General features: G+C 36.3%; 1 protein-coding gene across 3 annotated transcripts; it reads right to left on the reverse strand.

The window, feature by feature from the left end:
- Positions 1 to 41,234: 41,234 nt before the first annotated feature.
- Positions 41,235 to 121,151, reverse strand: LOC129248349 (glycerate kinase). 3 transcript variants are annotated; one of them, XR_008582613.1, is made up of 3 exons: positions 119,885 to 121,151; positions 119,168 to 119,816; positions 41,235 to 41,555 (listed from the first exon to the last, which is right to left on the reverse strand). XR_008582613.1 is itself a non-coding variant. In XM_054887870.1 (2 exons), the coding sequence occupies exons 1-2, from the start codon at positions 121,043 to 121,045 to the stop codon at positions 119,481 to 119,483; spliced, it is 1,497 nt and encodes a 498-aa protein (XP_054743845.1). In that variant the 5' UTR covers positions 121,046 to 121,151; the 3' UTR covers positions 118,821 to 119,480. The 3 variants fall into 3 exon arrangements, 1 of the variants encoding a protein (XP_054743845.1); XR_008582612.1 differs by lacking the exon at positions 41,235 to 41,555 and adding an exon at positions 118,821 to 119,097; XM_054887870.1 differs by lacking the exon at positions 41,235 to 41,555 and having other exon boundaries at positions 118,821 to 119,816.
- Between the last annotated feature and the right edge of the window lie 745 nt (positions 121,152 to 121,896).

A 121,896-nucleotide genomic window follows, 5' to 3' on the forward strand; every position in this document is an offset into this window, starting at 1 on the left:
TTATTATTATACTTTTTTTTCAGCTACAATTAACATCGCAATTTTAAACAATTTTAGCGATATGGAATATGCGCTCTGCTGCTTAAAAGCTATTTCCAAATAATTTTACTTCTTTTATACTTTTGCTTTATATATTTGCTTTAGTTTTTATTTTTACTTTATACACTTTAATTTTTCCATTATTTTGTCTGTACTTTTGTATTGCGAAAATTTATTGCTTTCGATTTTTATTTCCACTTCATCGATTTAATTGCATGGAACTCGCATCATTTCCCCGGCTAGGGCAATAAGTTTTGGGGTATGTGCGTGTGCGGATATCTTGAAAAAATTAGCAATTAAAATGCAATATGTAGAAAAAGTAAATAAAAAATAATTTTAATGTACTAGACTATTTGAAATATAAAGTTTATTTCTTCCAAAGCACAATTAAACTAGAAAATGTCGGCAATAAATTGTAATTAAATTAAATTTCGTTTTCACTATGTGTGGCTACAGTGTTGAGGGCACACTCAAGGAAATGTGAGGGTGTAAGGGATGGCAGTCGATGAATGCAGTTTTTCAAAGAGTGGGCGTATTCAAGGTATACACATTTTCGCAAGTGTCAAAGGCGTTTGTGGGCGGAAAGCAAGAGATTTGCCAGAATGCGCTGCTATAATTGTATTAAAGTACACAAAATAAATTATGTGGAATTATTAATATTCATTATTTATTGGGGTCTAAAATGAGGTGGCCGCCGTAGCCGAATGGGTTGGTGCGTAATTACCATTCGGAATTCACAGAGAGAATGTTGGCTCGAATCTCGGTGAAACCAAAATTAATAAAAAAAAAACATTTTTCTAATAGCGGTCGCCCCTCAGCAGGCAATGGCAAACCCCCGAGTGTATTTCTGCCATGAAAAAGCTCCTCATAAAAATATCTGCCGTTCGGAGTCGGCTTGAAACTGTAGGTCCCTCCATTTGTGGAACAGCATCAAGACGCACACCACAAATAGGAGGAGGAGCTCGGCCAAATACCTAGCTGAAGTGTACGCGCCAATTATTTATTTATTTTTTTTAAATGAGTATTCACTGAGAAATACTCTTCGTTCCTCCCTGGAACCATAGGAAATAATAATAACAGCTATAAATGTTTCAAAGGGTCAATAAAGGTCTTTTGAGTTACAAATTACAATACAATACAACGAAAAAAATCACAATTGGATGAAGGTTGTATAATTATTTACAAATTAACCAGAGATCGAGGAGGTAGAGTTCTAAGCCCCCACAGATTGTATGCCAGACAGATTCCGCCAAACATACTCACTTTCTCAGATTGAAGTGCGCGCTATAGAGTTAAACAGTTATATCTCAAAGAAGACTGAAAGAGAAATGTTAAAAAGAAATTCACATTGCCCAAAATGGCATTGAATTTTAATATAATTAACTTTTCGCGAGATATTAATGAAGCAATTCTTTAAACTATATGTTTCAATACGATTAAAATTGTATTTTTTTTCATTAGAAGAAAATTTACTTCATTTTTATTGCAGATATTCGAAGACAGAAACATTTTTGATGAAAAGTAAAAAAAATCCATTTAATGCAAAAAACTTCTAAAAACTTTTGTAATAGGGTTTGTGCGTTTTCTACAAAAATTGAAACGATTATGACGGCATATATCCTTCAAACAGGTATGTACTACTGTGGGCAAAAAGTAAGGTGAATTTATTTGTCAAACTTCGCGGGATTAAAATTTCGCTCTAGTTATTTTTTTCGTAAGTTGGCAGCACTGTTAATAACATCTGGGCCAACTTTCATGTGAATGTCATTATCAGTAATATATTTACGCTTGTATTTACCAAATGACCAAGAGTGCATTTTTCGATTTTTACAATGTCTGATTTGATTGAGCAGAGAAGTGCCATCAAATTTTGTTTGCGGAATGAAATTTCGACTGCGGAAGCGTTTAGCATGTTGCAGAAGGCATTTGGTGATTCGACCATGTCGCAGAAAAATGTTTCTAAGTGGTACAAAGACTTCAAAGAGGGTCGAGAACGTGTTGATGACTTGGAGCGCTCCGGACGACCATCGACGTCAACAGATGACCAACACGTCAATAAAGTGAAGGAGTTAGTGCTCAAAAATCGTCGGTTGACTGTTAAAGACCTTACTGATATGATCGGAATATCAGAAGGATCTGTGAAAAACATTTTGAAAGACCATTTGGGCCTACGAAAAGTCAAATCTTGTTTGGTACCGAAAACTCTCAATTTCTTGGAAAAAAGTCGCTTGGTCGTTTGGTAAACGCAAGCGTAAATATATTACTGATAATGACATTTACATTAAAGTTGGCCCAGATGTTATTAACAGTGCTGCCAACTTACGAAAAAATAACTAGAGCGAAATTTTAATCCCGCGAAGTTTGACAAATAAATTCACCTCACTTTTCGCGTTGATGTGTGTGAAACAATGCTTTCAGACTATCAGGACAAGCTCAAATGCATCATTACGCGAGATGAGACTTGGATTTATGCTTACGACCCTGAAACAACCGACCAATCAAGCGAATATCGTGCTAAAGGCGAGGCCAGACCGAAAAGAGCACGTCAAAGTCATTCAAAAATAAAGGTCATGATGAGAGTTTTTTTCGATTTTCGTGGTGTGGCGCACTATGAATTCCTTCCACTTGGCCAAACTGTTAATAAGGAATATTATTTGAGCGTTATGCGTCGTTTACGTGAAGCAATTCGGCTAAAAATACCAGAATTATGGGCCAACAACTCTTGGTTTTTGCATCACGATATGCACCGTCTCACACTGCACTCGTTCTTCGTGACCAATTCGCCAAAAATTCCACGCATATCGTTCCGCAACCACCGTATTCGCCTGATTTGGCTCTGTGTGACTTCTGGCTATTCCCAAAACTTAAGAGACCACTCCGGGGAACGCGTTTCGAGTCGACTGAGGAGATAAAAGCTGAATCGAAGAAGGTGCTGATGGCTATACCGGAAATGGACTATTTGGCATGTTTCGGGGATTGGAAAAATCGTTGGCATAAGTGTATTTCATCGAGAGGGAATTATTTTGAAGAGGATGAAATTGATTTACAAGAATAAATAAGGATTTTTCATTTTACAACCAAATTCCCCTTACTTTTTGCCCACAGATAACTACAAGCTCATTGTTTTGTAACTGGTGCATGTTTGAATACTGATGGCAATCACTGAGTCGAACTTGATACTGTAGGATGATCCGCAAGGCGAATGGATCTAAAAGGGGCACGAGCGTGTGTTCCACGTGGACTCCATTTACGTTCGTCAACTTTTGACCAACTTGAATTCAAAATAAAAGCCGGCGAAAGTGTTTCCTTGATTTTTCCCATTCGGATGTGAGGTTGGCAGTAACAATGGAAGAATTATAGGTCGAGATATCATTCATGTTACCAGACGTGACCATTTCTTCTCTTGCAGCAAGTTTATCCAAACCAAAAAGGGAATAAGCTCCAATTATTATACATATATATACATACTTATTCTCTAAAGCATCCGCGTCTTCTTTAGTGCGATTATAAAATTTTATAACTTCGGGCTATAAATCGTTTCGGCACATAGGAAATCATACAGGCACAAAGATCAGGTCGAATACGAACTCTAAGTGATGAGTAGGTTTCTCGAACATGATGAACAATAAACACTACGATGGACATGAAACGGTAGTATTTAATCACGAATATAAGGACTATCATCTATCATCCATTCCGAGCTGGTCAAGCCAAGAATTTTCCATTTTTTTTCTCTTTTTATTTTTTTTATTTATATGCGAACTCAACCTCCGCATCAACGGCTAAGCCTCAACTAATAATACTATAGGTAAGAACAAATAGCATAAAAGGGAAATGAAGCCGAATTAAGGAGTATTTTTTGTACAGTGTGAATTCGACGCTTCAAATCTGAATAGGAAAATTTGTTGTGCAGAAGTAACGATACTTTTTAAATGTCATAAAACAAAAATTAACAAACTAAATCCTACGGTTAATAAGTCGAAATCTCAGATTTTTTTCCAATTTTTGTATTTGTAATAACGAAATGAAAGCTAAAACAGTGCTAAATTGGCACTAAATACGTATGAAGGTTAATGAATCGATAATAGTTAAGTTAACTTAATTGATTCACATTATAAATTAAGCGGAAAAACCCCTTTAAAAATATAAGTAGAGCTCGCGTCTTCGCCAGCGTTTAAAGTGAAATGGTTTAAACAAAATCAAGTTTCTGAAACGGAAAGCAAACATTTTTTTATTTATTTATTGAAGTGCTTTTCCGTACGCAATATTTTTAGTTTTCTTCAGAGGTTGTGCAAATATTTATATAAATCGTTTGACCTACTTGACCAATAGTGGGAGAAGGAGTCAGTACGCAGGTCAATGCCTGCTTTTTTTTTAATCCGTTCTTGTGCCTTATTATTGAGAAACAAAAACTCGTTGAAAATTGAGGTCGCTTGAAGTTGAATGGGTCATTTGTAGGGAGAATTGTAATTAGGAGAATTAAAACAGTTTTTCTTTTGAAAGTAGGCGGCTTTGTTGTTGCCTTTGACTAATGTAGTGTTTTGGCTTACAGGCGTATATTATGTAATTCAAGTTTACTTTTAATTTTTTGTTTGTTTTAATTAGATGACCACGCCTTTTAAAATTATTATTGAATTAAGGCTAGCGCATCGGAGGAAAGGTTTTTTGATCGGCTTGATCGCTTTCAGTAAAATTATTTCGAAACTCCTTATCTGACACTGACGTACACGTTTTTCAATAATATCCAGTTCGTCTTCTTCAGGGGATGATTTTTAAGTTGGCGTATCTGTATCTACCTCGACCATTCCTGGCTCACATTGTAAAAAAATATATTTTGTTCTAAGAAATTATTCATATTTTATTTTATCTTTCCATTCCTATATTTATAGACATTTCTTAACAATTAATATATTTTTCAAGTAATTTTTTTTAGATATTTCCTTAAAAAAAGATTTCAGTGCAACGAAATCTAGTGAATTATGTAATAAAATTCTACTTTTGGCCCAGAAACCTCGTGACAGACAACTCGGAATGAGTCAGTGCAAAAAATAGAAAACTCTAATTCGAAAAAAGGATGTGGCTATACAGATTTTTTAAGAAAAGCGAGAGGAATCGCGCTCGAAAGAGAAGGCTTCACACTAAACAACTGGCGGTGGATGTACTATTTTTTTAGTAGTTTTAGTATTTTTATTTTCTAAAACGTTCCATTACGAAAACGCACCAGCGACTCACACTATCAACCAGCCTTTTTATTCAATAGCCACACCTTTTATAAATATCTGACTCATTTCTACTACACACATGCTGCAATACATCTAACTTGTGTTCTACCCGGGAAGCAAATCTCCAGCTTTCTTTACACTTCTTTGGCATCTGATTTTATCGGTTCAACTGTCCATAAAATTTAGCAACTGGCATCAAAACTGCCAGCAAACAAAAATCCCACTAAACCAAATAATATCAAAGCAGGAAGGAAAGCATTTAAAAACGAAACTGCCACTTTGCTGCATGAATTAATAAATTTCATAAAATTGTTTCGTATGTCTTTTCCCATCAAAAATTCGTTGCGGATATCTTTATCATGCCTGCCAGCAGCACAAATTGAAACGATCGATCAAAATGTTGCGGCAAAGCGAAGGTGACAAGTCACTGATGAAATATGTACGTACGAAAATATTCACCGCTAAGGTGTGTAGAAGTTGCGCAAAAATAAAAGAGAAAAAATGATAAAACTAAATACATACATAAAATTGTTTAAATTAATTTTAAAAAGCCAATAAAAACATACAGATATAAACGATTTTTTCTACAGCAAATGTGTAAAATTTAATACAAATCAGAGCTTGTAGCAAAAAAAATATATATTTAACTAGAATTTAAAAATAGCACAGTAGGTGAACTCTGTATAATTAAAACATTTCGCGGTTGACTGCGTCGCATTACACCCACACACACTTCAACATAGACATACAAATAAACCATAGCTGTTTAAAGCACATTCTACAAGCTAAACTGCCGCCGAACTACGATTTAGTTGAACATTTCTAGACTTCCTTGCATAATTTACACACAGCTGTGTTCACAATAAAAGCAGCTCGAAGTTTTGACTTTCAATTTATTTTTCATACAATTTTTTCGTTTTTTTAAAGAAATTTACTTCATAATACAACAAAAACCACATAACGCAAAGCCTCAAACTTCGTATGAAATTTAAAAACGTTCAATAAAATTTTATTAAAATTTCATAATCAGAAAAATTTATTTTATAAAAATTCTGAATACGTAGTTTTGTAGCCCATTTAGTTTCGGTATTTTATTGTGCCAGTCTAACGCTTTTTTTGTTGACACTGTTTTGAATTTTCCCCCATATAGAATAAAATCCAACAAAAGGAAAGTTTGCACTTCGACCTAAAGTACGCCTGTGCACTCTACACATCACAATACCCGATTCACACCCAGTTCCCGCAGTACACCTAAACTGTACCTGAAATTTACTTTTAGCCAATCCAGGTAATGGCATCGCATTCGAGAAAAGTATTAAAGTTCCCGGGGGTTGGTCGCAAATAAGATAGGAGTCGGTGGACCATCTCCAGAGTCTGTGGAGCACAATTTGTTTGGTGACAGGTTGTTTTCGTAGCCTTAACTCTTCGCTCTTTTTTTATGGTAAGCTCTCTTCAAATACGATGGGCACCTTAGCTGGAGTGTTTTAGGAGTTACCATTCTCTCGGCACTTCTTGACTTTTCAATTTAGGGTATGTTGCTCCAAGACAAGACATGACTCGGGTTCTATTAGAAACGAGAATGCAATCAATCTGAGCCGGATGCGATTGTGCGCTTCTAGTAAATTTAAATTCCCTCTGTGCTGACGGACTTGATCTCAAAGAATTACAAACCCTCGGGTGCAGCCTGTGTGTCGCTCATAATGGCATAAATCTAAATCCAGCTCTGTGTATCGCAAAACTACACAAGATCAACCGCAAAATAGAGATTATCAAAAATAAATTCAATTTTTGAGCCGTCTCAAATTTGCACCTTATTATAATAATGTTGAGTGCGTTATAAAACTGCATATTCGAAATTTTCCGAAAAACTCATAATAAAAGGTTTACAATTTTGATGAAAATTAAAAACCAAAAATTTTATTTTTTCTTTTTCTTTTGTACAATGTTATACCGTGAGAAACTATAAGTTAAATAAGCAGTCTAAGTTTTGCAATATGCCCGACTGCTTTTGTATAGAACACAGGTGTACATCTGGATGTGTGTATGTGATATAGACCAGACTACTGACAAGGAGCCTTTTTCTTAAGAATTCGCAACTGTCGAGGTTTTTTCCTACAAATACTCGTTCTGCAACCTCTCCTCTCAAAGATGTGTGCCTGTATATGGCATTGAGTGTAAGTCAAATAAATTGTGAATATCAATTTATACGCCTCGTCGCTTTTTGTGCCACACTTGTTGCCATAAAACTTATTGTTACACTTTTTTAAATTCCATATCTATTACAGTTACTAAGTGAGAGCTAATACAATTATCGCATTAGTGTTTGATTGTATGCACATATTATACATATATATATGTAAGTAAATATATACGAATATGTGGGAAGTGAAGAAAATATTAACAACGGATGAAATACAAAAATTTAATTGCGAAACAAAATAACATGTTTTACATAAAATATTGGGCAGATCAACAAATGTGCTATATATAGTTTAATAATTTCAAATTAGTATTCACGCGCACCCATATATGCATATATAAAGACATAGCTACATATATGCATGAAATAGCTGGAAAAGAATAATTGCCATGATATTCGACTATGAAAGAGAAATTTCCTGACTACTATAATTCACTGGCTCGTGGCATTGTGCATCGAAGCGAGAATGTCTACTAAATTTGATATGGTATTACTGCGAGAAAAGAGTAGTACATACAATTTTTTTATTCCTTTATTATTCTTTCTATTTCAACTGAAAATTTTTAATATTAATCTTTTCTTCTTGGCTTTCAATAATATTTAGATATTGTTTTAAAAATTGAGTAGTTATTTAATATAATTATATATTTATATAACTATGTATAGGTATTATTATTCATTACTTATTCATAAAGGTGTGCAATCATTTAAATTTACAGGTCAGTTGGTCGTTTGCGCTTAAATCTTTTCGTTTCGGTTGCCTCTTTAATGGTAAGTTTCCGAATTTCCCTGTCAGAATGCGTACAATTGCTGGCGTATGCCGATGATATTGACATCATCGGCCTTAACAACCACGCTGTTAGTTCTGCCTTCTCCAAACTGTATAAGGAGGCAAAACGAATGGGTCTGGTGGTGAAAGAGGACAAAATAAAGTACCTCCTGCCCACGGCACCCACGTCACTGTTGACAGTTATAATTTCGAGGTTGTAAAAAACTTCGTTTATTTAGAAACCAGCATTAACACCGATAATAATGTCAGCCTTGAAATCCAACATAGAATCTCTCTTGCCAAAAAGGGCTACTTTGGACTAATTAGGCAACTGAGCAATAAAGTCCTCTCTCGACGAACAAAACTAACACTCTACAAGACTCTCATCATGTCCGTCCTAACGTATGGCGCAGAAGCTTGGGCGATGACAACATCCGATGAAGCGACGCTTGGAGTGTTCGAGAGAAAGATTCTGCATAAGATTTTTGGACCTTTGCACGTTGGCAACGGTGAACATCGCAGACGATGGAACGATGAGCTGTATGAGCTTTACGACGACATAGACATAGTGCAGCGAATAAAGATCCAGCGGCTACGTTGGCTGGGTCATGTCGTCCGAATGGATACAAACGCTCCGACTTTGAAAGAGGAAGAGGAAGGCCTCCTCCGCGTTGGAAAGATCAGGTGGAGAAGAACTTGGCTTCACTTGGTGTGTCCAAGTTAGCACGTGCGCCGGTTAGCACGAGAAAGAAACGACTGGCGCGCTTTGTTAAACTCAGCCAAAATCGCTTAAGCGGTTATCGCGCGAATTAAGAAGAGAAGAAGTCTTGATTTCGCGTCATTTTTGTACGATATGTAACTTTCAGTTAAGTTTCATCTTTGTTTATTTTAATTCCCCATTTCTCGAACCATTGAATAGTGTTGTTGAGTAATTCCTGAAGTTTACAAGCAGCCATCCTTTGATCTTTGACTGATGCTAGCAGGACAGTCTGCAGATGTTGCTATTAAAGATTCTTCGTTGCCGGTATAGGGATATGCGCTGTATAAGGAAGGTAAAGAAGCGGCCGAAGGACTTTGCAGAAAATGTGTCAGTTCTAAGATTTTGATATTAACGCAGTCCTAAGTAGATCTAGTTAAGGAACTGCATTCTCCGTTTAGGAAAGAAATAAGGATTATTAGCATAGAGAAAACTGATCGCTGAAAACAATATGGCGTACAAGGTAATCAGTGGAATATTGTGGAACATTCAACTAGACAGAAAAGAGAGGTCAAAATATGTTAGTGCGGACCACGACTCAAGAAATATGACCGTATTTTCTTTTAAAATACTTAACGGCTTGCGCTGGTCTTGAATACCTAAATAGCATTAGTGCAGAATAGTCTTCTACATGTTGTGATATAACGATTTACATTCCGGGTATTTGTTATACTTACATATGCTCAGCTGTATTACTTAACCAGCCAGTTCGATCGGGTTCAGCTCGTTACCGGAGTTTTCGTTAAATTACAGAATTTTCTATCTGTTGAATCAAAGATCCATTTGTTGGAAATTGTGATGAATTTGGTGTTATTGAAGGGCTGCGTTTTTTCACTAATATTGGACTTTCAGCACCTGGCCAAGAAATCGCTCTTCTACTAAAAGAACCGATTCAAAGTTTTGTATTCTCACCTAGAAGAAGGTTATTTTACACGACGAGTCAGTAACTCACGCACAGTCTACATTTGAGCTAACATCTCGGCCCTGTACGGCCGGTAGAAAGGCACATAGGTACACTCAGTATAATCAGTTTCCTCTCAAGTTTACTTAGACAACTTGGTTTGGATGAGTTATTGTGATGAGTAGAGGGCATAAAAGGCCTTAGGTCGATGTGAAAATCTCCAAGTCTCTAACGACTTAATTAAACTCACCTAAACTTAGTTCACATATTGCACCCCTCCTCATTTAAGCTCGACACAAATATTATTGAGATCAGATGAAAACCACCTTTTACGTTAATACTAAATTTCCGTCCATCCTCCTAAGCTATAACTTTCATTGTCTATGAATTTGTTTGATTCCAAAAGTTAATATCGAACCAAACACAAATTTACTGAAATGAGCGCGGGTATACAAAGTTCGGCAAAGAAGTTCTAATAAACCGTATATGGAACTCTTGCTTATCCTTAGCCATTCGAGACCAATTTGAAGGATAATTTTTATTCGGTACTTCTCCGTCATCCGACTCGCATGAAAGAAAATATAATAAAACCGAGTAGTCAGCCATGGAACTTAAGAAAAATAGAAATTTGTATTTATGTTATTCAAAGTTAGTTTTATTTTTCCCGCTACTTCGAAAGTGTCTGTGAAAGGGGAAGTAATTAATTTATGCGCTCCATTTTCGTAATTCTTCTCGTCAACAATCGTTGCATCAACAGCAACAGCAACACCGAACAGGCCACATACGAATGAACAATGTTGCTACTTTACATATTTAGCAGTTGTTACTTTTGTTGTTGCTGTTGTATTTAAAAATAAATCGCAATTTTATTGAATTCGTATTTCTACCTACATTTTCAACCAGTTTGGCGACATTCCGCAGCGATCAACGGCGATGACGTTTCGTACTGATGCATTTGTGTAGCTTCAAAATGACTGGGACACGAGCTGGTTAAGTGACTGAGTGACTGAGTAACTGACTGTCTTAATGAGTTACCAAAATGTCTGCTGGACTGACGTATGAATGTTATAGTTGTTATTGTGACTGGGTTGCACTCAGTTGATTACAATTCACGGCCGACATTGTAACGTTACGCATCAGCTGGTAGACAAAAGCTGATTGATTCTGTTAGGAGTTGTTTGCAGTCTACAGGGTTTTATCGTGTGTCTTTTGCTAATTGCTTGCATCTGCATTTTTTCTGACCTTCTCAGATATTTTCGTGCTGTAGCAACTGTTATTTCCTGTTTCATAGTCGAATTTTTCCTTTCACTGGGATGCTTACAAAATGACTTGAAACGTTTCTAAGCAAAAATACTAAAATAGGGAATAACGAGAATAACGAATGAAAGAGAAGAAATGAAAAGGAATTGAAGAATTGGTAAGGACTGACAGAGGACTTATTGGCCATGGAGTGTTTGAGAAAAACATTTGGCGCAAGATTTATGGACCTTTGCAGATTGGAATGAATTACGAAGACATAGACATAGCGTAGCGAAGTAAGATCCAGCGGGAGGCCTTCCTCTACGTTAGAAAGATCAGGTGGAGAAGGAGTTGGCTTCACTTGGTGTGTCCAACTGGAGCCAGTTAGCACGAGAAAGAAACGACTGTCGCGCTTTGTTAAACTTGTCCAAAATCGCTTAAGCGGCTAACATGCTAATCAATAAGAAGAAGAAGAACCACATCAATTTTATCATATCTAAATCAACTTGGACTTTGTTAGTCGAAATAGTTCTAAATTCACAGATCCCCGCACTCAAAAATTACTCTATAAATCTTTTGTTCGTCCAAAGCTTGGATAAGCTGCTTTCATCTGAAAACTTCATCACAAATTTGCTATTAACAGCGTTGAGCGTATTCAAAAGGTTTTTCTTAAGTATGCCCCCTCTTGCCTAAATTTCTTCCTCCATACAATTACCGCCTCCTTTTGAGTAACCTTAAGTCCCTTGATAACAAATTGTCTGTTGTGCATGGCTTCACAGCTATTCAATTTCTAATTTTTGCGAAAACACTTCGTTTTAGTTTTCCTATTCCCTATTCTCCACAAGACTCACAGTACGAATTATACAAAAAACGCCCCATTAGTGCGTTCACTTCGAGAACTCAGCGAGATTTCAAATTCTATTTTATTTGATTTTTTTTTGCCCAAATTGTGTTTTAGTTAGTTTAGTTAAGTTACCATTTTAGTCTGTTAAAACCTTTGTAGTTTACTTGAATTTTTTTAAATAAATAAATGAAATATGTTAGAAAAACTTAAGCAAATAAGGAAAGCATTGTGCTTTTTTTGTTTCAAGAACTGTTCAAAAATGTTTGTACCCACCAATAATAAAAAAGCGTCTGTATTCGTTTTGTACTTTGAAGTCATTTCATATTTTTTAATGGCAATAAATGCATGCATATGTATTTCGTACCTCATTCTTGCAAAATGAAAACAAGCAGATCCTGAAGAATACCTTGATTTTGCGCACTCCACAGGGACTCCACAAGGGTCTAAGCTCTTTGAAAGGTGAAATTTTATTAAAGCTAATAACTAAATAATAATAATAACAATAATAATGGAATTTTAAATTCCATTTGTGAGGATCAGTAAAGTTTTGCGCTCAAGTTGAAGCGATATAAGCACTACAAATAGAAAAAACATCGATGATAGAGACAATAAAAAAACTTCAACCGCCACAACAATCAAAACTAGCAACATCAATATCAGCACATCAAGACAAAGTAAATACCACAGCAGCAAGATTGTCACCGCAACATGCGGAACACTTGGTAATCCATCACAGCTCAACTCAGCTCAGCTTAACTCAGCTCAATTCAGTGCAGCCTAGATACCATTTGTACAGCTTGTCGCTCTGCGAAGGAGCAAAGTAGAATATGAGCACAACCGCTCGTTAGCATCATATTTCCTTATCAGCTGTAGCTTCGTCCACACTAAGATCACTAACCACAACACAGCAACGGCCGCAGTAATAACAATACGCAGCGCCGAACGCACAATAATAACGCAAATGACAGAAATGACAGTGGCGGTGGCGGTGGCGGCGGTCTTTCTTACTCACACCCGGATCTCTTAACCACCAACACCACAGCCACTTAGTCGCTTCATCACCTCGCCGCTTGGCACATTTTGCTTCTTCTTTTCTATATTTTGTTATTGTTTTTTTTTTTTTTTTCAATATTCTGTCTGGTGAGCTACAATTTCAATCTCTGCTACTTTTGCTCTACTCTTTGCACTTTAGTTTTTTTTTTTTTCTTAAATTTAATTTCTCGCTTTTAATTATTAATTTATTTATGACATGAAAATTATATACAGCTACACATACACACTCACATGCACAAGTATATGTGTGCATTTGTAAAGTAGTTAATGTATGTAGCCGCATTTCAAAAGCGTGTTCACGTCTGCTCACTCAGTTGTCAGTTGAACTCTTTTTCATTTTTTCATTGCGGTTTGCCTCGGTGGTTGGTTCAGGCGGTTGTTTAATACGCACCGTCACCCTTTTCTAAGTGTCTGTCTGATCGCCATTTGCCATCTGCTGCACATACACACTCTTATTGCTAAACACACATTATTGTAGTGTTAGTGTGTATTACGTACTTGGCACTTGGCAGATTTTAGTAGCCACTGTGACTATCTATCCGATTGTGTTTTGTTGTTATTGTTGGTATTTGTCTCTTTCTTCTTCTTGTTCGCTTTAGATCTATTATTATATAGTAGTTTGTTTTTGCTTGCTATTTATTTTTTGTTTTATTTCATAAGAAGTGAATGCTCTAAAGGATGTTGACTTATTCAGGGTATTCACTATACTGGGTATGAGTAATGATATGATTAAATAAATGTAGGTATGCATGCAATCGGACTTTTATAGAAAAGCGTATTACTATTATCCACCTCACTGGAACCATGTTCCAGTGCATCTTAGAATACACCGTGGGTACCAGTTTCACCATCAATCCCAGCTGACATATGTACATAGGCCCAATAAGTAAGTATAAGCTTCGCTCACTTAAAAATAGACCACTAATTTCAAAGTCGTTAACGATTCTAATGTCTTCTTCGCACAGGTGAACCTAAATCAGGAGGCTTTAAAATCAACTGAGAACGAGATCAGCCCCAGCTAAGGTTACGAACAGCGACCACCATATAACAAGACTACTTGGTGCTGACAAATTTGATGCGATCTGAGAGTTGCTTCTTTTCTACGTTAATTACTGCAACTGACTAGTCGCATTAATATGAAGAGATAGATCGATTTTCAAAACAGGTAACAAGTGTGATCCACAAAATTAGAGAGGAATATTGTTGCTGCAATCCACTCTAAAATTGTTCTCTAAAATATTGTTGCACAAAGTTACTACACCATATCTGAGCTGAACTGACAAAACAAAGAGATTAATCATAAAAAAATCCCATAAGCCGCAAACTGGAAATATATCGAGCTGTTATTGAACAAGTGATGAAGTTTAAATACCTCGCGGTGGAGATCTCCAGTGACCGCAGCATTATTAAGGTAATGCGAGAAAGATATGCTCAAGGGGGCAAGGTATCAGGATACCTTAAAAACATAATATTGAGCAAGAAATACTTAAGAACGGATGGTATAACTCGAATATACAAATTTGCGATAAGACCCATTCTCGCGTATGATGCAAAGCAAATGTTACGCACTGCAGAAATGCAAACTTTACGATTCATCGCAAGAAGAACTCATCTAGATTGCATAAGAAATGAAGTACGGAAGAAAATGAAATTACTGACCTTGCTAAACTTGTCAAGACTAGAAGACGAGCTTGGAATGATCAAACGGCTTGGTGATAAAACGGCACCCAATGAACGGAATTGTGTAACGGGAAGACCTCCAAAATGAAGGCAGGTGAGCTGGATATCTTGTTAAATTGAAAACTGATAAAATTTTTTCTAATATATTATAGTATATTTTATTTTTATTTTATTGTATTGAACTGTGATTTTGATAAATTTTATATTTACTAGTGTAATGAAATGTAATTTATATTGTGTGAAGAAAAACAAGAGAAAGACAAAGAAGAAGAAGTAGAAAATGGATCGAGAACTGCACGACAGCTGTCAGAGTAGCGATGAGCAAAACTCCATTTCCTACCAAACCGAAAAAATAAAATGATTTGCACAGTTCTAATGAGACCATAGCCACTTTGTCTACCCAATCAGCCTAACACAATTTTGAATTTAAGCATTGTGAGAACATCTGACCAAAAATAGGCTGCACGAACAAGAGGTAGAATTAGAAGCAATACTGCTCTAAACAAAAGTGCGTTCTAGCAAATTTTCTGTGGTTTAAGCTAGTTTCTGAACTCCTAGAAGCCTGCTCAGTCAAGGTGATGAGGATTGAGTCTATGTTGATTTGGCTTTAATATTTCTGGCAGCCTCGCATCAAACTTATTATTAATATTTGCTTTTAGACACCTTAAGCCTCCTAGTCCTCGGTAGGAGTATTTGCATTGCTACAGGCTTTTTGACCAAACACTATAGAGCTACACAGTATAGAGCTTGAATGTGAGGTATATTAAGGTTCGCAGGAGACAAAAAGTACATAAGATTAGAACATATTTATGCCACAGGGGTGAACTCTTTAGAGCCCACTGTTTGGCGCGTACACACTTTGTAGTATAATTGGCCGAGTTCCACTTTAATTTGAGGTGTGTGTCTTGATATTGTCTAGAAATGGAGTAATATACAGTTTTATACCCCTTCTGAGTAGCAAATGATTTTTATGAGAAGCTTCTTTCTGGCAGAAACGGCAGAAATACAATTGGAGGTTTGCCTGCCAAGAGGCGACAAAATTTTCTATTATTTAGTGGATACATCCTTTGTGATACCATTGTGAAGGAAGTAAGGTGTAGGAGAGAATTGATGGGATGAGAGGAGAGTGCGGGGAGAGGTAGTGGTGGTATGGTTAGTACAATGGGCCTAGAGTATGTGGATTATAAACGATGACTGAGCTGCGTTTGCAGCAACCGCTTTACGCTGCTAATAAACTTCATCAGATTTTTACAATAATGTAACGCCAGCTATATCATGAGGCGTAGCAAAGAAGCAGAGGAGCTAAGGAGAAGGTACTGAGATGATTCCCCCTCATCCTCCATACATCCGACGCAAAAAGGACTCGAGGTAATTTCAAATCTCACAGCATGCACTCCTCGCACATAGTGTCCTATGAGAAAACTCACGAGGCTCGATAGCTGAGATTTTGTCAGTCTCTGAAACTGGCTTGAGTGCCCTCGATGCACACGTGGCCAGAAAGATTTCGCAACCTTACTTTGTCTTGAAGCCCATCTAGAGGCAGACCGCAGATAGTCAGGGGGATCCCAATTCTCTCCCTTCGCGGGGAAATTACCTCACTTGTGCCTTGTCTGGCCAACTCGTGCGCCTCATAGTTATCCGCAATGTCGCTGTGATCAAGATCTCAGATGAGGCTTATGTCAAAGACTTAGGACGCAATCCAAAATGAGGCCAGGCATTCCCTCACTAGTTTCAAATGCACCGTCACTGACCCGAGGGCCCGAATTGCTGCTTGGCTATCGGAGTAAATATTTACTTTTTTGACTATTAGTACGCATGTGAGCAGCCAATCAGCTGCTTCCTTGATTGCGGCTACCTCTGCCTGGAACGCACTGCAGTGATCCGGTAACCTGAATTTGAGTCTGATGGGGAGCTCCTCGTAAAAAACTCCTCCGCCAACCTTTCCTTCCAACTTCGATCCATCCGGGAACAAGCGCACCAGGCTCTGTCCCCTAGTGTATCGCCCCGTCCACTCTTCCCTTGATGGAATAGAAGTGGGGAAAGTTCCGGTTGGACTAAGCGGGGGTATACATTGATTCGCTTATGTGTAGAGAACTACAATAAAGTAAAGAAATTGTAGGGTAGCTAGAACGGATCGAGACAAGGTCCTCAGTATAAGCGATGTTTTGAGAGCATTTACTTACATAAATTTGGTATTTAACGGTCCACTCAATCTCTGAATATAATCTATTTCTGATTTTCTGCTAAGAGGGAGACCCAAAAATTCCACTATTGTCTGAGCTAGCCTCTTTGAAATCGATTTGAAAACGCCATTTCAAAAAGTCAGCTAACCATCAAATATTTTAATGTTTACCTTAATAATTAATTGTTTCCTGGTATATAAATTATGCGTCTTCCGCCTGGCGTAGTAATTCAAAGACGTTTCTCAGAGCACCAACTTTTGCTGTAAAAATCAACCATTATCACATTTATCACTTCTTGTCATATTATAATCACTGAAACGACATACCAGCTTCCTTTTTCCGAAAAACGGTCAAATAATAGCAGTGTGAACAATTTAAAATAAAACTTCATATTGAAATACCCATTTATCGTGATGCCAGTATATTATTGCTAGAAACTCAGTACACCTCGAAGAGTCGAAGAGGATTGTTTAGGACAAGAATTTTGCCAATCTTCTTCCATCCCAAGAGATTCTTACTAAACAACTTCGACACTGCAGTCTACACAGGTTGCTCTAAAATGGATTGTAGTGTTGGAGCAGGTATATATTCTCATAGGCTTAGAGGCGGAAGTACTGGCAATAGTGGAAGTGTATAGACTACTAATAGCAGACTTCTCTATTAAGTGCAATACCCCTATTCTTTCGGATAGCCAAGCTGAAATTCAGGCTACAACAACCTCTAAAGTGATGGAACAAAGTGGAAAGGCTATTCCTGCTTATATGAATTGGCACGTACACCCTTTTTAGGTATTTAACCGAGCTGCTCCTCCTATTTGTGGCGTGCGTCTTGATGTTGTTCCACAAATGGACCATAAAATTCCCTTAATAATGAAAAAGCAGATTAACTGGCAAGAGGGGGATCTGCCATAAATAACGCTCTTGCAGAATCGGTATTCACACCACTGGGTGCAATCGATAATACAATTTCTTCATTTCCTTTCCTGCAAATCGCGGACTGTAGATGAAGAGACCAGACGACATGCAAAATTAGCAGAACGTTATGGACCACCTACAATCTCAAACAAACTTCAACATTGATAAACATGAAACGACGGTATGCCTTGAGATTCACGGCAGTCATAACTGGCCGGGGAACAAGCAGTCAAAATGGGCATACTGAGGTAAACAACCGAAGAAAAAGGAAACGATTTTGTATTTCCTCTGAGAATGTCTTGCCCTATGGAAGGAGAGAATGTCAACTCTGGGCAAATCACTGTTTGAGAGTCTTGAACAACTGTCTTGCTTAGGCGTCAATAACCTAATAAGGATGCACAGACTGGATACAGTCATGCTGCAAATAACATTAAACAAGTTGGTAATGAGGATGTGGTAACAAAACGATGTGGAAGCGCTAGTTGGATTCTGTATGAATCACCACTTTAACCAACCAACCAACAACCCGCTATCTATTTTATTTGCTCCATTATAAGGAGTTTATACTGGTGACCAAGGTTAGAGTAGCTAAACTCACTTAGACCATAGGCTCTCCTGGCGGCCGCCGTAGCCGAATGGGTTGGTGCGTGATTACCATTCGGAATTCACAGAGAGATCGTTGGTTCGAATCTCGGTGAAACATCAAAATTAAGAAAAACATTTTTCTAATAGCGGTCGCCCCTCGGCAGGCAATGGCAAATCTCCGAGTATATTTCTGCCATGAAAAAGCTCCTCATAGAAATATCTGCCGTTCGGAGACGCCTTGAAACTGTAGGTCCCTCCATTTGTGGAACAACATCAAGACTCACGCCACAAATAGGAGAAGGAGCTCGGCCAAACACCCTAAAAGGGTGTAGGCGCCAATTATATACCTATATATATGGTATATAGTTAGACTCTCCTTTGAAGCGTAGGATAGGTTTTATCTTAACACCGGATAGTTCCGTAAGACAGTCAAAATGGTATTTTCCCAACAATCTTGCTCTACTCCTGCTAAGACTAGACAATCACAAAGGAAGTGTTCTATTGTTTCTTCCTCTTCCTCTTACTGGTGACTAAAGTAGCTCATTCTAGCACCAATTGAAGGGCTGAGCTATATTTAACATCACCTATAGCTATAGCTTTATCTATATGGATTAAGGTGTTTGCAACATGGTTTTTTAAGTATGTAACTAATATCCCTTGACACAAACAATTTCCCTAAATCAAAGGTTTTTTAAGTATGTAACTAATATCCCTTGACAAAAAAAATTTCCCTAAATCAAAGTATCTATAGCCTGTAGAAATAGAAAATATTTCCAAATTGACATATAAAGACATATAAAATACCTATGCAATTCGCATATATTAGAAGCTAGTAAAACACAAAGTGGTTTTTGCCTGGCTGCTCTTACATAAATATATATGTACGTATGTAAGTTGGCATATGTGATGTACTTTATTGCTCACTTGTTGACCGGTTCAAACCAAACATTTGCAGCTGTAAGAGGAATATCCCTATGATTTGCGTTTCGATTTCTAGGTGTTGTTAAATGCACTTAGCTATGAATACACATACTTAGACACTTATGCATACATAGGTAACTGAAAAGGTATATTTACACTGTTTTAACTATTTTAGAGAAAGTATTGCATTTCAAGGAACTAACAACAATCAGCTGAGGAAATGCAAATGCAATTCGATTTAACTTTGAATCCAATATGAATATGTAAATGATTTGTTGCATACGTACATACGAGTATTTACATGCGCGATGCAATGACAAGTTTCATAAGTGTGGCCCATAATGGGGTTTTATTTTTAGATTTAATCGGTTATGCAGTGGCAATTCAAAAAAAAAACTTTTATACATTAACAATATCAAATTTCAAGATTAATAAAATTTGTATTTCCATATTTTACACATTTTTTTATATAATGTGCTGCGCCCTAAGTGTAAGTTTATCGACAACTCGATTATAAATATTTATATGTATGTAAATTAGGGTGAATCACTAATCATATAAAAAGTTAGTACTGTTTTTCCATCGGAATAATAAAATTTATTAAATTTTAAGATTGGCTGATTTGAATATATCTCAAAAAATTTAATATTGTTTTTTAAATATACAAGTGTTAAAAAAAATTTCTAAACATCACCTCAGATGATAGAGGAGTCTTAAAAGCTATGCATACAATCATTTAAAACTTTATCAACGAAATCAAAATAATATGATGCTTTGTGTTTTTTTTGTTTGTTTTGATTATTGGATTAAAGAATAATTTATATGAAATTTTTTATTTTTTTCCTTGTTTACTCCGCTCGGGAGCTTGAGGCCTCGATTAGGCTCCTCCATCGTGCACGGTTCTGGGCTCTTGTTTTGCGCCGCCCCATGTGATGTTGGCATCATTAACTCAGCCAAACCTTGACCGATTTAGGATTCTAAGGCATCATTGGAATGCTATTTGTCAGCATTTGAATTTCTTTTAAAATTAACCCGCAAATATCAACAAACCACCGTTCCATCGCTAACAAATATTTACACATACTTTCAAAGCGTGAAGTCTTCTATTATCAGAGAGCGTTTTTTTAATATTTAAAAAAACTAAATTTATTTATAAAATAACCCATTTTTTGGACGTGCTTTCAAATCGGTTAAGCTCACGTAAATGCTCTTATTTTTCTTAAAAAAAAATATAATAAATTTTATAATTACGGTGGACATCACAGCGTTTTTGATGAGGCCCTTTAATGTGTATAATATTTATATATGTACATATATACGTATATTAGGTATTCTTATGAGGTTGCCACCTTTCATAATTATTTAAAAACTAGATAAAATATCAAATAGCGTATAATAAATAAAGAAAACTTTAACTGAGTAATATGATAAATAGTGTTCCCACTTCTAATAAAAAAATTTTATTTAAATAATTCTTTAAAAAATGCAAAGAAAATTTAATGACATATTTTTCTGCGGTTTACAAACGAACGGTTTTAAAGGAGTATTATCTGAATACTTATTATCATTGAAAATATTCGTAAGGAGTTTTATTATTTATTTTATAAAAAAATTATATGACAAATCAGAACTTGGCATCAAATGAGCACTGTGTGCAAAAATATTTTTTAACAGGGTTGCCACCTAATTGTTAATGCATTTTTTTTAGTAATTAAAGTAAGTTAAAATTAAATGTAACTGCTGATATACCGGAAACAAGCCGAAGACACTGAAAAAGACGAAACTGTTGAGAATATTTGTATAAGGTTACGACTTATTTTAAATTATTTATAAATCGGACACATGAAAACAAGGGTATTGATTAAAGTCGCGACTTAATTTTTAATGTAAAATGTTTATTTAAACATTTATTTATAACATAAAATTTTTTAATAAAATGTAGCGTTATGAAACGAGCAGATTGCAAAATATTGCTTTATCAAGTTTAATTTAGATATATGTTTAATAGAGTTGCCATCTAATTTTAATATCAAATGTTATTTAGTTAATTATCTAAAAAAAATTAATAATTCATATTTAGCTAACAATCGAAATATGTGCGACAAGTTTTATCTGCTGAAAGCAATAGTATAGGGTTACCACTTGTTTTAAATTATTATAAAATTAAATGACATATCACAACTGGTGCGATAAGTGAGATGTATTTTATACAACTTTAAAGCAAAGACAAATTGTTGAGTAGGAAAAGCCATAAATTTTCAATAAAAATATTTATTTAAAAAGTTGTTTAAGAAGTTAACACCAAATAATATACATACACACAACAAACAAAAGATGTTGAAAAATTTTAACCAGATAGGTCTTACTTACCCCTATTAGTATCATCCCTTCAAGGTTACCAACAATTATTAAAAATTTAAACAAACTATTACAAAACGCGAAGTAAACCTACCAGGTATGTTAATCAAGTATAATTCAGATATATTTTGAAATAGAGTTGCCACTTAATTTTATATTATTTGAGTTATTCCATATAGCAATTCAAAGGGACATTATGGCTTTTGTGTCTGGCTAGGCTAATTGTGTGCTGTACAGTACCAAGTAAAGGCAGGTCTGATAGACCAATCCTCGAAAATTATTGCATTGCCAAATAATTGGAGTAAAGTTAGTCTGAAAACTTCTTGTAAAAGATTTATTATAACTTAATACATTAATTTCCTCGTCAAGATAATACAAATAATATTAATAACAAAGCTGATATGAATTCCGAAAACATGTTCAGCAAAAGAATACAATTGAATCCGTAATGTAAGAAAAAATACATGGAAATGGTATGGGAATAAGTTTCCGCCCTCGTAAAAGGGGTGTCGTTTCTGACACTATTTTTGATCAAGATCCTTTTTTATCTGTCGTCAAAAATGTCTACGCTCGTATTAAAAAACCAGCATTTGCGGGAAGTCATGATGCTTCATTATTATCTTTTAAAGAAAAGTGCAGCTGAAACGTGTCGTATATTGATAAATATTAACGGTAATCACGCTCCATCAAATACAAGTTGTAAAGAGTGATTTCGACGCTTCCAAAGGAGCAATTTCGACGTGAGTGATGAAGATTGCAATGGGATACCGAAAAAATTCCAAGATACTCAATCCCAACAATTATTGGATGAATGCGCATGTCGAACCTTTGATGATATTGACAGATCAACCGTCGGTAAACGTTTGCACGCGATGGGTATAGTCCAAAAAGCAGATAACTGGGTGGCACATCAATTGAAGGAGAGTGATATCGAGAGAGACGTTTGGTGACGTGTCAGATGTTTCTTGAACGGCAGAAAAGAAAAGGTTTTCTGAATTACATCGTCACTGAAAATCGGCCGGAATGGAACGGTAGTCATGACAAACTGATTTTGCTGCATGAAAACGCCAGGCCACACGTTGCTAAATCGGTCCAGAAATATTTAGAGGGAGTGAATTAAGAAATCTGGCCTCACTCGCCATATTCCTTAGACATTTCACCTTCGGATTACTATCTGTTTCGATCATTGCAGTCAGCCCTTATTGGAGCGCGGTTCACTTCTTACGAGAGCATCGCAAACTTGCTCAATCGAATTTTAGCGTACATATGCTGCTTGAAAGATGGAGTAAAGTTGTAGCTTCCAGTGGAACATACTTCACATAATATCATGTATTATTTAGTTGTTTAAATAATTCGTAACTTTGGCTAAGAAAGGGCGAAAACTAGTGGTGTATGCATGCGTACCACGTGCGTCAAGTTCGTATATATTTATAAAATTCATATAAAGTGTAATATATTCAGTCTTTTAGAATATTATAGAAGGCGATTTAATTCATGTAGTTGTCAAATGAATTTTCAAAATTTTAGTTGGCGGTTTAAGGTTTCATCTTAAAATATTCGCCTTAAAGGAAGTCTAATGGCTTCAAGGCATAGTTTCGAATTGGAGATGGAACGCTACTTTGCTCAAACCTAAGTCCATGTCAGTTCATTTCTTAAATTTTAGTACACAGAACCAAATTTAAGAATTGGCTACTCACCACTCATTTTGGAATGTCTCTAAACTTTAGTGAATTATAAAGCGACCTATTTCATTCTGCAGAAGTATAATACCGAGCGATAATTAAGATTTTGAACGATGTGAAAATTACATACAATTTGAAAATACACCAGTGTTTGGCTCACCTTGTACGTAGAACGCGTTAAAGGTTTTAAAAAACTACTGCAGAATATTTGCCGCACATTCGCACCATAGTAAGCCTCCAACGGCTTAGTGAACCTGCCAATCAACATTTTAGACGACATTCGACTAGAATTTTTCTTTTCGACAAATGTTAAGAAATCAAAATTTTGAATATACAAATACACACATTTGTATGTGCTTATGAATATACCATATACCTACATATGCAATTAGCTTTCTGTACATATTTTTTTACATAAATTATTTGTTATGCCAGCCTTTACAGTTGAAATTTTGCCAGCAGTAGAAGAAAAAGGCATCACGCCGCTAGCTTGAGAGTCAGCTGAGCAAATCGTCCAGTTGCAACGCTTGCGCAAAAAGGTGCGAAGGTGCACACGACAACAGGTTTGAGATTTATGTGTACGTATTAATGCTTGTCGATAAAACCATATACAAAATATATGGATATTAATAAATTAAAAAAAAAAAAAACATTATGAGCAATAAAGTCAATAAATGCAGAATATTTTAAGTTTAGTTAAATCGAAGCGATAATTTGGTCATGGTCTGCTATTAACTAAAAGTTGGGTGGCACTTGAATTGGCGCACCCGGTAGTAAACTGCGCTGTGTATCAGGTGGAGAACTGCAGCCTAGACGCTAGCGGAAAATAAGGTTGAACCGCAGCGATTAGCGTAAAAAGCAAGCCAGTCAGCTGATGACAGCAACAAAGAAAAAAGTGAAAGGGAAAATAAAAATGAGGTATTGAAGGTAGGCGCTGTTGAAAGTTATACAAAAACGCGCGATAAACTGCCTTAGTGGCTGACGTTGATCGAATTCCAAAGAAGATCAATCTGCTCAATATAGTTACATGCATACTTGCAACAGCTAAAACACATGCATACATCAATAATTTTGAAATGTTTGTATGTATATCCATGCGCTTAGCTAACTATTGCACGCGATTGTGTTGTAGCCAAAGCCAAACCAGCAATAGCTGCAAAAAACCAGTAATCAACTGTGCGAGCATGCAATTTGGATAGTAAAACCATACAGAAAAGGACGTAATACATTTAACACACACAATACATAACATTCACACACATACATACATAGAGGCATACACGTTTATTGACACCAAGAAACAGGATTTTAAAGAGGCTGCCCGGGTGTCAAAGCATCGTAGAGTCATAGCAAGTGCGCAACAGGTGCCACAAATGCCCGCAAGTGTGTAGCAGTCAGCAGCAAGTGCAGCAGCAACAACAACATCTACCCGCAATACAACTAATATTAAAAGCGAGTTTAATTCGCACAATAATGGCATCGCATAAAGCTCTAGGAAGTCAATTCGGTAGCGATAATCAATGGCAACAAAAATAGACAAGTAAAGATGAGGTGGGAATAAACTTTTTGTAGTCATGCATGAATATAAATGTGTTTGTTTACTAAGTACTATTTATTAATCACAATGAGTCGCCAACGGTATCAGGGAGTTGGCTTAGAGACCGCCTGCGCCTTCTAAGTATTTAAAAAAAAAAATAGTTAAATTTTTTTTTTTTTAAGAAATAAAAGCAGTCTGATATTTGTGCGCGACGACCATTTGGATAATCCGCATTCGAAGCTTATTACCGTCATGAAACCTAAAATGACTGGAAAAGTGTTTTCTGATGGCGAGCGGTCCTCGGCCGGTAATAGAAATTAATGTATTTCTGCCTTGAAAACATTTTCTCATAAATCCATCTACCTTTCGGAGTCGCAGCGGTTAAAAAAACTGATCCGAAATTTTTAAAAGATAAACTATTTTTCTTTTCACCACACCGGGGAAAATTTCCATCTGTAACCATCGTCCTCTCTCTACTTTTGGGAAATACTGGCATCGAAATTAAACTATAGGTTGACCACGAGACACCGTGTAAATTTAGTTTATGGTGGTATCAACTTTCGTAAGCTGGCGTCAAGGCCATATATCCGATTCTTTTGAAGTGAAAACTTCTTTAGAATCGTTGGGAGTGATTTGAGGCTCGATGAAACGGAAAAGCGACACTCTTGGCTACGAAGTGTTATATGTTGATATACGTATATGTGTGTGGCTGCGTACTGCTGAGCAACACTAGTATAGTGAGTATTGTAGTATGTATACTACACTGCCTATTACTTGCTTTGGTGTTTAGTTCAAGCGTCATACGTATGTATGTTTGTATGTATGCGAATACGTATGTGTGCGCGCCTGCGTATTACGGAGCCACGGTGAGCGAGGAGGCATTATGTATACCTATACTACATTACCTAATACTTTCTTAGACCAAGCGTCCTACGAATGTTTGTGTGTATGTTAGTACGTCTGTGTAATATACGCGTTACGACGCTCATAATAGCAACCGCGTGTGCTGTATTACGTCCGTATTTTTATATTCGTAAATATTTTCATTTTTAAATATTTACCGCAATTATGCTGAAAAATAATGCAGAAAAGTGTCGTGAATATCGTCAGAAAAAAAATGTGTAACAATCGCACTGAATCGACAACACGATCAAAAACAACAATTGACGCGGTATTTCAAAGATATGTTGACAACATCGAAACCAAAGCATTTGTATCATATTTTAGCTATCATAAGCCACTCGTATCATTTGTTGAAATTGAAAACATTGAGGATGAATAATAATAAAATGAAGAAAATAAAATATGAACTTTATAGCAATATTATAATGAACCTATAATTATCCCGTTCCTAATGCTGCTTTCGTCTCATTCTCTCTCAGTTTGTTTTACGGAAGGTTTCGCTTCTATCGCGTCTAACCGTTAGACTGGTATTTTTATTTTTTATTTGGTTGAACGTAATTGCTTAGCAATGAAGCTGTTTCCTAAAATACTCTGAGAAGTGAAATGCAACTTTAAGAAGGGCGAGTGTGGGCAAACAAAGTGAATCGAAAACCATCTTTTTCCAATTCTTCCTGGATCCAAGAGGAGAGCTGAAGAATATAACAAGATTTTAAATAATGCTACGAGTCATCTATCTCTTCTAGCTCATTGGCCCAGGAGCTGAAACTTGGAAAGTCGTCAAAGGTCGGCTAAGTTTGGCTAATTAGAGTGAGAAGAATCTGTAAGCGTGAAGAGCTCGATCAGCAACCATCATTAAAACGGGCAGGAAGGATCTTTCCAAGCTATCCATTGTTCTGCATGTTAAAGGCACCTGATAATCACAAATCTAAAGCACCATATAGAAACTCATCATTTTTGGAAATTGTAGCGTAAAACTACGTATCACAACGAAATTCTTCAACATTCACCCTAAAACGCTGAAGCAGAATATCAAGATAAAGACAACCCAGATACAAAAAGAAAAAAATTCTCAAATCTACAGTTACGAATGACGGAAAGAAAGAGAAAACAATTCTCGAAAGCTGCTAGGGGTCGCCGAGGCTGCTAGGGTGAGACAGCGCTGCCAAAGTGCAAACATTAACCCCTAAGCAGAAGATAAGTAGTTATGAATGATAGTGTGACAGCTCTGCAGTGGGCGAACCAGACCGACAGGGAGAGATGAAATTGGCTATTTCGACTACCAAGAACTGAAATAACGTTACAAAAATTCCTTCGAATATTTGAAGGCAACAAGAGAGTCCGAGAGAATTATTAGAAAGGAGATTTATTGACTCGGATGACAGCTGCATAGTCTTGGCTGATGTATGTTGATTTATCGAAAGGATGCTTCGCTTCGACAAACATTAAGGGTTGCTGAAAGTGCACCAAGAAGATGGAAGAATTTGGTTTGGTAAGACTAGTTTGCACGTTATATGAATAACTGGAGGAACTAAGCGAAGGAAATAAGCAAAGTCGAAGATTTTTGGTATCGATTCCAGCCGGTAATTGTGGAGCCACATGAGGCGAAATATTTAATCGCGACTGGGAACTCAGTTATAATTTTAAGTACATGGAGAAAATTGTTTACTAGCACTGAAATCGAAAGGCATCTCAACTTAAAATCCAACGGGAGCCGCTTTAAATAGAAAACCATACCTTCAGAAGTAGAAAATATTTAAAGAAGTATTATTCATTATTCAAAGTTATAACCCATCAATCAGGATGTGAAGTATCACTCCAATTGATGTTCACACCCTTCTCAAGGGCATTGCGCCATATTAGAAGACCATAGTAGAGAATATACCTAATCTTTGCTATGTACAGCCAGTGTATCATTCTGGGTTCCAATCCCCGTTTGTTTCAATTTCATTTAAGTTACAGATGGAGTAGGTTTTCTTATACAGCTCGTTTAGTCGTTAGCACGCACTCTCTAAAATGCTCCCACTCCTCGCAAAGACTAGATCTGTTCTTATAACTGAGGCGATATCAACCACATCATCGAAAGCTTTATATACGACATTAAACTTCCTGAACTCACTAAGTATACGAATTGCGGTCACGGTAAATCCTGGCTGGCAGTTTGGTGCTTTCTGGATTGGTGGACTATGCACTCCCGCCTACACTTGCCATTACAACAGTCACGATCTTCCTACCCTCAAGGAAAGGGTGGGAATGGGGTGATGTAAAACAAGGCGAGTCTATCTATGTATACACAGATGGCTCAAAGCTCGAGGGCAGGATGGGCGGAGGTGTATACTCCGAACATCTAGGGATGTCCTTCAGTTCTCTACTCCCCTACTACTGTAGTGTCTTTCAGGCAATAATGAGAGCCGGGACACTGGTAGAGTGTGGTGCGATTTCTGGACATGACATCTACATTTTCACTGCCAACGATAAAATCCCTCACAAAATAGTCGACAACCATCAAGGTTGCCATAAAATGCCGCACAACTCTTAGCGAGATGTCTGAGTCAGCTTAAGGGTAATATGGGTTCCTGGCCATTGCCACATTGAGGGTAACTGTAGAGCCGATGAACTAGCGAGAATCGGCATCAAATTGACCGATAAGTACATAGACAATGACATAGGCATACCCTTACAAACATGTGAGCTACTTATCTTTAAGGAAATCGTAGGGAAAGCGAATGAAAGGTGGCGTAATGAAACCACCTGCAAAATCGCCCATCAACTATGGATGACTCTCAATGCTAAACGCACAGAATCTCTGCTAAGCCAAAATAAGCGCAGTCTTCGCACACTGAACTCAGTCATAACGGGGCACTGTCCAATAGGTAGGCGCGCCCAAAGAATGGGTGTGCAAGCGTATGACATCTGTAGAAGTTGCTTGATGAATAAGAGGACCTTCTGTGCCATTGTCCTGCTCTATGCAGACGGAGATTTACCATTCTAGGCAGACAATTTTTTAACGAATTGGAAGATCTCAGGCCTGCAGAAATCGGAGATATTCTAAAAATTTTTGAAAAGCACACACTAGTTTTAGTAGAGATAGGGAAAGCTCCCAATACGGCATCACAATGGGCTATGAGCCTTACTGTGTCCCACAGGACAACCGCTTCAACCTAACCTAACCTATGTCTCATATCAAAATTTCATCGATACGCAACTTTTGGAAAACACTTTCTAGTCCAATCTGAAATTGTACAAGTTCTGAATGGTAACGATGATCCAAATTGGAGAAATCTTACGAGCTGTGTTGTTGGTGTTGTGCGGTTTAGGCAATTTAAATTAGATGAATAATACTGATCTTTTTTCCGGCAGACGACTTCATACGTCAATGCTGTATGCGAATTTTAAATGTTACATATTTATTGTCATTACTATTTTCATAAGTTATATAATTAATAGAAATTAACTACTATCTATCTATCATTTCAATTATCTCATACAACGTGGAGTAGGACTATCTTTTGAATGTTCTAGAGAAATAGAGTCTAAGGAAAGTTCGAAGACCACTACTTGTCATTTTCAACTGAGTGATGATTGCTGTTAGAAAAGCAATTCTTACAGTTTAACTTTCCAACCCCAATTTTAATTATTGTTAATTCAAAATTTTATATGGAAATCAGCCAGTTATTCAAATACCAATTGAACACGTCAGTGATTTTATCAATGCCAGGCAAAGGAAATAAAAATAGTTATGACAACAACATAAACCTTGATCAGCAATACCTTAAGCAAATTAATTGATACACAAAAACACGATATTGAATCAACAGAATAACAACAACAATAATAATAAATAAAATCAAAAATGTTGGAGTAGTAAAAAGACACTCCGAAAGCAGCGAAGTACCGGCAAGCAAAAATCTATAAAAATCTTAAATCAAGAAAGTTGCTAAAATATAACTCGAAACAACAACAACACTAGTAGAAAAAAACTGCCATAAGCAATAAAAACCACATTAGCAACATATACAACAACAGCAGCAACAATAATGACAAAAATATACCAGAAATACAGAGATCTAAAATAGCAGCCAACAAAATCAAAGATATCAAAAGCAACAACAACTACTAGTCCAACAACCAGCTATTTATCGACTCGATGAACAGCTGCGATAACGAGATGCGCAATAATTTTGAGTTGGGACTGCTACTGGTCATCAGCATTTAATAATGTTGTGCATACGTGTGCGTGTGTTTATTTGTCGTATGCAAAAGAAGTATCACGCTTAGCAGCCGGCAGCAGCAACGGCGATATCATCATCAATAACAGCAACACTAGATTCGATGGGAGTAACGGCAGCAGCAGAAGCACCAATCCAGTTGTCACGATCACGATTACGGCTTGTGTTGTTGTGGTTGTTGTTTATGACTGCATTGATTGAGTACGGCAATCGCAGCTGATGCGTATGCTTGTCCATTGCAAATTGATTTTACTCCGAAAGCAATGGTTCGTGTCTTCTCGAGCATTATATAAGAGACTCTTTCCGATAGGCAACACGATAGTGAAGATACGAGTAAGGCTTTGAAAAGACTTTCCATAAGGACCACCTGCCATTCAGAAGCGCATATAATTGCGTATAGATTACAGCTGCATTTCAATTTCATAATTTTTTTTTTTTTTTTTGAAGAATGCACTTTTCTTTGAAAGTTTCATTGAAGTTAACGCTTTGGGAGCTCATGAAAGAATGTTTTTTGTTTTTGTTCTATTGTTTTATACATGATGGAGGATCTCTTGTGTACGTCTAATAATCCAGTCTTTTGAGTAGCTCTATTCAAAAAATATTTTAGTTTAACAGAGTCCTCCCGAATTAAGGCTATTTTATTTATGATTTTGTGGATTTTTTATTGGCTATTTTGCTAATGATTTTATAGATTTTTTTTTATTCTATTACTAGGGTCACTTTACCATATATTTACCCACTTATGTATAAGTATATTATTTATTATTATTTATAGGGGATATATACAATATAACCCTAACTAAATTATCACACTGGCTACTAGGGCCTTCGGTGATATATAAGTATATATATATATGTATGTATATAATTGCCATTTACACCCTTTTTAGGTGCTTGGCCTCGTGTTCGTGGCGTGCGTCTTGATATTGTTCCACAAATGGAGGGACCTACAATTTTAAGCCGACTCCGAACCTGGGGCGGCTGCCTGCCTAGGGGCGAAATAAATACTTTTGAAATAAGTTAACTGTACGTTTTGATTGGAAAGAATGGGCATAGAAGCATCCAATGGAAAAAATGGAAGTGGGAATGGGCCAAATCAGTTCTCAATAAAAAACATAGGCAAACCTTGACTCACTTCCAGAATTTTCTTGCATGTATACAACGATATTTAAAACTTTAATAATTTGAATTAATCCAGGGGCTCATCATTTCGCTTTTCATGCAAATTTCGCTTTACGCCTTTTTAACTCGGCGAAATGTTGCAAAGAATATCATCCGGGCATCGTGCAAAGTGCCGTGCAGATGTGTCAGTACAATAGGAGTCCAACAATGTGAGGGAATCATTCGAGAGAATAGAATACAAAGTTGCTCCCATCAGGTCGTAACATCACACTGGTGCAATTGCGTGAGAAAAATGTGAGAAGAGAAACAAGATTACAGGACAAAAAGAAATCACACAAACAACACTTGAATAAATTGCACAAAAGTGATGTCACACAGCGATTCTTTCAAATCACTGAGAGCTCCGTAGCAGTACGAGATGGGCGCCAACGAGTCTGGCATTGCCTTAAAAGAACTACACATGCGCAAAATCTAAGTTAAGTGAAACTATTAAGCAACGAGTTATTGTTATTAAACACCGCATGAAACTTGAAAGTACTGCAGTTGAAATTTGAAATAGGTGTATGCAGAAATAAGTATATAATAAGGAATGTGTGTTGAGTATTGCGTCCTTTTGAGTGGTGTAAGAGTTTTGAAAATGACCGGAAAGGCGTTGAAGATGAATATTTCTGCCGATATACATGGGGTTATGCAGCTTCAGTGCGTTTCTGATTATCATCAATTCATTAGAATGTATAGGAAAATGTAGAGTTATAGATTCCCTACAAAAACACTCCGCTTGCTAGTTTCGTACTGTTTCTTAAAAAGTTTCCAGCCTAGTACTTCATTCCAGTGTTAAAATACCGGATCTTAAGTCGTGCGAATTTTGACTGTTTACAAATGTGAAATCTGAGTAGAAAGGAACTCGATTTAAGGAGAAGCACCGAAATTGAAAATATTTCACGACCTTATTTTTATTGCTACCAATTTTTATATAAAGGAAATGATAAAATTTATGAAAACTAACGAGCACTTTTTTACAAGAATTTCATTTAATATGTGAGCTAATCAAACTGCAAATTTTTACCAATTTGCAGAGAAAAGTAAAGTGAAAACTAACTGGGTTGAGAAACTCGGCCTAAGTTTTTGAATTCCGTGCAAGCCATACCGTTATCTATTCAATGAATGTGATTGTAGTTGTTGTTCTTGTCATTAGCATTATCTCATATTGCGGAATAGTAGCGATGATTTGTTGAAACTGCAGCACCTATAAAAATAGTTTCACTCGATTCAACCAGGAACGAAAATAAGAAAAGCGTCAAGAAATGTAAAGCTATTGAGCAAAAATGCTGCATGATTAAGCCAACAACTACAACACGAATATACCAGCAGTCACCATCAGCAACTACACAAACTTTTTTAATACATACCAGCAGTAACACCAATAAAAAGTCACCTCTCTACCCTCACAACATTAACTCGAACACAAATTCCACCAAAAGATTGAATGCAATAATCGCGATTCCGAAATTGATATCTTCGTTGCAGCAACATCGTTAGCCTCAGTAGCACGCTCTACTCTTGGTGACAGCAACAACTTCACCAGCTTCGCAGGAACGAAATGTTGCTACCGTTTTATGTTTGACACTATCACATTTCCATGCCAATTAGACCCCGTCTCTGTCGCTCGTCTTGACGACAGCATCGTTTGTCGATTGAATTGGCAAGTTGTTGTTGTAGTGAGTTGTTGGTCAAGTGGATGGCACGTAGCCAGTAATATTTCTGTATTGGTAGTGGTCGAAAGTTTGGCGGATGTGTGCATTTAGTGAGAGAAGAAGATATCAGAGTTGTCGCGCTGTTTGAGGCAGTAGATAATCTGATGCTTAAAAGTTGTAGAAAAGTAAGTTTTATAACTCTCATTTGGCAGGGTTGGTATAAAGAGGCTAGTGGAACATGTTTACCTGCATTTACAACATTATTTTGGCTTTATATATTAATTCTACAAAAAAATATATTTTCATATGGTATATTAGCTGGCCTGTATTTTTCAGATCGCAACTAAATAAGATACTTTGGTTCTGCATTCCCCTCATTATTGAGGAATATCCCATATGTGAGAATCTGCAATCTACTGTGAAAAATACGTTACCAGTAAAATCTGTTTCTGGTGGCCAGTTTCGGTCTATGTAAGATAATTATTTATCAGTCAAGTTGGCTTAACCTAAGCTGTAATCAACAAAATCGTTGCAGTGTTATCTTTCCTGTACCCTGTACTGGAACGGGATACTTGAGACCAATGAAGCTAGGAAACAAAACAAATGCCTTTTAGAGACAAAAACATCGATATATTATACCTAAGATCTAACTGCAAACACCAAAGCTATAGAAAAAAATGGAAAAAGTTGATCTCCACATTCCTCCAAAACTCATTTTGCTCGAGATTACCTTCGAAAAATACTTCAGACTCAAGGGTGTACGGGTAACTTTTTTTGGTACGGTCTAATTTACATCCAAAATCAAAACATGGAAACACGATATTTACCACTAGCTTAGACTGCTTCTCTTTTTTAATTTCCTTTAGTTTTTTATGAAGAAGATAAATATTACCCAAATCAAATTTTCCAACTTGGTACAAGATTTATAAAAAGTTTCAATCAAAATTTCAAACTTTTTAATCAGAATTTTATACAAAATTTGGATACGGAGTTTTATAAAAATATAAATAAATAATTGGCGCACACACTTTTGTTAGGTTTTTCGCCAAGCTTCTCGTCTTATTTGTGGCGTGCGTCTTGATGTTGTTCCACAAATGGAGGGACGGTAAATATTTTTTATGAGGATTTTTTCCATGGCAGAAAAACACTCGAAGGTTTTCTATTGCCTGCGAGGATCGACCGCTATTAGAAAAAACATTTTCTATCATTTCGTGGTTTCATGTACGGAGATTCGAAGCTACGCATTTCCGAATGATAGTCATGTACCAACCTCATTCAGCAACAGGGGCGGGAGACTTATAGTTCATGAAATTTTAATATAAAAAAGTGCAAGTATAATAATTTGCCCCTACATCACGGAAAAGAAGGATTAAAAATAAGAGAGATTTTTTAGTTAATATAAGCCATGGCATTGTGGTATAGTGATTCAGTGATGTGTTCGAATACCTATTATTATCTTTCGTGAGGTAGGCTTATAAGCTTAAAAGAAATAAAATTGAAGCGAAAGATAGAGCAAAGTGTATGACAGCCATATGAGATTGTGATTATCTTTTCAATTCCCTCTCTTCTTAATTGGCGCGATAACCGCTCACGCGATTTTGGCCGAGTTTAACAAAGCGCGCCAGTCGTTTCTTTCTCGTGCTAACCGGCGCCAATTGGACACACCAAGTGAAGCCAAATCCTTCTCCACCTGATCTTTCCAACCCAGAGGAGACCATTCCTCTTCCTCTGCTACCACCGCTGGATCTTTATTCGCTGCGCTATGTCTTTTCAATTGTTTCATACTTTTTTAAGATGCAGTATGCACAGCAGCCCTTACAACCTTATCTATCTTGTCGAGTACAGTATTGATTTCTTTGTGGCTAAATTTTAGACGGGTGGTAGATAGGACTATGAATAAGTTCGTGCGGTTTTACAACAGATGGCGTAACTTGATTATTATTCCATCGATCCACATTTCCAAACATTCATTGGAGAGCTACTGTCGTAAGGCACAAACGTCAGTATAAGTTTTTTATTTGAAGCGTAAACAACAATATTTTTACCACACTTGAAAATGTCGAATTTCGTGCCAAATAATGTGTTTTTGCGGGGAATTCTTTAATATGAAGAAAAAAGCAGCCGAAAGTCATCGTATCTTGGTGGAAGTTTATGGTGAGCATGCTCTAGCTGAGCGAACGTGCCAGAAGTGGTTTGCACGCTTTAAAAGTGGTGATTTTGGCTTGGAAGACGAAGAACGCGAGGGTGCGCCGCCAAAGTTCATGGATACCGAATTGGAGGAATTGCTCGATCAAGATCCGGCTCAAACGCAAGAAGAGGTTGCAAAAACTTTGGGAGTTGATCAATCAACCATTTCCAAACGTTTAAAAGCCATGGGAATGATCCGAAAGGTAGGCCATTGGGTGCCGTATGAATTGAAGCCAAGAGACGTTGAACGCCGTTTTATGGCATGCGAACAACTGCTTCAACGGCACAAAAGAAAGGGTTTTTTGCATCGAATTGTGACTGGCGATGAAAAGTGGGTCCATTACGACAATCCAAAACGTCGGGCAACGTATGGATACCCTGGCCATGCTTCAACATCGACGTCGGCGCAGAATATTCATGGCCTGAAGGTTATGCTGTGTATCTGGTGGGACCAGCTGGGTATTGTGTATTATGAGCTACTGAAACCGAATGAAACGATAACGGGGCTGTCTACCGACGACAATTGATGCGTTTGAGCCGAGCACTGCGAGAAAAACGGCCGCAATACGCCGATAGACACGACAAAGTTATTTTGCAACATGACAATGCTCGGCCACATGTTGCACAAGTGGTCAAAACATACTTAGAAACGCTCAAATGGGATGTCCTACCCCACCCGCCGTATAGTCCAGACCTTGCGCCATCCGATTACTATCTCTTCCGATCGATGCAACATGGCCTGGCTGACCAGCACTTCCGTAATTACGATGAAGTCAAAAAATGGATCGATTCGTGGATTGCGGCAAAACCGACCGAATTTTTCACAAAGGGAATCCGTGAATTGCCAGAAAGATGGGAAAAAGTAGTAGTAAGCGATGGACAATACTTTGAATATTAAATTTGTAACCATTTTACGTCAATAAAGTTTCAAATTTCGAAAAAAAACCGCACGAACTTATTCATAGTCCTATAATTTTCAAGAAGTAAATGTGTCGTGTTTTTCTAAGGAGCAAAATGGAATGAAAACGAAAATGCATTAAAGAAAACCTGCCGGTCTGTAGGATAAATGCTTACGAATTATACCATAATGGTCTGTGCTTTACGAAAGATTGGCCTGAATTTCTCCCGGCACAAAAACAATGATATCATAATAGACAGCCAACAGTTATACACTCTGCTCAGTGTGTAACTTTGGTTGCTCTGCGAACAACATACTAGACAAAGAACTTAAATTCTATAACGCGAAATGCTAGCTGCTTTTAATTTCATGTGGTAGACTGGTGCAAAGCTACAAAGAACAAAGCATGTGGTGGCAGATGGGCTACATATGATGATTTCTAAAAAATATAAGCAAAAAACTCCTCCAAAAATACTCTGTACAGTATTAATTCAATTTTTCTTTCTTAAATTTTCATTAAATTTTATAGCCTAATGTTTTTATAAAGTAGCTGGTTTTACACTCTAATGAATTATTGGCAAGATTAGTAGAAAAGATTTGTAGTTTTGATACACAATTACGCTCATTTAATTAATTCACTTCCTTTTTATGCAATATCGCAACATTTTTCATGCAAAATTATTTTATTGAAAAGATTTTTAAACCGTGTCTTATACGGAAGAAAATTCTCCACATCGTTTACAAAATATTCTCGAAAATCAGCGGTATATCTCAGCAACTTCAAATTTGCACTTTATTGTAATAAAATTCAATGGATTATAAAGCTGCATTCACAGAAGGCTTCTAAAAAGTAGAAAATTTGCATGATAGCTCTAATTTACAGTTACTAGTGATTTCATTGATTGGGACGCCGAATACGAAAAGTACTTTTATTTTTTCCCCAAAAAAAAACAAGTTTTTGAGGTATGGGCAGAAAATCGGGTTTTTCTGTCTTTTTGCAGTTGTCGCCGAAAAAACTGGGGAAAAACGCATCAAACTAAAGTTTTATGGATATCGTCAAAAGATACATTTCGTCTCTTTGCCTTGACATTTGTATATCGGAATAGCACTTTTTGATTCACATGCGTTCAAATAAAAAAATAAGGGCATTTTCAAGCTTACGAGAGTTTTTAATTTTTATTCGTTAATTTGAATAGATAAATTTTGTATAAAAAAATACGAATATTTTAAAATAAAAGACAATTTCATTAGGAAAATAATAAATAAATACAGTGACTAAATTGCAAGGGCTTACTTCAAATTTTTAGTTTGCGTGGAAAAACAAATCTTCAATTGAAAAAGTCAACGTGGCAAAAATTTAAACGCTGCCCCGATTTTCGTCATAGCCAGCAAGCGTCATTTTTTAAATTTTACAAAATTCTTTTGGATTTCGAAGTGTCTCTTGTAAGGCTAGTTTGGCTCTAAGTTTCAAATATTTCGAGATTCTATTTGTATTTTGATTTTTTTAAGATTGTCTTAACCACAACTATAAGCACGCACACATATACATACATACTATGTATAACTCTAGCTAGACATGTCGTATGAGTAACCTCATTTTCTTCGCACGGAATGAGTCTTATACAATTTTTTCTACATTCGCTTAAGGAAAAATGTACTCTAGTGAAAAAAATTAGTAATTTTAAAACCAGCATCAACTGCTTCTGATGGAGCCGAAGTTACAAATTTTTCAGATAAACTTGCAAAATTTACTTTCACAGAAATCGAAAAATAATTTTTAACATTTCCTTCTCGCTTGTAGGTAATTTGCATTTTTCGGCTATCATTTATTTATCCGAGCAATTCTCTACGTTTCTCAAATGGCTGATGGCAATGATTAATTCAAAGCAAATACTATATCTATGCTTTTCTTTACGATCTACCCCTACGAGTAAGACCACAAGAGTCCCCCAAATGTGAATTCCCAATAAATTTTATAAGGGAAAGTTACACGAAGCTAAGCTAGGAGATGCTAACGCTACCAGGTTAAGTGAGCTATATAACTCAAATAAATAATCCCAGAAGCGAGCTCACCCAGCAACTCAGATAACAGTCTAGCCGTCTTCGGTTCTACACTTTCCCTTATCTTAATATATTATACCAGACTTTTAAAGGGCTCTCTGTAATATTTAACAATATCATGGAGTTGTACATGAAAAATTAAGAAATTGCTATCAACTTTAGGCTATGCTGAAATATGTTGGAGCCTTAAACACTTCGATTCAGCCTACATTGAAATGTGCCATAAATATTGATTGCTTGATTTGCCAGTAAAAATGAAAGAAACAACAAGTGCTAAAAGAACACATGTAACCCGACTGATTATTATTTTTGAACTCTGGATGTCCCGCAGCCTTTCATATCTGTAACTGCCTTAATACAGCAGCAGAATTTGGTAAGACTACAAACAGCAAAATAATTTCGCTGACTGGTGGATTTTAAACCCACGAGATGAAATTAGTGCAAGCAGAAGAATTGCCGTTTTTCTATAATTAATGTTCCTGTTTTCACCTTTAGATTCGAATACGAGTTGGAGTATTAAAATAGGTGTTTTCAGAGCTAATTGGCACATATCTACATATTTATTTGTACATTTTTACATAAGAAACTATACGCGTATTCATATTTAAATATATGATACATACCTACAAATATTGTAATTGTATACCAAATAGAACACACAATTTCGTAGTTCTTTGTCAGTTATTTAAAGCTGATTTTTTTCTTTATCTTTTTCAATGCTTTTATTAACATTTTTTAAATGTACATATAAGAAATAACTTTATAATCTTTCAATATGAATTAATTTATGTTAAATTATTTGTGATTTCTAGTTTTTTTCCTGAATTTTTGTCGCGTATCAAATCCATTTGCAACAACTTCTAATAAACCGATAAATTATTGCTAGATGCCGCGAAATGTATATATGTAAAAGTGGACTATTTATTAAACGAAAGGTTTCGAGGCCAAACTCTGAAGTGAAACGCATTTGCTTATAATAAAGTAGATTTTATACAGACATATAAATATAATTCAAAAAGGGTAACCCATTTTACATGCATATATAAGTATGGTATATATCACATAAACGTAAGCAGTTTACCTCAAAAAATTTGGTATCGTGGCACTATACATGACATCTTACTAAGTTTTATTAATATCTGTGTGGCATCTGACCGGAATTTTTACAGATAACGATTCAAGACTACACAATAGGGTATTTAGTTATTGTCCTAATCAATAAGTGCCATGATTTTTTTTATTATTGTCGCGATACATCTTCGACATTTACGGAATATCAAAAGTAGCGCACCTCGATCGGAATAAGTTGGCTGTACTGATGCAGACGTCTTGATCATCGAGATCTTGCAATTACAATCAATAAGGTCCAGAAGCAATCATGAATGCCGGAAGAGTTCACTTAAAACAGTGTTTTATGCGACGCTTGACTAAACGTAGGCAACGAGGTGGGCTTCTAACAAAGTACGAATGTATTATATGAATAAGCAATTTCCAAGAATAATTATTACAAAGTCATTTTATCTCCTACGGTTCTGAAAACCATACTAAAAATCGATGTGGAACCATTATTGAGTTTCAGCATTTTCTCAATTTTTTATATAAATTACAAGTTTTCACAAGTTTATTTCAAATTTATTTATTAAATTCATTTTTATTTAATTTATCCTAATTCAATTATATATTATATTTTATTTATTTTTATTATTTTATTACTTATTTTTATTATTATTTTAATTGGTTTTACTATATTTATTTGACTTATTTCATTTAAGTGTATTTTCCTTAGTTATGCTTTATGTTTTGTTGTTTTTACTTTGTTAAGATAAATTAAAATCAATTTATTTTGTTTAATGCCATTTAATTTTAATTCATTTTTTTTTAATTTAATTTATTTAATTTAATTTTTTTTTGGTTTTTTGATCTTCTTATTTGTTTTTTCGTTTTAGTTTAACTTATATATATATATATTTAACTTATAAATATATATGTGGATGGATGTTTCGCCGAGCTTCTCTCTCCTTATTGTTCCAGTTTTAAGCCGATTCCCAACAGCAGATATTTTTTATGAGTAGCTTTTTCATGGCAGAAATACACTCGGAGGTTTGCCATTGCCTGCCAAGAAGCCACCGCTATTAGAAAAAACTTTTTTTTCATTTTGGTGTTTCACCGAGATTCGAACCTACGTTCTCTCTGAATTCAAAATGGTAGTCACGCAATCCATTCGGCTACCGCGGCCTCTTTTGTTTGATATGATTTTGTTTTATTTACAATTCTTTGTTCAACTTCAATGTTGTTTTTTATTGTTCAATTTAAATGTCTTTTTTATTTTATTTACTTTTTTTTTTACTTTATTTGTTTTACTTTTCATTGCTAATTACACTTACGATAATGTACATTTGTTTTATTTTTTACATTTAATTTAATTTAGTTTATTTAACTTAATTTGTTCATTTTTCTTTTATTTAATCATTTTATTTGATTTTATTATATTTTAATTTTTATGTTAACGATATTTATTTATTTTTTCTATTTTTAATTAATTTGATTTGATTTTGTTTTAAATTTTTTAATCTGTATTAATGTTTATTTTATTTTATTTAATTTTTTGTTTTATTTATTTTACTTTATTTTATTTTATTACATTCAATTATTATGATTTATCTTATTTCAATATAAATTATTTTATTTTATTCTTCCCGATTTTGTTTATATGCTGAGAAGCCACGGCTTAAAACTAGTATAGGGTAAAATATGTAGAAAAAGGTGTTTTATCTCACTTACCTCTTTCGTCGTAAATGCTTTTTTCAGGTCCTCGATGATTTTATTAAGACATGCAAAATATCCAAAAAATATGATGTAATCTCATCGCTTGAAGTGGAAATTCGTAAATCGCGTTTAAATGCACGAAATAAAGTAACAAAAAACGAAAGAAGAGAAAAAATACTAATATTTTTATCAAGGGAAATCGGAACTATTCAACTCGAATCGACACTGCGGGAATTCAACGAAATTAACAACATTAGCAACTGTATGCTGATTGTGTTGTTGATTTGCGCATGTAGCACACACTTCATTTTCAAATTTTAACATAAATTCAATGAGTTGTAGGCTTTATAATGATCGATAATGAAGAACTAAACAAAAATATTAATAAATTAACACTTTACACTTACGAAAGGAAATTTGCCAAGTAATTTCGCTGTGGTTTTTGTTACTTCTTATTATTATTTCTGACTCATGCGTACTCTGATGTACTCTGCCAATGAGCTTTTGACATTTCACGCACGCGTACACTCTTACACAAGCACAAACACTTATTCAGCGAGACACTTGACAAAGTGGCAAATTGACAGCGCGGCTAAATGATGACAGCAGTTGCTGAATGTGAAATCAATTGAACTTTTAAATTTATTGCTCCTTTCATTTACCACTGATATACATACACGATTACATGTCCACACATATGTATTTATTCATGTATTGATATGTATATTTAATAAATATATTTATTTATTTATTCTAGTGTTGCTCTACTGTACTTCGACCACAGCCAACCACAACAGGGTATTCACGATTTAAACTGTAATTGGAAGAGGGAAAAGAAAAAGAGAATTAAAATTTATCGGTGAGAATTGCAAGCAAATAAGTATAATACTTCTACTTAATGATTAAAAATTAGTGTTTCTTGGATATGCTTGTATAATCCTCTAAGATTACAAGACAGCACACGAAGAGGTCACTTGTTGTGGATATAATCGAGGCTCTTGTAGCGTAAATGGATGTGTCTATCTGATAAATTCTATATTGCTTGCTGACAAAGTCAATAAGCGAACACATTTTTAGAGCCCAGTTGATTGCTCTTTCCGCTCTTCAAAAAGTCAAGAGGCCTCACTTCTTGAGTTAATTTATTCTTGCATGGGTCTAAACCAGGACTTTTACCACAAATCGCCACAATGTGTACTGAGAGATTCCTATATTGAACTAAAGCATTTATGGATCCATTTATGAACTAAAGCATCTATAGCACATGCAGTGTGTATGATGGAGCGATAATTATTACCGACATAAAGGAGCACATCTCAAAATTTTTCGTCTGGGTTCTTATGTTTATGGTGTTTTGTATGTATTGAAGCATATTATCCCTCGGTTGCTTAATTTTGGCTCCTATCTTTCTTCTTCTCCTTATTTGAGGCAGTAACCGCCTATTGCGGAGTCCCTACTAAAAAGAAACCAAGTGCGCATGTGTTAAAGTGTTTTAGTTTTAGAAATTAACGGAACCGCAGCTGTTAATACATGCATATTAAATTTTTCGATGAAATTCGCCCCACCGGTTCGGCTACAAAGCCTAAGCGAGTTCGGCTGAGTTAATCAAAACGTGCCTATCGTTTCTTCCTCATGATTATTGGCAATAACACAGTTCAACAAATTTACAAAAATGTTACTCAGCACGAACAAACGCTAATAATTATGAAAGAAGATATCACCCAACCCAACTTTGCCGAAAACAGTACTAGTCCAGAGGATCGGATTGTTGTTTCAAGCGGTGTTCAAATTTAAAATTTTGGCCGAAAGTGAAATAAATTTATAGCAAATATCATTTTATAGAACGACTTAAAATAGATTTTTTGTTCTTAGACTTTTAAAGTAGAATTTACCAATACATTTTTTATAGTAGATTTTAACCCTTTAACTCCCACATAAAAAAAGGCTCATTAAAGGAATCGAATGTTAAAATGCTCAACAACATGTTTAGATAGGTGGTTTGATGAGAGGTCGCCGGAGATAAGAAACTCATATGGTTTAAGAAAAGGTCTAAAGTGTTAAGAAGACTTAGTTCAAGTTTATGTTTACATACATGCATTGTAAGCCCTCAAACTTATGAGTTTTAGGAAGGATCGATTTGTACCGAATGCAATTTGTGGACTTTCTTTATTACATAGAGATACCACCTACTCTGCCAAAATTTTAATTAAATTATATTTAAAATAGAATAACGCCTAAAAAGATAAATATGAAGTTGATAAAAAAACGCAGAGGGTGCCTTATACTTCCTCTACCGCCACCACCAGCAGGTACGACATTGTATGTACTTAGCTTCAAAGGTGGAGGTCTTGTATCCATTCCCAAGATATGACCTAACTAGCGTAGCAGTTTGGTGCATTAAACTATGTCTATATTCTGTTGTGGCTTATAGAGCTTTTGATTCCGTCGTCTGCGATATTTGCTGTCGCATGTAGCAATCGACCAAGCTCTTGCGCCATACATTAAGACGGGGATGTTAAGAGTCTTATAAAGTCTGGTTTTTGTTTGTCGAGAAAAGACAAACTGGTACGCTTAATTACCTACCCAGTTCAAGAGCTACTTTTTTGGCAAGAGAGATTATCTGATGGATGTCAAGCCTGAGATTGTTAACGGTATTTATGTTTCTTCTTTGATATACGAAGTCCTCATTATCAAAACATTGTAACAGTCAACAGTGACGAGTACTCTGATTGCTTGCCTAATGATAAAAAAAAATCTTGCCCTTGACCTCGTTTACCTCCAGAGGCTTCGATTCGCTCCATTATCCAGTTTACAAAGCGCAGTTGTAACGACGCGGTTTTTAAAACCACCTTTTAGTCGTATCCTAATGTAGTTTTATCAACAAGCTTTACCCTGCATGTTAACCCTTATTCACAAGTGAAAATTGTTCTTAATTTTCGAATAAGTCATATGATTAAGTTTTGAAAAACTTAATTTTTGCATACAAATATTTTCAAAAAAAAAAAAAATTAATAAAAAAAAAAATATTTTCCACGACTCTTGAGGAAGCGGATTAGTGCATGTACGGCATGTCGTAATGAGTTGGATTAAAAAAAACATGAATAATATGCAATAAAAAACTAGTTTTGGTACTTTACATATTCAAATTCTTCATTATCGAATGTAAATATTGTTAATGCCAAAGCAATTTATGGCATTCCTGGTTCAATGAGCTGGGCCACCATGATTTTGCCGTCTTGCTTGCTGTCATGTCGTCTTAAGTCCGCTCCATTAAAAATTCACACTAAGCTGGCTTAATAAATTGGCGCATTTTGCACTCATAAATGTCATTAGAAATTCCAGCATGCAATACCCGCTTATTACACCCCGCCAACCCTTCGCTAGTCACGGCGTTACAACTGCTAAATCGAATAGTAATAAAAAAATAATTATTCAATTAGACTAATAGCGAAATAAATTTATAAATTTATTATTGTGCCACAGACTTAGTGAGTAAAGAGACTGAGGGAAAGAGAGAGGTAGAGATAGAAAGAGGGCGAATGAATGAACGGTAGGTAGTCGCATGCACTGCGCAAGCCAACGTTGTGGCTTATTATCATAAAAGCTCTATCTAGTGCCACCACCTTTGTTGGGATCGTGCATGGATCCGAACCGGGTTTCTCATAAATATCCAACCGCAATTGAGATTACTTTATTTTTTTCTACTGGCTTTCGGTTAAATTTTATCACTCGTTTTGTCGCACCCATTTTTCTTATGTCAACATCCCGCATGTCCATACGTAATATAAGCTGAAGTGTGAAACGCATAAAATGGTTGACAATTATCCGCTTAATTGTTTTGAAATAATTGAGTTGAGAGGTGTTGGTGGTGAAAATAGGTTGTACCACTAAATGAATGAATTAGTCGGAAGGGTTAAGCGCTTTAGAAGTCATTATAAATTTACACAAATTGAAAGTAAGTGACTCATTTAGTTACTAAGTAGCCAATAAATGAATCATTTAGTGACAAACTGCCGCAAAGTATTTATTTAAAAGCTTTAACTTGTGGCATCTTCCCTAAGCGACAGTTCATTGCAGATGGTCACCCCAACATAACTAGCATAAGTGGGCCGCCATCGGCTGGTTATGACAAGGACAGTCTTTTTAAGTTCAAAAAAATAGCAGAACTTTGGTTTATCCTCGGAACAACGAATTCGGTCGCTATGCGCTTGAAGGACGTTTCAAAATATGTATAGGGTTATTCAATAGGTGCGTTTCAACTTTTTTCCGATAGGGAGGGCGAACGACGCAATATTTTTTATTTTTCGCTTGTCATTTGTAAACTTCATTAGTATACATTTCATCATGGAACGCTACACACTTGAGCAACGATTGCAAATCGTGCAAATTTTTTATGAAAATAATCGTTCTGTTGCTGCTACTTTAAGAGCATTACGGCCATTTTACGGTCCATTTAACAAGTCGTCCCGTTTTGGGGTTATGTGAAGTCATTGGTCTACAGTAACAAGCCGGTGACGATTTGTAAGCTCAGAGCCAATATTGAACGCGAAATTGTTGGAATTTCGGCCGATTTATGCAAAAGAGTGGTCGAAAATTGGGTTCAACGATTGGACTTCGTAAAACGTGCACGCGGTGGTCATGCAAAAGAAATCGAATTTCATACTTAAATCTATATGTTCAAATTCGATAATAAAAAAAAAATTAGTTAAAAAAGTCAAACCGTTTGTGTTTTATTCAAAAAAGTTCAAAAGTTGCAGCGCTCTTACTGAAAAACCCTATACATATTGAAAACTTGCATTGCAAATCAAAAAGAAAATTCGTCGAAAAAATGTGCCAAGCACGCTTTTTACTTATGTCGTGGAATATTTACTTTGTTAAAAAATAAGTCTGTTCGCGAACTTCAAAAATTGCATTTGATTAATGTGGTATTCCGATATATATTGACTGTATCTGGGACCAAGACTTGCAGTCTAGGTCTCACCCAAAAGAGCGGGATATTGTTTGGAAGGCTGGGACCACATAGGAGATGAGTCCACTCGCGCTGCGTCAGAACAGGTCTTAAGATATCGCCTTCCGTGGCATACTGAGCAACTAACCGAGATAGAGCTTCCATGGAGCTGATAAATACAACATAATCCCCATCTAAACCTTCTACAGATTTCGTTAAAATAGCGAACTTCGCGATAAAAAAGTGCGTGCAGCGTAGTACACATAACAGAAAGGAAAGTTTCAAGGCAGACGATGAAAGAGGCAGAGACCCGAGAGAGAATGAAAAAGAGAGAGAGAAAGAATATATATCTCAATAAATTCACAATATTGGAAAGAGAATACAAATAGACCAAATTTATAAAAAACGGAGAAGGGTCGTCGGTGCAGGTAAGCGCCGGACACAAACCGTGGCAACAACGCGCACTACTCCGAGCGTTTATCATCCGCACAAACGCGGCAATACCAATAAATCCGACGCCGGAAAGGATAGCACTTTATAGTACGCGCAAGTACTAGCCAGGAAACGGAAATCAGCGCCATAAAGTAGGCACCACGCCAAAATAATTGGAACCAAAAAACGCCGCAAGCCAGTAGGCACCAAGGAAATATAACGCCAAAAAATAGGCACCAAAATTATATTTCCTACAAGTTTGCACCAACAAATAAGCACCAAAAAGTAGGCAGTGTTATTTCTCATTATAAATTAGCAACCACAAGGAAAAACTCAGGAAAGATAGCCTAAAGTGTATCTAATAGATATATTAGGTATAGCTCTATCTCTCCTTTTCCTCCACGTTATATCTTTTTCCTCTCTCGTGGAACGAAAATGCCCAAAACGATGCATGGCCTTGAAAGTTTACTCTCCATTCTCGCTCGTCCATCGACGCCTAAAAAGTTTCACTTCAAAAATTTAGTTTACCGCATTTCTCCCCATCACTGCCTTGCCATCAGCTGTAATTTCTTAGTTTAGCAGCACTTTTCATTTCACCATGGCATTTGCATGTGCGAATACACCGATCCGATTTGCTTGATGCCATTTTGAAAATGAAATGCTAAGACAGCAAGGCGATCACATGAGAAAACGGGGCAAAGTCAAAATCGAAATTTGACAAATGTTAAGACACATTTAATAGAAGGTGTAGATGCGGGGTAAGTGATTTCCGGACCGTGTGTTTAACTCAATTCCAAATCGGTTAAAAGTATTCGGAACAATGCTAATGCTAGCATACCACCTTGATCGAAAGTTCACCGAACAACCACCAGGTGACGCTCTAAGTCAACTGATTTAACTTCCGTTTTTCTGTTCTTTACTAAGTTGCCATATATGTGATTAACACTCCTACCAAAATTTCCAGAAGTTACATCGCCTTAAGTAAATCTACCTCTGCACGTGTTTTCAATTTTTTACAGTTTTAAAAATGGATCTGAATTCGCAACAACCAATTAATTGAAAGAAACTAAATGAAAGAAAAGTTTATCAGTATCGAAAATTAACTGTCTGATAGCTGGCAGAGGACTTGAACATTGCCTATGGATCCGTTCACGACGTTGTAGTGAATGATTTGGATTTGAGCCGTGTTGCTGCAAAGTTGGTCCCAAAGTTTTTTGGTCGGGTAGAACGCAAGATAATCCAACTCGTAGAAAAGACTGTTGCGGAAAAGCTCAACTGTAACTTTGCTGTGTGGCACTTCCTGCTAAGTTACTTAAATATTCTGCGTAAAATATTAATAACTTCGTTCCTCTTTGACCGTTTGAAGATTTTAAGACGATTTCGAAAGAGGCATGTTCGAACTATGGGGTTGGTGTTGGTCGCCGTAGCCGAATCTTCATGCATGAAACACCAAAATGATGATAGAAAAAGTTTTTTCTAATAGCGGTCGCCTCTCGGTAGGCAGTGTATTTCTGCCATGAAAAAGCTCCTCATAAAAATATCTGCCGTTCGGAGACGGCTTGATACTGTAGGTCCCTCCATTTGTGGAACAACATCAAGACGCACACCACAAATAGGAGGAGAAGCTTGGTCAAACATCCAAACAACAGTTCAAGTAAGCGCCAATTATATGGGGTGGGCCATGTAAAATTTACTTTTTGAATCGGCTATAAAAAAAAATTTATGAATATTTTTTCAACTTTTTTTTTTTATTTTGAAGATTGAACATTGTCATTTATGAATGAAAAATAATATCGTTCAAATGACTGCCACGACTGGCTTTACAGTAGGCCATTCGATCAACCCAATTTTTAAGCACATTTTCGATTGTCTGGACTCCAATTTCATGAATGGCAACTTCGATTTCGTGTTTTAAAGCAACAATCGTCTCTCGATGGTTCGCATAGCATTTGCCCTTAATGGCTCCCCACAAAAAATAGTCCAACGGGCTTAAATCAAAGCTCCGAGGTGGCCAATTGATATCGGAATTTCGACTGATGATTCGGTTTTCAAAAACGGTAGCCAAAAGTTCGAGTGTAACTTTGGCAGTGTGACAAGTTGCACCGTCCTGTTGAAACCACCAAATGTCGTCCATGTCATCCTCTTCAATTTTTGGAAACAAAAACTAGTTGAGCATGTCACGGTAACGCTCGCCATTTACTGTAACCGGCTCCTCGCTCATTTTCGAAAGAAAATGGCCCGATGATGTCGCCAGACTAAAAACCGCACCAAACAGTGAATCATTGTGGATGCAGTAACGTATGGATTTTCTCAGCCCCAAATCCGACAATTTTGCTTATTGACGTAGCCACCGATGTGAAAATGAGCTTCATCAGAAAAGACGATTTTTCGTTTCTCACAGTTTGAGTAGAAGACTCACCACTTTGGAAATATTTTTTCAATATTTCATAATTTTGTTCAAGTGCATAGCGTCCCATTTCGTAAATGTCAAACCTTTAAATAAATTATGAACACATTTGATATGTCATTTGTGTTACCATTCTCAAAAAAATAGGTTCAAAAAGCAAACGCTATATAGTAGTTTGCAAATTTAGTAGTTTTAGCCTTCTTGCATCGTTAAAAATATTGAATTAATTTTTTCTTTTTAAATCCTATCAATAAAATGTTAATTCTATAATAAAAACTACAGAAATCTTTCTAAATTACTAATATAAATTTAACACCCAACTCAAGATTATAAGTGTTATTGAATAAATTTTAACATTTTAGCGTAAGTGCACTTAAGGGGTTAGGGGTAGTCAGAATTTTCAAAAAATTGATTTTTTTTTTGCATTTTCTTAAAGTATAATGTTTTAAAAATATTGTGTAAAAATTTGAAGTGAATCCGACAAATACTTTTCAAGTTATTCAACAATTAACAAAGGGCGCTCGGCCGCTCCAGAGCCGATAGCAAAACTTTAAATGCGTTTTTCTCAAAACTATGTTTTTCAAACTGGTGAACACTATAACTTAAAAACCGCTACGTAGATTTCAATAAAATTTATACAGCTTTTGAAAAACATAAAAAACTTGTGCCTGATCGAAGGATTTTTTTTTTTCAAAAATTTCGATTTTTTTTTAACAATTAACTGTTGGTTTTTTGCTCTAAAATCTGGAAAAAATTTTCTGAGGCCGCCATTTTGTTCATTTTGAAAAAAAAAAAAAAAAGCTTCGATCAGGCACAAGATTATCTATTAATAAAACTAATTTTTCTTGTCCGATTGGTTTTAGATGAATCTGCAAGGACTTGTGATGTTCACCGCAAGGGACTTCTGGAGAAACGGGATTCACACAAACAGCGATAACTTTTGCAATTATTAATTTTTTTTTTTGAAATTTTGGTGAAGTCAAGTTAAAACATGATGTTTTTATGCTATGTTTTTATTTTTGTTAAATAAATTAATTAAGTAGCAAAAAAAAATTCGTGAAAATCATCATTTTTTCGGGCCTCTGACTACCCCTAACCCCTTAATTCTTCGAAAATATCATTTTTTAAAACGACTTCAATAAAAATGTCTATCCTCAGGCTTCTGCAGCAAAATTTAACAAGAAATTTTTTTGTAATATATTTTAAACCTCTAATTCCTACTTAAATGGATATTTTTGATCCCCATTCTCAAAACAGCTAGAATAAAGGTGATTTACTTGTTTGAGCGAAAATGTATACGGGTTAAGATATGAACGGAATAAAGCTTAGTTCAAGCTAATTTCACACATTTGGCACAGATGCATTCCGAACACTTAGACTTATAAGCATTGGGGATCGCTTTGCGCGGAACACAATTTTCATATCTTCCGTATGGCATAGGGTGAGCAAAAATGGACTCCTGGTCGTATATTTTTCATGTTCAATAAAAATTACGTGTAACTAAACACTATTTATATAAAATTGAATTCTATCTATTCATCATAAGAACCAAAGACAAAACTATAAGCACAAAATAAATCTCTTGATTTAAATGTTCCGTATATTTACGATTTTCCCATCACAATTTTAACTTAATTACTCTTTGATAGATAGCCTGATACTCATTTGTTTAACAATCAAAAATATAATTTTACTTGTTACTGGTATCGAGCGTATATTCAAGTATCGAGTAGAAATTTTAAATTATAAAAATCACAATTTCTTCTTTTTTTTTTTGTTTCACGCAAATTCATTTTTAATATTTTTTTTTCTTTACAAGGGCAAATGCACTAAAGTTATCACATTTACATTAAGCATGAAATAAAACAAAAAACATTGTTCTTTGTACTGAGGTACAAAAAAACACTTTGTGTGATAAGCGGCTTCTTTCCTGTGCAATTATATTCACTGCTTTCGAGAAAAGTCTTCCGTAAGCGGCAAGCGGTGAGGTATTCACCAGTGGTTGAAAAACTGCCAGTATAACAGCGATATCATAAACAAAATCTGCTAAAGCTGTGCAGCAATTTTTTATTTGAAAAAAAATTATCGATACCAAGTATCGAGTAGGACAACTACTACTGCTTCAGGAGAAAAGTAACAAATATTTACTTATAAATATAGGTATTGAGGGAACACTAGCAGTCCGTGATCCAATCTAGATATTATTATTGTTATTTTATATTAATAACTTATCTGATTTACTCTTGCTTCCCACTGTCCTTGGAATGCACGTATGGGTCTGAGTTGGCAACAACAATAACGAAGCTTTCAACACCAGCGCCACGGTGTACTTATACTAATATATTCGAAATGAGCAGATCCTGACAAAGGCCTAAAAATTTCAATAATGAAAGCGGAAATAATACAGCAAATGACAAGATTTTATATCTAAACTGTCTACACATCCTAATTAATATAGCTACCAAAATCCATTTCAAACAGATCAAGTGATGCTCGACTATGTAGAAATGACTTACCAGACCAGCTGCAAATTATTTTATTAAATCCATTATTTTTGCGTAAAATAGTTGAGGGAATAGTTTAAAATTGTTGTATGGTCGATCTTTAACTCCTGGGTACTGCTACGACTACTAACATGCCGGCCAACTTCGATTATTTCTGTGACTTTACCGACATTTTCGACGACGGGCTTGCCTGTGCGAGGTGCATCTTTAACATCAAAAATGCCTGAACGAAATCGATGAAACCAAAATTGCACGTAATTAACTATTACAGTATTGGCATTTTTTAGTATGAAATCTCACCTTGGCAACGAGCATAAACTTTAAATTGTTTGATCGATACTTTACGAGATCTACTGAGAAAATAATGGATTTCTTTTCCCCCAAACTACTACATGCTGAATAAGAAATACTAGACGAAGATTTGAAATCTTAATGTTAGCTTCTAAGTAGCACAGAAGATTCAATATTAAAATACAAAAAATAATAATAATAATTTATTATATAACTCACCACTTGTAATTTAGTTAAAATCCACAAATCCTTCGGCTGGAACGATAGCAATTTCCATATATAGAATGTGATGAAAATTGCATCCATTATCACATTCGTGGAATTTCAGGCACTTGCAAAATTTAGATGCATGTAAATATGAAATTATCGAAAGGCATAAAGTGAGCGCAACAACAAATAATTACGCGCGCGCAGAAACACTCACACGAATATAAATACATACATGTAAAGGAAACTAGTTATTTTTTATTTTTATTTCGATTTCGATTTCGTTGTGATTTGAAATGCTGCTTCCTGCGAAAGTGAGCGACAAATATGTATGTGTGTATGTATTTATTTATTTATTGATTACAACGCAAAAAGTCGTCTTGCACTTATTTTATTTCTTTATATTTCTTTATTTAGTTTCTATTATTATTTTTTTTCAGCTGCTCTAGTAGAGAAAAAAGGAAATTGAAATTAAAAAAGGAATACTTGATTTTTTTTATTAATTTTTATGGCACTTCACTGAACACATTTCAACTATTTTGCGTGGAATTCCTCACATTTATGTAGGCATTTATATAATTTGTCGAGAAACTCACAAAAAATACGTATGTTTTCGTTTGGTTTTTATTTTTTTTACAAATTTGGCAACATTGGCTTTGCACACTCCGCCAGCTCAAATCGATTTTGCACTGAAACACTGAAAAACGAAAACAAGAAATGCGCCTGAAATGGGTGATGGAAAATGTGGTATTTCCTTATTTTGCACAACGTTGACAAATGATTACATATCAATTAAAGGCAAATTGCCAAGACTCAACACGCACCAATGCACCAATGATAGTGCCACACAGCAACAACAATAGCGGGCACAACCTGCGTGCTAGTGAGGAAAATGGCAAAACAACAAAAAAATAAAATAGGAAAAGGCAACACAAGCACATATTTACGTACAAAAATCACAATGAAACACAATTTTCTAATTATACATTGGAAAAAATTCAATTAAATTAAATTAAGTCCAATGGGATATTTTAAAAGCATTATTTTAAATTTTCTTCGGTTATTACTATTTTTCTTATTTTTTTATCATTCATATATAATTTATTGCGTTTAACTTTTTTTTAGCGCGCAATAAAGCAACGAAACGTTTAAAATCAAATTTGAACTGTCACAGAGGACCGTGGAAGTCGATCGAGTGGCGCTATATGTATGAACAAGCTAAGCGAGACACAAGTTTGATAGTGAGCTAGTGCGCCGTCAGCTGTAGAGCGGCGCTTGGTGACGCAGCAGCGCGGCGCTTCGAGATCGAACAAAGATCACGCGAAATGCGAGTGACAAACGACTAAGCGATGGAGCGGGCGACGAACGAGCGTGCGACAACCAGCAGCTTCGTGCAGAGCTTATTGCTGCCGCTTTCGCTGCTACTAATGCTGGCGCGTCATATCACAAATGGCGAGCGTAGCGGTGTAGCGCTGCTGCTTACGGCATTCTGTGTGAGTGTGTGCAAGTAGTGTGGTGCAGGCCAAGCGCGTATGTTTAAAGCTGAGACTACTGAGACTACTATACTAGTGGCGGTAGTGCCAGGCATGTGACAGCCAGATGTCGCTTTGTGTGTGCGCGCGCTTTTGCGCGTGTGTTCGTCAGAGCGTATACGATACGCGTTTGTATGCGCTTTACTTGTGTATGTGTATGTGTGGAGGAAAAACCACGAGAAATGCGAAATTGATAGCCGCTTTGAGGCGCCGCGCCTGAGATATCGATATGCGGAGAGATGAAGTGGTCTTGAGACCTTTTTTCAAACCGCAGACTATAACCGTTACGAGGCGAATTGCACAACAATGCAGCAACCGGAGAAGCTCAAGTGAAGAACAGTAGAAAAACAAGATAATTTCTTAAGAATTCCATCTTACGCACTTTTTGGAGAATATAAGCTCTGCAATTTTAGGTAGTTTCGGCAACTAAGCGGCATTAGCACGCGCCACTTAAACAGAGCTCGCCTTTCACATTTGCCTTATTTTATTTCATTAAGAAAACGATCATTAATAATTCCACTCTTTAGTGGTCACTTGTCGCGTAAGCTTTAATTTTTATTCAGCAGTTTTCTTCTATTTCTCTTCTTTGCCATCTTTTTTTTTTTGTAATTTTTATTAATGTTTACGCGCGCTGTTCGTTGCGGCTGATAATGCATGCGACAACTAATTAAAACCTTGCGCTCTGACTTATCTGCCTACGTATGCTAATCACCATTTAAACACCATTACAGTTTGCTTTATTATTGTAACAAACGCTATATACCAACAACACTGAGAGAGGACTCGAGTGAGCGCGGGTCGACTAGCTACGCACGCACGCACGCTTTGCCTCAAGCTAAAACAAACGCTCTGCAAGAGACGATCGTATTAGTATTCGCTCCTCGTTTTGATTACGGTGTCGCTTTAGTCACAAAGTCTGTTTCGTTTGTGTTCCTTTTTTGTTTTGCTCTTTAACATAAAAATTCTTATTACTATATTTTACAATTTTATTAAAACAAAATTTCTCAAACAATTAACCCGCAAAATGAACTCAATTTTTAACAATGTCCTAATTGCGCGTGCTTGTATGCGTGCGTGTTTTTACAGGGTGCTCCACAAGCAAGTATTCTTTTTTATCCGAACGTTATTTTGCTCTCTTTTGTCCAAAATTTGCACAAAGATTTTGATTTCTTCGCTTACATGGCCAAATGACTCCGCACATTTTGTGTTATTGTACTTACTAGTATAAATCCGCTTCTCTGCCTCCGTGACTATACTTCAACAATACTCTAACTATGTAATAGTACTGTGCATATCTTCCTGTATTTAAATGCGATAGTTCGTTTGTTTTTAAAGACACCTTTACAATTTTAAGGCGTTTAAAGAAGTTTTAGAAATCTGAGGATTTCAGTATTCTACAACCTCAATCAATACCCTCACTTCCACGTGGTGCATTCTGGTAAACTGAGCAAACATGGCTGAAAACAAGATTTCCAATCCGCTTGGGAGCCATAGAAAAGGAAGGCTTCGGGGTGGCTACTTTGTCATATACTTGTACAATTTACAGTCCTCCTGAAGTTCGCAGCGTCTGTACTTCAGGTTAGATGCGGCCTCACGCTATTGAGTATCCCGTCAGCTTACCCGTGGAGCTCACTAGATTTTCCATAAGCTTGTAATTTATGAACGTACTGCACGTTTTTCGAGCTCCAATTATAAAAACATAAATTTAAATCCACGAGGAATACAGTATCCAAGTGGTACCCACCTACTACGGCAGCATGCACATCAAATTTGGAAGTGCAGGGGGGGCGTTATGTTTCATTCGGGACAAAAGGAATTAATGATTATACAAATCCGAGCTACAGCTCGTCCATTCTCAATACATCCGATGCAAAGATGTAACATCTAAGTCTGCCGAAAGCCGGACATCGACAGAAAAAATGCATTATCAATGATGCTTATGATGAAGCTCATTCCACCTTTCAACAGAGTTTAGCCTCAACATACGGACAGTTTTTGAAGAGATACAAACGGTTTCTAATACCTTTAGAGTAGCTTGGCACTTAGTAAAATGTTATGTTATATGGTGTCCAACGGAACGGACCACCTGGATGAGAAAACGAACTCGTCCCTTGCAACTCCATGGCTGCGGAGGAAAAAGGGGAGGAAAAACGACCATAAAAACAAGAAATACGAGGATAGGGTGGGGGAATGGAATTTGACGGAGTTTGTGAAGAGCAAAACAGACAGTTATGTTAACTAACTCAAGCTACTCATGAAATTCATCAGGTGGGTAATACGTAGCCGTAGGCGTGGGCCTCGAGAAGCTAAGATCTTAGCGCCACGAGAGCAGCCACTCAACTAACTAGTGGCTGACATGATTCCACTTCATAGCCCTGAAATTTAACACATAACGTACAATGTCTGGTAAGGGTACTCACAAAAATCCAGTTTAGACTAGTAATAGGCGTACTTATATATGAGCTATGTGGTATTCACTATATTTCCAATTAGGATTAGTTGCATTTTGATAGTCATACCAACATATTTTAGATGCTTTTAAACTAAAATATGTGTGATTGCACTGATCCCCGTGGAATGATTAATTTTTTGCGCTGAATGGGCTAATTTTCCTATTTTACTAGAGTTATTCTTTTTCATGCAATTCTCATGGTTTTTGCTTCAGCTTTATAGCTGTTGTAACACAGAATGTGGCCATTGGATCTACTAAAATAGAGGGAGAAACCATCACCAAGATGTATGACAAATGGGTTAACAGAATACGCCATCATCCGACGCAACCACGTGAATAAAACCACATTCCAAATAAATAAAAAAACTGCTTACTATTCTCAAAAAGCCAAAATATACTAAAATGTAATTTTGTGAAAGGGAAATTGTTTTGGGTAAATTTGTTTATTTTATACTATTCAAAGATTTTTCACTTTAATTGAACGATAAAATTAAATAATTATAATTATCTTTCTACAATTTATTCTACTTAGTTTAATGACTAAACACCAATTCCTTGATAATGGCATAAGTGCTTACAAGCTGGTCCGCCTCAACGATTTTCCAGATTTTTATGTATTTATTTTTCTTCAAAAATTCTTACAGACTAATTAATGCGCATATACATGTATATTTATATACATACAGCATGTTCAAAGAGAGACCCGATTTTGTACAGTAAATGAAGCGGCCGCCGCAGCCGAATGGGTTGGTGCGTGACTACCTTTCGGAATTCACAGAGAGAACGTAGGTTCGAATCTCGGTGAAACACCAAAAATTAAGAAAAAGTTTTTCTAATAGCGGGTGCCCCTCGGTAGGCAATGGCAAACCTCCGAGTGTATTTCTGCCATGAAAAAGTGCCTCATAAAAAATATCTACCGTTCGGGGTTGGCTTGAAACTGCAGGTCCCTCCATTTGTGGAACAACATCAAAACGCACACCACAAATAGGGGGAGGCGGTCCCTTGAGGGACCCCTGACGAAGAGAAAAAGGGATCACTTCTATTAACGCGATATGATTTGCTCCAATTAAAAAAACACGAATGGAACCCTGCACTGCAAAATTTACTTAATCAAATTTTACGTGAAACAGTGCCAAAAGCTATACTAAAGTCTATTTAAATGCCATTCTCCTGGTAACCAGCAGAGCAGGCAGCAATGCAGTATTCAGTGAATACAGATAGATTCAAAACTGTGAACCTATTGAAAACAAGTACCTCTTGGTTAAGATTGATAAATGATTTAACTGCAAAATACAATTTTTCATAAGCAACATACGCGAATTGTTTGGAAACAGACGAAAGTTTGAGGTGGCCCTATGATTTTGTACATCATTTTTTTTACCATTCTTGCGATTTGCAGTAATGAAAGTTATTTTCCACTCATCTATAAACTTCACTAAGCCTAGTGACTACCGGCTGTGCTACCAGAATCAAAACTTTAGAATCACAGGTTTGCTGTTGCATTGAATAAATATCAGACATTTTTTGATCGCCTGCTCCAACTTTTCACCTTGGCCGCGTGCTACTTAAGAATGTATAGAATATGGTCGACTTTTTTATTTCGCTTTTATTAACTTGGCTTGCAACAATGTAACTCTTGACCGTTTGGCAGCTGAGCTGAACTAAAAAGTAGGAAAATTATAGCTTAAGAAACTAAAATCACGCTTTTTTTGACAACAAAAGTAATACAAATTTTTTTAAATATTATTTAAGTTTAATGAGAATTAAAAGTTCCCCAACTTGTTTTAATTCTAATTTTTAAATAAGCCTTAGATAATATTGAAAAGAGTAACAAGAAAATTAGCTAAATGAAAACAAAGCGTGGGTGGTGTTTATACTTTTATAATAATTTGATTTTAGCTGGTGAAAAAAAACAACATTGAAAAATTCAGAACAATTGGATCAAATATTTTGTTTACTATAATTTTATTTTTATTTATTTATTTATTTATTTTATTTATTTTTTTATTTTTATTTTATTACCTTTATTTTGGCGTGACAGCAAAATGTTCAAGAATTTTCTTTAGGCATAAAGTCACCTTTAAATCGGCGGATAGTGTGACCCACCGCATTGTTTAGATCGTGAGATAAGACCCACTGAAGACATCTAACAAAAAGCAAGCAGAATTTTTAACTTCCCTTAATTTAGATTTTTTAAAAAGAAACCTATATTTGAACCACCCTTAACACTTTTACAAAGTTAGCAAAGCTAGCATGACCACGATCACGATCACGATCGCTTTGATTGATTTTAAAGAATCCAGTTGCGTTGAGAATTTGTGTGGACAGGTTTTTGCTTGAGGAGCTTAAAGCCGCGTACATACGTACATACGATGTACGATGTATAAAATTAGCGCTTGCTTTTTCGTGAAAGCATCTTAAACAATGTCATAAAGATATTCGTTTATCAATGCCTTTAATTCAATGCTTCATCGCTAGTCTCTAGCAAAAAAAAATTGCTGCGCATGCGCATATCCAGTTGACTTTGCTCAGCTTAGCAGCGCGATTTGGCCTAAACTTGATACTCGTTACTTGATTTAGCTTGTAGCACGTTCAGAATTTTGCTGTTTCTCTAGTGGTGATAGCCCATACACACACAATCACACACTCGCTCACAGTTGCACACCCAATATGAACATCTTCATAATTAATGAAGTGCCTGCAGCGGCAGCGGACAGCAGCTGTAACCGCCAAATCGTGTAGTAAAATCTATTCTAACCATTACTTTGGTTGTATTAGACTTCAATAAGCGAGAAAATACTGCGCGATCGACAGTCGCCAAGCCCATCGCGCTCTGCTGCTTTTTTAATACGAGATTTACTGCCCTGCCTTCGTTCTTTTGTTGATTTTCTTATCATCATAATTTTTTTTTTTCGTATTTAAATATCTACGCGACTGGTTTCACAGTTTGCTTACTTATTACTTAAAATATATACAAAGCGCTACATATATAAATATAATTTCTGTATGTACTTGAGCGGCAAAGCGGTGGTACCTAGACTCATATTAATTTATCAACTATAACTAATGAAAATGTAAACACATTGTAAGTTCCGTTTTTTTAAGAAACTATACACGTACACATATAAATATATGTATAGAAAGAACTATATACGAGTGTATGTAGAAATTTTTACAGCATAAGCATAGCTTTGATTCTAACGAAAAGGAACTGATTATGAGTGCAGTGTTACCATACCGGCGGCATTATTTTAATAATAAATTTCTATACAAATATCGCTATCACTAATATTAACATTCAAAGCTGGCATTTTCCACCACTTGGGCTGGTTACTATTACTTGGTGAGCACATTGTGTTATTTATTTCACAAACGGGCAAACCTATTCAAATCATGTCGAACAGCCCACATCGTAAAATTCAGCTTAAAATTATTTAGCTTGCAAATTTTATTTCTCTAAAAAAAAACTAATGGACCGAATCATAATATTATTTGGTAATTTATTATTAAAATCGAAAGGCCCCACGCATCCGCTAAGATTGTTTTAGAGGCTTTCGAGTCGAGCTTTCTACGCCTATCAATAGTATTAATATTAAACAAATTTTTTTATCCAAACGTTATATATTCGGCGTTTATAGTCGAATCTCAAAGTAAAAAAGGATAGAGAATTTTTTTGTTCCAAATATCCTTAACTTCAATTACATGTGACATGTAGCACCATCACTTTGGAATTTCATATTTTTATGTGAAGTTCATCTAATTCTGGCCAGAAATTGGCCTCCAACGTGCCACTATGGGGAACTTCATGGATCGCAACATGATGATCATTTTCATCGAAGAATAAATGTGGTCCATACTGTGTAGTGGCTATACCATCTTGTGTGGATGCAATGTGGTATCTTGAAGTAAATACGAGTATACATAGCTATTTGCTGTCCGATATTACACATCTTACCCATTGACAAAGTTGTGAAGATGATATCTGCATGAAATTTAGGACATTTTTTAATTTTTACAGAACCCAATCGGAAAAGCGTTGGCATTGCAAATGATCAAGATGCTTCACTTCTTGAGTTTGTTTGTTATTTTAAGGGTGTAAACCAAGATCTTTATGCCAAACCGCAAAGTGGACTGAGGACTTCTTAGTTTGAACTGAATTACTTACGGTTACAATATTTTCAGTTTTAGATTGTGAGCTTGTCGCACTGACACAGAAATATTTCATAGTGAAAATATTAACTCGAATTCATCCTCTAACATGGATAATCTGTCCAGTGGACAGCCATCCCCTGAAATGACATAAAGTTGCCACCAGTGTCTCAGAACTCCGATAAATCTCGATATTGAAATTGTCAGATTCCATATAAAAAGTATCAACTATTCGAAAATATATTTCATTTACAACAACATTTATTTCCGGGTAGTTTTTCTTTCAGAGAATACCACAGATATATGTATGTAAATCAAACTTTTTGCAAAATAATATAGTTCAGACAATACATTGTAGTAGAGTGAACAAAAAAATATACGTGTATCAAAGATTTGAAAGCTTACGTCAGAAAGGGAAGGGGTCACATCATAGGTACTTACCTATGGTAGAAGTAGGTAAAAGTTGGAGTCGGTCTCTAAACCAACTCACTTAGACCGTTGTTGATCCCTTGTGATCGGTAGTATTTTAAACCAACCTTCGTTAAACCATTTTGTTTTAAGTGCAAACCCTATGATCTGGCCGATCCCTATCCTTAAGGTCATCAGTATCATTCGAAAACGATGAGTGAAGATATCTAAGCCTAGTGGCATGCAACGCAGCACAGTAACAGAGTAGACGTCTGACAGACTTGTCCTTCTCCTCATTGTTGCAACGTCTGCAATAGACGAACTGAGGTACGTTCAATATTTAATCACGTGGACCTAGGAGACAGTATTCTGTTTTCTTTTAAATAGTTATATTAAAAAGTTTTGACAATTTATTTGTTTCATATTTAATTTTAATATTTTTTTATAATCATTTTCTTTATATATAATTATATTACATTATATATATTTTTTTTTCAAGTTTAATATTTTTTTATGGAAATTTAAAAATTTTAAATTCTTTTACTTTTTTATTGGTCGATTAAGAAAGAATAGTTATCAGTGTTACTGGAAAATAATGCCTCAGTTTTAGAAATTCCGAAAAATGTAGTTAGAAATAATAAGAAGAAAATGGATACGAGATGCTCTTCCTGCAAATGAAGAGTCATGCCCCCACGCTTCTCTCTTTAATCCAGATTAAGCTCTTTCGTTTCGTTATTTATTTGAAAGAAGCATATCCTGAAAAAAATGTACATGATACTGACTTTGAAAGGCCCAGGCGAAAGAATTTTTTTCTTTTTTTGTGTTTTTATTTTTTTTATTTTTAAGTTGTGTTTATTAGAAGTATGAAAAAAGTATTGAAGAAAAAAATTTACTGATATTGACGAAACCAAAACTGCTTTTTTTTGTCCATCTCAAAAGCTAGAGTGAAAAAAATTTTTTGTGATGACATACAAATTTTACTTAAATTTTAATTAATTAAAATGAAAAAAAACACATCCAGAAAAAAACGTTTAGTGATGATACTGATAGGAAACATTTTTATTTATGATAAAATAAAATTTTATTCAAATTTTAATACGAAAACGGTTTTTTTGTCCATCTCAAAGGCCCAGGCGAATAAAGATTTTTTAAGACATATAAATATTACTGGTTCAAGAAGTGAAGAAGCGACTAGAGCCAATCAAATGGCAAAAGAACTGAAAATATCTGGCATTAGCATCCACCGCATACTGAAAAATGATCTCAAAGTGAAGCCTTACAAGATCCAAAAGACGCATGATCTCACACCAAAGCAGCAACAAGTCAGACTTGAGAGAGCGAAGGAATTGCTCTGTCGAGAAAAATTTTCAAATTGAGCAATTCGTAAACTCCCAAAACGATGGGGATTATTTGACCGACCATATGAGAAATTGAGTCATCAATTGGTCAACAGGAGGCAGCACCCGCCATAGGTATTGGTTTGGGCCGCTGTAACCGCAGATAGGTGCTCTCTAATCGGTTTCATCGAGTCTGGCGTCAAGGTAAATGCGAAATATTATCGGGAAAGTATTCCAGAGGTTGCTTTGAAGCTGTGGGCTGACAAACATTTTAGTGACAGAGAATGGACGTTTCAACAGGACTCGGCACCGTCTCACAAAGCTCGAGTGAACCAAGAATGGCTAAAAAACAACGTTCCGAACTTCACAACGTCCACACAATGGCTCTCAAATGCACCAGATGCGAATCCAGGGAATTATTCTCTTTAGGCCATTTTGGAGAGCAAGATCAGAACTAAAAGATTCACCACCCTCGAGGCGTTCAAGAAAGCCGTTGTCCGCGAGTAGGCCAAATACCCGCAATTCACATTCGGGCAGCTTGCAATTTCTGGATCGTGTCAAGGCCATGCCAAGGCAAATGGTAGTCATATCGAGCAAAAGTAAATTCATCCTTAATTTTGTATTATTTTCACACATATTTTATTTTGAACTGAATAAAAGTAATTTTCCAAACTAAATGTACTAAAATGTATGTAATTTTTAATTGGTTACACTTCGAGTGCCGGACCCTGTAGAATAGTGAAAAAGCCTCGAGAAAAAAATTGGCAGATGTAGATGAAATGAAATCGACATTCTCTGTCCATTTTAAAGCCCGAGGTAAAAAAAAAAATTTTTTTTTGATGACACGAAAACTTAATTTTAACTTTAATTTTTGAGTAGTGTGTATTCTATATATATATAATTGGCGCTTACAACCATTTTTGGGTATTTGACCGAGCTTCTCCTCCTATTTGTGGCGTGCGTCTTGATGCTGTTCTGCCGAGTTCTGAATGGTAGTCACGCACCAACCCATTCGGCTACGTCGGCCGCCAGTGTGTATTAGAAGTGTGAAAGAAGTATGGGGAATCGCATAAAAAGTTTATTTAGATGTGGTTTTTAAATTGTGTTTATTATAAAAGCGTTAGGCTTAAATAAAAAATATTTAAAAGAAAAAAATATTGCATATTTAATTTCATACCTCAGCACTAAAACATTTGAAAACCCCTCGTAACTAAATATAAAGTCATTTCAAATCTCTTATCAAAACAATTATTTCCTCCATTTTAGAGACTTACAGCGTTCATCTATAGGGATTTATTTCAATTTTTTGTGAGGGTCATTTTCTTTTGTTTAAATTATATCAATGAGGCCGATTCCCGAAGGTTAAGTCGTATCACCAATGTTGGAGGAGGGTAGCAAAATTAAAAACCGTTTCTGCTCTCTTTGACAACATTCAACATTCTCCAACTTCTTACAAAGTCTGGTTTCTGTATGTCAAGAAACATTTTAGTATGTAAATACGCAGATATAAATAAGAAGGCATATCTGCTTGGTTGTATTGAAATTCTACTACATGCATATATAATACCATAGTTTGCGGTTAAATAGCAGCAGCGCCTCATTTGTTGTTACTGCTCTCCGCTGCAGCTGTAAGTCATATAAATAGTACGAGCATGCGTTTGCTGTTGTTGCTATTACTACAATTTCTTATTATTTTTATATTTTCGTTTTTTGTTTTTTGCTTTGCTTTGGCACTTTTTTCATTTCGCTCCACGGCATTCCCTAGTCGCAAGTTATTAGAGCGCTTTTGCTCAGATTATTATTACTTTTATTATTGTTTTTATTTCTTATTGCTATTATTGTTGCTGCAACAAGTTATGCTCGTAATTAAAATATTGCACTTGTTTTTCCGATCCTCAATCATCGCTACAAGCAACAGCAATAGCAAATAGCGCCCAATCGTGGCGACATTGTCAGCTTGTTGCCACAAAGTTGGAAAAATGCTGACAGCAAAAGCCGTTGGTGCAACGACTGCACCAACAAAATAACACACAACAGCCAGTAATAGCTAGCAAAAGCAACAGTGCAGCAGTAGTGAAGCTGGTGAGGTGCAACACCGTTTGGTTGTGGTAAAAATCGAAAACTCGTTCATCGGAATTTTCTAATAAACGACAGACGTCCGACGACCAACGATAGAGAGTATTGAGGTGGTGAACGGAGCAATAAGTCGTTGCATTTTGTACTTTGTGCTATGCTGAGGCAGTTAATGGTGGAAGTGTGGCAACAGCAGCAGCAGAAGCGGGCAGTGCGTGGCACATTCCATAGCACGCAATAATTTTAATAAGCACCTGGTTGTAGTTGTTGTTTTCTTGCTGTGATGCTGTTGCAATGTTGTCGATGCAAAACTTGCAGTCTCATAATTCTGTGTCGATGCCTTGTTGTTGCTCTTTTTATATTTTTTGTTGGTTTTTTTTAGGTACTGGAAAATTTTCCACTCAAAATCAGGCTACAGCAAATGTTGTTCAAGGCCGTAGGAGATACCAAGGAAAATGTAAACACAACAAAAGAAGCAAAAAGAAAAAACTCAGCAACCAGAAATCGATGGGAAAGAAGAAGTGGTAAGAAAAGCAAACTGCATTCCTATTGGCATACATTGATGGATATTTTTTCCTTTTTGAAAATTGGGAGCGTCCAGCCTGTAACAGGCACTTAGACAACCGCCCATAATAGTTCGGTTCAACTTCAAACGGTTAAGGGTAATTTATACTTTGAGATAAGCGAGTAACTCTTTAGGTATATTTTACACAAAAACAATTATCTTATATTAATTCCGGTACGGTACTCATTTAATAAAAAGTCGCGCTGAAAAACTCTAAAAATCGTTTAAATTAATCTCAGCGTGATGAACCCAAAAATGCCTCTCAAATCTCATTTGCTTTGTTGTGTGCGTCTTGATGTTGTTCTACAAATGGAGGGAGCTACAGTTTCAAGCGGACTCCGAACGGCAGATATTTTTATGAGGAGCTTTTTCATCGCAGAAATACACTGTGGGGCTTGCCATTGCCTGTCGAGGGGCGACCGCTATTAGAAATATGTTTTCCTTAATTTTAACGTTTCGCCGAGACTCGAAGCAACGTTCTCTCTGTGAATTCCGAATGGTAGTCACGCACCAACCCATTCGGCTACGGCGGCTGCCGTAGAAGAAATACCTGCACATTAAATTATCTAAAAATGAATTAATCATACTTATAGATAATTTGCTCAAGCAATATGGATTAATCCTTTAAGATGTTTACAAATATTTCAAAATTTCAAATAGGCACTCTAGGCATTAAGCGTCAATATAAGGGTCAAGGCATTACGTTTAAACACAGTCTACGATATACTCGTAGATGAGTTTATAGAAGACTCAAATATTCAAATAAGTAAGGTAACTGAGCTGACTACTCTGAGTTGGAGTCTCCGAGTCATTGGGTCAGCTCGAGAAAATTTGCTGGATTGCATAACCCTAGGAAGAGCTAATTTGATTCATTAAAAGATGGAAATGGCTTAAGAATATAAGGGGTAGAAGTAGATAGATATTTTCTATGCCCCACATTGAACCACCGAGTGAACTCTCTTTAAGAGTAGCCCTCACCTAAATAATCACCTAAGACAATTTCTGACTGCAGAGAAAAGATTTGAAGATTTGAGGTACGATTAATGAAATTATTATAAAAATTATATTATAAAAATTTAAAATTTTGATAAATGTCACCGAAAATGTATTATAACTAAAAGGGCCAACGTGACAAGGGGACTATTTACTGGACAACTTGTTTTAACTAAGTACCTAATCTAGGCCGAAGAAAAAGTCATCGTTTCGTGCTTCAATAACATTTGGAAATATTGAACACTTATTTTCAAAGTAATGTTGTTGCCAAAATATGTGATTTTTGAGGAAGAGTTTTAGAAAAGGTGAACATTTATCTGGGCGACGATGTTACCAAACAAACCTGCAGCAGTGGTCCAGATCTATTCTTCTTATTCTTGATTGGCGCGATAAACGCTTACGAGTTTAAAAAATTGAGACAGTCGTTTCTTTCTCTGCGTACCGCATCGAATACTTTCCGAGCCGGAGTGTTTGTATCCAACAAAACTGCTGGATCTATATTCGCTCCGCTATGTCTATGCCGTTGTAAAGCTCATAGAGCTCATCGCCTACGACATTCATCAAAGGTCCAAAAACCTTTCGATGAGTTTTTTCTTTAAGGGAGCCTTATAAGGTGTTAGTTTAGTTCGTCAAGAGCGGACTTTACTACTCAATTGCCTACTCAGTCCAAAGTAGCACTTGTTGGCAAGAGGTAGAATCTCTCTTGGATTTCAAGACTGACATTGTTATCGGTGTTAATGCTAGTTCCTACTTAATCGAAGTGTCTCGAAATCGTAGCTGTCAACAGTTACGTGGGTGTCGATACGCGAGTACGCCTACTGAGCAGTCAGTGAGTCATGATGCCGATTTTAGACTGATACCATTATGGACTAACAAAGAATTGAAATACATTTAAATGTATGAACCGCAGCGAAGATCTCTTCAGAGCTTAATCTGATGTGGTTGTTATTTAAGATCGATGTTAAGTGGGTAAATTATCGACTATATTTTTAATTAATATCGGCGCAGCTATTCATGAGATAGGGACAGAAAGTCGCACATTGTTCTTGGAAAATTGGTCTAACATTTAGGTTATAGGATATAGCAGCCTAGAAAAGTGTGCGCTTTCTTATAAAGCAGTTCTAAAAAGAAACAAACCGATGGCCGTTATATAAGCCGACAAGTGGCATATGTAACAGCTGATCCTTAAAAATTTATGCAGCGTAACTGTCTTGGTTCACATTTCTTTTTTTTAAGAAAATGTAAAAATGGTAAGAAAGGGATGGAAAAGTTATGTTAGATATAAGGCGCCTTCGATTCGCCACTTCTCTGCTCGCTATCTTTGGACTCGACTCACTTCAAGAAAAACTTGCATGTGAAACAACAAAGTATTCGAGTCAGATACCGCATCGTTATACTTCATATAACTGGTATGACTCACTATTTTCATTGCTGCCAACTCAAGAGAGTTTCGTTAGATTCGCGTTCATACAGGGAGACTTTTGTTGCTTCAACTTTCAGAACACTATTTTGATGTTCCCGTCGGGTTCTCACACCTTGCGATTGTTAGTCTACGGTCAACATAGAATTGACAACGACGAGAGCACAAAAACTGTTGACAGAGCACGAACATCACAAGTAACGAGCTGCAGCAACAAACGTTTCCCTGTATAAATTCGGTTTTACTAATACTCATTAAGTGCTTCCAAATAAATGTAAATTTTGGCAGCTCTTTTCCTGTGTTACCAACATATGTTTATTTATACCAGTTGCTTCATATATTCGCGAGTTGCTAACGCTTTTTGAATCGAAGAGGTCTATATTATTGTACAATGATCCACCCTTTACATGCTCCCAGATGGCTACCCTATATGAAATGAACTAGAGACGAGCAGTCGCATACCTCACAGATGTGATCATTTAATTATAATTTAATTTGGGCTTCGAAGCAACACAAAAAAGTCATATTAATTAAATGTCTAAGTTTTCTTTAACAGTTCCGAAAAACGGAAATTATGCAAAATGGCTATTTTTTAAATTTGCGGCCCACTTCTTCAAATCAAATCAACATCTAAAACATGTCCTCTTGTGCGCTTCGCTTAGACGGATGACCATTTGCCGTTGCGTTATTTACGTGACGCTCACAATCAAATAAAGAGATTTTGAGACAATTTATTAACAAAAATTGTGCGCTGATCGAAAAGTCATAGAGACACGAAAAAATACATTAAAGCAAAAAAAGGTCAAAATATTTATTAATATTTGTTATTGCTTTTGTTTATTATGTGTGATTTTTGCGTTTTTGTGTTTCAAGTTATTTTAATTTGAGCTGCCTGGTTTTTGCATTTACGTTCGTTGTATTTGCTTTCAATGAAATTATTTATTTCTTATAACTTTTTTGGATTACTTTAATTCTACAACTGCTTTTAGCATTTTCTTATATACATATTTTTTTGAGATTGTTTTACTCGACTTTAGTAATTTTTTCAGTTTTTTATTGCTTTTTTCTTTCTCTTCGATTTTATATTTTTTAATTAATTTTTTTGTTAATAGCATTTTTGGACAAGTTGCTTTGGTTGGTTTACCTTGTCGCCTTGCCTTGTCGTTCAACTTCTCCCCCATACACTTATATACGCACAGACACTTGCACAAACACACGCGCACACTCTTATAGCACTTAAGCCATTCGACGGCTTAGCGAGCACTCGCTGCCAAGCAAATAAACAAAGCGGAAAAACAACTTTTTTTAATTAATACCTGCTGTTGTTGCGCATTTTAACAAAAAAAGGAGAAATATGCGAGCTCAGTTTTGCATTAAATTATTTAATTTTTTCAGTGATCTACTTTTTTTAATGGAGAAATATATATTTTTGGCACAATTTTAGTTATCAAACAGTCAAAAGTTCGCAAATTTGCGTACAGCCTTGGCTGAAGTAATTAAATTTGTTTCCAATAAATTTTTATTAATATAATTTGTTACACATTTCCTTCGCACAACCAATATTTTTATAAAATATATAACATCATTTTTATAATATATAAATTTTTCTAGTTGCAATAAATTAATATTTTTTATCCTTAAGTTCGCCCCAAAAACCTTCCGCGCTCATAATTTTTGCTTCGCTTGTCGCGTTACCAACTATTCAACCGCACTTTCTTCCACCCAAGCCAAGGCTCAGCCCGTTCGGGTCCGTATCGTATGGATCGATCGATCGATCGGTAATAGTTACGCTACAGCGACATGCACGGCCAATACTCTTGGCAAGATCACTTCGCTTCTTCTCGCACGCACACACTCACTTTTTCACTCGTACTACTCTACTTAGAGTTGTTAGTAATTTTGTTATTATTTTCTTCTTTGTTTAAATATTTACTATTTTACGTTTATAACTTTTTGTCTCCTTTTTTTGCTTCCAGTTGCAGTTACATACGTTTTAAACTTTGCTTGGCTCGAGCGAGACTCACACACTTCGTGTTTTGCTTTGGCTACTAAACTCGGTCCAGCCCCAGTTCGCATCGACCAGCGCGACGCCAACTGCTGAACGCTTGTGTTTGACTTCAGCTTAAACGACAATACTAAGACAGTCTGAACACCGAAGCTCATTTGTTTAACAACGACAGCGAAACGTTGTCGCTTGATTGCTATGAGCGGAGGCAATAACAGCACAGCTGTATTGTTGGCAAAGCATAGCAACAGCAACGAAGTAATAGCAGCAGCAGCAGCAATGCCAACTAACAACAAGCAATGTCGAAAATCAACCAGAAAATCGTTTGTAACAGCAAAGTGGACAGCAACCGAAAATCGCTGCAGCGTTTAATGCGGCAGTGACTGCAGCAGTAGCAGCAGCAACAGTAACGCCGACGACGGCAACTACAATAAAAATAACAAAACCGGCGTCATTATTGACGATTTTATTAAAAATATTTTCCCTTAACGCACTGAGAAAAATACTTAATATTTAGCGGAGAGTTTAGGTATTTTTAATAACTGAAAGCTTTGACGGTTAGCTCTCCTAATTGTAAGTAAATTACTAATTGTATATATTTTTTCTTTAGCGGCCGCCGTGGCCGAATGGGTTGGTGCGTGGCTACCATTCGGAATTCAGAGAGAGAACGTAGGTTCGAATCTCGGTGAAAGAACAAAAATTAAGAAAAAGTATTTTCTAACAGCGGTCGCCCCTCGGCAGGCAATGGCAAACCTCCGAGTGTATTTCTGCCATATCATCAAATAACTGCCGTTCAGAGTCGGCTTGAAACTGTAGGTCCCTCCATTTGTGGAACAACAGCAAGACGCACACCACAAATAAGAGGAGGAGCTCGGCCAAACACCCAAAACGGGTGTAGGCGCCAATTATAGATATATATACTACTGTGGGCAAAAAGTAAGGTGAATTTGGTTGTGTCATTGAAGTCATAGTCTCCATTTTTGAACTGTAAACTCATCTATAACAACTTCTCCATACGCATCGCAAATGCCCCGGGCTGCTTCGGCAGCTTTTTGAACTCCATGAAAAGCAAAGAAGAGCAGGTGTCGGAAATGAACTTAGTGCCCAAGTTCAGCCTCAGACCCTCTCCTCACGCTGCCGAAAAAATTAAACATACTTTCGACATTCTTGGGCACATTTAGAGTTAGGCCTACAAAGAAAATGAGTTTTAAGAGAGAGAACTTAATGCTCATCATCATAACAGCCACTTATTTTGCATAAATCTTGGTTTGAACAGCACTACAGTAGTCTGTAAGCTTTTCTTAATCAGAGCTATTAACAGCAGACGTCATATTTATTCCATTGTACGTTTTTGAACCGCCTGTGAAGTTTAAAGTCACGTCATTGCTAGGAACGATATAAAATTTCCATTCACTTCTTCCGCGAAAGTGAACTTCCAGTCGAGTCTGATTTCAAGATTTTTTTTTCTGAAATGACACCCGTGAAGAGGAAACTTTCATTAGTACTGCTATACCGGCACAACAGCGTCCACGGCGTGGAGCCTCACAGCTATACCTACACCACTCTACCACACAACCTACCACTCTCCCCGCGGAACTGCCAATAAGGTATTACCTCACGGGGCTGGTTAAATCAAAGGTTCCTAGTTATTGTTGATGCCTACGAAACTCCGCATGTCTTCGGTCATTACGAGTATGTGTTATACTCATATACGCACAGATTATCTTCCAGTTATCAACTGTTTTCAGCATAAAATCTGCAATATTTTCTCCGCTTAAAGTTTTAAAGGTGTCGAGAGCTTAGCGTGGGCATTAAAACAAGACGTGATCAATATTTTCTTCCCTCTCGCTGCAAATTAGGCAGTTGGGGAACTGTCATGGCCATATCTAAGTAGGTATTTTCTAAATACCCCGTGCCGAGAAAAAAATTTAGTTAGATTTCTGTTTTAAGATACAGGCATGACATTGGTCCTAAATGTTAGGTATTGTCTTTTTTCCGATAAAACAAATATGTATGCACATTGGGCTTTTAATGATTACTACAGCTAAGGTAGTTGAAGGGCAGTATGGTAATATGGAGCTATTTTGGGTGCGGTCTATGAAAGTTAGGAGTAGATACATCCCTAGAGCCCATGCTACTATAATTAAACAACTTACAAATCCTGGTGAAACTAAAGCGATCCGCATTATCTGCACGGGCTAGTGAAAAATTTGCATCTAATATATTCTTTATCTACAGAACTCTACTATTGCATTCAGTGCAATACTATATCACTGTGTATGTACTGCATCCAGCAGACTGAACTTATTGTTCATCCAAATTAATTAATTAAAAAAAATTATTACGACTACTAGAAATTTTTATCTTCTTTGGCCTTTACGCGCTCCATTGCATGTCTGTTTGTATAGGTACTGCAGCTGTCTAGTTCACAAGGGTCAAATATGTATGATTGACCTATGACGCTATTTACAAAAAGTACTCGTATAAATCTTTTGATAGGGAGATTAATTTTGTCGTAGTGATATCAGTGACACCCGATATTGCTTTACAATTCGTAAGTTCAAACTCATTTCTTCCCACAAAAGTCTCCTCTAATGCTTATCCACTTCTGTCATTACACACTCAGGTACGCGCATCGCCTTTTTTTGCATTTTATTTTTATTTCTTTAATAAAATATTTGCCCTAAATAGCATTCATTTCTAGTTCATGTGTAAGCGTTCTCAAATTACTTAATTTATTACGAACAGCAGACATATGTGCAGACATACATACATCGACGAGTAAATTCTGCTGAAATTCCATGACCTACATAGCTGAAATTTCTTCCTAAACTCTTTTTCTCCTATCCTCTGCACTTGCTTTATTGCAGTGCGATAATTTTCCACTACCCCGAAGGAGAAACCATTTTATTGTGCTTATTTTCAAAGTTCTCAAATTTATTTACGAAAATTTTTACTAGAAAGTTTAATGGCACAATAAAATCGACCACTGCTATGCACACATACATAAATACATAAATATATGAAGACTGCATAGTGTTGTTTTAACACAGGTGTTGCATATTTAGTTTCCATTAAACTTTTCCACAATAGAGGCACACTTTTTTAAGACAAATTTTCTTGAACATATAAATTGCATATTTTTAAGCATGGAATTTTTAGTAGTCCGTGTGGATAAATACATTCCAGTATGTATATACGCGTAATTAAATTTGTAGAGCTTGGTGCTTTTATAGTTCATTAATCTTGCGCGTAACAAAGTGGAAAATGAAATACTTATACATACATATAGAAGTATATAGCGGTAACATTCCCAGTTGTAATGAAAATCAGCAAACTTAATGAAAACATCATTTAATTTACTACGTATGTACATATACAGGGTGGCCCATCTAACTTTTGAAATTTGAACAATCGATTTCTTTAACTAGGACAGCGAAAATAACAATAATAAAAATAAGTGAGACGTTTCTCCTTGAAAAATATTAAAAAGTGGTTAGCCTTGAACTACTAAAAATGAAAGGCCCTCAACGCGGCGTGAGGTTATATCTTTGAAGCGGGTTCATTATTAAATAGAGGAATATAACTGTCACTTTTGGTAGTCTGAAAATCCTCGTCGTCATTTGGAGCTTAATAATGTTCGGTATAGATTTTGTTCGTGCGAAAACATCGTACCATTTTTTTTTTTTTTCGAAAATGCGCAAGAAGCCGTTGTTATAGTCAGTGGTAAGCTTTATCGCGCCATGGCTTACGAATTTTTTGTTTCACGAAACTGAAGAAGATGACATGGTTTCAGAGGAATGAAGCTACGTGTCACACAACTAACATATTTTACAAGGTGACTATGTTTTGTACCCATTAAGGACAAATGTTACACCAACCAAGATTTGAAAAGTGCGATCGAATGTGTCATTAGGTTAGGTCAGACTTTTATGGCACTTAGACTATGTAGGTCCATTATGGTACCACTGTGTAACACGACTAGACATTTAGACTATCTTACGAACCGTAGGATAGGTTTCATCCCAATACCGGATAGTTTCATACGAGAGTCAAAATGGTATTTCCTTACCACTTCCTTGTCTCTACAACTTCTGCAGTATTCATGAGAAAATATTCCCAGCCTAGGGGAGCGCCTATCTAACACCCAATGACCGGTGACACAAGCCACAGCCTTCGAGATATTCTCTCTTGAGAGGGTGAGCATTTCTACTGATCGTTTCTTATATACTCGTATTTGCGGCCAAATTAGTTTGGTTGTAAAACAAGTATTTTCTTCTCTCCATGACCTATTGGCCCCCTGGAGAATAATATTTTGTATCCTTAATTTACAAGTTGCCATAGGAATTCCAATATTGCCTCTGTTTTCAAGCAGTGGAAGATTAGTACCCTTTCTGGCTAGCTCATCGGCTTTGCGATTTTTTCAATATCTCTATCTTCTGGAACCCACATAAGGATGACCTTGTAGAAGGTGTTATCTATTACAGTTGAAATGTGTGATAGGTGAGATAAAAATTGCGTTGGTGGGATACGAGCCACCGTAAATCCAGCTGTCAAGGTCATTTGGATGAAATTGGGTTCCATGTTGAAGAGCTAGGATTATCCTTTCCAAACAAACAGATCTTTGCGAAATGTTAATGCGTCTTTTCCAATAGATGTAAGTAAGTAACACTAAATGGAGCACCCTGTAAACCTTGAAACATTAAGTAGACTCTTTTGCAACTTTTTGTTAAGATTGTTAAGCTGATCGCATTTAAGACAATTGCCACTAGATGGTGCCCGGGCTCGAAACATCGAACATCAGATGATAGAAAGAGTTATTTCGGTCATTCCTCGGCAGAGAATTGCAAACCTGCGAATGTATAAAGAACATCTGCCATTCGGAGGCGGCATGACCACAAATAAGAGGAGAAGTTCGGCCAAACACTCGGAAAAGGTGTAAGGCAGTTCTAATATTTTCGAAATTAAAAAAAAAAGCTAATTTATTGCATTCCTGGTCGAATAAACTTTCAGGAGAATTGAAATTAAAAGGATATATATATTTAGTTAATCGTGATCCAGCAGTGCGTAGTTGTTGTAGTCAACATTGTGTCCAATTTCATGAAAGAAGGAAAGGTTGACATCAAAAAACTGCAGTTGCAAAGAGCAGCTACTCGAATCTCGGTTTTGTTAAAAGAGAGCACTGCTCAACAAGGAGGCGCAGGATTGCATTTCTTGAAGCCCCAAACAAGTTGGATCTATAAGACTTTTTAGTCTTTTCAATACATCAGCTGGTTGAAAAAAATACAAAATTCTAGATAAACTATTGATCAAAGTCAAGATCAAGGATGGAGACATATTTTTCGAAAGAAGAGAGACGCAAAATAAGCCAGTATGAAGGAGAGATGATTGCGATAGAAAACTCCGGCTTACAGATTTTAATGGCATAGTTTTTTCCTATAACAATATAAACGACGAGCGGGTAGTTAGTTTCCAAAGCTCGCTTTAATTATAACTCTCTTCAATATCACTTATCCAACCTGTTTAATTGCGATAGAAGCTAAAATCAACACAAAAAATTAAGACCCAGATCCGTCAGTCGTATATGGTGGAACTGATGCTCCATTACTCATAACATAATAAATTCAGGATTCAACTATTATGAGTACATTTCGATGCTAGGAGCTTCTGAGCAGCAGGGCTCTACAGTTTTGGATAATTAGCATTTAGTTACAGATATTTAGCTTTGAAATGTACTCCATCCCATGATGAACAAATTTTTCACAGTAATTTAAGTTGATCTCCAGCTCATCTTTTCTACACCGAATACATTTTAAACGAGAGTGGATACGTACAGGTAGCATAGCATATCCCGGTATGGAGTTGCAGATTACCGATTTAGAACTAAACGGAGTTTTTTTAAATGTATGAGAACCATAGAAATGGATAAATATGGTTTGACAGCTGATAATTGCGAATTGTGTTGACTTTTCCGCTCAGTAAGGTTTGGCAAGTCATCATGAATCTTTTAAGAGGTTTGAGGTAGTCAGAATTTTAAAAAAATTGAGCTATTTTGCATTTTCTTCCAGTATAATATCTTAAAAATATTGTGTGAAAATTTGAAGTGAAACCGACAAATACTTTTCGTGTTATTCAACAATTAACAAAGGGCGTATAACTCTTTATAAATCTATAGCAAAACTTTAAATGCGTTTCTCTCAAAACTATGTTTTTTGAACTGGTGATCACTGTAACTTAAAAATAAAATTTATACTGCTTTTGAAAAACATAAAAACCTCGTGCCTGATCGAAGGATTTTTTGTTTTTCAAAAATTTCGATTTCTTTTAAACAATTAATTGTCGGCTTTTTCCCGAAAATCTGAAAAATATTTCCAGAGGCCGCCATTTTGTTGACTGTGAAAAAAAGCTTCAATCAGGTACAAGATTATCTATTAATAAAACTAATTTCTCTTCCCCGATTGATTTTAGATGAATCTCCAAGGACTTGTGATGACCACCGCAAGGGACTTCTGGAGAAACGGGCTTCACACAAACACGAATAACTTTTACAATTATTTATTTATTTATTTATTTTTTGAAATTTTGCTAAAGTCAAGTCAAAACATGATGTATTAATGCTATGTTTTTATTTTTGTAAAACAAAGCAATTAACTAGCAAAACAAAATTATTGAAAATCATCAGTTTTTCGGGCCTCTGACTACCCCTAACGCCTTAGCACCAGAATCTTGTTTCGTGAGGGCTAGGACAAGTCCAAGCACTCAGTCAGAAACACCATTGTGATTGGCTTGCGAGGCTATAAAATACAGCTCGAGCAAAAATTGATACTAAATGAGCATCGTTTGCATCGCATTTTTGCTGATTGGGCTCCTTTAGATTTGTTGTTCAGATTTATTGGGAAAAGTATATTAGTAAAAAATTGGACTTATCGATTGATCGGCGAGTACCATATCATATTCAAATAATGAGTCCCATGCACTTATCTACCAGATTAAAATAAACAAAAAAACATTCATTCCAACAATATTTCTGTTCGAAGTTATCTCTCTGACAGTCAAGCAGCTCTAAAATCATTCTCATTCCAATCAAGGTTGGTCTGGGAATGTTATAAAATCCTTAACACCCTAGCATTAAGAAACTTTATTACCTTTATGTGGGTTCCGGGACATGAGGGGCACGAAGGAAATGAAATTGCGGACACTTTAGCGAAAAAGGGGGCAAACACTCCCTTCATAGGTCCTGAACCTTTCTGCGGGGTAAACAACAACTTCAAAAGTGCCTTTCTACGTGAGCAGGAGCAACGGGGCCTAATCGATTACTGGAGAGCCCAATCGGGCATGCGACAATCGAAAAGACTCATAGATGCAAAACGGAAAAAGGCAGAAGCAATCCTTAACCTAAGCAGAAAGGACATAAAATTGTACACTGAACTACTAATAGGACACTGTAAACTTAATTGTCACATGAAAAAGATAGGTGCGATAGAAAACGATTTCTGTAGGCTCTGCAAAGAGGCATAAAAACAGCAGAGCATGTTCTATGCGACTGCCCAGCAGGGCACAACGCAGACTAAATTACCTGGGAAATGGGGCTATAGATCCAAACCTCCTGGCATAAATTAAGCCTACAGCAGTTTTAAGATTTATTAACAGCCTAAAACTGTTTGAGTAGGCTAAATGGCTAAAAAAAACACCCTATACCTACTGTTTGGACCTTGGTGTGTTGAGCAGGAAAAATTACTTGAATGTTCTGACTAAAGGAGGGCTATAGTCGATAGTAATAGTGCGCTGTTTATTTTAGAAGGCAGCACGGGCATGATTTCGATTAGGTTCACCCATCGCAATTAAGTATAACCTCTATAAGTAGGGCAATTAGTCATCTGCAGATATGATTTGTGAATGTCTGTCTTTGGCTAGGCTTAGCGTAAATATTATCATGCAAACTAAAAACGAATTAATTTTAAAAACTACTAATTCCTCTGATTGACCAGATTGACAAGCAGTCAAATGAGATCAAAATTACTGTTAAGCATAAAGAAAATCCTAATCGTTTGATATCGTCTATAAACAGCTGAGCTTACTTCATTCAAGTATGTCTTGTTGACCCATATATGATAAATTAGTGGAGCATAAATTAATCTCTTTTACGGATCCAATACATATTAGTGTTCATATACATCTACTCCTGAGCTACTGGGCGCACTTGAAGTAATTTATCTCTAGCTCTACAAACTTTCCTCAATTTTTCTATGTGTAATTTTTAGTGCAATATATCTACTTATACGAGTACGCGTATAGTTGTTGTTATTTTTTGTTTACTTTAAAATATGCCTTCATGGCTTGCCACTTATTAATTACACAATTGCCGCGTTCTTTGTTCTTAATTCTGGTTGCCTTTTGATTATTTTTTAATAAAGCTACATTTATATACATACATACGTACATGCATTCATGTATGTATATATGTACTTGCTCATATAAAATCTTCTTAAAAGCGTGAGTGTCGAGCGATTTGCTGCTTACAACTTGTTTTCTGCGGCATTAAGTCGGTCGGCTTCCCCCTTAGAACAATCATACGTATGCGCATATATAATATGATGATCAGTGGATCGCTTATTGAATATCGGTATACCCAGTTTATAAGTGAATAAACGTACATATTTGCATATGTTTGTATGTAGTTAAGCCCAGCATGATAGAACTATGTAGATTTTCCATGGAGTATAAAAGTAGAGCAAAAGCCAGCCATATGATCGGACACATATACATATATACATACATATATACAAATAAAAGTGGGAGGTCTCTTTGTAGATTTCTAGTTAGTATTAACTTTCGAACTTTTTACGCATTTGAAAGGATATATAAGTGAAATTTATAATTTATACTATATTTTTCAACTTCGAAAGCACTAAACGATTTAAATTCTTTTTAAGCTACCTTACGGGAAGAAAATTATTCGTTAAAATAGCATCGTCTAAATCTACATTATTAATTAATGCTTGGTCCGGAATACCCCAAGGGACTCACTGTGGGCCAATTCTTTTCTTAATATTCATAAACGACTTACCTAAAATATTTCAATATGTAAAATGCTTAATGTTTGCAGATGATGTAAAGCTATTTTTACAAATCAGCTGTATTGAAGATTGTTCCAATCTTCAAAAGGATCTCAAACATCTTCAAGATTGGTGTACCATGAACCACCTACACTTGAATACTGACAAATGCTACGTGGTTTCATACAGGAAGAAACCCAATCCATTCATCTTTAATTACTTCTTGAACAATATTATGCTTAGTAGGAAAGAAGAAATCAAAGACTTGGGCATAATCTTCGATTCAGGACTTACGTTCTCGAAACATATTGATTACATTATCTCTAAAGCTTTTTCTATGATTGGATTTTTACGTCGTAATACGGAAGACTTTTCAGATCCCTTGACTTTGAAAGCACTCTACGTCTCCTTAATTCGAAGCCGACTAGACTATTGTTCTCTAGTATGGAACCCATTCTACCAATGTCATATAAATAAGATTGAAAAAGTCCAAAAAGTCTTTACCAAATATGCATTGTGTAAGCTGCGCTGGCCTAAAGGGCTCCCTAGTTATATAGGCAGACGCAAATTGATTGGACTACAAAGCCTTGAGGACAGACGAATCTACTTTTCGATTCTCTTCGTGTATAATCTTCTAAATCTCAATATAAATTGTCGTGAGTTACAGAGTCTAATTACATTTCAAACAAAGCACCATGATTTAAGGCAGGTTCGTTTATTTGTAGACCAACGGTATAGAACTAACTATGCCCTCAATGAACCGATGGTGAGATGCATTCGATTCTGCAATAATTATCCTAGCCTCGACTTTAGACTAAGTTTATATAATTTTAGGCAACAATTGTTTATAATCTTTAATTAATAATTAAAAATTTGTCTAATATAGTCTGTAAGAATTATTGGTAGACTGAATAAATGAATAAATAAAAATTGAACTAAGAACTCGACTTGGCAATTTTTACAGAATGTAATGTTGTTCTAAGATACAAGGCACATTTTGATCAAACGCAAGCTATTAAAATATATGTAACAAGAACTTAAAAGTCAAACCGTCGGTGAAATTCGTATATAAAAAAAAAATAAACCAAAATGTTTTTAATGAGTTTGTGCGTGAAAACTTGAAAATATATCCATTACATACCGCTAGGATCCAGTTGGGGGAAAAAATATGAAATAATTACCACTGGTTGCTTCTCGCCAATTACAAAAAACTATAAAACTCACCATCTTTAGGACAAAATCAAGGTGCACTCCACATATCGGAGAAGAAAAGCGGTCTGGAAGCCTTTGAGGGTAACCACTCGAAGGCTAACCAATTAAAATAGCCATAAATTTAGTTTAGAAAATTACTTTTATTGAATTCAAAATAAAAAAATTAGTAAAACTAATACAAAATTAAGAATCAATTACTTTTGCTCGGTATGACCACCTTTTGCCTTGACTATGGTCTTGAGATGGTCCAGAAACGAATCGCAAGCTGCCAGAATGTGGCTTTTTACACACTCGCGGACAATGGCTTTTTTAGCACCCCGATACTGGTGAATCTTTTAGTTCGGACCCTCCTCTTTAAAATAGCCCAGAGAGAATAATACCTCGGATTCACGTCTGGTAAATTTGAGAGTCATTGTGTGGACGTTAAGAAGTTCGAGCTTTGTGAAACTGAGCCGAGTCCTGTTGAAAAGTCCATGGTCTGCCACCAAAATGTTTATCTGCTCCCGACTTCAAAGCAACCTTCAGAATACTTTCTTGATAATATTTCGCATTTACCCTAACACCAGGCTCAATAAAAACCATTGGAGAGCTCCCATCTGGGGTTACAGCGGTCCAAACCATTACCTGTGGCGGTTGCTGCCTCCTGGTGACCAATCCATGACTCAGATTCTCGTATGAACGGTCGATAAAATAAACCCCATCGTTTTGGGAGTTTACGAATTACTCAATTTGAAAAATTGTCTCGTCAGAAAACACAATGTTCAGAAATTGACCGCTTTCGGCGAAGCAACTCCTTTGATCTCTGAAGTGTGACTTGTTGCTGCTTTGGTGTGAGATCATGCGTCTTTCGGATCTTGTAAGGCTTGACTTTGAGATCATTTTTCAGTTTTGCCATTTGATTGGCACTTTGTCAGGGACTTCGGTCAAGTCACTTCTTCACTTTTTGAACCATTTCACGTGACGTTGAAGTCTTTTGATGACCACCTCCCAGACGTTTGGCGATGCTACCAGCATCATTTTAACGAGTAATGGTGCGGTAAACAATCGCTGGTTGTGATTTTCCAGCCAAATATAATGCAATCACACTATTACGTTTGAAATCCATTACTGATTTTCTTTTTTCGCGCTCACTCTCGCCAAAGTGCTTCCGCGTGCTTGTAAACAATACTCTGCACTTTCATTCAGCTAACTAACAGACAGCTGATGCCGCGAGCGATCTGAAGTTGATTACGCTTCGAGTGCGGGACCCTGTATTCTTATTAAAATATTCAATACTAGCAAACCCGGCCCGCTTCGCTGGGCACACTAAAATAGAATAGATATGGTTTAGAACAGAAAAGATATGGTTTTCATATTATTTATTTCTTTATTCTTTATGCAAGCGCTTTGGCATAAACAATATTTTTTGTTTTTCTATTTGTTTTTGAGTATATATAAAATATAAATTGAAAATCAGGAAAAAAGAAGATTGTTTTTAAATTTCAAATCAACGCAAATGAATAACTAAGAAACAATCGTCTTTTTTCCTGATCATCCATGAATTTTTCGTTTCAATTTATATGCTTTATTAAGCACTGGGGCTTTTTTAACCATTATCCATTTATATTTTTCAAAAAAAAAAAGAAAAAAAAATTTTTTTTCCACGAACACATAATTTCATTTAAACATTTGGATTTCACATTAAATTCTCAATTTCTCAAAAAAAAATTTCTCCAAAAAAATTCACAAAAAATGTTTACACTTTGCACTTACGTCTTCTCCTTATGGCATCCAAATCAGAAAGAAATATTGACACATTGTAATTCACACTGTCAATTTGACAGTTCAGTTCCGCCCCAAGCGTTAAAAAAGTAAACGACATTATGGCTGGTTCAAAAGAACGCTGTACGCGTTGCCAGTGTTCCGAATTACAACCAAACTTTACGAAACCCATTTTCAATACTTACTTAACAATGTGTGTAAGTGGCATATATTTCGAGACCCTAGTCATCAATAGGTATGAAAATTACCCCGGATTAAAGCACTTATCAACAGCTTTCATTTGATACCCAAATTGTACATACACAACCAAAAGTTACCCGGGTCCACGTTTTGACCTATATCTCGAGACCCCAGTCACGGAGCGGCATGAAAAATACTCTGTACTAAAGCATCACCAACAGCTTCAATTTGATATCCATATTGTACAAACACATTCTAGGGTCCACGTTTTGGTCTCTATCTCGAGACCCTAGTCACGGAGCGGCATGAAAAATACTCTGAACTAAAGCATTCACGAACAGCTCCCATTTGATACCCATATTGTACATACACATCCGAAGGTTACCCGGGTCCACGTTTTGACCTATATCTCGAACCCTATCCACCAATAGATATCCAAACTATACGGAAACCATCTTCAATATCTTCTTAACAATGTGTGTAAGTTTGGTTTAATTCGGTTCAAAGACACGGCCGGTTAGCGAACACACAAAAAGTTAACTTTATTTTATATATAAGATAAGTATCGAATGAAGCGTTATTAAAATACCCTCAATTAAATTAAACTATCAAATAGGTTAAATGGTTTTTTTTAGAAAAATTATTAGATAAGTGAGGAATGCTAATTTGCTCCGCTGGAGGGCGCTGAGATCCATTCGTTCCAATATACCAATACATACGTTCCGTATACCATATTAGCCAGCTTCATGGAAAGAGACATTTTTGGCAAAACGAACACGTTGGGGTCGAGCCAATTAACGATGACATACTTACTGTTCATGTCGTTTACTGGTCAGAATGTATCATACTTGTATATTAGTTATATGCAGCGAATTACCTTTCTCAAAAAGGAATCAACTAAAGGAGCTGCTGTCAGATTTTTAATGATTTTAAATGAACCGAATCGGATTGTAAATGGAAATGGTTAGTGTAGACTGGCATTATAAATACATTTAAAAAACCAACCTTTCTTAATTTTTTTTTTTATCTATGATTTGAGGGCATGCCTTCCTTTAATGAGAAAGGTGCCTATGCCCGACAGATTGATGCCCTATTACAGCTTCCATCTAAAGTAGCGCCAATTTGGTATCGGATTTGTCGCATTCCGTCAACAATTTTTCAACATTTTGTGCATTTGCGCCCACGGCCCTATAAATTTAAAGGACGATGCAATCTTCTATGCCAGAGTAGGCAAGGAAAAGGTTTTTGGTTACCAGTCGTAGAACTCAGCATACACGATGAAACAAACCCTAATGGACTGAGACTGATCAACTTGCCTGTAGCAGTCTATAGCACCAGATTTCAGCACAAAAGATTCATCAAGAGCCGTTGAAGGCACATTTCCCATGTTTTCGAAATAAGTACGATCCGGGGACCCAACATCATCTCGGACCATTATCTTCTTAAATCCAAGATCCACACGGTCGTCTGTGCAGTAAAAAATGTATGTCAACTATACAAAGAAGGTTCGACATCGAAAAGCTGCAATCCCCACAAACAACATGAATAATCGCCACTCGGCTCTCAATTCTGATAGTGCCTGAAAAATATTTAGTACGACTTATGACTTTCATGCTGTCGCTAAAAGAAAGCTGAAAGGCTTTAAATTCGCACACATAACGTACGATTTTTTTTGGCAAGAAATTTGTCCCAGTCTAGTGAGGCGAAACCTCGGACCACCAGAACCGTTTAATTGTACCCATTAATTCAGAAAGACTATACGTATTTTCCAGAAATATATGTACTTACACTCACAGCGATTAATTAAAAAAGTTCCGTCACTTATAAAGCTGCTAGGGCGCTAGTTTTGTGTAATGGAGAAGCAATAAAAACAAGCGCCAAGCGATTTAGTATCATTTACATAGAATATTGAACGTGATACTTGCTTTGTTGTGGTTATTGGGGTTTATATTTTTAGTAAAGATACCACTTTGTTCATTTTTGTTTGTTTGGTTTTTTTTTTATTTGCTAACTTACATACATATTGGATTTATTTCAATATTTCTTAATAAGTTCTCTGTTTATGTTTAAATTTTCGCACAGATATCTTTACTAGTATTTTTTAACTTTATTCTTCCACAACTACCAGCACACCGATTCAAAGAAGCAACTTTCTCTGCTTGGGATAATGAAGCGCTCCTGCACTTCAAGGCGGTATTAGAAATTTTATTAACTTCCATTAGTAATTGTTTTAATATCTGAAGCCTAGTCAGGTAAATTCGTGATCTCCATTGCTAGACGAGATAAAATAAAAATAAAGTCATGTTTTTCAAATCCAAGGACATATGATACTTATGTGTAGCGTCCCATTATCATGTGCTCATTTAGTATCAAAGTATTCAGATTGCTATCAAACCTTTAGTAAAAAATACATGGCAGACTCTCCTACATCAGACATTGATGATGTTCAGGCTTACTTTGGAATCATTTGCTTTGAGAAAGTCGCTCAACTTACTACTAAAATACTCCATTACCCTCCAAATCAACCAAATGCACCGATCACTTGCATTAACGCCACTTACCTAACACCTATGTATCTCTCTTTGAACCCGCGATGATGACCGGCGATTGCACCGTACTGGCGGGTTGTGTTTAGCCGGTACAACAACAACAATGTTCAACGTTCTGGGCTGAAGAGAAAGATGTGCCACCAATGATATAAAAAACTTAAAGATTTTTGAGATATGCGATTTTAACAATTCCTTTAAAAGAATATATTTTTTAAGTGTTAGGTCAATGATCCGACTTATCTTCTGTTTTAGTTTAAGGGTATGTCAATTAATAAAACGCAGCAATAAAAGCTCGTCAGTTGAAAATGCCTGTTTGGTAAAGTTATGAACTGACGCCGTTTTACTAAGTGCATCCTACTTCCTATTATTAAAATACAATTAAAATTGAAAAAGATACAATATTTATATATTAAAAAAAGTAACGGAGAAGGCGGATTGCAAAGTCAACTAGTAGAAGTAAAAAACTTGTAAAAATATGTGACTAAAGCAGGAAACTTAGCAATTTATGTTATTAATTATAATTCATTCATAGCATTTGAATATCTTGGTGGCCTGAAATTGTACCTCAAAAACAAGGGTATTTAAAAATACATATTTATATCCGCCCTCATAATTATATATGATACTGAAATTATACATATATTACAATATTGGTATCAAACAAAAGATTTGTTTTTTAATTCAGATATATTTTTGAATAGAGTTGCCATTTATCTGAAAAATAATTAACAAAGTGAAATATATCAATAGGACATTAAACGGAAGGTGTTTGGAAATACTTTAATTCCCAAAGTAAAAATGTATTAGAACTGCAGAATTTTCTAACAAATTTCTTGTTGAATCTTTAAAATAAAATTTCCATAATTAGTTTGAAATGAAAACTATTCAAATGAGCGTAAATGGTAAAGAGTTCCAACCCTATTAATTAGATACGATACTTCAGTAATAATAACAATATTGATACTAATGTGAGAAAACTTTAATGTAGATATATTACAATAGGATTGCCACCTGAAAAATTTTTTATTTAATTATGATATATATATCTGTATGAATATATAATAACACTGAGCGGGAGCCAATAAGAACTACTTTAATTTAGAAAGTAATTAATATGGTTGCCACTCATCCAAATTTCCATAACTATTTTTGGCTTAGATATATAGAGTTGTCACTTATCTGCAAAATAATAAATAAAGTAAAATTTACAAGGTAAATTTTTATTGGCGTTGCCACCTTATCATAAAATTTAAATAACTATTTCTATAAAACTTAAATTAACTATACGGAAATAGTAACTAAAGAAAAATTTATAAAGAAAATTGTATTGGGGTTGCCACTTTGTCATAGATTTATATTACTGTTTAGATAGATATATTTTTATGGTAAATGGAGTTGTCACTTATCTGGAAAATAATAAGTAAAGTATATGAGTAATAGGAAACCAAATTTTTATTGGGGTTGCCACTTTATCATACAATTTTTACAACTGTTTCCACTTATCTGAAAAATATGTAAAATTTATAAAGAATTTATTGGGGTTGCCACTTCGTCATAAATTTCTGTAACTCTTTTAGTTGAGATATATTTTTAAACAGAGTTACCGTTTATCTGGAAAATATTGTATAAAGAAAAATTAGAATATTTCAATAGCGCACTAAACGAGAATAAACGAACGCACTAAGTGTTTGAGAATTCTTTAATTGGCAAAGATTACATTAATTAAGGTTGCTTTTTCGCAAGCAAATTTCTTTAACTGTTATTAGTTGAATACTTAAAATAAAAATTCCAAATGAAAGATATTTCACTGATCACTAATGACAGCGGATTGATACTCAGCCAGCTCAGCTGAGTCACAGCAGTAAGCAACCGGCTACAATTAATTTTCAATGAAAATCAAGGCCGGGGAGTTCGTAAGAAATTACATTAATGTTTAAAATATTCGAGCATAATAACAACAGCAAAAAATAGATTATAACTGTGTTCAAGTAGAGCAAATAAAAAATAAAAGCAAACACGGTTATGAACTAATTTTAAACAAAAAATATTTTTAGAATGGAATTTTGCTAAAATTGGCAGCTTCAAGTCCATTAACATAAGATTAAACGAACGCCTTGCACCAGAGTAAAGTAGTGCCACTTTTTTAATTATATATTTTTATTTATACATGTTTTGCTATTACACATGTTTATACATATGATAAAATGCAAATTATGATTTCCTATAACAAACCACTGCCTACGGCTGCAGCAAAAAAAATGTCAAGAGTAAATGTGCAACGATTAAGAGGAATAGCAAAAAAAAAACTAAAGCAAAACAATGTAATTCAAGATAATTTTTCGAGATAAAAACCATGCAAGTGCTTTAAAGTCATTCACGCAGGCAGGCAGCCAGCCAGCTAGTCACCGCGTTACAAACACAAACACACACAATTTCATGGAATTGAAGCGCATTGAAATGTTACTCATACGCCCGGTGGTGCTGTAGATATGCATTAGGGCTGAAGCTGTGAAGCTCAAATATATTCATTCAACTAAAATATGATAAAAAGTATATTCTCTATGAAATTCTTGAAAGTAGTCACATTTTTGAATAAAAAGTTTATTTAATAATTAATACCATAGTAAATACGAAAGTCAAGGTAAAATAAAATTTTTTATAATATTTTACTGGGAAACCTAATCTTGAAGGATAAATTAATAACTAAAAAACATGATTAAATATATAAACAAGTATAAGAAATAATGTAGATATATAAATAAAAATAAAAATATAATATAGTAATGGTAGTTTTCACATATAACCCTTTTTAACAATAACAATATTTAAAATAGTAATAACAATAATAATAATAGCACTATGTAAGAAAAAAAGTTTTTTGAATATACTTTTTACTTAGTATAAAACTTCATACTCCGAATTTTGAATTGACACTCAAAATCTGAAATTAGGGTAGAAAAACCAATTGATAAGAAAGTCGACTGAATCTCGGGGAAGACATTTGATATTTTTATTTCATCATAAAAAAATGTCATAGAAATACTGAAAACATACACAGAAAATTGAAAGTGCTTAGTCAGTTGTTTTCCCGTGACAGAAAGATAAGTGATTTAACATGCATGCCAATTTAGTCAGTACAATTTTCTGAGAAATTCTATTAAAAGCTTTTGAAAAATCTTTATAAAACCATTAGTTTGCAAGACACTGCTCAAAAAGCACTCAACAGTAAAAACTACAAGGTTCCTCAACGTGGATCTTAAGGGGACAGTTACCTGAAAAATTTAAAAAAGAAAAATTTTTTTCATAAAATTTTAATATAATCCTTTAAGAATATGTCAAAAAATTCTTAGAACGTAAATTTAATATTTTTTATATTACAGATCGTCAACCGTGACGACTCTATTCTTTGCGTTCGAGCGCTGGGAGAGGTATAGATACGTTGTATTCAAACTTTAGACGCGCTTTTCTCAAAACTATATTTTTCGAATTGGCGTACACGATAACTGGAAAAGTTATTGACCGATCTCCCAGAAATGTTGCACACATCTTTTTCATGATATCACTTTCTATGTGAATACAAGTTTTCGAAAAATTTTCGAAAAAGTAATTTTTTCGAAGCATTTTATTCCGCGAATTTTTTTCCCCATTTTTTTTTTATTCAGGTTTTTTGTATTCAGGTGACTGACGCCGATGCTACAATGCCCGCCGATTGAGAAGCCCCGCTGGGACCTTCCTGGAAGGATTGAGTGTACATCCGCCATTTTAAATGATTACAATAAAAAAAAATTTCATATTATTTTAATTTATAAATAAACTGTATGCCAATTTTGAAAAAAATATATTGACTTCTTCATTTTAAATAATTTTTATGAAAATCAGGGAAAATACGGCCGTTTACAGGTATCTGTCTCCTTAAAGCTATGAGGCCAATAAATTTCGAAATATAGTACTAACGGCGGCCGCCGCAGCCGAATGGGTTTGTGCGTGATTACTATTCGGAAATCACAGAGAGAATCTCGGTGAAACACCAAATTAAGAAAAACATTTTTCTAATAGCGGTCGCCCCTCGGCAGGCAATGGCAAACCCCCGAGTGTATTTCTGCCATGGAAAAGCTCCTCATTAAAATATATCTGCGGTTCGGAATCGGCTTGAAACTGTAGGTCCCTCCATTTGTGGAACAACATCAAGACGCACATCACAAATAGGAGGAAGAGCTCGGCCAAACACCCATAAAGGGTGTTATATATATATATATAACTTTGAACAATTTAACTTTGAACAATTATATATAACTTTGAACAATTTACTGATCGGATCATAATTTTCAACATTAGTTTGGTGTAGTTGACCCTCGCTTCCGCTCATCAATAGATTGACCTTCAAAAAAAGATTTATTGAAGATTTGGTCACATTTTTTGAATAAACCATCCGGACTTGTCTGAGGTGAGCTTTTTATATTCGTAATACTTTTGATAATGCCAGACCAAAAATCTAAGGCAGCCCTTATCGATGGAAACCTTCACGAACAAGTTTTTAAAATTTGTACATTGTCCTAAATTTGTCTAAAATTGTTTTATTTGTAAGCTTGCGTTTCATAAGAAATACGCAAACCAAAATTTTGAAAAAAGTAGTAGTTTTCAGATTTATTTAATGTGTAAAATAGTGGTTTTTAAAGTGAAATATTATCATCTTATTTAATATTTTAATTTTTTGTGGAGTTTTTGGGATGAAATATACTTTAAAAAATTCCACAAATTTTGATAAAAAATATAACAAAATTCCAGAAACTACATATTTTTAAAAGCATAGAAAATTAAAGAAATGTGTTAGTGTTAAAAACAAAGAAAGTACTTTAAAACCTCTATACCACAATTCTGAAAAATCAATAAATCTCATAATTATTAGTTTTTTTTCTTTTTAATTTTTTCAGTTAGCAAATATTTTTTATGAAAACCTTTTTCGTGACAGAAATACAATCGAAGGTTTGCCATTGCCTGCCGAGGGGCGACCACTATTAGAAACAACTTTTTCTTCATTTTGGTGTTTCACAGAGTTTCGAAGCTACATCGTCCGAATGGTAATCATGCAACAACTAATTCGGCTACGGTGGCGGCCATCGCTCATTACTCATTCAAAATTTCGAATCAATTTATCGCTTTCGATGGGTAGTTCGGATATTTCAAACCATTAAAATTGTTTTTTTTGTTTTTTATTTAAGCACCGCAAATTTATCTGCACATATAAAGTATTCTACTTTATTTCTAAACATCGTAACCGCATCTTTTGTCTACTTATTCGAAATTCGGTGTTGTAAGTAATTTTTAATACGTAATTTTTCTTCTTGCCAGAAATGTATTATCATTATTGCGAACAATTGGACAGCTGTCAAATTCTCGATATTGTCCCCAAATCTTTCAAGATGGCAAATAAAAAGCTACCTGTGACTGTTTGCCCTGACAGAATAAAATCTTTATGCAGAATTCTCTTAAAGTTGTAAAAGCTCGTGAGCTAATCTTTTCTCCTGACGTTCAGCTGGCTTCCATTCACAACTTTGGCTCTTAATTTCGGGCTAATATATAAAATGTTTTATCACTAGTAACCATTTGCTTATGAAACTTTGAGTCCTTCCAAGCACAATCAATTCAATAAATTTGTTTGCCGTCTATCAGTTTGTGTAGCACAAACCCTGAGTTGAGCTTATGAAGACTAAATACTCGCTCAACATACGATATGCTTAAAGTTATCTAATGAATTCATAATTCCATTTCATTTAATTTCATAGACGACTGGTTATTTATTATCTTTAATACTGATATAATCGCACTTTTTCGATGATTTCTGATTTTTAGATTCACTCTCAGACTTCTCTGCCTAGAATTCTTGTGGAATTCGTAAAAAAAAAGGAATAACCCAATAAATAAACATCACAATATGCTTTTAGGGACATTGCTTGAGTTTCAGTAAAATATTTTCTAAGTCGCAATTCTTAGCTTGAAACTCAATTTCCAAGCGCAGTGCAAAAAATAATAGAAAGGGTGAGGAATAACTAAAATTATTTACATCCAAATGCATGTTTCCCAGTATGGCAATCCTGGACTAGTAAATCAAGTTCAAAAACATTTCAAAGCGCGTGAAAGGTTAACTTAAACATGTGTGTATAGATTGGTTCACAAAGCTATCAAAAATATATCACGAAATGTGTTGAATAGTTTAGATCGGACAAATCTCGTAAAATAAGTATGACTACATATAACTATGTACATGTGTGTGCAGGTGTATGCAAAGCAAAACAAAGTCACATTTTCCATCAAACTAATAATAAAAGTGCATATTTACATGCAATAATGTCTGTTTATGAAAGCTTGAGGGAAACACAAAGCAATGCAATTTGTAACTGTGGGCTACAAATGCTAAAAATAGACTTGCAACAACAATAACAATAGAAATAGTAGAAAATTGCAACGGACAAAAATAGTAGCAAATGAACGACGACGACGACGACGACGACGACGGCGGCGACGGCAACAACAACATGATAAAAAATGCTGAACAAAATAATTTCGCATTTTGAGGTTGTAAACAATACAGCTGCATTAGTATTTGTTGTATTTTTTATATATGTAATATATTTAACATTTTTTATTAAATTTCAAATACTATACGTAGTTATAAGTAAGTAGTTATGTATGTAATATATATAATTTATTGTTGTTGCTTTTGCTCTCTTAAATGTGTTTAAGTATATATTTAGTACACAATCTTGCCTTTGTTGTTGTTGTTGCCATTGCTGTCGACTGGTGTTATTTTCCATTGCCCACTACAACGAGCACCGCCACATACTCCCACTGCCAGTCGGCCAACGAACAATTTGTTATTGCAATTAACTACACTTTACTTTAGCTAATGTCGTGCATAGAGTCTTTTATTTTTATGAGTTGTTGTTGGTATCGTTTGTTTTGTTCATTTTGTACACGCTGCGCGCCTGAATTGTGCTACTGTTTGATTGCTGATTTTTTCCTCTCTTCTTTTCTTGTAATAATTACTTGTATTTATTATGATTTATTGCTGTTATGCGATAGACGTACGACAATAAAGCAAAAAACAATAGCAACAAAAACAACAACATTAATAATAATTGAAACAATAAGTATCATAAATGAAGACAATAAATACTATCAGTTGAACTACTCGCACTTATTTACATACAAACCGGGTGGTCCAAATTTAGATGTCTCATTGAATCAATTTGTATTTTAGCACTCACAATTTTTTTACGCCGAAAATTTAAATTTTGCAGCCACAATTATGCTCCCAAGGAAGGAAACTAATCGGAAACTAATTTTCGCACGGTGAATGCATTGTGAGCCAGCTGTAATTTTTTTGAAAAGAAGTTTGGCAAAATGCGCCTTGACAATGGCGGCTATATTGACAACTAAATTGTTGTATTCGAGTCTCAGAAGCAAAAACGTTCACCAAACCAGTAAGCTAACAAAACATGCGCAGATAAAGGGGGGCCTCTTATCAATCGGCTTCAAAAAATCGATTTTTTTACTGCAATCGATAGATATATTATAGGAGAATATGCCCTCAAAATTTTATAGCGGAATTCAAAGTGATTTCGGAGTTACCGGCCTGTGTATCGTCCGTCGTGTGAGTACACTGTCTACCTTCTGAAAATTTTGAAACACGTTTTCTCAAAACCATGTTTTTGAAAATGGCATGTAAGATTAAAAAAAGCACTTTTTTCAATAATTAATTGTGTGTTCATTTTTTCATATTTTTATACAAGAGTAGTCTACTATATGCGGGAAAGAAAGCCTTCTGAATAAGACAATATTTTTTTTTTGTGTTTCAGGTGAAAACTACGACCGCAATCTTACACTCTGTTTTACTAGCGCGCAACAAGAAGCTGTGCGAGATCCCTCATATATCCACCATTTTGTTTTTTATTTATGTTAAAAAATTGTTTATTACTCTTCAATCATGCCTTCAAATAAATGCAAAAGATTATTCCTGTGTGTCGCTTTCTTCGCCTCGAGAAAAAATTGAGAAAAAAACACCTTTTTTTGAAGCCACTGAAGAGGCTCCCCTAAAGGCAATTTGGTTAAGATTTTCGAAGGATATTGAACAAATTTTTTCGCGGAAATACTACTGAAGTTTCTGTTACTCAGACATGACTGCCGAATTTTGATGGCTGAAATTGTACTTATATATATGAATTTAGACGGTCTTAGGTTTTTGCAGATTTTTACTGCAAACTGGAGTCCATCTGCAATACTACCAGGCAAAATACCATTCAGCTTTGAATAGCCCTTAGATATGGACAAAAAAAAATGTTTAATGTCTTTTCACGAATCTTGTGATTACACCACACCTCTATACCGTTTTGATAACATATTTCCACAAGTATCTTGGAGAGGAATGTATGGAAAGACACCGGCCTGAGCTCAGGGTTCACGCCTATTTGTATAGATACATCCAAGTCAAATAACAGTGTAGAGCATGAGTTTCATTCCATCTTCCTCACTTAACCTAACCCATCACTACTTTACCATAGCAGCATCTTTCGGGTTGCACTGGCAACAATAAAAGAGACCACTCTTTGAGTCATAACTACTACCCACCGAACTATTTCCATTCATTCGATAGCCAAACTGCAATTAAAATTCTACAATCAAACAGCGCCACCTCTAAGCTACATAGCTAACGCACGTAAAAGAGTCCTGAATCGATGCCTTCGCCATATAGCACAAACGCAATATGGGTGCCTGATCAAAAGAACAACTCTGGGTAATGTGATGCGGATGAACCAAACAGCGGAAAAGAACAAAAATATGAACAGTAAACTCCACCCAAGCTTCCCACCAGCTTCCTATAAGCGTTGGCTTAGAATCATTTTCGTGGTAGAGGCAAATAGCAAACGGGCTGTGGAATTTAACTGGGAGACAGCAAGGGAATACCGGACTAAAGTTGATGAAAAAAGGTTCAATGTCATTAAACATATTAATCGTTTCGTCATTAGCTTAGTACCATGCATAATAACGAAGCATTGCCTGATACTTCCCGCCACTCCATCGCAATTAAAGAGGCGATAAAGAGGGGAATACTACTTCCATGGGTATTTTTTGAATGATGCGTAGCCTCATATGCAAACCTTAAATAATTATATGGTCGATTTGTTCTAATGAATTCATAATAGAGTAACCAAGTGCAATTGATTTTGATTCATTATATAATATAATATATTCAAGCATTTTTAAAAAGATACTTGCACTTGGACCACTTTGTATATGGCAATCGACCAAAGTGACAAGTTCTCACTATAAGCAAAGCATTCTTCCACTTGCAAATTAGTTCATCTAAATTATGATTATTATTACAAGTCACGGTGTAGTTCTCTGTAAAAAAAAAATTTCTTAAAAATTCAATTAGTTCATGGTTTCTGAAATCAAGCTGTGAGATATGACATGTAATTGATATTGTAACAAGATCGCATTGAAGGTTACCTAACGACAGAGTTGGTCTGCCAAGATTAGGAGAAATTAAATATTTAAATTATTTTTGCAAGCATAGAGCGAGCGTCAAGTATTAATCATGGCTGGGAGTTATAGAAGATTTACTGGTTTTAGTTTGCATTTACAGCATGCAACAAACGATGGTACAGTGCATAATTTTTTTCTTTTAATATTCATTATTTTTAACACACTTTTATTAGGTCGGGTTGCATGTATGTATGTAACGGAATCTTTGAGCTTAATTTTCACTGGCTTCTAAAAATCTGATCGACTTGAAATTTTGCACACCTATCAAGGACCGATGACAATGCAATAATTTGATAAAAGTTTTCCATTATCCTTATTAGGATTGCCAGGATTAATATTTTCTTTTTTTTAACGTGGGCAAAAAGTAAGGTGAATTTGGTTGTAAAATGAAAAATCTTTATTTATTCTTGAAAATCAGTTTCTCAGGCTCCCTCCACGAAATAAGTTCTTCATTCCGATTACTTCTTTATCACGGCCGATAACTGCATAGCCTTAGACTCACAGTCGATAAGAAAGGAATGAAATATAACACGAATGGCAATGATAACAATAATTTTCATTCATAATAAAAAAAATAGTTTAAAAAAACTAAAAGACACGCTTTTTTGCTAATCCAACTAAAAAGTAGAAAATAAAAAATAGTTTAAAAAAAAAACTAAAAAACACGCTTTTATTGCTAATCGAACTAAAAAGTAGAAAATAAATTTTAATGACAAAGAGACCTATAATGAAGTAATAGCAAATCGAACGATCAGTCATAGTCAACTACCTCAGAACAAAATTATAACAAAAATTAAGATACAAATAGAGTAATTCAAATTAGAGTTAAAAGCGTGGGATGCTTGATATAGTAAATATTACAATCATTCTATTGGCAACTACCTATGTACAGAAGGTTATGAAAGTGAAGCAAAATGCATTCCAGGCTTTTAACTCTAATTTGAATTATTCTATTTGTATCTTAATTTTTGTTATAATTTTGTTCTGAGGTAGTTGACTATGACTGATTGTTCGATTTGCTATTACTTCATTATAGGTCTCTTTGTCATTAAAATTTATTTTCTACTTTTTAGTTCGATTAGCAAAAAAGCGTGTTTTTTAGTTTCTTTAAACTATTTTTTATTTTATAAAAGTATAGTTCATTGTCTAACAAGAGCCACATAAATCTAAGTTTTAAACTTTATACAAAAATTTGAAAAATTTTATAAACTTTCATCACAATTAATTAGAATTAAAAACTTAGATTAGATAAATTAGAAAAAAAATCGTGATATGTAGTTTTGTAGCTTAATAAATTTTTTATGGAGAAAATGCGCAACACGGACAAGGAATACATATAATATTAAAAATCAGCTGGATTTTTTAGCAACTTCAAATATGCACTTAGTTATACTAAAATTTAATGGACTATCAAACTGCGTGCGAACAATTTTTCTGTTCGTAATCCATAGACTCCGAAACCGCAGGCTTGAATTTACGATAACGGATTTGTATTAAGTTTTGCATTAAAAATGGATTCAGTAGAGCGGAACCTTGGTAACGTTGGGAAACAGTTTCGGTAATGAAACTCTAAAGAAAACAGTCATTTACGAGTGCCATGCACGCTTTAGAAATAATCGAGGATTATGGACGTAGTTGTGAAAACATCAATAATGTGAAATAAAAATTCATTAGTAACCGCAAATCAACCATCATAAAGCTGACAGAGGATTTGAAAATTGCTCATGGATCCGTTCAAGACATTGTAGTTAATGATAGCTGCTAAGATAATAACTGCTAAATTTCATGCAAAAACTGTCCCGAGTTAATATCGCCAAGGACATAATTTTTAAGGCTGAAGCCGACCTAACATCAAACGGTTTTATGAGTAAGGCACCCAATCCAGACAGCAGGCGAGTGAGTGGAGAACTCCGAATGAACTAAGTCCAAAAAACCATGTCGTCTTGCAGTCAAAAAAGAAAGCAATGCTCACGGTTCTTAGGGAACAGTAACGTGCACCACGAATTTTTGGCAAAAAGTCAGACAATTAAAAAGAACTATTATTTGGATGTTATGAGACGTTTGTGTGAAGCAATTCGCCAAAAGAATAAACAGTGGGAAAACAGTGCCATCATTATCCGTGAATTTTTGACCAGAAACGAACACCATTCAACAGCCAACGAATCCACCTGATATGGCTCCCATTTTTTGATTTTTTCTGTTTATACCGGTAATGTTTCGAGAGCTGCATCAAACGCTGGCATAAGTGCCTTGCAATTGATGGGGAGTACTTTGAAGGTGGTAGTGTAGTTTTTGAGAAACAAACTTTTATTTTGAAAATTGTGAATATATTCTGGGAACCTTTAGATCAAGGTATATAGAAGTGACCCGGGTATGATTTGAAAGGCCTTTTGCTTCAAGAGTCAGCACAAATTAAAAATATAGTAAAATGTAAAAGGGGGTATATCTTCACAAAAGTAGCGCGCATAATTTCCGTTAATATAAACACCGATAAAACCATTAATTCACGATATACAGGGTGCGCCATCTTTATGTCGGTATGTAAACGCTGAATAACTTTTTCATTTACCAACCGATCGACTTCAACATACATGTTTTCGATACGAGAATTCAGTACAATTTCAACCATGGATCGCTTTTCACCGAAACAACGCGAAATCGCTCCGGACGACCATCGACGTCAACAGATGACCAACACGTCAATAAAGTGAAAAAATCGTCGGTTGACTGTTAAAGACCTTACTGATATGGTCGGAATATCAGAAGGATCTGTGAAAACCATTTTGAAATACCATTTGGGCCTACGAAAAGTCAAATCTCGTTTGGTACCGAAAACTCTCAATTTCTTGGAAAAAAGTCGTCGCGTTGATGTGTGTGAAACAATGCTTTCAGACTATCAGGACAAGCTCAAATGCATCATTACGGGAGATGAGACTTGAATTTATGCTTACGACCCTGAAACAACCGACCAATCAAGCTAATAGCGTGCTAAAGGCGAGGCCAGACCGAAAAGAGCACGTCAAAGTCGTTCAAAAATAAAGGTAATGACAGTTTTTTTCAATTCCGTATTCGCCTGATTTGGCTCCGTGTGACTTCTGGCTATTCCCAAAACTCAAGAGACCACTCCGGGGAACGCGTTTCGAGTCGATTGAAGAGATAAAAGCTGAATCGAAGAAGGTGCTGATGGCTATACCGGAAATGGACTATTTGGAATGTTTCGGCGATTGGAAAAATCGTTGGCATAAGTATATTTCATCGAGAGGGGATTATTTTGAACGGGATGAAATTGATTTACAAGAATAAATAAAGATTTTTCATTTTACAACCAAATTCACCTTACTTTTTGCTTACGGTAGTATATATCATTATTGCGTAGATTTTTTGTGCAATGGAAAAATAAATGCTCTCTAAAAGAAGAGGACAATCAATCACATCGCTAGTGATACCACAGATAAAGCACAATATTCCTTCTTGAATACTACAAATTGCAACGACTTTAAATTTACTAAGACACATCTTGCAACATACGAAGGCATTGGATCAACTCAATTAAGCGTTCTGAGAGCAAACATAATAACAACTTAATAAATTAACATAATATAATAAAACATAATAATAATATACAATAAAAATATAATAGTAATGCAAATAGCAATAACATAATTAATAACATATATATATGTATGTATATAATTGGCACGTACACCGTTTTTGGGTGTTTTTCCGAGCTCCTCCTCATTTTTGTGGCGTGATCTTGTTTCACAAATGGAGCGACCTACAGTTTCAAGCCGACTCCGAACGGCAGATATTTTTATGAGGAGCTTTTTCATGGCAGAAATACACTCGAAGGCGTGCCATTGCCTGCTGAAGGGCGACCGCTATCAGAAAAAACTTTTCCTGCATTTTGGTCTTTCACCGAGATTCCAACCAACGTTCGCTCTCTGAAATCCGAATGGTAGCTACGCCCCAACCCATTCGGCTACGGCGGCCGAATACTAACTTGGTAACATTAATATTCGAAATATAAATATTCCTAATTTGTCAAGCGAATGCTCTTTGGCTTCTTTAAATGCCAACTTTCATATTTTCGCTTATTAACAGCTCTTTTTTGATTCAACTCGAATTTTTATCACTTCCTACATCAGACCTGGAAATGCTAAAAATTAGACGGAATTAACCATGCCATTGAAACCATAAATAAATAATTGATAATTAACGCGTAAAAGTGCATTTTTATTCTCTAAGCTCAACCACGCCGCCAATTGCGTAGGCCCACAACGCCTACACACCCATACGCATTCCAGCATTCAAGCATTTCCGTTTCCGCACTTTGTGGAGCAAATGCACGCCTGGCCACGTCAAAGCAAGGCAACACTTACAGTACTGCGACAAAATATTCTAACGGCGAATATGAGAGCGATGACGTAGAGCAGCAGAAATGTCGACGAAGTTATGAAAAAAAAATGGAGTAATAAAATCTGGAAGCAATAAAATTAAAATAACTGTGCATACTTATGTACATTTATGCGTTTATTTTGCTACTAAAATAGTTTTATTTTAATTTTATGGCATTCCTCTCGGCTTTATATGAAATTATAATGATATGGCTGCAGCACAAGTTGCTGCTATTCTTGATGTTTTTAATGTTTCTCGTGGGGCACTTGGGTTTTGTTGCTTGGTTTTCACAATATGCTTATGCTTAATTGTTGCTGGCCTCTCGCTACTCGCTGCCTATGGTCAGAGTCTAAATTTAAATTATTATGAGACTCAAATTGTTAGAGTCCAATTGTTGCCGCGTCAATTTGTCTGCAGTGCGCATATGGGAAATTATTAGTATTTTCTTTTATTTCGTAGGCATCGTAGTAGGCGTGTGTGGCAGCCGGTGTAAGAAAGTCACGACCCCAGCAACGATGCGCTGTTAGTAGCGATTGTTGTATAGGCAGCAACCCCAATATGATTTTCACGCGCTCATTCGTTGGTCTGTGTCACTTACGTGTCACTCCTCCACATGGAAACAAACTGAATTATTAAGATAGTTGTGGTGTATTTTTAACTAGTCTTAGTCAACATGAAACCAAAAACCAACTGAGCCAAACGTTAAAACGAAGTCCGAATTAAAAAACAAAATTTAGCAATATATTTTTGGAATCGATCTTAGCATGTCTGTCCATCTGGCTGTTCCTAAGTAAACAATAAACAATAAGAAAGGTTCATTCAAATCTCACTTAAAACCAGTTTACGATAAGCAGCATCCCTCATTTCTATGTATCTAAGATCCTCGAAATTATCGAACACACCTCTACCTAGAATGAAAAGTATACATCCAACTAGAACACAATAAGATTTTGTAGTTGTCTGGCTATCAGTTAAAATCCATACATCATCTACCAGCGGAACGGTTTTGTTGATAGCCTTCAGTTCAGCTTGGACGGCATTGAAATAGTTGGAAGAACAAACTCTAACATAGAGCTTTAAGCCTTCTGTGTATAATTCTTTAAGCTCAACTCTACTAGCTGTATTCCTTTTTAAGTATTCCCTTGAGGATAGGAATCTTGTGTACGGTGTGATTAGAGGTGAGATCGGTTGTGCATAATTCCATCAGTATCCGCCCTTAACTATAAATTGCGCCTGAAAGAAAGTTGGCTCTGTAAAACAGTTGTGAAACCCATAATGGCATATCGTTCGGTGGAATTACTGTGGCTAAGCAACCGCCAGAAAAAGATATCCAGACCACTAGAACTTTAGCACTAGTGTTAGTGTTAAATTCTTTGCCTATAAATATTGCCAGCGAAATGCTGCGGAGTGATCCCCGGTGAACCAAGAGTTACAAAATATAGCCCTAGCTCGGAATACGACCTCGAGGAAATACCGAGAATCTGCAATTTTAACCGAACCAAGGCGGGCCTTCACTGTACACTTGGATGATGCTCCAGCTTTAGAGATTAAAGGCAAATTAATTCATTTACCGCTAAATCGAAATCAGATGGAGTTGCTAGAAGTGGTATATTTGGTCATGAAATTTCTATGAAATAAAAATTGTATCTTTACGAAGACTGTAGGGTACTCTAGTTAGTGATATCCACCATTACAGATACAATTGATTAACTGGTCACCAGTGTAAGATCTTTCACAGAGAATCTGACGCATTATACAGCTAGAACTCCAAACCAAACGTAATGGCTTTCAGAGCTTTATTCAGATATAAGGTTGTCAACTGGAACGCTTAACGAAAACGAAAGAAACATCGTAGCGTACTCGCCAAGACTACTTGGGATCAGCATTAATTTGGCATCAATGGATTTATTCACAGGGTTTTTAATGATCTACGTATAATGACTTGTGCGCGCGTGTGTGGCAAAATGCAAATGTCACGTTGATTTATTAATTAAGCGCGTTTGTGGCACTCGAGTGTCGGTAGTAGGTCTGCATGAATGGTTGGATGACTGCTGGACTGGTTGAATGCCTAAATGGTTGACCATACGCACATACCTACTGGCGCACATTTGCCACAGGCTAATTAAGTGTCATGTTGATGTTTGTAGTGATGCGTGGCACTCTGCGCCAAGTACATAAGCTTTAAATTAATTGACTTGTTCACTTCGCCGTTGTTCCTCAAGTGTGGACATTAAAATAATGTAGAAAATGTTTAATTACTGAAAGCAAAAAGAGTAACAGTGGCATGAATGAGACGAGCAGAGAGAATGCATAACTCTACCACAGTTTCACTTCTTTTCCATACATTTGGCTGTTTAATAATTGTCTTGCAGCAAATGATCAGATTGTAGTCCAAGCAATGATCCTCCAGACATAAAGACGCTTTTAACGACCAGCATGTGCAGAGTACAATAGTATATCCACATATATATATAAGTTTGTATGTAAGTACCTAAAATAGTACTTTGAAGTAAATAAAGCTGGAGGGATTAATGAGATCGGAAGTGTTGACCTTTCTGAGAATATTCACAGTTACATTGCCAAACAGCACAAAGTATAATAATTCGCATGTATCGGAAAAATTTGGCAAGAAATTTGATACAATTTCAAAATTTTTTTATTAATACTAGCGTACCCTCGCCCGCTTCGCTAGACGATAAATTCAATGATTTGCTGAAAGAGAATAAAATTAATACGAAACAAAGCAAATTCTTTGATACAATTTCATTCGAACTTTATTGTAACACTTTTTGGTAGACAACGTTTTTGGTTTTTTCATCTTTCGCGTGAATAATGACGATGGTTTGCCAACTCGTGAGCAAGCTACATACAATTGTCCATGAGAAAAAATTGGGTATTCTAAATTAATACCGCACATTTGTAGAGACTGTCCTTGCGCCTTATTAATTCTCATAGCGAAGGCAAGGCGAATAGGGAACTGCAAACGTTTGAAATCGAATGGTAAATCCGCCGGAATCAGTGGAATTCAGGGTATCAAAATGTCTTCTCCTTTGTACTTCCCTTTCAAAATTGTTGCTTCGATAACGTTACCCATTCGCTTCTTCACAGCGAGTCTGCTACCGTTGCAAGGTCGGGGCACATTACTATTGCGCAGCATAATAATCGGTGCTCCAATTTTTAATCGTAAATTATGAGGTGGTAAGCCTGGCAAATCGAGTGAGTTTAAGAATTCAGTTGGATAATTTACGACCTCATCTTGATCAGTAATAGTGTCCATTGACTTATACGCAACTATGTCACCAGGTATTTGATCTAAAATAGCTGAATTTATATCATTGACGTCCTTATTTTTCCCAGCTAAAATTGCTCTTTCGCTGAGTCAATCATGGTTTTTGTAATGTTGAACTATGTTTGGAAATACACTCTGTATCAATGCCTCTTTAGACTGTGCAAAAGTGCAGAAATTGTTAGGCAATGTTATCATTCCTGTTGTTTTTGAAAAAAGGTTATTTTTTTGGTTAAAAAGTGTTTTTTGAAGTTTTGAAAAACACTTCGCTCTAACAAATTTCTTCTCAGTTAATTGCTGAAAATTAAATATTTTGAAAAAACTATTTTTTTTTAATTTAACGTTTTTGAGAAAATTTTGTTCTTGAAAAAATTTCATACTTTTGTAAAAGTTTAAATTGATTTGTTAAAAAAGATTTTTTTCCGCTTTGAAAAACGCCCCCTCGAAAAAATGTATTCTCTATTAATAGTGGAATATGAAATGCTTTGAAAACACCATTTTTTTTTAAATTTTGTTTGGTTTTCAGAAAATTTTGTTTTGAAAAAATTTCATACCCTTAAAAAAGTTTTATTTTATTTTATTTGTTTAAAATTTTTGAAATTTTTTTTTTTGTAATTTTAGAAAAACACCTCTTCGAAGAAATTTCTTTTATCTTTTTGAGGAAAATTTGGTTTTGAAAAAATTTCATGCTTTCGAAATTTTTTTATTTTACTTTATTTCTTCAAAATTTTTGAAAACAATTTTTTTTATAATTTTCGAAAAACACCCCTTTGAAAAAATGTTTTCTATGTGTCATAGTGGTATTCCATTAACTTTTAGGATTAAAGTCAAATACTTACAAATATCTACGCTTTCACAAATAGCAACAATAATCAAATTTCCTCAAAACCAAAAAATTTACTTTTTTTCTAAAAAAATTCTAAACAAACAACGTAATAAATTTAGAATTTTGTGTTCACGAAAAAACAGTATTGTTTTTATTGTATTAACTGAAAACCAAAATGTTGCAAAAAATCAAAACAAAACTAAATTATTTTTTTGTGTTCATTTGGTCCATATGTTCCATAAAAAGTTGATATGGTAAATAATATGCAGGGTCTGATACACGCAAATTTCCATTGACCATTATAGTGACAAAATTATCGATCACCAATTCCAACAGGATTTCAAAATCAGAGTTGGAATGAGTTGTTGTGTGGTGTACTTCTGAAAAAATGAGAAATAAACAAAATAAATCTGAAAATTCGAATTCTAACTTTATCTTGTGTATGTTCTTATTACCTTTGAATTTTTCCAATGAAGCACCATTCATTTTAAATTTTCCAAGAATTTTTTTTATCATTTCGCGTTTCTTTCCTTTTTCATTCGATTCCAACATTTGTTCATAGCCGAAAACATCGTTTGCAAACGCATTCATTTCCATATAGAATTGGTCAAAGAAAGCATTGCTCAATTGAATTGAAACATTATTTTCATAAATACTTAGGACCTTAACTAATGCACCTTGGTACATACCTAACGCAGATATTCATCGCGACCTTGACATCGATACTATTGATGAAACAATACAAAGCGCTAGCAGAAGACACATAAATAGACTATTAACGCATACAAATCCTATGATGAGAAGACTACCAAATAAAGAAAAATCTACCCAAAGTGTCATTGTTTGTTAACCACTTATTTTTAAATAATATGTATATATTTCTTCTAAATGAGCTTGGGGGCATTGGCCCTTCAATATCACTCTCATTCCATCTTTTTGTAAATCAAATTACTTATTGTCTAACGACAGGTGTAATATTTTATGGAAGAAATAAAAAAAAAAAAAAAAAATTTTCATTCGAATCATTTGAAATTTCTGTATACAATACATTTCTGTATCACAATACAAATACAAAAAATTCAAAAAAAGTTGTACACATAAAATGAATGTCGATTCGAAACTTACTTTAATCTAACAATCGAGCAAGTTTTGTTTTGGACAATATTTTGATTTTTTCTTTTTTTTATATGAAGAAAATATTTAAAAGAAATTTTTTTTTGCTAAAAACCTTCCCCTAGTGGATCCCTATAATATGAAAAAAGAACGAATAAAATTGGCCTCGTATCGGCCCAAAAAAATGCGGACAAACGAACATCATTTCATTTTTATATATATAGATTAAAGATTAAAAAAACAAAAATTTTTAAATTTACTATTGGGTATGGGAATACGTTTCCGTCCTTTCTTAGGCAAAGTTACGAATTATTTAAACAATTAACTAATACAAGCAGTAATTGGCTCCGACAGCAAATCAGTCATTTAATCGATAATGAACACAATGAACAAGACGCACATAATCTCCTCCGGAGCAAATTATTAAAAAATAGCGACCGCATAAAACTTATGTGGGTTCCAAGCCATGCAGGCATAAGAGGGAACAATCTAGCAGACGAACAGGCTAAACTCGCTGGGAAAGAGCCACTAATAGCTTTCGACTATATTTCGAAAAAAGACGTATACAAATTTATATATCACAGGCACTATAATACACAAATGGTCAATTGGGGATCCTCTTCCCATCATTATATCGTAAATAATCCAAACAGGATAAAACCAAACTACCCATTAAATTGCCGTTTCAACGATATCAAATCATTTGTCCGCCTTCGTCTAAGGCACACAATCGCCACACATTCATACATTTTTAATGGTTCCAGCCCTCCATGCTGCCAATACTGTCATTCACCATCTTTAACGGTCTTCCACCTACTCGACGACTGCCCACATTTTGAACTAATCAGGACCTTCTACACTGTTAAGAACTACTTCCTCAGAAAATATATCAAAAATGTCAGAATTTCTATTTAAATCAGGATTGAAAAAATTGATTTGATGTTTGCTCCTCTAACATAGTTACTATATTTTTACCATAGTCTTAATTATCATAATTAAGTTTTCTAGTCTCCTTTTACATGTAAGACTTTTAAGCTAACTATCTGATACTTTTACATCAGCGAGCCGAAGGTCCTGGCAGCCAGTGCCCCTTTTTTACGTGTAAGAATAATTGTACAAGGTGGCGCAAAAGTAACGTTGCGATGTTTTTTGGCTGCAATTTAAAAAAAAAAGAAAAACTTTGAATCTTCTTGTGGATTATTTTTGTTTGGTCTTTTAATTTTTTTTTGCATCAAGTCGAGAATATGATGTCATGTAAATGGCCGCCACCATAGTTGATTGCCATTTGAGCCCTTTTTATGGCATTTTCCATCACTTTGGCCAAAACTTCGGGCGATAGGTCCTCACATTCTTGACTGATATTGTCTTTAAGAGCTGCAAGAGTCTGAGGCTTGTTGACATAAACCCGCGACTTCGAAAAGCCCCACAAAAAGAAGTCTGGAGCGGTCAAATCAGACGATCTTGCTGGCCAGTGCAAATCGCCAAATCGGGAGATTAGGCGCCCGGGAAATGCGTCCTTCAGCATATCAGTTGTGGCACATGCAGTGTGTGCCGTTGCACCGTCCTGTTGGAACCACATGTTTTCCAATCCCAATTTATCAAGTTGCGGCAAAAAGAACTCGTTGATCATTGCTCTGTAGCGCTCACCATTCACAGTAACCGTTTGGCCCGCGACGTGTTCAAAGAAAAAAGGTCCGATGACTCCTCCAGCGAAAACAGCACAGCATACAGTGACTTTGAGCGGGTGTAATGGCTCTTCGTGGGTTACACGCGGATTTTCAGTGCCCCAGAAGCGTAAATTTTGCTTATTTACGTACCCGGAGAGATGGAAATGGGCCTCATCACTCATGATTATTTTTGATGAAAAATCATCTGCTCCTTGGTGGTGATTAAGGATGGCTTGAGCGTATGCTAGACGCGATTGGCGGTCAGCAGCTAACAGCTGATGCACCGTCTGGACTTTGTATGGAAACATCTTCAAATCTTGTACCAAAATTCGTTGTAAAGACCGTCGACTGATACCCATTTGCGTGGCACGTCGTCTGGTCGATGTCGACGGCGCTTCCATGACATCCTCGGCTACAGCAGCAATATTCTCTGCAGAACGGCTACTCCGGAGTCTGCCACGCCTGGCAGCATCTCGTGTTGTGCCAGTCTCTTCGAGGCGAGCGGATAAACGTCGCAGTGTTTCACCAGTAGGTGTTGGATGGCGAGGAATCTGTAATACGTGGGGCACGGTGGAGCAAGATTTCCCAATTCAGTCCCTCTGAATATTTCTGAAGCGATTTAGCAACGTGTGGCCTGGCGTTGTCATGCAGCAAAATCAGTTTATCATGTCTACCGTCTTATTCCGGCCGCTTTTCTTTGAGAGCTCGATTCAACCGTATTAGCTGCAGTAGCTAACGATCGCCGGTAATGGTTTCAGACGGTTTAAGGAGATCATAGTAGATGACACCATCCTGATCTCACCAGATGCACAACATAACATTTGAAGCATGAATATTTTTTTCGCTGTCGATGGACCTGGTTCTCCTAGCAAGGCTCCAAAATGTTTGACGCTTAGGGTTATTATAATAGGCTCATATTTCATCATCAGTGACGGTGCGATGCAGAGAACCTTTTCATTTCTGTCGTTCAAGAAACATCTCACACGTCACCAAACGTCTCTCGATATCCCTCTCCTTCAATTAATGTGGCACCCAGTCAGCTGTTTTCTGAACCATTCCCATCGCGTGGAAACGTTTACCGACGGTTGATCTGTCAACATCCAACTCTTTAGACATATCATCAAGGGTTGGACATGCGTCTTCATCCAATAACACAGGCCTGCGAAATTTAACTTTTTTCAGTTTCTAGAATGGCTGTACTTGTTTCTTGTAGTTTTTTATGCGCTGAAAACGAATCTGACCTTCAAAATGCTCCATCACGTCAGGATTTTTGGTAAATGAAGCCTAAAAGGTCAAAAAATGGCCATTTTAGCCATTTTTGATAATTTTTTTTGGGATAGAAAATTTTTTTTTTCAATTTTCGACGAAAAGGTCGCATAGTACAACTCTTTAGCTTTAAAACCCATTTTTTTAAATTATTGTACGATTTTTTTAAAAAAAGTTATGACATTTTGAAATTAACAGTTTCAGTTACGCCAATAGACGTTATACCCAACGTCCGAAAGAGGATTCGGGCGTTTATTTGTGTTTACCGCCAATTTGAATGCAGTTTTGATAAATAAAATTTACCAACAAGCAGGATTACGGTTAGCCGAAATGAGGAAGAACTAGCCAGCCTTAGATTTTAAAAGAAGGCAACGATCCCAAGCCTCGAAGCCGAAGATGTATAGAGTGGCAACAGCAAAATGGGATTGAAATGTTGGATTGGCCTTCACAGTTTCCTGACGCCAACCCTATTGAAAATGTTTGGCCAATAGGTTAGGTTAGGTTAGGTTTGGCAGCCGCATCGCACATAGAGACAACGATGCCACTTAGACCACGAAATGGGTCCGTTGTGAAGCCGCGAGGGCTGAGCTACATTTCCCTCTCCATATTAAACCATCCTGAGCTTTTGACAAAGCGTAAAAGGTTGTTGATACCTAAAATGTATAGATTATCTATATTCGTTAAGAAGTAGGATTTTAAAAATCGGTTCCTGCTTCTGGCTAGAGCTGGGCATGTGCAAAAAAGGTGTTGAATTGTTTCCAACTCCTCCTCATTTCTGCAGCTACGACAGAAATCATGCGTGTAAACGCCTAATCTCCTTGCGTGATTTCCTATGAGACAATGTCCTGTGAGGGCCCCTACTAAGGTCCTGATTTGAAGTCTATTCAGTTTTATAATGCTCTTGGACAGACGTAAATTTAGCCTTGGCCATGTTTGCCTAGCAATTTCACAGGTGTTAGCGCTAATCCATCTTTGATTTGCAGAATTGATTAGTGCGTCCTTAATGAGAAGCTTACAAGTTGCGAGAGGTATCTCCATAAAATTACTTATGTCTGGCAAACAGGTACCTTCTCTTGCAAGTTGGTCGGCCCTACAGTTCCCTGGTATATCTCTGTGGCCTGGAACCCAGCACAAGATTATACGATATTGTTTGGCCATCTCGTTTAGAGATTGGCGACAACGTAAGACACTCCTTGATGTTGTTTGGAATGCATCCAGGGCTCGTAGGGCAGCTTGGCTGTCTGATAGAATGCAGATATCCGTTGATGATATTCTGTTTATCTTTAACCATTTTAAGGCTTCATGAATAGCGTTTATTTCCGCTTGAAAAACACTACAGTGATCCGGTAGTTTAAAGGATTCACTAATAGAAAGCTCTTCGCAAAATAACCCTGATCCTACACCGGTATCCATTTTAGACCCGTCCGTGTAGATCTTAACGGGTGTGTTGGGTGTTGGATCTTCTTCCAACCATTCCAGTCTAGAAGGGATTTTCATTAGGAAATTCCTTTCGAAGCAGAGAATGGGAGGATGATAATCGCAGTCACTGGGTATATCCGTGTAGGAGTCTAAGATGGTCGAATGTCCCTGTGTGACAGTCTTCCATTGTGAGCTCGCTTTGAGCCTTACAGCGGAGCAGGCCGCTAAGTATTTGCAGAAGAGATCTAGGGGTGGCAGATGTAGTATGATATCCAAGGCCATGGATGGCGTGGTTTTCATGACGCCACATATTGCTAATTCCGCTGATCTCTGCACCTTATTCAATAAATTAGAATAAGTTTTTTTCTGCATAGCACACCACCAGACAACATTTCCATATAGAAGAATGGGTCTGACGATAGCAGTGTAGAGCCAATGAGCAACCTTAGGTTTAATTCCCCAGGTCTTACCTAAAGCTCTCTTACAGGCATAAAAAGCTAGGTTCGCTTTCCTGACTCTTTCTAAGATTTTTGACTTCCAAGTCAGCTTCCTATCTATGATTAGTCCCAAGTACTTGGTTTCTTCCGAAATCACAAGAGCTTCCCCCTTGAGCATAATTGGACTTAGTTGAGGGATTTTGTGTTTCCTAGTGAACAATATAAGTTGTGTTTTGTCTGGGTTGACTCCTAGACCACACTTTCCTGCCCACCTAGAAAGTATTTCTAGAGCATTTTGTATTAGGTCTCTTAATGTAGATACAAATTTACCAGAGACAGCAATGACAACATCATCGGCGTAAGCTATCACCTTACAGCCCACCGATTCCAGTATTAACAGAAGTTTATTTACAACTGCGTTCCATAGAAACGGTGAGAGGACTCCGCCTTGCGGTGTACCTCTACTTACCAATCTCCTGAGCACCGATTCTCCTAGTTCCGCTTCAATGATTCTGCTATTTAGCATTTTGCCAATGAAGCCTACCAAGCCCGGTTCTACCCCAAGATCAGTGAGTGCTGCAGTAATTGCCCCCCCTTCGACATTGTTAAAGGCCCCTTCAATATCAAGGAAAGCGGCTAAAGTAAATTCCTGTTTGTTTAGTGAACTCTCTGCCGTGTAGATAAGGTTATGTAGAGCCGTCTCTACCGATTTCCCTTTCGTGTAGGCATGTTGTGACGTAGAGATAAGATTTCTATCTATAGTTAGGCTTAAGTGAAATTCTATCAACCTCTCCAAAGTTTTCAATAGAAAGGAAGAAAGAGATATCGGTCTTAAGTCTTTTGGATGGGTATGTGAGTTTTTACCCGCTTTTGGGAGGAAAACAATTTTGACTTGTCTCCACTTAAGAGGTATATGAACGTAGAGAAAGCAACCTTTGAATATTGCTAGCAGCCAGTGTGCTAGATATCCGGCGGTCTTTTGCAGTTCCACTGGGTAAATGCCATCTGGACCCGGTGATTTAAAGGGTTTGAAACTTTCAATCGCCCATAAGAGCCGATCCTCAGATATAGCATCTATTCTGACTTCACGGCAGTGTACTGTATTTTCCATATCATGCCCAGTAATGTCTGAGCAGCCTGGAAAATGAGTGTCGAGTAAAAGTTCTAAGGACTCTTTACTGGTTGTAGTGAACGTACCATCACTTTTCTGTAGCAGTTCCCAATTTTGAGGACTTCCCGCTAAGATCTTACGAAGTCTGGAGGTCTCAGTTGCCCCCTCAACCTCTTCACAAAAGGATTTCCAAGATTGCCTTTGGGCCTTCCTGATTTCCTTCTTGTAGATTTTCAGAGCATCTTTATAATCTTTCCAATCTTCTGCGAGACGTGTTTTCTTTGCCTTATTAAAAGCACTTCTGCTTGTTTTTTGAAGCTTGCCTAGTTCAACCGTCCACCACTTAGGCTTGGGTTTACCCCTCAGTCTTCTTAAGGGACAGGCTTCCGCTAAGGCAGCATTCATGTTGTAGGTAATTTTGTGCACCAAATTTTCTAGTCCTTCTATGCTTTGCGGTACCACTGATGGACATGTTCCTAGGGTAACCCCGATACAATCTATATACCTTTCCCAGTCTGTTTTCCTGATGTTTCTACCAGGCTTAGGTTTCGGTAGATTTTTGCTAACCTCAAACGAGATATATCTATGATCAGAGAAGGAATGTTCTTCCAAAACTTCCCAGTTCCTTATTCTGTCAATAACGGAGTCAAAAGCAAAAGTAGCGTCTAACACTTCCTGTCTATTACTAATGACAAAAGTAGGTTTATTACCTTTATTGCAAATCTGTAGTTTAGTACCTATCAGATAATCAAAAAGACACTCACCTCTAGCGTTAGTATCAGTGCTGCCCCATATCTCGTGGTGCGCATTTACATCCGCACCAATAATTAGCTTTGCGCCAAGCTTCTGCGCCTGCGCTACCAGATATTTGAATATTAATCTCGGTAGCTCCTCGTGGTCATGTGCGAGGTAACAGGAAGATAGCCACATCCGTTCATTTCCCGACTCCAGGCTGATGGTCAATTGATCGGTGTCGCTGTAATTAGAGAGCATGAAAGCATTTATCCCTTTTCTTATTAGTACGCACGCTCTAGGATTACCTTTGTTGCGAGCATACATCAGTTTATATTGTTGAGTCCTTAGTCCGCACACAAGTCCATGTGATACCCATGGTTCTTGAATCAGGACAATATGATGTCCACCTTTGGCCAGGTGGACTATGAGGTTGGCGGACGCAACCTTTGAGTGGTGAAGATTAATTTGAAGGACCCGTAACATCATGGTTACTGGGCTTCCTCTCCACCACCGTTTTGTTGGGCTCATCTGAATCTGACGCCAGTAGCTCTTCCTCATCAGTGAGAGTAGTATCGAGTACTCTATCTAACAAGGAAGAGATACTGCCGTCAGCAGATGCCTTTCTTAGCGCTGTAGCCGTATTAGGACCGGAGCCAGATTCCGCCGTGGGGGCTGTCTCAGCTCCAACCGGGTCCTTTAAATTAGACGTCTTGTCTTTGTTATAGACCCTCAGTGTTATGGACGAGAATCCATAGCTTACTACACCGTCAGATCGCGCCAGTGCGTCCACGGAGTCCTTGCAGACTACGAAGGTAGCGCTTCGGTACTCACCTTTGGGATCGTCCAGCTTTGTGACCTTCCACGACGATGTAGGAAGCTCCGGATTACATACCCGAAGCATTTCAAGGATCCTTTGAGGGTCCGATGGCTCCGCTGGTAACCAGGCCCTAGCTCTTGGTAAACTGGGGATGTCATCCCTTGAAATTACCTCGAGTTTAGACCCAGGCCATACTTCGCCGATCCTTGAAATCGCTATTTTATATAGATCAGTTGATCTCTGATCGGCACAGGCGATAAGTTTCACGTGGCTCTGATGCCATCCATTATCGCGACAGAAAGGAGCAGGACCAGGATTCTCCTTCAGAATTTGGAAGAAAACGCTTGAGAGCCTGGCTTCCACTTTCTTCCAGTTGTCAGGCGAAATAGTGCCGTCAGGGTTGCTTTTGTCAACCACCGCCCATATTTGTTGGCCTCTGACAGCTTCGCTGTATGTGGCTGGAGAAGTCTTGGTGTTTCGGGGCTTCTTCAACGTGCTGGGGTTGCTGGGTGGGTCGTCCGACAACTGACGTTTTGGGTTCGGTTCAGAACCCCGAGGGGGCTCCTCCGTTACCCTTGTCGCCCAGCTGAAAGAGTGGAAGTGATGGAATGATGGGAGTTTAGGATTGACAGGGGATCTTCGTCGGTACGGTGATCTTCATACGGTGATTGGATGGCCCCCAATTTTGCCGTAAAGCGGATGGATGGCTAGCCAATCCTCATATGAAGCTTCCCTCTTAGTTCGTGTTGGGTTGGTCCCCATGATATGGGGGTCAAACCACCACTTAAGCCTCATCCCCGCGGCAAGGAGACCAACATGATGAGGATGTTTGGCCAATAGTTATGCAAAAACTCAAAAGAAAACCAATATGGACAGTGAAACAGTCAGCAACACGAAGTCGGCTGGTTTGGAACCAATTACCCCCACCACTTATGCAGAAATTAACACAAATTATGACTCGGCGATATGAAGGCATTATAGCTAATTTATTGAATGTTTTGCATATAATGCAGGTTTTTCGAATCTAATTTTAATAGACCGACTGTAACTGCAGATATAGTAATTTTTTAAAAATAAATAAATAATTGGCGCGCACACTTCTTTTAGGTGTTTGGCCGAGCTTATTCTCCTATTTGTAATGTGTGTCTCGATGTTGTTCCACAAATGAAGGGGCCCACACTTTTAAGCAGACTCCGAAAAGCAAATGGTTTTTGTGAGACGCTTTGTCATGGCAGAAATACACTCGGAGGTTTGGCATTGCCTGCCGCGGTGCGACCGAACGCACTGCGGATGGTAGTCACGCACTAACCAACACGCCTATGGTGGCCGCCATAGTGATTTTTAGTCATACGTTATTTTGGCAATAACAGCTCCTTCTCATGGAACGGTTGGATGGGCTATATTGACAGTATCATAGCTCGAAATGGACAAAGAATTTTCTCAAAAAATACTCGTATCTGACGAAGCGCTTTTTTATCTCGGCTTTGTTAACCAGGGTCGGCTGATTTGTTCGCGACTTAAATGAAGTGGGGTTAAATACACTGAAGTTAATTAAAAATCCTTCATAATGACATGTAGGAGGGTCGGGTGATAAGTTCTTCATTAATGAAAGAGAAGTAAGATAAAGTACAATTTTCATTATGCCACTAAGAAATTTTTCTTTGATTTAATGGTTTTCAACAACCGTCTTCATCTCATTACCGTTTGAAAATTTTCGAGCCTTGACTCAATGACTGTCATTAATTTTAAGTCGTCCCTCAAAACCCGAGCGATATCAGCGGGCGCGCAGTCTTGCACAGAGATAGCACTTCGCGTGCCTACTTGCCACATCTCTTTTACATATATCACGTGCCTCACCCAATAATTTAGCGCTCCACCTTGGCCACTCAATAATTTAACAAAATTATTCGCTATCCCAGCAAATTTTAGCCATTATCATCTATGCGGGCTGACTTTGAATTTCTATAGCGACACTTTCGCCCTTTTTATTCTCTTCATCAACTCTTGCTTGGGCTCCCAATCATACTGCCAATCCAGGTTTCCGTTTCAACGATCACAATACAGTTGTAAGTTTTACCTAAATTACTCTGACACAGCTTCAAAATACCTTACAACTCTCTTAGCCTCGTTGCTAGTCGGACGGTGTGAGCATTCACGAGTACTCACTTTTTTATATACAAAAAGTTCATAAAGTTCAATTTTACTTTTATATATATACAGGTATATGGCGTTTGGCCGAGCTCCTCCTCCTATTTGTGGCGTGCGTCTTGATGTTGTTGCACAAATGGAGGGACGTACAATTTCAAGCCGACTCCCACCGGCAGATATTTTTATGAGGAACTTTTTCATGGCAGAAATACACTCGGAGGTTTGCCATTGCCTGCCGAGGGGCAATTTAAAATTTGTTTGTTTGCTTTTCATTTGAAAAGACACAGAAAGTTTTAGTTTCCAATCCAATCCGATTTAAGTCACATAATAATGAGTTTAAGCGACAAATGTCCAGTCTGGGGATTATTATTATTTTTTTGTTTCTTTTTTTGTATAGCATCGATTTGTGGATCTAGTAGGTATTCAATAGCAGAAACAAGTTAAATCAAGAAAAAATGTATGCCACCAATTAAAATTAATACAGCAAATAACAACCCAATAATTTATGGTTATTTTTTAAGCTTTTTGGTGCCAGCATATTTATGTACATCTATGTAGTATGTACATATGCACATAAGCGCATGACTACACGCACACAAATGTGTATACATATATACCTTAATTGCCAGCAATATGCACATAAATAAGCATGCATACCAACAGGCGCTTCACCCAGTCATTCAGTCCTCAAACTCAATGTGGTGGGAGACATCAATTAATGAATCTAATAAATTATGTGGCAATAATATTCGAATGCAGCAACAAAGAGTGTTGTAAAAAAGCAGTAAAAACAACAAAGAAGTGATGTGTAGACAATGATCAATGAACAATGAACGAACAAGCGCCGAGCAGACACACATTCGTACCATACCCAGTGGGCGACTGTAAAAAGACGATAGTCACCACAAGTGCGACAACTTGTCTGCACACTAAGTCTGATATGCAGCCCAGTTGGTCAGGCAGACACTTTATGCGCAATTTTGCTGTCTTATATTCAAGGTGGTGCAAAATTATCACCCAATATTGTTTTCAGATAAATTTTTTACTAAAAAAAATGATTTTGAGTGATGGAGATCTATATTTTAATCTTTGCGCACTCAATTGCTTATTGCATTATGCAGATCCATAAGTAAAAAGACTCTCATCTGGTTGTCCACAGCTGTTTCCAAACCGGTCTTTTATGTAACATGGTTGCATGGTTGACTAAATCTCATAGAAAATTGTATCAAAAAGTCTAAAAAGTTACATCAAAATTCAGATATTTCTCAATAAAAAACATTAATATATTTAGCTGAGAAATATAATAAAAAAATTTGTTATTGTAAATTTTCCAAGTCAAAGATATTATTTTATATTTTTTTATCGATATTTTATTGTTTTAAAAACAAAAAAATTTACCAAAAAAATTCTAATTTAGCATAGCAACTCGCCAATACGCTCAAGTAAAAAGACGAAGCACTAACACCATCACACGCTTGACAACCTATCAAACTCAGACCAAGGGTGCCTGTCAAAACATAGGGAGAAGGAGAGTGTTTTTACCTGTTTTTACTCTCAGGAATTGTAAATGTCTTTTTTAAGAAGTGTAGAATTATGATTTGAAAAAAGTGCACAATTGTTAGGAAAATTATATTATTTATGATCCGTAGATCACCTGATTTGACAGCTGAGAATGGCAAACTGTGTTGACATTTCTGTTCAGTACAAAGCTTATGAAAGCCAGAACAAAGCTTGTGAATTGTGGAAATTTACCTTGTAAAACAAACCTGTTCATAGGCGGTATCATCGGTCCTTATTTCTTTCGAAATGCGGAAAGAACTGCTGTTACGGTGAATGGCGAGCGCTATCGAGCCAAGCTGACTGAATTTTTGTTTCCAAAAATTAATCAGCTAAACATCGACATCATTTGGTCCAAAGAAGATGGCGCAATGTGCCATACAGCGCGCTTAATAATCGATTTATTGCAATGTTGAAGCCAGCATTGACGTCATACAGCCAGATTTATTGAAAAAAGTTGTCAAAAATTGGACTGATCAATTGGTATGGGCCATATCATATTCAAAAAATAAATGCCTGAAAATGAATTTATCTACCAGATTATAATTTAAAAAATACAATATTTCTCTTTTATATTATCATTATTAATTATTTTATATCACATTATATTATTCTCGAGCACTTAAAAAAGCACCAGATAGATAACGATTAATGCGCTTGATTTACAAGACTGCAAAAGCGCTCGTCTTTTTCTCGTAAACTAGCGACTTCCAGTACCACAACAACACTGAATATTCCGATATTTTCTAGCTAATGCCAACGTCCTACAGAACCCAAAGTGCTTCCAAGTCATGCTTACGAATTTCATTGCAAAGAAAATAAGGAAAATATTTCTCAAATGTTGTTTTTTAAAACTAATTAAAGAAAATAAACAAGCCTTTGTTCCAACAAATTAACTTAACCTTAAAAAAGTCGGAAAAATTCTGGATGCAGTCGCTAAGTAATGAGAATTATTTAAGAGCTCTCAAAATAATAGTGCCTCGGTACATCAGACGCATAGATCGAGTACATACATACAAACATTCATACTAGTACATGCACACATATGCATGAATGAGCAGTTTGTGTTTTATAAGCACATTTCAACAAATTCAATTGAACTTTGCTTTAGTTGATTTGTCACTTATTTGCATTCAAAGAGGAGCTTCATTGTGTGGTGTCGATTCGATGTAGGGCGAACAAATTGAACTTATGAATGTTTGTACGTACAAGAATATTCGAATTTGTGACATGCCATTGGACTGCCTGTTGTGTGGACACTTTGCTGTAATTTTTTCTATAGAAGTGCCAATGATTCAACGCCGGCGCAATTATCTTTTTCCAAGTTTGACACTAATTGCCATTTGAGGAATTTCACTTATTCAAATGTGAGGCAAACATTTTGCAAATGCGCACACTTAATACATACATACATACATACATACATAAGTATAAAAAAGTAAGTAAATTAAAAGTAAAAAACAAAAAATAGAACAGAAGTAAAGGCTCCTCAGTCCAATTCTGTTTGTCTGCTACGGGTACTAAGAAATTGATGATGATTCAAGGTTGTGATGAATTAATTAAAACTTTATGTGAATTCATAACAAGCGATTACGCGTACCCTGTAGAGAAACCCTGAGTGAATGAAACTTGTTCAGAACTAGTGCGATTTCACCAACTTGCAAATAGTGACATATCCGTCAGGATATGACATAAAGAGCAAGACGTGGTGTGGTAACTATGGCTTCAGTAGCTGAAAGTTGATGTGATTTTTTTCAAATTCAATTTCAGTTTTTTTTCCTAAAAGTACATGGGTGACAAATGATTTAAGAATTAAATAGTATATCCATGAATGCAGAGGTTCGTTTCAATCAAATGAATCATTCATTTTTGAACAAGAAATGCGATCGCTTGCAGGAAGCCCGATTGAGCCGACGCCCTCACATTGAAGATTTCGAGATTGTTGAAAAATATGTACTTATATGTAAAACCTTTTCCGGGAGATATATGTATATTAGGCCGGGTCGATTTGTGGGGAGGCAAAAAAATCGCCCATTGCTCTGTGAAAATCATATTCTAGGGATCAAAATAAGAAACTTTGCCGAAGGAACCATACCTCTAAAACGAATTCTGATGTCCCCCAATTTGGGTCGAACTTTTTAGTTTCTTTTCTCATGTAAAGGCCAAAAATGGTGATATTTTGAAATGATTGTATGGGGAACCCCCAGGGAAGTTCCAGGCGGTGTGCCACTGGCATGGGTGGATCGGCCGTCCAAAGTTAGTGGGGGTCGGTCATACATTTGGACTCGATTGGAGCACTCTAAATGGGTCAAAGTGGGATTTTTCGTTCGACCCAAATTGGGGGACAGTCAGAATTCGTTTTAGAGGTATGGTTTCTTCGGCAAAGTTTCTTATTTTGATCCCTAGAATGCGATTTTCACAGAGCAATGAGCGATTTTTAAATCGACCCGCCCTATTATATTATATATAATTGGCGCTTATACCATTTTGGGTGTTTGGCCGAGCTCTTCCTCGTATTTGTGGTGTGCGTCTTAATGTTGTTCCTTAAATGAAGGGACCGACAGTTTTAAGCCGACTCCGAACGGCAGATATTTGTATGAGAAGCTTTGTCATGGCAGAAATACACTCGGAGGTTGGCCATTGGATGCCGAGGAGCAACCGCTATTAGGAAAAAATGTTTCTTCATTTTGGTGTTTCACACAGTTTCGAACCAACGTTCTCTCCGAATTCCGAATGGTAGTCACGCACCAACCCCTTCGACTACGGGGTCCGCCTATCCGGGAGATACACATACGTTTGAAAAAGAGAATCGCAAACTAGTTTTTGAATCGATGTAGGCTGGCAGCGCTAAATTTATATCGGTTCGCTGCTTTCTGGCGTCGGTTGGCGATACTGAATGCTGCCACGTTATGCCGCACTTGATCTGCTCAACGTAAGTTAGGCATTCTTCATCGTACACTAGTGGGTTCCCTCTCGAAGATCTCCCGTACCGGAGTACTTTCGTTGCTCCTCGAGACTTGACCAAGTCAGCGCAGCCATTGTATTTTAATATACTTCACTATGTCCACATTTCGGTATAGTTCATACAGCTCACAGTTCCATCGAATACGGAACTCTTTCCCGCCTACGCGAAGAGGACCAAAGATTTTTCGGAAAATTTTGCCACCATCGTCCAAGTTTAAATGTCTTATACAAATACGGGAATAACTAGACTTTTGTTCAGCGTTATTTCCGTTTTTCGAGAGAAGGCTCTACTTCTCAATTGCCTACTGAGCCCAAAGTAACACCTGTTGGCAAGAGTTATCATTCATTTAATCTCGAGGCTGACGTCGTTCTGGGTGTTAACTTAGTACATAAGTAAACAAAGTCCTACACCACTTCAAATTTACGGTTTCCAACAGTGAAGTGTTGTCCAAGACGCGAGGATTCTTTGTATGTTGTCAGCAGGTATTTTGTACCCACTATTTCTGCTTGCTTCTCCAGACTGGAGTACGCTGAACATAAGGCGCAGTGGTTCAACCACACGAAAAGGAATCGACTTGTCTAAAGCCTCGTTTGGTATCGGACGGCTTACCATAGCGCTCAGTATAAGTATAAGTTTTGCAGGGATGCCAAAGTGAGTCATCACGTACGTATATACTTATATTTATGTATACTTATTATAAAATAAAGTATGTGTACCATTTGTGGTGTGCGTATTGATGCTGCTCCACAAATGAAGGTACTTACAAATTTATGCCGACTCCGAATGGCGATTGGTTTTTTTATGAGGAATTTTTTAATGGCAGAAATACGCTCGAATGTTTGCCACTGCCTGCCGAGAGGCGCCCGCTATTAGAAACAACTTTTTATATAATTTTGGTCTTTCGTACCCGGGGTTTCGAGCGGTCACTGCCTTGCATTTATTACTCGAATCACTTGCTGGTGATGACACTTTCGGCCATTATTATGACCTTGACTCGTAGCAAGAGCCTATGCAGTTGCGCAAAAAATATGCAGAACCGTCTAAGTAATACAGTTCACAATGTGAAAATCTGCTCAAAGGTTGTTTTTGAATTTCAGAACCTGGTTTATATAGAAAAATGTGTAAATTTTACGAAAGAATACTACGATACACTTAAAAAAGACTAAAGGAGACAGAAAATAGACCCGAAGTGTGCCTTTTCGCGTGCCAAGACGTTTGTTCACAAGAGACAAGATACGGCCCCCATTCAGACTTAGCCCCCATTCCCATTAAACAGGCCTACGAGAGTTAGTTACGGTAGTGAGTATTTTTTCACATTAAAGTGGTCCATTAGGGAGGTGGAAATTGAAATATGGTGGGTAAATACTAGAACGAGGTACTTGAGGTCAATGAATTTTAGAACAAAAAAAATGTCCTCCTTGGTAAATAGGCATTGATATGTGGTATACATCTGTAAGATCCGATTTCAAATGCCGAAATTTGGCAGCTTAAAGAAAATGTTGTACGTTCGTACGATTTACCATGTGCGATGAGCTAAATTTATGCATGTAGATATATTTTTTATAATATTTATATTTGTTTATAAGTGAAAATCTATATATTTCTATTTTACTTCAAGTCTACTTTTATTAGGAGTATATGAAATTTTTCTGAACCTACCTTTAAGTGTCCATGATGATACGATCCCATCAACTAGTTCTTGGTTACCGGAGTGATCCGAATTTATATTCGTCAGAAGACTTATGAGAAATGTTTCCCAGCAACAACAATTTAGTCAGAGAAAATCAAAAGGCAAAATAAGTTTTGAACCAGCCAGCATATAGACAGGTCATAAATGGCATTAGTCGGCAATCCCTTACCACCTTCTTGAGCTCCTGCCTCCTGAATGCCGTCATCGCTTGATAAACTGCTACAACAACCTTCAAACATAAAACTAGGCTAGACCCTGACGATGGAGACATCGGAGAAATGGACCTCACATATGCCCTACGTAGTCTTGGCAACAACAAAAGTGCTTTGAACCAATTCAAAAGAGACTGCACGACTTTCACAATTTAATTGGCCTCCAATTAGGATGACGAATAAAGAGAAAATTTGCAGTTAAAGTGCTGGATTAATAGGAATGTATGGGAATATAGGTATACGGATTCGTATTCGATCGAGAGCTAACACTCTAGTAACAAAGAGTATCTGAAACTTCTTCGAAAGGCCTCGGCTACTAGGACTAGACACTAAAATTTAACACTCGTATTTTTTTCTTTTGTAAACAAATAATATCATTTCTTTAATAGTTTATACATACATATAATTGGCGGGTACACACTTTTTGGGTGTTTGGCCGAGCTCATCCTCCTATTTGTGACGTGCGTCTTCATGTTGTTCCACAAATGGAGGCACCTACAGTTTCAAGCCGACTCCGAACGGAAAATATTTTTTACGAGGAACTTTTTCAACAATCGGCTTTACATTATCGGAGCTACGCAGATTTATTTATGGCCAAGACTGTCATTTCAGCAGCATTCGAAAAATATTCACCAATAACGTGCAAAAAGGGGGCTCTCTCGACTGTTAAATATTTGTTATTGTTCCGAGGCTTGCACAAGTACGAACAGAAGACAGATTGGCAATTAACTCTCAACCTAAAAAAAGTCACAAATACTTACTGTTGTTCCCACGACACTCGGTTCTACGTTAGCGGCACGAATCCGATTTATATCCAGACAAAGACTGTCACTCCAACAGCATTCCCCCTACATGTATGGAGAATAATTATGCTGCTATAACAACACCACTTCTTATATTATAGTAGATGAACAGTCTATACAAATAAATGCAATCACAACAGTAAATACAGCTGACTATACCGCAATTCTACGATTTAAAATATAAATATTTTTTACATATATATGACATACTTATGTATGTACATTTAACCCTTTACCATTAAAGTACTTTTTTTTTACTTTTATGCAAATTCTAGAGTATTAACATCAATTGCAAATCCATGACGTTAGTGCCCGTATGACCCGTCAGCACGTGATATTCACCACCATTTAAATTTTTATAAAAGTTGTATGAATTACTATTTTGCAAATATGTTTGCACGTTGTTTAAATTCATTGAGGTATCCTTTAGAAAATCACGTATCACTATATCACAACCAATAGCACCGGCAGCTGGTGTCGGACCATCAATGCCGTCCGTGCCAGCGCTAAGAAAGATGATGTTTTCCATGTCTGCATGCTCATACAATGTAAGGGCTAAACGTAAAGCCAATTCCTGATTGCGACCGCCCAAACCGCTACCGGTGACCTGCAGTATGGAAATGAATGATTAGTAATCCATCAAAATCATGAATGCTTCAAAATATCAATATATACCTTAACTGTCGGTTCACCTGCCAATATCAGAAGCAACGGTTTCTGGGTTCGCTCACACAGGAGTAATGTTTTCAGGAAATGTTCGAAGATGCGGGTATCGAAGGGAAAGCGATTTTTCAACTCAAGCTCGTCAAGTGTGCCCTTGCGGAAATTGCAAATGTTATGTAAAAAGTCTTTGTACTGACTAACAAGTTGTTGCACTTCACCCTCAACCGTGGTGCTGGCAACGAAAGGATTGTAGCCACATTGTAGCGCCTCTTGCACCGCACATGCTGTTGCAACGCGATTGTCGCCCACAATATAAATAGAATTGTTTCGACCTGGCATCATTTGTATTTTCGCTTTTGGCTGTTCCACCAAAGCCTTTATATGCTCGGACAAATCAGTCCACAATTCATATTTTTCCAAGACTTCCTTTGCTGTATGACGTTTTGAAATCACGCCACAAGTGGGTCCGCTGGCTATAATGTCAACCGGATCACCTACTACATCGCTTATCACAAAAGATATAACCCCAAATGCATTACGTGCCGCTGCTGCCAAGCCTCCGCCTTTGATGTCAGACAAAGCAATACGCACCACATTCATTTCGTCAATGCTTGCGCCACAATTGGCCAAACGACGCACCAATTGCATTTTTTCAGGTAGTGTTAAAGGCGGACGCGGTAGCGGTAGTAATGCTGAGCCACCGCCTGATATGAGCACAAAGAGTATATCATTTTCAGTCATACTCGCCGCAAGTGCTTTGATGCGTCGAGCAGCCTCGAATGCGTGTTCATCGGGCTGATTATTAGGTGCGCCTTCTATAACTTCAATAATTGAGTTTGGTGACAGCTGCATTTCGGGCACATCTTCAAATTGTTGCCTTGTACCTACTGGTATGCTCAGTATACCACTCACTAATCGCTTTTCAAGCGACTTCTCCAGCTGAACTACCATGCCGAGCACGGCCTTGCCGAAACCGACTACATGGCAGTGTTTACGCGTAATATCCAATGTTTTACCCTGTATCTGTATACTTAAGCAACGACCATCTTCATTTGCCTGCGGCCGCAAAGCATACTGGTTCGCTTCGCTGAGCAATTGTGCCGGACGAACAGATTCCACCGAACGTTGAAAGATGTGGCGTAGATTTTGGATATGCTGCAGTTTAGTTGACATAACTTTAAGCTCTGAGCCAAAGTGAAAAACATTCACTATTAAGGGTTCTTATCAGCATTCAACTGCCGGTAGTTGGTCAGATAAGAATTTATAAGTAAACAGCAGCTGAGCGCGTTAACAGCTGATGCAGTCCAACAAAAACGTCAATCATCACTGTCACTGTATTCAAGCAAGAGGATAACTCGCACCTAGATGGCACTGGCAAGTGTTTCAAATAATACCAACGAAAATGGGTAAGTAAATAACATACGATGTCTGGCGACATCTACGCGCGAGGTTTTCTAAACCAGAGAATGTTAATGGAATGACCAGAGAATGTTAATGCAATCAGAGAATGTTAACGGAATGAGAAGGAGCAAATGTTACCAGAGAATGTTAATGGAATGTTAATGTTCAAAAGTAACAAAATAGTAAAAAAATAAGCAGTTGCAGAAATAAACGCACCGCCTATTTTTCCTCACCACATGTTTGACTCGATATCAATTCCCGGCGCCCACTTTTTTTTAATAATTTTCTTTTTTATTAGTTTTTTTTTTAATGCGATTGAAAAAATATTTATGTAATAAATTTTACATATTCGCTTATTATTTCAAAAATACGAAAATAGTAAAAATTTAATTGGTTTAATGTCGAGGTGAGAAATGTGTTGTGTGTTGAGGTGAAAGATGTGTGGTGTTTTCAATCTTTGTCTGGGCAAAACTGAGTGTGGTGTCTATAAAGTCGATGTTTTAAGATCCCTTACTACAAATGTTTCAAATCTCAATTGTACTAAAAAAAGTTAACAGTAACATTTGCTCCTTTTCATTCCATTAACTTTTTCTGCCGAAAGCTAAATATCTAAGCCTAGCGAC

This window comes from Anastrepha obliqua, chromosome 5, assembly GCF_027943255.1.
Source record: "Anastrepha obliqua isolate idAnaObli1 chromosome 5, idAnaObli1_1.0, whole genome shotgun sequence".
In the NCBI taxonomy this organism is placed as follows: domain Eukaryota; kingdom Metazoa; phylum Arthropoda; class Insecta; order Diptera; family Tephritidae; genus Anastrepha; species Anastrepha obliqua.

What these genes read in the sequence shown, in the direction of transcription:
- LOC129248349 (XM_054887870.1), bottom strand. Translation starts at nt 121,045, where the DNA reads ATGTCAACTAAACTGCAGCATATCCAAAATCTACGCCACATCTTTCAA. An exon ending in CAGGTGAACCGACAGTTAAG is followed by an intron (nt 119,817 to 119,884) that starts GTATATATTGAT and finishes TCCATACTGCAG; the next exon opens with GTCACCGGTAGCGGTTTGGG.